General features: G+C 36.5%; 1 long non-coding RNA gene across 1 annotated transcript; it reads left to right on the forward strand.

Annotated features, from left to right (window-relative positions):
* Positions 1-18,667: 18,667 nt before the first annotated feature.
* Positions 18,668-70,364, forward strand: LOC122219068. The gene is made up of 4 exons (XR_006202247.1): positions 18,668-18,703; positions 60,987-61,101; positions 67,782-67,959; positions 69,802-70,364. It is a non-coding gene; the product is annotated as an uncharacterized LOC122219068 (long non-coding RNA).
* Positions 70,365-144,179: the final 73,815 nt, after the last annotated feature.

Consider the following 144,179-nt stretch of genomic DNA (forward strand, 5'->3'; position numbering starts at 1 on the left):
AAACCTAAGAACTCCAACAACTTGAAAAAGTACTATGACTGTCTCCTTGGCGTTTCTATAAAGCTTTGCTCTCTGTGACCTGTATTTTATCATTACCAAAACAACAAATGCATTCCAACATATTTTTAAATGTAGATGCTGTGACTGTTAAATAAAATCTGTCATGACTTTTACTCTTCAATTCAAATATTACTGCTTCCCCATAAGAAGGTAAGAATAGGGAACAATTTCTTACCCTCCAGTCTATGATATGGGCATGTTTATGAAGCTAATGCCTCAAAATTTAAACCCATCATTTTAAAGGGTTGGTTTCTCTGATATTCTGCCTACCTTAGCTTTTTTCACCACAAAGTCAATATCTGCCTCAAGTAATTTTCTCTTTTATAGCTAGACTTCTATCTATCTTTTTAATGTTTTGTTTTCCTAAACAGTTTTTCCCTTATCTCCTCCTAAACATTATGGAGAACAACTACAAACTGATATCGCAAATGAGAGCCACAGCTTTAATTCTAAATATAGGTATTTATATAAATGATACAAAAATCAATAGAAAACAATTCTGTTGCCTATTTCAACTAGATCATATCTGCAATTTACTAGTCTCAATCTGCAAGTTATGTATGCTCAGGGTTTTCATTATGCTTTCTTTGAAGTTATGTTTCATTATGAAATATATTAAATATACAGAAAAGACAGAAGATCATAAGAGAGATAATATTATGCATTCGCTTCCTGAAGCCAGAAAATATTAACATTCTACCATAATTTACCAATTTGATTTTATCATTTCCCCTGAGAGGTAGCCACCATTTTGACATTGTTATTATAGCCTTTCCACCCACATTTTCACATACATACAATGTCCATAAACACTATAGAGCAGAGGTTGGCAAACTACAGTCTGTGTACCAAATCTAGACATGGCCTATTCTACATGGCCCAAGGGTTAGAATAGTTTTTGTATCTTAAAGGTTTGGAGAAAAAAGAGGCATATATGCAATGGAGACTACATATGGCCTATAAAGCCTAAAATATTTATTGTTTGGCCCTTTACAGAAAAGTTTACTAATCCTTCATATGGAGGATGCTTTGTGTGTATTAAAAATTTATATAAATAATATCGTATTAAATAAGTCTTTTGCAACTTCCTTTTTTTTTAATTTTTTTAATGTTTTTATTTATTTTTGAGACAGAGAGAGACAGAGCATGAGCAGGGGAGGGGGAGAGAGAGAGGGAGACACAGAATCCGAAGCAGGCTCCAGGCTCTGAGCTGTCAGCACAGAGCCCGACGCGGGGCTCGAACTCACAGACCGTGAGATCATGACCTGAGCCGAAGCCGGACACTCAACCTACTGACCCACCCAGGCGCCCCTGCAACTTCCTTTTTTTAAAGTCACCATTGTTTTTGAAAATTATCAATGTGGATACCTATAGATAGAATTCATCCTCTTACATTGCTGCGTAGTTAAAATACCACTAAAATCACTACAATTTATTTAATAATACCCCTACTGATAGACATTTATGTTGTGCCCAATTTGGGATCATTAAAAATATGTATGAAATAGATCTCAGCATACACGTCTCCTCGTACACATGTGCAGTGCAAGATCTCCTCCACTGTATGTACTTAGAAGTAGCATTGCATGCTATAAGGTATGCACATCTTCAGCTTTGCTCAAGAACAGATTTGTTATTCAAAATAGTTTTGCTGATTACTTTCTCACCAGCAATGTATGATAGTTCTCATTTCCCCACATCCTTGACAATATTTGGTATTATCATACCTGTTTGTTTTGTCAGTAGTATCTCCTTGTTATTTTACATGCATTTTCCTGATTACCAGTGTACCAGTAATAATTTACTGACTCTTATCTCGAAATCCACCCTTTAGTGTCCTGCTCTGTGATACTAAAGATGTACCCTATAAATATTTGTCCTTTTACTTTAGGTTCTGTCAGTAGAGGTCACTGGGTGGAGTGTTAAGCCATACTGAGAGGGAGGGGCATCTCTTCCTCAATACAGTGTGCTTTTCCTGTTCAGTACAGCAGCTGGCAAATTAACATGCCTGAGACCTAGTAGCATACACTCACCTCAGTGGCCTCCATGGTCTGACTTCAGCTTACCCATGCCCTCTGGCAAGCTTCTCAGCCACCTGCCTGGTTGCTCAAATGAATTAGTTCCAAGTCCACGTCTTCTGGTAAGTTTTTTCCCATTGGCAGCTTAAGGAGAGAAGGAAGGCAGAGTATTTTCAGTACTTAATTCCTTTCCCATTTATTCTCCCTCAGCTTAGAGATAATCACTGCTTTCTGCCTTGGCAACTTCTGTACCACTAGAGTTCTTTTTAGTTTCTTTTATAGTTAACCATTCTTTACTAGTTTATTTTTATGTTAAAATTTCTCTCTTCAAAACTGTTATGATTCATGTTTCCTGAATAGATCCCAACTGGTGAATGGATCCCTAACTGGTGAGGTTGAACATATTTTTGTGTGTTTATTAGCCATTCAGCTTTCTGCTCTTAATCATAGGTAGGTAGGGAAGTAGGTAGCGAGAGATACCCACACACAAAGAGAAAGAGGTTGAGAAAGACAGAGAGAGAGAAATGTGCTTCTTTTCTTGGGAGGGGTAGGTATTATTTATGTGTTTTGGATATCAATCCTTTGTCAGATCTATGGTTTGCAAGTATTTTTTCCAAATCTGTGATTTATCTTCATATTCAATGATATCTTTAAAAAAATTTCTTTAATGTTTCTTTATTTTTGAGAGAGAGAGAGAGAGAGAGAGAGAGAGAGAGAGACAGAGTGTGAGCAGGGGAGAGGCAGAGAGAGAGGGAGACACAGAATCCAAAGCAGGCTCCAGGCTCTGAGCTGTCAGCAGAGAGCCTGATTCAGGGCTAGAACTCAAGAACTGCGAGATCATGACCTGAGCGGAAGTGTATGGTTAACCTACTGAGTTAGGCGTCCCTCAATGGTATCTTTTAACCTAGAGAAATTGATCAGTATTTTCATTCATGGTTTGTGCATTTTGTTTCTTATTTAAGAAACTCTTCATTATGCTGATATCATAAAGATTGGTTCCTATTTTTCTCATGGAAGTTGTAGAATTTTGCTTTTTTATATTTATATCTTTAATATACCTGAGATTTTTGTGTTAATAAAGTACAGGTTGAGAGTATTATTTTCCTTTTTTCCATATAATGATTTTTGTCTCAGCACCATAATTTGAATAGTTATCTTTTCTCCACTAATTTCTAGTGCAAACTCATCCTTTAGTAAGTTATTACAAAAATAGGTCTAATCTTAGATTTCTAAATTCTGTTTAGTTTGGTCTGTTTATCTAATCTGGTACTGATATCTACTGTTTTAATTATGATGACTTTATAGGTTTTGAAATCTGGTAGGATGAATAAATATTCTTCTATCTCCTCTTCTTCATTTCCTTTAAAATTGTCTTGGCTATTCTTTGCCTTTCACTCCCCCATCCAAATGTAGAATAACTTTATCGGGTTCTAAGAAAGTACTTCTAAGATTTATTAGAATGGAATTGAACTGATTAATTAAATTAGGCAAAATAGAAACAGTTACAATGTTGAGTCTTTCCACACACAACATGTAGTTGTTTTCTCCATTCATTTAGATCTATCTTCAGTAAAGATTTAAAATTATCTCCAAAATAGACCTGGATGACTTTGTTATATTTATTGCTAGATACTGTGAAAGCAATTAAACAAGGAGGCCACTATACTGGGGTGATTCTAATGCTTTGGTAGCCTACATAATAACCAAAACCTAAGCCAGAGAGAGAATGAAACTTAAACTTAACCAAATAAGTCTTTCCCAAATAAGAGCACTGCTTAAGTTACAGCCAATCAAATAATTTCCTTGCTTGGCTTCTGTATCATCTATGTAAAATATAAACTCTCCCCTCACTCCTGTTGGTGGAGCTCCCCTAACCACTTCTGGTTGGGCAATTCCAATCCAAATATGCTCAAATAAACTTTTGAAAAAGTTAATGTGCCTCAGTTTATTTAAAAAATTTTTTTAATTTATGTATTTTGAGAGAGAGAGGGAGAAAGCAAGCAGGGGAGGAGCAGAGGAAGAGGGAAAGAGAGAATCCCAAGCAGTCTCCACACTATCATCGCAGAGCCCGAGGCAGGGCTCCATGTCACAAATCGTGAGATTATGACCTGAGCCGAAACCAAGAATCGGCCGCTTAACTGACCGAGCCACCCAGGTGCCCCAACTTCAGTTTATCTTTTAAAATACCAGGGGCACCTGGGTGGCTTGGTCGGTTAAGTGTCCGACTTCGGCTCAGGTCATGATCTCACGGTCCATGAGTTCAAGCCCCGCGTCGGGCTCTGTGCTGACAGCTCAGAGCCTGGAGCCTGTTTCAGATTCTGTGTCTCCCTCTCTCTCTCTCTGCCCCTCCCTTGTTCATGCTCTGTCTCTCTCTGTCTCAAAAATAAATAAATGTTAAAAAAAAATTTTATAATACCATATATGTTTTTTGCTATATTGAATAAGCTTTAAAAATGACATATCCTAATTGTTTTTCCCCACTTAATTTTTCTGTAATGATTTTTGCAATCAGCAAACTTGATCTCATATCTCAGTTCTAATAGTTTGTAGCTGCTCTTAGATTTTCTCTGCAGTTAATCACATCATCTGTGACATTTTGCTTTACATTTTGTTTCACATGGAAGAGTGGAACATTCCTAAAAATTAAAGTATTAATCATCAAGATGGAATTCACTTTAAGAAAACATTCATGTTAGTTTAATGTCTCTAAAAAGAAAAGTTTCCTCCAAAAACGAAGTTTAGCAGCATTGAGAGCCCTCGTGTGGAAGCAAGTCAAGTAAATCGTCACTTACATTTTTTTTCTTAAACCAGATCAGTGCAGATATCAGCTGATTTAATCACCCTTGTCAACTTTTAGTTAGGCTGCCAATTTCTGAAGCTTAATTTACCTGTGTTTTAAAAGAGTAGCAAGTTTCTGTGGCATTAGCTATGTATCCTTAATCAAACTTACAGAAAGAAAATACTTTCTTTTCCCTTACTTATCAGTCTCTATTAATTTACATCTAATGACAAGTAAATAAAGATTTCATAGAAGACCATCTAGACCAAAACAAAAAACAAAAACAAAAACAAAAGAATAGAAAGGATCAATAAACACATAAAAATTGGCTTCACTAGTAATAAAAAATGGAAATTGAAATATTGTTTTTTCTCATGTAAAATAGTTATAAGTGTTGGTGTTGGTTTGTTTTTTGAAGCAGTAAGGAGACTAAAGAGGATTTTTTATATTGTTTGGGTTTGAGGGAAAGGGAACTCTCAGATTTCCCTTTTGAGGTGTTAGTTGGTGAGCAAGTGAGCAATATTTACAAAAAGTCTTTGATTTATGAATATCATTTGATTCCCTCTATACCTTTATTTTAAAGAAAGAACCAGATCTGTGGTAAACATGGAGATAAAAAGATGTTGGTTGTGGTGTTATATTTATAATGACAAAAATAACATATCTAACAAGAAGCAATTTGTTAAATTGTGATACATTCATATGACAAAATACTGTCTAACCATTTAAAATCATACCATAAAAGACTATTTTATGAACTAGAAATAATTTTCCTAAAATGTCACTAAAGTTTAAAAAATTACTTGCATAATATAATCTTAATTTGAATCAAGCTGTATATCCATAAGAATAAGCTTTATATGTGTATAAATTTAATCTTCACAACAATTCTATGAAAAATGCTATTAGTATCATCATTTTAGAGATGAAGAAGCCAAAAAACATGGAGATTAGTAATTTGCTCAATATTAGTATATGACAAAGCTGGACACACGCATGTGCACGATCATACACACACACATGTATGTCAGAAAATAACAGATCTCTACCCAGTAAGAGTATGGATCATTTTTGTTCTATTTTGCATGTTTTGTATTCTCTAAATTTCTCCCAAATGAGCTGTTATTAATAAATCTAATAAATGATATAACTATAAAGGTGAATATTAATGTTTATTGTGAGAGCTGAAGAAAACATATGCACTTAATCATACATAATGCAAAGTCATATTAATCTTTCTCATATATATTTTTTGTACCAAGTTCCGGAAACTTAGCCCAGCCTCTGTGCTGATTTATATTTTACTATGAATATTGTTTCTGTGAAAACAAAAACAAAAAATAGTAAACCGTTTCAATGCAGTAGCTTTATTCTCACTGTCAGTTACATTTAATGTTGGGGGAGGGGGATTTCCCACCCCTCACACCCTTGGAAATAACTGATGTCAGGCTATAGCTCTGCCTGCGTTCTCATTACCCTTAGCCAGAAAGCAATAGATTCTGTAAGGAAAAATATTGCCCCATTAAACAAAGTGTCATCATTGAAGAGCAATCATTCTTTTTTATTTTTCCTGTGAGGTTATCTTAATAACTCACTCATAACAGTTATCTCCCAGGAAACATCTAGTTCATAGAGTACGACTGTTAAACAATATGAGTCTGGTCCAAATAGCCCAGGATGAATGTTTCCAACCATGAAGGGTCTGTATTTATTAAACATCTGTATGATGCAAAGACCACTGAAAGCTACTGCCTACCATCAGTGAAAAACTAATTTATTCTTGCTTTTTCAGTGCTTTTAACTCCTCCATATGCAACTTGTCACATTAGAAGTGATCTCTGATCACACCAAAGGAAACCAAGTAAAACCTAATTGGCAAACCCAAACTTGATTTGTGAGACTGAAAATTTGCAGGAAATAATGCGTAACTGGCATTTTAGACAACCATTATTTTAATATCACTGGACTCTAATTCTCTAATGAGGTGAGGGAATCTATTATATTGCCTTTCCTCCAACATGGAATTGGCAGGAGAATTTCTGAAGAGTTACCATGAAATCTTTGCAAAACATAGATAGATACTTGTTGTTATAGAGACTCCACACTCACACACATGCATGTGTGCATATCTAATGCAACACTAACTCAAGTGATCAGGGCCCAAGACTACACTGTTGGTCTTACATTTATTGCTTTCTCCTTAATTAGCATTTATTATAATATATGTTAGACGTATTGACAGAATTACCACTGAGGTGAAATATCAATGTGTATCATTCAGTGTAGAACAAAAAAAAATGCTTTTGGAAACATTTCCCCAAACTTGGTACTTCAGAAACCTTGAGTATGGGGCTCAGTGCACAAAGTTTGAAATAATTCATACTGGAGACCAGCACTTCTAAACTTACTGTACTTTATTTTTTCAGTCCAAGACTAGTTTTTCATTGATAAACCATTTTTCAAGAAAAGATGGAAGGTCATGCAAAGGAAAATAAATATCTAGTTGTTTACCAATCACCTGATTTAGGGTGGCTATTTATATTTTCCAAAGGAAAGTTTCATTTCCCTTTCTTGCAGATGTTAGGATTAAGATTTGCTTTAGTTGTCACAGTATAGTCATCATCTATTGTTGTGTAACTAATCACCCCAAAATATAGTGGCTTAAAACAACAAAATGTTATTATCTCACAGTTTCTGTAGATCAGGAAAACAGATGTAGTTTAGTTGTGTCTCCTACTTCAGGGTCTCTCACAGGCTGCAAAATCAGGGTGCTGGCTCACTGAGGGCAAGAATCCACTTCCACGCTTATTTTTATGGTTAATTGTAGGAATTAATTCCTGTGAGTTGTTGGACTGTGGGCCTTCCTAGCTAGCTGTTGGCCAGAGGCCACCCTTGGTTTTGTTCCACATGAGCCTCTTCCATATGATAGCTTACTTCATCAAAGTAAGAAAGCCAAGAATGCAAGAGAGAATCTTCTAGCCAAGGAGAACACCCTACCAAGGTGAGAGTCAGAGTCTTCGGTAACTCAATTGTGGGAGTGACATCCCATCACTTTTAATACACTGTCTTAGAAACAAGTTATTGGGTCCAGCACAGACTTGAGAAGAGGGGATTACACAAAGGCATGAATACTATCTTAGAAGTCAATCCCCCACATGCAAGTATTAATTATGAGTTAAAACAGGCTCAGACTGAGAAGTATTACAAACCAAATCCTTATTTATTTTATGTCTATATTTAAAGTAATTTTCATCTGAAGTTAATGATTCCAAGATATCAAACACACACACACACACACACACACACACACACACACAGAGAGAGAGAGAGAGAGAGAGAGAGAGAGAGAGAGAGAGAGACAGGAGAAAGAAAGAGATTAGCTTGGAATTTAGAGTTCCAAGATAAAATCACAATAAAGCATAGAATTTCTTAAAAATATCTTTAAGTGATGCTTAGAAAGAGAAAAAAGCCACCTGACTTTGATAACTGCTTCCCTCTGCCCAACTAGGCAGCTTCATCAAATGGCTCAGGGGGCATAGTCACACTGGGATTCATCTCCACCGCTGCTGGATCATTACTGCTTCCCCAATTCTGTGCTTCGATTTAAGAGGATAGGAGACAACTCCATGAAAGGGGTGAGGTGTGAGAGAGTGTGTGGGTTAGTCTTTTTGCAGCCAATCCTGGAGAGCTTTTGTCTTTTCTCCCTGTGGGAAGAACAGGCTCCTTGTTTATTTGTTTTTCAGTCTGTTGCTTATAGTCAAAATCTGATAACCTTTCTTTCACAGATATGGATCCAAATATTCTCAATCAAGAGTGTGGGGTTGATTTGGTTTTGTTTTGGAAATCCAAAGCACATTAAAGAGGTTTTTTTTTTGATAATTGTGTCTGCTTTGAATTCAAAAAAATCCATTTTGGACTTTAAATTACTTTTATTGTTCTGGTATCTATGGGCCCTTACTTGTAGCAAAGGTCACTCAATAGGCAAGGACATAAGAAAAAAATAGGGTCAGAGAATTTTTTAGTTATTAATTCAAAATAATAATTTAATAAATAGATCTAGGTTTGAGATATAAGATCATTTTTTAACTCCCCAAATGATTCCAAATCACAGTCATATTTGAGACCCCTGATTTTCAGCATCTATTTTATGGCTATTATAGTGAGTAGCCATTTGAGTTCAAATAAGTGCCACTACCTAAGTAACACTGGGCAGGTCATAGCTTTAAATCTTAGTTTTCTCATCTATAAGATGAGAATATTTTATGTAAGTTCTATGTTTATTATTAGGAATGAATAAAATAATAAATATAAAAATCTTACCTCAGTCACTGGAACATTGTAAACAGATAGTAAAGATGGAGTTTGCAAATAATTATAACCATATATTAGAACATAATAGAGCAACTGGGTGGCTCAGTTGCACTTCTGGCTTCTGCTCAGGTCATTATCTCATGGCTCGTGAGGTCCAGCCCTGCACTGGGCTCTATGCTGACAGCTCAGAGCCTGGAAACCTGCTTAGGATTCTGTGTCTCCTTCTCTCTCTGCTCCTCTCCCACTCATGATCTGTCTCTCTCTCAAATAAATAAACATTAAAAAAAAGAGAACATAATATAAATTAATTATTTGTCACTGGTGATTCTACTTAAGGTACATAATATATCCCTGACAATCCTCCAGGATTATTTTGAGCATATATTCTTGGATTATTTGAGGCTCTATGTTACAGGCCTATTAAATTATTTAAGTACAGGTGACCTTTAAACAATGTAAAGGTTAGGAGCACCAACCTCCCTACACAGATAAAAATCTGCATATGAGTTTTGATTCTACAAAATCTTAACTATTAATAGCCTACTGTTGACCAAAAGCATTACCAACAACATAAATTGTCAATTAACACATATTTTGTATATCATATATATTATATACTCTATTCTTACAGTGAAGTAATCTAGAGAAAAGAGAAAAACATTATTAAGAAAATCATAAGAGAAAGAAAATATATTTACAGTACTACACTGTATTTATTGAAAGAAATCCACATAGAAGTATGCCAACACTATTCAAAACCATGTTGTTCAAGGATCAACTGTACTACATAAATAAAAAAACATATTTTTCTTTTATTCATTCATCCATTTAAGCACTGTTCTGGGCACTGGGGATACAGCAGTGAGCAAGACATACAAGACCCCTGACCCTAGAGAGTTTGTACTCTGGAGAGACAGAAAATAAACAAAAAAGCATTTATAATGTGATGCCAGTTAGTGGTTATTTTTATGAAAAAGTAAAGCTGGGAGGAGAGTAAGACAACTGTAAATTTGAGGGGTGGAGTATTTAGTGTACTTAAATGAGGAAGAAAGTTCTCTCAGTAAAGGTAATAGTTGAGGAGATATCTAAGGAAATAAGAGAGTAAATGATGGAAAATTCTGGGGGGAAAGAAGTATCCCAAATAAGGGCATACAGGAGAAACGGCCCTGAGGAACACTGTGAACATATTCAAAAAGCAACAGGGAGACAATGTAGGCTACAGTTACACCAAGCAAAAGCAGAAGATGGTGAATGGCGAGGCCAGAGAGTGAGCAGGGACCAGGAATCTTACAAGATAGGTACTTGGGTCTTGTTTCTTTCACTTAGCACAATGTTTTCAAGGTTCATCCATATTGCAACATAAATCAGAATTCTGATGTACATTTTTAAAAAGCCCATTCTTGTTACTATGGTATAAACCCATAATAAGGGTGCAAAGGGGGAAACAGAACAAAGAGAGAGAATGCTGTACCCTGATGAGAGATAATAGAGGCTTCATCCAGGATGATAGCTGAGAAGGGACCAGATTCATGATTAATCTATCTAGATTGATCTAGAAAGATTTACCTATGTGTTTGTATATAGAGAGAGATATGTATTTCTACTATGTGTAAATGTGGGTGTGTGACTTGAATAGCCAACCATGGTACATCTGGGCCAGGCTGTTGGCAAAGCTAGGATTGATTTTCAGTGATATTCTACTTCGGCTGCTGTCCCAGCTTCCAGCTCTCAAACTTCACATACCTTCAAGCATCGGCCAGAGTCCATGAAACAAGTTGTAACGATAATTTTAAAATGCTGTCAGTGAGAGCATTTACCTTGGGAAAATGTGGAACCTCCCTAGATGACTGACAGTACTCAATTGGATGTTTAATTCAGGTTTGTTTAAAACATCAGTCTCGGGAGGAGCCAAGATGGCAGAATAGCATGGAAGTTTTTTTGTGTCTCATGTCCATGAAATACAGCCAGATCAACACTAAACCATCCTGCACACCTAGAAAACTGATCTGAGGATTAACACAACAATCTGCACAACTGAACCACAGAACTCAGCAGGTACACAGCATGGAAAGGTGAACTGGGGGAGAGAGAAGCCACAGAGGGCAGGGAGCTGTTTTTGCTTGTGGAGAGAGGATGGAGATAGAGGGGGTAGGGTGAGAATACAGGAAAAGCAGCTGGAGAAAAAGTGGAAAAGTGGAAACAGCCACAGGGACTGAACTAAAAAGGGAGAAAGGAGAGGGTTTAAATTCCATTAAGACTCTATAAACAGGGGGAGTTCAGAGCCTGAAACTCTGCAGCTTGATACCTGGTGGTGCTCTGGTGAGAAGGGCGAATCCCCAGGAACTGAATGAAGTCCAAGGGTCTTCAGGCCACAAGGGGAGAGGCAGTTCCCCTGCTGGGAGGACATCTGGTAGAGGCAGTGTGACCCACCCCCCATAGGCAAAAGCCCCAGGGGACCCAGGAGAACAACCACATTTGCTGCTGCTGGAAAAATTTCCTTGGGGGTAGAGCCTGGTGCCAGATGTGTGTTGTGATTTTCCATAATCCCTGAAACACTGCTGTTTTCTCTGGGGTGGACTGGTGAGTTCAAGTTTCACATGAATTTCTCTGGGGTAGACTGGCACCCAGCCACAGTCTCTGGGCATCAGCAGCAGCACGGTCTTGCGAGCATTCCTGGGTATGGCCGGCAATCAGCCATTGCTCAGTGAGACCCTCCTGCTGAGGGGCAGAACAGGTCAAAGCTGCAGTCCCTCAGAAATAAGGGGTCAGGAAACACAGCCGCATCTGAGATAGAAATCAGGAAGGATGTGCTGCCTGGGACTTGGTCACAGACAGTATAAAAGCCGGGAGTGGATGGAAGCCAAAGACAAAGGACAGGTGCATGATTGCTAATAGGGAAGAACAGAGTTCTGATACTAGAGACTAGGTAGCTGGGTATATGCCATTTTCACCCCTCCCACGCATGCACATACACACCTACAAGCGCCACAACAATCCACCCCAGTGAGCTAAGCAGCTCCATCTAGTGGAGATTGGAACGGTTACACTAAGCCCCTCCAGCTGGCCCAGACTCACTCTTCAGATCACAAATGTCCCTGCCTGCTTAGATTACGGACTATAGAGCAATCCATAGTTTGACTCCTAGGGGAAAATGAAATAATTTCAATCGTATTTCAGTCTGTTCACTGGTAAATCTATTCAATTTTCGTTTTTTTTTTCTATTTTTTGTTTCTTTTCTTTTTCTTGAATACAGAAAGAAAAAAACATTTATTTTCAATTTTTATTAAAAATATTTCTCTTTAATTTTTTCTACTGTATTGTTTACTTTTGTGTAATTTTTTTTTCAAATTCTATTTTACTTCCATCATTTCATCTTATTCTATTTCAGTGTATTCATTTTTTCAAATTTTCAAATGATTTCTTTTTTTTCTTTCTTTCCCTTTTTTCTCTAATCTATCAAGTCGCTTTCAACACCCACCAAAACACACCTAGGATCTAGCATCATTTATATGATTTATGTGTGTGTGTGTGTTGTTGTTTTTAATTTCTTAATTTTAATTTTTTAATTTTAATATTTTTACTTTTATTTTTTTACCTCATTAATTCATTTTCTCCCTTCAAAATGATGAAACGAAGGAATTCACCCCAAAAGAAAGAGCAAGAAGAAACGACAGCCAGGGTCTTAACCAACACAGATACAAGCAAAATGTCTGAACAAGAATTTAGAATCATGATAATAAGAATACTAGCTGGAGTCAAAGATAGATTAGAATCCCTTTCTGCCAAGATAAAAGAAGTAAAAAATAGCCAGAATGAAATTTAAAATGCTATAACTAAGCTGCAATCACGGATGGATGCAGCAGTGGCAAGGATGGATGAGGCAGAACAGAGAATCAGCAATATAGAGGACAAACTTATAGAGAAAAATCAAACAGAAAAAAAGAGGGAGACTAAGGCAAAAGAGCATGATTTAAGAATTAGAGAAATCAGTGACTCGTTAAAAAGGAGCAACATCAGAATCATAGAGGTCCCAGAAGAGGAAGAGAGAGAAAAAGGGGTAGAAGTGTTATGTGAGCAACTCATAACAGAAAACTTTCCTAACCTAGGGAAAGACACAGACATCAAACTACAGGAAGCACAGAGGACTCCCACTAGATTCAATAAAAACCAACAATCAACAAGGCATATCATAGTCAGATTCACAAAATACTCAGGCAAGGAAAGAATCATGAAAGTGGCAAGGGGAAAAAAGTCCTTATCCTACAAGGGAAGACAAACCAGGTTTGCAGCAGACCTATCCACAGAAACTTGGCAGCCAGAAGGAGTGGCAGTAATATTCTATGTACTGAACCAGAAAAATATGCAGTCAAGAATTTTTCATCCAGCAAGGCTGTGATCAAAATAGAAGGAGAGATTAAAATTTTCCCAAACAAAAATTAAAGGATTTCATGACCACTAAACCAGCCCTGCAAGAAATTTTAAGGGGGACACTGTGAGGGGAGAAAAGATGAAAAAATACATACATACATACATACATACATACATACATACATACCAAAAGCAACAAAGACTAGAAAGGACCAGGGGCACCTGGGTGGCTCAGTCAGTTAAGCGGCCGACTTCGGCTCAGGTCATGATCTCACGGTCCGCGAGTTCGAGCCCCGCATCGGGCTCTGTGCTGACAGCTCAGAGCCTGGAGCCTGTTTCAGATTCTGTGTCTCCCTCTCTCTCTGCCCCTCCCCTGTTCATGCTCTGTCTCTCTCTGTCTCAAAAATAAATACATATTTAAAAAAAAAAAGACTAGAAAGGACCAGAGAACACACCAGAAACTCCAACTCTATAAGAAACATAATGACAATAAATTCATATCTTTCAGTACTCACTCTAAATGTCAATGCACTCAATGCTCCAATCAAAAGACATAAGGTAACAGAATGGATAAGAAAACAAGATCCATCTATATGCTGTTTACAAGACACCTTCATATTGAAAGTGAGGAGATGGAGAACCATCTATCATGCTAATGGTCAACAAAAGAAAGCTGGAATAGCCATACTCATATCAGACAATCTAGACTTTAAAAAAAAGACTGTAACAAGAGATGAAGAAGGGCATTATATCATAATTAAGGAGTCTATCCACCAACAAGACGTAACAATTATAAACATTTATGCTCCAAATGTGAGAGCACCCAAATATATGTCAATTAATCAAAAACATAAATAAACTCATTGATAATAATACTGTAATAGTAGGGGACTTCAACACCCCACTTACAACAATGGACAGATCATCTAATCAGAAAATCAATGAGGAAAAAATGGCTTTGTATGACACACTGGACCAGATGGACTTAACTGATATATTCAGAACATTTCATCCTAAAGCAGAGGAATATACATTCTTCTCCAGTGCACATGGAACCTTCTCCAGAATAGACCACATACTGGGACACATCAGCCCTCAACAAGTATAAAAAGATCGAGATCATACCGTGAATATTTTCAGATCATGCTATGTAACTTGAAATCAACCACAAGAAAAAATTTGGAAAGGTAACAAATCCTTGGAGACTGAAGAACACCCACTAAAGAATGAATGGGCTAACCAAGAAGTTAAAGAGGAAATTAAAAAGTATATGGAAGCCAATAAAAATGATAACACCACAACCCAAAACCTCTGGGATGTAGCAAAGGCAGTCATAAGAGGAAAGTATATAGCAATCCAGGCCTTCCTGAAGAAGGAAGAAAGGTCTCAGATAACACAACCTAACCTTACACTTTAAAGAGCTGGAAAAAGAACAGCAAATAAAACCCCAAAACAGCAGAAGACAGGAAATAATAAAGATTAGAGCAGAAACTAATGCTATCGAAACCAAAAATACAGATCAATGAAACCAGAAGCTGGTTCTTTGAAAGAATTAACAAAATGGATAAACCATTAGCCAGTTTGATCAAAAAGAAAAAGGAAAGGACCCAAATAAATGAAATCAAGAATGAAAGGGGAGAGGTCACAACCAACACAGCAGAAATAAAAACAGTAATAAGAGAATACTATCAGCAATTATACACCAATAAAATGGGCAATCTGGAAGAAACAGACAAATTCCTAGAAACATATAAACTACCAAAACTGAAACAGAAAGAAATAGAAAACTTGAACAGACCTATAACCAGTACAGAAATCGAATGAATAATCAAAAATCTCCCAAAAAACAAGAGTCCAGGGTCAATGGCTTTCCAGGGGAATTCTACCAAACATTTAAGGAAGAGTTAACACCTGTTCTCTTGAAGCTGTTCCAAAAAAATAGAAATGGAAGGAAAACTTCCAAACTCTATGAAGCCAGTGTTACCTTGATTCCAAAGCCAGACAAAGACCCCACTACAAAGGAGAACTGTAGACAAATTTGCCTGATGAACATGGATGCAAAAATCCTCAACAAGTCAACTGGATCCAACAATACATTAAAAAAGTTATTCATCATGACCTAGTGGGATTTATACCTGGGATGCAGGGCTGGTTCAATATCCGCAAAACAATCAGTGTGATTCATCACATCAATAAAAGAAAGGACAAGAACCATATGATCCTCTCAATAGATGCAGAGAAAGCATTTGACAAAATACAGCAACCTTTCCTGATAGAAAACCCTCAAGAAAGTAGGGATAGAAGGAGCATACCTCAAGATCATAAAAGTCATATATGAATGACCCAACGCTAATATCATCCTCAATGGGGAAAAACTGGGAGCTTTCCCCCTAAGGTCAGGAACGAGACAGGGATGTCCACTCTCACCACTGTTATTCAACATAGTATTGGAAGTCTTAGGCTCAGCCATCAGACAACACAAAGAAATAAATAAAGGCATCCAAATCATCCAGGAGGAGATCAAACTTTCACCCTTCGCAGATGACATGATATTTTATATGGAAAACCCAAAAGATTCCACCAAAATACTGCTAGAACTGATTCATGAATTCAGCAAAGTTGCAGGATATAAAATCAGTGCACAGAAGTTGGTTGTGTTCCTATGTACCAACAATGAAACAACATAAAGAGAAATCAAGAAAGTGATCCCATTTACAATTACACCAAAACCATAAAATACTTAGGAATAAATCTAACCAAAGAGGTGAAAAATCTATAGACTGAAAACTATAGAAAGCTTTTGAAAGAAATTGAAAAAGACACAAAAAAATGGAAAAATATTCCTTGCTCCTGGATAGGAAGAACAAATATTGCTAAAATGTTGGCACTACCCAAAGCAATCTACATATTCAATGCAATCCCTATAAATATAACACCAGCATTCTTCACAGAGCTAGAACAAATAAACCTATAATTGGAAAACAGGAGCCAGAAAAGACCCTGAATAGCCAAAATGATCTTGAAAAAGAAAACCAAAGCAGGAGGTATCACAATCCTAGACTTCAAGCTGAACTACAAAGCTGTAATCACCAAGACAGTATGGTTCTTAGCACAAAAACAGACACTGAGATCAATGGAACAGAATAGAGAACCCAGAAATGGACCCACAAACATATGGCCAACTAGTCTTTGACAAAGCAGGAAAGAGTATCCAATGGAATAAAGACAGTCTCTTCAGCAAGTGGTGCTGGGAAAACCAGACAGCAACATGCAGAAGAATGAACCTGGACCACTTTCTTACACCATACACAAAAATAAATTCAAAATTGATGAAAGACCTAAATGTAAGACAGGAAGCCATCAAACTCCTTGAGGAGAAAGCAGGCAAAACCTCTTTGATCTTGGCTGCAGCAACTTCTTAGTCAACATGTCTCCAGAGGCAAGGGAAACAAAAGCAAAAATGAACTATTGGGACCTCATCAAAATAAAAATCTTCTGCAGCGCAAAGGAAACAATTGGCAAAACTAAAAGGCAACCGACAGAATGGGAGAAGATATTTGCAAATGACATATCAGATAAAGGGTTAGTATCTAAAATCTATAAAGAACTTCTCAAACTCAACACCCAAAAAACAAATAATCCAGTGAAGAAATGGGAAAAAGACATGAATAGACACTTCTCCAAAGAAGACATCCAGATGGCCAACCAACACATGAAAAAATGCACAACATCATTCATCATCAGGGAAATAAAAATCAAAACCACAATGAGATACCATTTCACACCTATCAGAATGGCTAACATTAACAACTCAGGCAACAACAGATGTTGGTGAGGATGGGGAGAAAGAGGATCTCTTTTGCACTGCTGGTGGGAATGCATGCTGGTGCAACCACTCTAGACAATAGTGTAGAGGTTCCTCAAAAAATTAAAAATAGAACTACCCTACAACCCAGCAATTACACTACTATGTATTTATCCAAGGGATATAGGCATACTGTTTCAAAGGGGCACATGCATCCCAATGTTTATAGCAGCACTATCAACAATAGCCAAAGTATGGAAAGATGCCAAATGTCCATTGACAGATGAATGGATAAAGAAGAAGATGTATATATATACAATGGAGTATTACTCAGCAATCAAAAAGAATGAAATCTTGCCATTTGCAACTATATGGGTGGAAATAGAGGGTATTATGCTAAGTGAAATTAGTCAGAGAAAGACAAGTATCATATGACTTAACTCATGAGGACTTTAAGACATATAACAGATGAACTTAAGGGAAGGGAAGCAAAAAATAATATAAAAACAGGGAGGGGGACAAAACATAAGAGGCTCTTAAATATGGAGAACAAACAGAGGGTTACTAGATGGATTATGGGAGGGGGGATGGGCTAAATGGGTAAAGGGCATTAGGAAATCTACTCCTGAAATCATTGTTGCACTATTTGCTAAGTTGGATATAAATTAAAAAATCAAAATAAAATTTTTTAATTGTGGAAAACAAAAACAAAACAACAAAACAAAACATCAGTCTCATCTCTTTATTTAGACAGAATTTATGGCACAAACCCTTCTCTGCTCACCTCTCAATGAGTATTTCTTGATTACCAAAGTTAAAAATTATGAGACATGGGGCACCTGGGTGGCTCAGTCGGTTGAGCGTCCGACTTGGGCTCAGGTCATGATCTCACGGTTCATGAGTTTGAGCCCCGCGTTGGGCTGTGTGTGGACAGCTTGGAGCCTGGAGCCCACTTAGGATTCTGTGTCTCCCTCTCTTTCTCTGCCCCTCCCCAGCTTGCACTCTGCCTCTCCCTCTCTCAAAAATAAATACACATTAAAAAAAATTATAAGACATGGTATAGTTCTTTACCTTTAATCTAGCTTGGGGTTTAAGATATACACACATAAGGTAATGAGAAAATAAGATAAATTTAAAACTAAATCTGGAACATAGAATTATAAGTCTGCAGATCCTCTATTAAAATGTTAAAATACCAGTGTGTTTCAATCAGTTGTTAATGTCATTTAAAGCTATCTCCATTGTAACATATTGTATTTTCCAAAGATGCCTGTAACAATACCTCCTATCTCACATCCTGTTCTAGAATGTTGCCACACACTAACAAGAAATAGCATTTATGTTCCTTACTCTTAAACCTGGGTAAGTTTTTGAGACTGCCTAACCAACAGACTAGGGAAGATCAATATTAAGTGACTTCTGAGGCAAGGGCATAAAAATGCCATGTGCTTTTTGCCTTGTTTTCTTGGGATACTTGCTTTTGGAAACCAGTTATCACCTGTGTGAAAGCCCAGGCAGCTCAGGGAGAGGCTCACATGGAAAGGACTAACACCTTTGTCTCCATGCTCTGGCCGAGCTAGCAGCCAGCATCAATTTGCCAGCCATGTGTGGAAGCCATCTAGGAAGCAGACCTTCCAGACCCCCATTGAATCACCCTCTTCTGTCACCAAGTGAGCTCATTCCACTAAGCCATGCCCAAATTGCAGATATGTGAGCAAAATTAAATAATTGTTTTAAGCCATTAAATTTTGGCTGGCTTGTTTCTCAGCAATAGATAAATTAAATACCTCCTAACACCAAGCCTCACTTTCACTGGTATTCAGCTAGGCTTTCTTAAACAGGAAGAAAGGGATGGGGTTACAGTAAAACTCTGGAAAATGAACATATGCCACTATCTGTTTTAATTAAGCCCAACTGCACAAAGAGAAATTATTACCAGTGTGTCAATAGCTACTCAATGCATTTAAATAATTTTATAAAGACTATGCAACAAAATGAGTCTGTAGATCCAGAAAACACTCCTATATAGTTTTGCCAAGATCTGTGCATGCCCAGTGGGCATAGGTCTTGAATGTTAACAACATCCATCTTGGTGAACACATGGAATAGATTTTTTTATGCTATAAGTTTAAAGTAGGGGAAAATGAATCAGAGTTGGGGTAGTCGGGAGGACATCCTCAAGGATGTGAAACTTGGACTGCATGTTGAAGGAAGGGTTGTTTCATTTGAAGAGTCGAGGTGGAGTATACCAAGTGTGGGAAATACTATGTACACACAGATGCCACATAGTGGGATACAGGTTCAAGGTCTTTTCTAGACCAACTCATCTAGGAGAGAGAAGAAACCTTAAGAGGGAGTAAATGAAGAGAGGAAGCCAGATTGCTTACAAAGGCTAAAATGTAAAGTCCTTTGACTCAGGTTTTAGATCTGAATGGCAATTTTAGTAATTGCTGTCAATTTGCCTGTTGTATTTATATGCATTAATTAGGAATCCAAATAAATCTCTTTATTCATGGATTTTCCTTCTTTGCCTCCGAGATGTACAAAGGCACACTTCTTCTTAAAAAGAAGTTAACTGGGGCGCCTGGGTGGCGCAGTCGGTTAAGCGTCCGACTTCAGCCAGGTCACGATCTCGCGGTCCGTGAGTTCGAGCCCCGCGTCAGGCTCTGGGCTGATGGCTCGGAGCCTGGAGCCTGTTTCCGATTCTGTGTCTCCCTCTCTCTCTGCCCCTCCCCCGTTCATGCTCTGTCTCTCTCTGTCCCAAAAATAAATAAAAAAAAAAAACGTTGAAAAAGAAAAAAAAAAAAAAAAAAGAAGTTAACTATTTTTCTCAAACAACCCCTCAAAATTTAAAAAGCATATATTAGTTTTGTTTATGTCTCTAAAGTGAATTCAATATTTCTGTAATAGGAAGAGTCTAATGGTTTAAATCCAGTTCTCAGTCATCTCAGTCTTTCCTGTTAATCCTAATAACTTAATTAAGAAGTATTGACAGCCATATACATCAGCTGCTAAGCAGTTTCAAAACTGCAGGATAGCCCCAGTTTTGGTCACACCCAGCTGACTTCTGTCCCCCCATCTCAATTCAGAATCCTATACCAAGTGTCCAGTTAGACCTTCCCATGCTTTAGCATTTACACATTCATTCATTTTTGCATTAATATGTTCTAGGCACTCTTCCAGTTAGTAATGTCTGTGATGAAGTCTCTGAAACAATGATTTGTTAATCCCTGGGAACAGATATCAATTTTCAAGGTCCTAGAGGTAATGTGATAAGTAGTTCCCCTCTTGCTGTTCAAATTCTGAACCCAATAAGATCAATATGTTATAGGTCAAAATATTACCCAAATATATCTCAATTGAAGGAAGTAGTTGATGTCTGTAGACCATGAATTTCTTAATACTGAACTCCAGAAATCAACACATGTACCTAGTATTGGACCAGAGTTTTGCTTAATACATGGTGTATCACATCCCCAAATTTGGCAGAGCCTCTCTGGAGGAACAGAATGGAGTGTAGCAGAATGGAGTGTAGCAAAGGGAACAGAAGGGGTAGAGCTAAACATGTCCAGTTTCTCTCTCCAGACTCCCAAACCAGGTAATAGTATTGAGAGGTCTGAAGTCATATTGCTAGAGAATTGCTTGCACATAGAACAGGAGTAGGCAAATTATGGCTCATGGGGACCAATCTTGGGCCATCACGTGTTTTTGTAGAGCCTAAAAGCTAAAACTAGCTTTTACATTTTTAATGGTTAAAAATATCAAAGAAGAAAAATAATTTGGGATACATAAACATTATATGAAGTTTAAATTTCAGTGTCTGTAAATAAAATTTTATTAAAATACAGCCAAGCCCATTTGCTTACATATTGTCTATGGCTGCTGTCACACTACAGGGGCAGAATGGAGTCATTGTGAAAGGGACTGTATGGGACATACAGCTTAAAATATTTTGCTGTTTGGCTTTTTGCATAAAAAGTTTGCTGATCCCTGACATAAAAGGAAAAAGCTGGGTTGGGGAAGAAAAATCTCCTTGGGATTTTTACTAGAGATGGAATCTCCTTCTATGTGTCTATCTTTGTTTGATATGAGACCAACATTCCCTCAGTCACCCTGGTCAAAACCTGGCAGGCATTTTATGACTAATGTTAAGCCCCTTATCTAATTAATCATCATCTGTTTTCTGTTTATTTTTCTTTTAAAATGCCTTTAAAATTTTTCCTGTTTATTGCCCTAGCTTCACCATTTCACATCAGAATCCCTACAAAACTTTTCCAACTAGACATCTTAATTCCATCTCCATTGTCTTTTAGAATTGAAAGTAACTTTAGAGAGTTTCTGTTCAATCCTCTCATTATCAAAATGAGGGAATTGTTACTCTGTGAGGCAAAAAAAGTTCTCAAATTTGCAAATCTAATTTGTCATTGGCTAGGATTGGACCCAAGATCTCCCAAATAGTAGCTCAGTGGTCCTTCTGCCATGGCATGCTCTTTCCTCACATTGCCCTTCACATGAAATTTTCAGACTCTTATTGATAAAAATCACATTTGTAATCTAGGCCAGGAATCAGAAAACTACAGTACATGGCCACATTTTACTCTCAATCTGCTTTGTGTCGATCAGGACTTATTAGAACACATCCATCATCCTTATTATCTATGGCTGCTTTTGTACCAGTGCCTACATCAGAGTTAAATAGTTATGCCAAAGACTATATGGCTCAAAAAGCCTAAAATATTTATTATGTACTCCTTCACAGAAAAAAATTTTGCAGAGCCCTGATCTAGACTCAAAGTGTTCTACCTTTTTCCTCATCACTTACTGTGGCACTGATGGTTCTTCCCCATCGCCATTCTTACTTTCTCTAGCAATAAAACCACTCTTTTTTTTTTTCAGCTGAACACATGACCTGTGTGTTTAGCCTGAAGTGAACACTACATGTCTCAGCTTCCCCTGAATGTTGGTGTAAGCAAAGGAATCCATGAGAATCCATTGGACTTGTGTATGCAACTTCCAGGAAGCAATCCTTAAAGGAAAGAAGTACCTTTAAAGGAAGGAACATGCCCTTCTCTTCCCTTTGCCTCCTCCTTTCTAGCTAGAATGATGCCAGGAAAACTGGGAAAGCCAACATGTGCTATAAGATGATTTTGGACATGGAGTTCATATATAGCGGACCAACACAATGGAAAGATACTGGGTTCTTGACATCAAAGTGTTTCCACTATCCTTAGACCACATACCTCTGGATTTTTACATGAATGAGAAACACAGTTCTATGTCAAACAAGATCCTCCATTAATTAGGATTTGTCTGTCACTTGTGATTCATCCTAGGTGATGTGCTTTCCAATAGGAATTTTTTTTCAGAGAAGCTAGTACCTTTATAACTTGCTGAATTGGCTATGATTATTCCCACACCTCCATTCTTTTGCTAATGCTGCTAGCTCATGCTGGACTGCCCACTCTCTCCTCCTCCATTGACCACATTTTACAAATTATTCAAGGCAATTAATGTTCTATCCATATCCTGAGGCATGCTTTTTTTCACGACTTAAAATTAAGTGCAATATATTCAAACAACTAAGACTGTATATACTGCATTACATTCTTTGAATCATGTGTTTTGAACCATTATGCTAAAGGAGAGTGTAGACTTTTAAAGGATTAGGATTATTTAGTTTTACTTTTATTTCCAGGTTTCTCACACTGTATACAACCACAAAATACCTGATGGATTTATTTGAATAAATTTGGGCAAAAGTGAGCCACACTTACTCATGAGATCATAGGTTCTCATCCTTTAAACTCAGAATGTCTTCTGATACCTGAACCATAATATGTAAGCCCAGCCAAAGAAAGATCTGTCCCAGGGCAAGTCAAACAAAACTGCATATGATGGGCATTTAGGCAAAGAGTTATGTGCTACCTAAGAAAGCCATCATGAGACAACGCACATTACCATTATGTATGATAAATTGGACAGATATGCTGTGCTCTCACTGAAATAAATGGGTCTAATTCCACTTTTAGTTTTTGCTTTTATTATTTATTAGATGCTTTGAGGCCCCAGAAGTTATACTATCATACCTTCAGCCTAAGTAATAGCACCTTAGACATATATATTTAAACTAAGAAACAAAAAGTTTATCAGATAATGTTTATACTTGTCCCAGTTCACGAAGCAAACAGAAACGTACTAGCTTGTCAAGGACTCCAATGTCAGAACTCAAATGTTACCTGAACCAACATCCAGGCAGTGTGCTCCCTATGGAACTGCAGACGGTAGACTAAATCTTTAACCACAAGGTATGGGGCCATTTATGTCAACCCAGCCCACAGTTCTTAAACGGGGATATGTTGTCTGTCTGTTCACATTAGAGTACAGCAGAGCTCTTAGAACATTCTTACAAATGAATTGATTCCAGCGTCAGCCAAAAGCCTACCTACAGATAAGCATCAGGAGCGGCTGAAAGGAAAATTGAATGAGAACTTCATTTTTTGAGTGCATGAAAGTTGCTGGCTCCCAATTCTTTGCACTTAGCATTTGAGGTAGCTCTCTGGCCAAACTCCCCTGGGGAAGCAGACAGTTGCCTATCAACAGAGGGGAGTGAGATAATGGAAGAGGCAGAAACTTGTCAGACGGCATGGGAACAGAGTGTCTCTCAAATCTTTTGTTTGTTTTTGTTAAAGTGTTCCTATCCATCTCCCCAAAGACTCACTCTTCCAATTTTGCTGAACACTTTGTTCATCTTCTTGATTTCTTTGTCAGTTGTTGTTACTTTTTTGAAGTGCTTGTCAGAAATTTTCTTTTTCTTCAGAAGAATATGTCATTAAGTTATAACTGTTTGCATGGCTACCATCAGCTTTGGTTTGAGGCAGAAATCTTACTTTTTCCCCCCTTTCAGGCCCTCAGCCAAGCTCAGCCTGCCTTGAGGAAAGCCACAGCTTCCAGATGCTTCATTCTTAGACCTCAACCCTAAGTTAACTATGAAAATAGGAACAAAATGCACTGACTTTTATTTTAACATGACCACCCTTCTTAGGTGTACTTAGATATCCTCTACATTTCTGCCCCATCTGCTCCAAGATACTTTATTACAGTCCATTTTCCCTTATTTCTTCTCCCTGTCTTCTTCAGAGCCTACTCCAATCAGTGAAATTTATCTTAGTCACTGTAAACACTCTTCTCTCCTTCATGAGCCCTCCCTTAACTGATTATGTTGGGGAAACAGAATTAAAAACAAAATCTTCTCCCAACACAGAAATCCTCTCCACAAAGGTAGTAGAGAGAGAAAACACTTTTATTATTGGCTAAATATAAAATTAGCATGTGATGTGCATCACAAGCAGTCTGCTGGGGGGAGGGGATTGCAAAGACAAAACAAAATCTCACCCTTTCAAAAAGCTAAGCAGACATAACCCATTCTGTGTATGTTTTCAAGATAAATAACTAGTCGTTAAATAAGAGGACTTGATAGCACTATTTATCACACCCAGTTTCTCCTAACTTTACCTGATAGTTGGAGAGACCATCCGAGTTAGGTAATTGGCTTTAACCAGAGAAAAAACAAGCCTTTCATATTTTTATGACAGGAAGCCGTTTTGTAACTTGGAGCAAGGCACCCACCAAAGTTAGGCTTTGACCTCCCACTGAAACCGAGAGACAGGGGTGCTATTTCCCTTGATGTTTACATTTCAAAGAACTGACTCCTGGGTCCTTGAGAAAAACATCCCTACAAATGGCCTATGCAGTTTTCAAAAGGATTTATAAAATTTTAAAGAGAGGAGAAAGAACATACAATTATGAGTTTTTTAAAGTAAATGCTCTAAGGAAAGGGATGGGGATCTTCCCTTATTTTCTACAGGGAGAATCAGGCCTCTTATTTTTAATTTGTGTTTGTCCTTGCAATTATACTTTAGCTTTAATTTCCTTGTTCTACCTACTGTAATCATGTGAAATGAAGAAGGAGAGGTTTGGAGGCCACTTATGGGAAAGCTCAAAACAGGAGGTTGTAGAAAGAAATACGGGAGAAAGGAAGCACAAACCTTGCTCTGAGGTAGGCAAACAATATGATTTTTGAACGCAGTTCAGAAACATTCATTGACCGTCACTCAGAGGTGAAATGTTTGGTGGGATTCCTGAACCCCAGCCCAGACATTCACATTCAGTAAGTTTTAGGAACTTAGTTGAGGTTCAGAACATATAATTAAAAAGAAACTTTCCCAAATGATTTTGAGTGCAGCCAGATTTAGGAACCATGGATTTGAGGCATGACAGTGTGGGTGTCTCTCTCATTTTCCAAGTCAGTCCTCCGGAGTTTGCCCTAAGATCTTGGAGAAAAGGAGATAGAAATAAATAAAACACATAATACAAGTGGTTTATTAACAAATAAATAATAAGAGGCCACCCCATTTGAAATTTTTTCTTAATGGAAATAAAAACTCTTCTCCTGCCATAGAAAAGAGCTGATTTTTTTATATTGCACATGTAAGTGATATCATACAGTATTTGTAGAGATGGAGAGTAGAATGGTGGTTACCAGGGGATGGGAGTGAGGGAGTAGGCAGAATTTGGGAGATGTTGTTCAAAAGATACAAACTTGTAGTTAGAGGATGAATAAGTTCCAAGGATCTGATGCTTGGCACTGATTATAGTTAACTGCACTGTGTCATACACTTCAAAGTTGCTAAGAAACTAGATCTCAAATGTTCTCACCACAGAAAAGAAATGACAATTGTGGGACATGATGGAGGTTTGGGCTAAATGCTATGGTGGCAATCATATTGCAATACACAAATGTATTAAATCAACACATTATATACCTTAAACTTACACAGTTATATGTCAGTTCTATGTCAATAATAAAATAATAATAATAAATAATAATAATAATAATAATAATAATAATAATAATAAAAGAAAGAGCTGATGATGCACATGGTTCTTCCTTTCCTCCTACCTATGTTATGGGGTTTGAGAGTTGGACCCAGGCAGGGCCTGGGTTTCAGGGGAGGCAAGCAGAGATATGAACCACAGGAGTCTGTAAGAATCACAAGGAGACGATGAGAAAGATTTGAGTGGGAAGGGGACATCCAGGGATCTCTAGGTAAAGACTCAAGTTAGCCTGCCATTATCCTTAACCTCATCCTCTTCATTGTCTTCTTCCATATTCTTAGGTTTATAGATGAAAAGCCAAAGATGAGCACACCATTTCTGCTGACAGGTGACTGACAGCAATAATTAAGCACAAAGTTTGGTTGACGGTTGGGTTTTCTGAATAGCATTTGTACCCTTGGGGATGATAAAATATGAATTTCTCAGCACCTGCAGATAAACTGGAAAGCCTACAAAAGATGTTTCCAAGATTTGCTGGTAGGGAGGCAGCACTGTACAGAAGCAGTGTTCTGTCTAAAGAACAGATGGTCTAAAAGTAGTCAGTCTTGAGCACAATGGGGATGGGTGGAGAGATGGGAGGGTAAGATAAAACTACATGGGGATATTTTTATAAAGCAGTATGATTTGATAAATAGCAAAGGGGGAAATCAAAGAGATGTGATGTCTAGTCTAATAAAAGGATTTAAGATGCAAGATGGCCTGGGATCAGAGATAAAATAAAACATAAATGCTTTTGGAGCAGACTACAGGTAAAATGAATCTTTAATAACCCTACATACCAAGTAGAAATATATCCAAAACTGTAAAATTGGACTAAATACCAGCTCATATCACTTTAGCAATGAAAATGAAAGGAATGATAGTAACTCCTATTCTCAAACGAAATTCAGCCTCACCTGATAATTACTAGGATACTCAGTTTCTCAAATAATGGCATCACATTGAGTAAATGGACTACTGAAAATGTGCTTGTGAAGAACGTTGTAAGAAAAAAATGTCACTTGTTGAGTACCTATTGTGTGCCAAGCAGGATACAAAGTATCTCACATACATTATCTAAGAAATGCTCAAAGTAGTCCTAAGAATTAGGTATTACTTGGGATGCCTGAGTGGCTCAGTCAGTTAAGCAACTGACTCTTGATTTCAGCTCAGGTCATGATCTCACAGTTCATGAGTTCTAACCCTGCATCAGGCTCACACACTGACAGTGCAGATCCTGCTTTGGATTCTTTCTCTCCCTCTCTGCCTCTCCCCCACTTGCTTGTGCATGTGCACTCTCTCTCTCAAAATAAATAAACTTAAAAAGAAAGAATTAGGTATTGCTTATATTTTATTTACATGGAGCCTGAGTTTCTGAGAAATAAATTGCCCAAATTACACAACTAGGGAATGGTGGAAACAATCCAAACTGAGACTGCTGAACACAAAGCCCTTCACATTTTTACTCTGGTTGTGAGTATAGACTCTGTGGATTGTTTCCTATAGGCTTCTACCTATAACTCAACTAAAAAAAGTCATTAGACAGGGGTTCCTGGGTGGCTCAGTCGGTTGGGCTTCCGACTTCAGCTCAGGTCATGATCTCATGGTTTGTGAGTTTGAGCCCCACGTCTGGCTCTATGCTGACAGCTCAGAGTCTGGAGCCTGTTTCAGATTCTGTGTCTCCCCCTTTCTCTTCCCCTCCCCCACTCATGCTCTGTCTCTCTCCATTTCTCAAAAATGAATACATGTTAAAAAAAAAAAAGAGTCATGAGACAGAGGAACTCTCTGGTTAGTCCTTTTTTCCTTCAACATGCAATCGCTGGATGAATTTAATCAACAAATTAACTGCAAAAGGTCAATCTCTCATTCTAATTTCCAACTTTTTACTCACTCAACAGTCTCCAAGCTTTTTCTATAATGTTTTCCAATCAGTACAAAATTTTGATCGTATACTACCAATATATGTATAATTATTTATAATTTTACTAATATATTAACATATTGCATACTTTATAATACTTATTCAAAGATAGAATAATTTTAAATGAGAATAAACAAATATTTTCAATATAATATTTCCAATACCTTTAAGTTTATTTATGAACATTGCCCAAACATGTTGAGTGCAATGTGATTGAATCCTCTGCTCTAATTTTGAAAATCTTAATATTTTGTTATACATTAATTAGATTCTAGGTCAGTTTCTAAGTTAAGTTTATTTTGATATTTATGTGAGACATTGTCATTTGGTCACGGCAGTCTTTGAAAGCAAATACTCAACTAGTAAATATGAATTTTCCCTGATTTTAATCAATTGTCCTTGAAAATTCACCAGACAGTGTTGCTTGTTTTTATTTTTAACAAGTGGATTCAAATAAACAATAAATATAGAACATTTTAAAAGAGTGTAGAGAATTCTGTCTCTAAGTTTCTTAAATGTACGTGTGCACACACAGTTTGTGTGTGTGTCTATATACAACCTTTTATCAATGGCACACTTCTTGCTGAAATGATTAAAAGATTTCCAAATACCCATTTTCAATATATTCTTTCTGTAACACAAAAGGCAGTTATTTTCTCACTCAATATAAAACTTGGGTGTGAATAATTGTGAATGTATTTGGCGGATCCTGTCAAATCTGAGCAGATGATCATTACTTTTAACATGGAATATGGCTGACATAGAGAAGTGTCAGCTCTAATACTTTTATTGTGCTGTACATGCACTTACAGTATTGATATAATCTTTAAAAATTTAAGTTTATTTATTTTGAGAGACAGAACAAGCACGTGTGGTGGGAGGGGCAGAGAGAGAGAAAAAAAGAGAGAGGGAGGGAGAAAGAGAATCCCAAGCAGGTTCCACACTGTCAGCACTGATGGAGGGCTCAAACTCACGGACTGAGATCATGACCTGAGCCAAAGTCAGATGCTTGACTTGACTGAGCTACCCAGGTGCCGCAGTATGGATATAATTTTTAAACTACAATTCCCATATTGGTATTTAAGCCTCTTTCCCATTTCCTAAAGTATATTTAGATAAAGCAATAATAAATTCTGTTAATAATGTCACTGTGTGGCAGGGCCCTGATTAGACACGTGAGGATTTCACCATCTACTCACCCTCAGTGCAGAACTAAACTCTTTGTGCAGGAAACATCACTTACGGTGCATAATAAATCCTGGTACAGAACCCAGAGCCACAGCCAGTGTATATCTTAAAGGTGACACTTACTAAAGCTTAATTCCTTTCTTTAAAAATTAAAAATAAATACAAATGGAAGTTTTCATATTTTCTTCATATACCACAGTGAGTGCCCACAGCCCTCTCTGGAGACTGCTATAGTGGACAGCTCTAGATGCCTTGCCAAACCCCAGAACAACTTACATAAAACAGAACTCCTCTCCCTTATTTTCTGCTAAAACCCAAAATGGATCCCTTTCCTGTGTTCCAACCATTAAATATTAAAAGAAAAATGTCAGCAATCAAGAAACATCTGTTAAGTATTTACTAGGTGCCAGGCAAGACAATGTAAATTAATACTAAAATATTGATATCCTTAATCTCTATAAACTGATATCCTTATCTCTACTTCTATAAACTGATAAGGTGACAATTTCCTATGAATGTATCAAAAATATTTGATTTGATTAGTAATCAAATTAGCAAAACTCTGTGAAAAAAGAGAGACCACTTTTTCTTAAGGAACTTATATACATTAAATGGACATACGTTGTATTAGTGACAAAGGGAATGTCCTTGTTGGAAGACCATTTGACCAAATTTACTAAGAATTTTAGAAATGTTTATGCCACTTTAAACTATGATTAACAATGTAATTTCCATATATTTATTATAAAGAAAAAATCATAGGAGTGCCTGGGTGGCTCATTCGGTTGAGCACCTGACTTCAGCTCAAGTCATGACCTCAGAGTTCATGCGTTCAAACTCCACATCTGGCTTTGCACTGACAGCACAGAGCCTGCTTCAGATTCTCTGTTTCTTTCTCTCTCTGCCCGTTCCCTGTTCATGCTCTCTCTCTCTCTCTGTCTCTGTCTCAAAAATAAACATTAAAAAAGATTTTAAAGAAATAATCACAGATATATAGAAAGATTGATTAAAAATTTTTAAGAGGGGTGCCTGGGTGGCTCAGTCGGTTGAGGGTCTAATTTCGGCTCAGGTCATGATCTTGCAGTCTGTGAGTTTCAGCCCTACGTCGGGCTCTATGCTGACAGCTCAGAGCCTGGAGCCTGCTTTGGATTCTGTGACTCCCTCTCTCTCTGCACCTCCCTGACTCTCACTCCGTGTCTCTCTCTCTCTCCCTCTCTCTGCCCCTCCCCCACTCATACTCTGTCTCTCTGCCAAAAATAAATAAACACTAAATTTTTTTTTTAATTTAAGAAACTTGTGAAGTTGGAGACAATTTGAATATCCAACAATTCGGGATTAGGTAAATCAATTGCAGTGGATTCAAAAACTAGACAACTATGTGATTATTAAAATCAGATTCTGGAAGAATATTTAATGATATGTGGAAATGTTCATGATATAGTTGTGAATGTAAAAAAGGCAGGTATAAAAGAGCATAAAGATCTCAATTTTATAAAAACAAACTAAAAAATAAGAATGGAAGGAAAAACATTTTTAACAATTCATGTATCTAGGTAATGGGGTTACAACTGGTTACTACTTATTTTTTTTCAATATATGAAATTTATTGTCAAATTGGTTTCCATACAACACCCAGTGCTCATCCCAAAAGGTGCCCTCCTCAATACCCATCACCCACCCTCCCCTCCCTCCCACCCCTCATCAACCCTCAGTTTGTTCTCAGTTTTTAACAGTCTCTTATGCTTCGGCTGTCTCCCACTCTAACCACTTTTTTTCCTTCCCCTCTCCCATGGGTTTCTGTTAAGTTTCTCAGGATCCACATAAGAGTGAAAACATATGGTATCTGTCTTTCTCTGTATGGCTTATTTCACTTAGCATCACACTCTCCAGTTCCATCCACGTTGCTACAAAGGGCCATATTTCGTTCTTTCTCATTGCCCTGTAGTACTCCATTGTGTATATAAACCACAATTTCTTTATCCATTCATCAGTTGATGGACATTTAGGCTCTTTCCATAATTTGGCTATTGTTGAGAGCGCTGCTATAAACATTGGGGTACAAGTGCCCCTATGCATCAGTACTCCTGTATCCCTTGGGTAAATTCCTAGCAGTGCTATTGCTGGGTCATAGGGTACGTCTATTTTTAATTTTTTGAGGAACCTCCACACTGTTTTCCAGAGTGGCTGCACCAATTTGCATTCCCACCAACAGTGCAAGAAGGTTCCCGTTTCTCCACATCCTCACCAGCATCTATAGTCTCCTGATTTGTTCATTTTGGCCACTCTGACTGGCATGAGGTGATATCTGAGTGTGGTTTGATTTGTATTTCCCTGATGAGGAGCGACATTGAGCATCTTTTCATGTGCCTGTTGGCCATCCGGATGTCTTCTTTAGAGAAGTGTCTATTCATGTTTTCTGCCCATTTCTTCACTGGGTTATTTGTTTCTCGGATGTGGAGTTTGGTGAGCTCTTTATACATTTTGGATATAAGCCCTTTGTCTGATATCTCATTTGCAAATATCTTTTCCCATTCCGTTGGTTGCCTTTTAGTTTTGTTGGTTGTTTCCTTTGCTGTGCAGAAGCTTTTTATCTTCATAAGGTCCCAGTAGTTCATTTTTGCTTTTAATTCCCTTGCCTTTGGGGATGTGTCAAGTAAGAAATTGCTATGGCTGAGGTCAGAGAGGTCTTTTCCTGCTTTCTCCTCTAGGGTTTTGATGGTCTCCTGTCTCACATTCAGGTCCTTTATCCATTTTGAGTTTATTTTTGTGAATGGTGTGAGAAAGTGGTCTAGTTTCAACCTTCTGCATGTTGCTGTCCAGTTCTCCCAGCATCATTTTTAAAGAGACTGTCTTTTTTCCATTGGATGTTCTTTCCTGCTTTGTCAAAGATTAGTTGGCCATACTTTTGTGTCTCTAGTTCTGGGGTTTCTATTCTATTCCATTGGTCTATGTGTCTGTTTTGGTGCCAAAACCATGCTGTCTTGATGATTAGAACTTTGTAGTAGAGGCTAAAGTCTGGGATTGTGATGCCTCCTGCTTTGGTCTTCTTCTTCAAAATTACTTTGGCTATTCGGGGCCTTTTGTGGTTCCATATGAATTTTAGGATTGCTTGTTCTAGTTTTGAGAAGAATGCTGGTGCAATTTTGATTGGGATTGCATTGAATGTGTAGATAGCTTTGGGTAGCATTGACATTTTAACAATTATTTATTCTTCCAATCCATGAGCACGGAATGTTTTTCCATTTCTTTGTATCTTCTTCAATTTCCTTCATAAGCTTTTTATAGTTTTCAGCATACAGATCTTTTACATCTTTGGTTAGATTTATCCCTAGGTATTTTATGCTTCTTGGTGCAATTGTGAATGGGATCAGTTTCTTTATTTCTCTTTCTGTTGCTTCATTGTTAGTGTATAAGAATGCAACTGATTTCTGTACATTAAGTTTGTATCCTGCAACTTTGCTAAATTCATGTATCAGTTCTAGCAGACTTTTGGTGGAGTCTATCGGATTTTCCATGTATAATATCATGTCTTGTGCAAAAAGTGAAAGCTTGACTTCATCTTTGCCAATTGTGATGCCTTTGATTTCCTTTTGTTGTCTGATTGCTGATGCTAGAACTTCCAACACTATGTTAAACAACAGCGGTGAGAGTGGACATCCCTGTCGTGTTCCTGATCTCAGGGAAAAAGCTCTCAGTTTTTCCCCATTGAGGATGATGTTAGCTGTGGGCTTTTCATAAATGGCTTTTATGATGTTTAAGTATGTTCCTTCTATCCTGACTTTCTCAAGGGTTTTTATTAAGAAAGTTGCTGAATTTTGTCAAATGCTTTTTCTGCATCTATTGACAGGATCATATGGTTCTGTTCTTTTATTAATGTGGTGTATCACGTTGATTGATTTGCGAATGTTAAACCAGCCCTGCATCCCAGGAATGAATCCCACTTGATCATGGTGAATAATCCTTTTTCTATGCTGTTGAATTCGATTTGCTAGTATCTTATTGAGAATTTTTGCATCCATATTCATCAGGGATATTGGCCTGTAGTTCTCTTTTTTTACTGGGTCTCTGTCTGGTTTAGGAATCAAAGTAATACTGGCTTCATAGAATGAGTCTGGAAGTTTTCCTTCCCTTTCTATTTCTTGGAATAGCTTGAGAAGGATAGGTATTATCTCTGCTTTAAATGTCTGGTAGAACTCCCCTGGGAAGCCATCTGGTCCTGGACTCTTATTTGTTGGGAGATTTTTGATAACCGATTCAATTTCTTCGCTGGTTATGGGTCTGCTCAAGCTTTCTATTTCGCCTGATTGAGTTTTGGAAGAGTGTGGGTGTTTAGGAATTTGTCCATTTCTTCCAGTTTGTCCAGCTTGTTGGCATATAATTTTTCATAGTATTCCCTGATAATTGCTTGTATCTCTGAGGGATTGGTTGTAATAATTCCATTTTCATTCATGATTTTATCTTTTTGGGTCATCTCCCTTTTCTTTTTGAGAAGCCTGGCTAGAGGTTTGTCAATTTTGTTTATTTTTTCAAAAAACCAACTCTTGGTTTCGTTGATCTGCTCTACAGTTTTTTTAGATTCTATATTGTTTATTTCTGCTCTGATCTTTATTATTTCTCTTCTTCTGCTGGGTTTAGGCTGCCTTTGCTGTTCTGCTTCTATTTCCTTTAGGTGTGCTGTTAGATTTTGTATTTGGGATTTTTCTTGTTTCTTGAGATAGGCCTGGATTGCAATGTATTTTCCTCTCAGGACTGCTTTTGCTGCATCCCAAAGCGTTTGGATTGTTGTATTTTCATTTTCATTTGTTTCCATATATTTTTTAATTTCTTCTCTAATTGCCTGGTTGACCCACTCATTCTTTAGTACGGTGTTCTTTAACCTCCATGCTTTTGGAGGTTTTCCAGACTTTTTCCTGTGGTTGATTTCAAGCTTCATAGCATTGTGGTCTGAAAGTATGCATGGTATGATCTCAATTCTTGTATACTTATGAAGGGCTGTTTTGTGACCCAGTATGTGATCTGTCTTGGAGAATGTTCCATGTGCACTCGAGAAGAAAGTATATTCTGTTGCTTTGGGATGCAGAGTTCTAAATATATCTGTCAAGTCCATCTGATCCAATGTATCATTTAGGACCCTTGTTTCTTTATTGACCTTGTGTCTAGATGATCTATCCATTTCTTTGAGTGGAGTGTTAAAGTCCCCTGCAATGACCACATTCTTATCAATAAGGTTGCTTATGTTTGTGAGTAATTGTTTTATATATTTGGGGGCTCCTATATTTGGTGCATAGACATTTATAATTGTTAGCTCTTCCTGATGGATAGACCCTATGATTATTATATAATGCCCTTCTTCATCTCTTGTTACAGCCTTTAATTTAAATTCTAGTTTGTCTTGATATAAGTATGGCTACTCCAGCTTTCTTTTGACTTCCAGTGGCATGATAAATAGTTCTCCATCCCCTCACTCTCAATCTGAAGGTGTCCTCAGGTCTAAAATGAGTCTCTTGTAGACAGCAAATAGATGGATCTTGTTTTTTCATCCATTCTGATACCCTATGTATTTTGGTTGGCGCATTTAGTCCATTTACATTCAGTGTTATTATAGAAAGATATGGGTTTAGAGTCATTGTGATGTCCATAGGTTTCATGCTTGTAGCAATGTCTCTGGTACTTTGTCTCACAGAATCCCCCTTAGGATCTCTTGTAGGGCTGGTTCAGTGGTGACAAATTCCTTCAGTTTTTCTTTGGGAAGATCTTTATCTCTCCTTCTATTCTAAATGACAGACTTGCTGGATAAAGGATTCTCGGCTGCATATTTTTTCTGTTCATCACATTGAAGATCTCCTGCCATGCCTTTCTGGCCTACCAAGTTTCAGTAGAGAGATCGGTCACGAGTCTTATAGGTCTCCCTTTATATGTTAGAGCACGTTTATCCCTAGCTGCTTTCAGAATTTTCTCTTTATCCTTCTATTTTGTCAGTTTCACTATGATATGTCGTGCAGAAGATCGATTCAAGTTACATCTGAAGGGAGTTCTCTGTGCCTCTTGGATTTCAATGCCTTTTTCCTTCCCCAGATCAGGGAAGTTCTCAGCTATTATTTCTTCAAGTACACCTTCAGCACCTTTCCCTCCCTCTTCCTCCTCTGGAATACCAATTATGCGTAGATTATTTCTCTTTAGTGCATCACTTAGTTCTCTAATTTTCCCCTCATACTCCTGGATTTTTTATCTCTCTTTTTCTCAGCTTCTTCTTTTTCCATAATTTTATCTTCTAGTTCACCTATTCTCTCCTCTGCCTCTTCAATCCTAGCCGTGGTTGTCTCCATTTTATTTTGCAGCTCATTAATAGCATTCTTCAGCTCCTCCTGGCTGTTCCTTAGTCCCTTGATCTCTGTAGCAAGAGATTCTCTGCTGTCCTTTATACTGTTTTCAAGCCTAGCAATTAATTTTATGACTATTATTCTAAATTCACTTTCTGTTATATTGTTTAAATCGGTTTTGATCAGTTCATTAGCTGTCGTTATTTCCTGGACTTTTTTTGAGGGGAATTCTTCCGTTTGGTCATTTTGGATAGTTCCTGGAGTGGTGCGGTACTGCAGGGCACTTCCCCTGTGCTATCTTGAATAACTCGCGTTGGTGGGTGGGGCCACAGTCAGACCTGATGTCTGCCCCCAGCCCACCGCTGGGGCCACAGTCAGACTGGTGTGTGCCTTCTCTTTCCCTCTCCTAGGGGCGGGATTCACTGTGGGGTGGTGTGGCCTGTCTGGGCTACTTGCACACTGCCAGGCTTGTGCTGCTGGGGATCTGGCATGTTAGCTGGGGTGGATAGGCAAGGTGCATGGGGGCAGGAGGGGCAGGCTCAGCTCACTTCTCCTTTTGTGAACCACTTCAGGAGGGGCCCTGTGGCAGCGGGAAGGAGTCAGACCCGCCTCCAGAGGGGTGGCTCCGCAGAAGCACAGCGTTGGGTGTTTGCGCGGTGCAAGTAAGTTCCCTGGCAGGAACTGGTTCCCTTTGGGATTTTGGCTGGGGGATGGGCGAAGGAGATGGCGCTGGCGAGCACATTTGTTCCCCGCCAAGCTGCACTCTGTCGTCTGGGGCTCAACAACTCTCCCTCCCGTTGTCTTCCAGCCCTCCCGCTCTCCGAGCAGAGCTGTTAACTTATAACCTTCCAGATGTTAAGTCCCACTTGCTGTCCGATCACACTCTGTCCGGCCCCTCCACTTTTGCAAGCCGGACTCGGGGGCTCTGCTTGGCCAGCGGGCTGCCCCTCTGCCCCGGCTCCCTCCCACCAGTCCATGGAGCACGCACGGCCTCTCCACCCTTCCTACCCTCTTCTGTGGGCCTCTCGTCTGCACTTGGCTCCAGAGACTCTGTTCTGCTAGTCTTCTGGCGGTTTTCTGGGTTATTTAGGCAGGTGTAGGTGGAATCTAAGTGATCAGCAGGACGCACGGTGAGCCCAGCGTCCTCCTATGCCGCCATCTTCTCCAGGTCTGTCTCAGAGGTGGCCACCGCTCTAGACTACTTAATTTTTTATACTCTTTTATATTTAGAAACTGCCCATACAGTATAGAAAGTGTATATATATACACATATATATGTGTATGTGTGCCTATGTGTACACATCTATTTACAGTAGGCATTTTTAAAAATATGAAATGTATTTGAATTTTCTATGATACACAGCCCCCAAAAATCTTGTATATACATGTATTATGAGACAAGATTTGGCTGTGTATCATAGATAATCCAAATAGGTGGCCTAAGGAAGACAAATTGTTATTTCTCTCACTTAACAGAGGTCTAGAGGAAGGGTGTCTAGAATTAGTCTGGCAGCTCCAGAGTTATCAACGACCTAGACTCCTCATACCTTTCCACTCTACCAGTAGAACATAGCTTCCTTTCTAAGGTAACTTTATAGCCAATTTTATCTGCATTCCAGGAAGGAAAAAGAAGGAAAAAGCGTAGATAAAAGGCACATGTTCTACCAATTCAGGCCACTTTGAGGAGTCTTCCTAAGAAGCCATACTCAAAAACTTTGATGGCCGCCATTATCTGCAACCTGGAAATAGGGGATGCTACCTGCTGCTTGGAGTAAATTCCAGGTTTGTTTCTAAGGAAGTAGAAAAGAATGACATTGAGTAGGCAATTAGCAGGCTCTGCTACACTTAGAGTAATAAAACTGCCTTAATTTTTTTTTATGTTTATTTTTAAGTGAGACAGAACTTGAGTGGAGGAGGGGCAGAGAGAGATAGGGAGACACAGAATCTGAAGCAGGCTCCAGGCTCTGAGCTGTCAGCACAGAGCCTGACGTGGGTCTCCAACTTGTGAACCACAAGAACATGATGTGAACCTAAGTCAGACACTTAACCAACTGAGCCACCCAAAAGCCCCTTCTGGTTGTAATTTTTTTTTTTTAAAGAATGGTGGTGGCAGAGCAAGAAAAAAGAATCTATATAAGAGGAAAAGAATGGAAGAGAAAATAGGAGATGAAAATTAAAAAATTAAGAATCACAGAAATCAAAGAAGATTGTTCTGGTGCCTATAAGGGGAAAAGTGCTCAATGAAGGATTCAACTATCAGCAATTTAAAGTTTTAAATATTTCTTGTACGACTTTCTAAAAATAAACTCAAGGGAAAATGAATTGAAAAAGAGAAAGAAAAATATGATGGACTATAATCCTGATATGTCATTCACTCTTCTTTATCTCTTTCCAGGATTCCTAGGAGTTAAAGTGAATCTTTGGAACACAGTAGATACTGGCAATTAGAGTCTGATTCTTCTGCTTCTCTCTGTGTAAGACAGGGAAGGCTAGAATTTCTACAATGTATCTCAAATAGATCAGTGCTATCTGTTCTCTTACTCCATGGTGTCAATATCTCAATATAATACTTGCCATTAAATAAAAGTCTGTTTTCATGTGGATTTGCTACATAAATATGAATACTAATAATACTTAAATATATATTCAATATTAAAAGATATGTATTTTAAATATATATAAATATATAATGCTTTCTAGACATTATAAGCCATTTTTCACAATAAATCTCATGGGTATATTATGCAATTATCAAGGCAAAAGAATCTGAAATTCATTTTGAAGTTAAACTCTGTATCATGCATATGATTTTAGAAAACTTGGAGCACAGGGAGCAACAAAAAGCCTTAAAGCTAAATAAACACAAAGGATTATCCTATCTTGTCCAGTTATATAGCTAAAGAAGTCACAAGAAAACACAAGAACTTCCCATGTAAATTGTAAATTAGCTAATTATAAGACTTTAGCATTTCAGAATAAACATGATGCTCAAAAAATCCAAAGATAATTTGATGCCTAGTTTTAAATGAAACTACAATGTTTATTCTAAAGAAAAAAATTAGAAGATGCTTAAAATCAGGGCTCCTGGGTGGCTTAGTCAGTTAAAGCATCCAACTCTGGATTTTGGCTCAGGTCACGATCTCTCAATTCATGAGGTTGAATCCCACATTGGGCTCTGCACTGATGGAACAGAGCCTGCTTGGGATTTTCTCTCTCCTTCTCTCTCTGCGTCCCCTCTGCTCTTTCTTTTTCTCTCTCTCAAATATGAAGGAAGGAAGGAAGGAAGGAAGGAAGGAAGGAAGGAAGGAAGGAAGATGCTCAAAATTAAAGCATGCAGGTCTTCTGTCTCTTCAGAACCAAAGCTGAATTTATTATCATGACATTACTTTCCATGCCATCCCAATGATTGGGTTTTTTTCCTTTCCTTTTTTTATTTGAGAAGTCCAAGATTATGTATGTATTTGCAGAAAGCCTATTTTGCAAAGGAAACATAGGAATAAAATATATCTATGAATAACTACTGACATATTCCATGATCAAGAGGATCTCTATGCTGTTCCCTTAAAAGTTACAGCTCCTTCCTGTTCTAAGCTGTCAGATCTATTGTCAGAAACCCATCCCTACCAAACACAGAACTATCTTTATTTAATTTCCCCACTTAATGTCAGTAGTAAATTTGATTAAGGCAAGATAATACCATTTTCAAAGAACAGTTAGAAGATCATTGAAAAGCTACTAAATTATGCCATGGAATCTTTAATTTATTATTGCTTTATATTCTACTGACTCATTTATCCGTGGCACCAAAATGCTCCTAAATTCTGAATAATTCTCACCTGATTGTTTAGAATCATGCAATCAATCAGCATTTATCAGAAGCCTTTAAGCATATTGTGCAAGAGTGGGTTTCTACCAAGATATTTGTCTATAAATATAGTTCCTGACCTTTGGAAACTTCCTTTGTAAAAATAAGAGTTTGTTAAAATTTTTTAAAAATTTTAATAGCTGCCTATTGTGTATTATTCCTTGTCATGCATCATACTAAATGTGTCACAACAACCCAGCCAAGTAGGCATAATTACTATCCTCATTCTGTAAAGGAAGAAACTGAGGCCCAGAGCAGTAAAGTAATGGGCCCAAGATAACAAAACTAATAGTGATAACAATTTCAAACATGACTCTAAAAACAACACTGCCCCGGGCATACAGTGGAGCATATAGGGCCAAACAACCTAAATTATGCATCAACATAACACAACTATGGTACATTTAAGACATGATGTTTATATAAATTTGCAGCATAAATATGAATATGCTTTATAGATATATACAAAAAGAAAAACCAAAAACCCTTTAAACTGAAATAAGTCCACATTGTTTAACTTCATTGAATCAAAAGCAGTGTGTTTTTAGGGGTAATTGAATAATATGGGGAGTGATGATAGAAGCAGTTCCTTGATTGTCAACTCTCTTGCTCTGAAACCCAAGTCTCAAATCTAAAATACAAGACCTTTCCCTCCCAAAAGATGCAACTAGGCATGTAGAGTTTTCCAACCTAAATTTCCCTCCCAAAATTTGTAAAAATTAAAAGTAATCCTCTTTCTTTACTATGATGCAGCTAGATATGACAATACCAACTATTAAGGCAAGAAGGCCTTTGCTTCCTCCAGTCACCTAATACTGGACTAACTTTCCTAAACCTAGAAATGAAATTCCTTAGGAATATATTCCTTGCCTAGCTAACTCTTGTCTCCTGGGTATCACTAAGTGAATCCTGGCTGTCTCTACTGAATGTACCACAGTCTGCCTTACTGAGTAGTTAGCATTAATCATAGAATAAATGTCAAGGAAGACATGTAAGAGCATAGTTGTCAGCTGTCATGGGATTGACTATATTCTCCTGGATCTTAGAGCAGCTTTACCCAACATAACAATGTTCAGGATACAAAATATAGCAACTAAACTATACTCTATACTTTAAAACCATAAAATTCATCACTAATATAAAAAATTCATCTAACTTAAATATTATCCATAAATTGTCTCCAAAACAATTTCCAACATAAAAACAAAGGGCAAAATATAGTCTGCAGTCTGAATTTATGGCTTGTTCATACCATAAGACAGAAATGTACCCTGACAAGTTCTTTGAATTGTCAGTTTATGATACTGCTGAGCCTTTCAAGTGATTTATCTTCTGGGTATAAGGCCAATATTTGCATTTTGACTCATTTTTATAGCCACATAACTGGATTGTCATGACCCAGAATCCAGCATACTGGTATAATAATAAACTCTTGCAATCTTGTAAACATTTTATTTCTGTTCCTTCAGAACAACTAAAGGGTGTTAATTCTACAACCTTCCTTTGTACAGTTCAGGTCACACATACTGCATTAGAATACCAAAGTAAATGAAATATTTTGGAGTTTAGGTATCAGAGGTATCAAAATACTGTATTGACTAGGTTTATTGGCTTTGTTCATTATATTATTTATTTTTCTGGGTAAGGATTAATATTTATGTTTAAACAAGCACAATTAAAAAACCAACTTGTAACTGTCAGCTTGCACCAAAAGATTATGATTTAAGATGAAAAGAAGCTGATTTCATAATTTTTGATTTAACTATTTCTACTTCAAAATATTTAATGGCTATTGTTTCACTAGTTTGCAACACGGCCAATGCCTGGATATTTTTAGAGTTATTGTATGCAAAAGTATGTGCACTTTATAGCTTCTTTTGATGTTATAATCATTGTATTTTATGATAATATATAGAAAGGATTTTAATATGAATATAAATTCACTTATCTTAGATTTAATGAAGCTCAGCTTTCTAATCTATATTTACTAATACTTTCACTAGAATCTTTTTTTTTTAAGTTTATTTATTTATTTTGAGAGAGAGAGAGAGAGAGAGAATGGGAAAAGGGCAGATAGAGAGGGAGGAAGAGAGAATCCCAAGCAGGCTCCATACTGTCTGCACAGAGCTCCATGCAGGGCTCGAACTCACAAACCATGAGATCATGACTTGAGCCAAAATCAAGAGTCAGACACTTAACCAACTGAGCTACCCAGGCACCCCTCACTGATTTTAAATTCTTCAACAACATGGGAATTGAAATAGTTTCTTTAATCTGCCTAATGGTTTATGGAGGACACTTAGTGGGATAAAGGAAAAAGGCATAGGTTTTAGATTTAAATAGACCTTGAGGAAAGGAAGGAGGAAAGAAGGAAGGAAGAAAGGAAGGGGAGGAGGGAGGGAGGAAGACATACATAGAATATTTTGTCATTATTCTATGGATTCTATTCCTTCTTATATCTCTTTGATAAATCTTTGATTTATCCTTTTGATTTTAAACATAGTTATTTTAACATTATTTTATAATGCTGTTATTTCCTGTTCTTTGGGAAAAAAATTCTTCCTCTCTTGGTGGTGGATTTTTGTTGTGTGCTTTTGGGATTTTGCATGTGAGCTCCTCTTTAAACATACGCACATTCCTGAGCATAGAGAATTCCTAATGACCAGTTTTATTCTGTTTTAAAATTGATGTAAAACAAAAAAACATAGAGAAAGATTCAGAATGTTTCCAGCATCCTTGTGGCCCTATCAGCCAATACCCCCTGAGCTATATAGTATACCCATATACTAGTTAATTACCTTGATATAGTTAAATAGTATGTTAGTATGTTTCCAATTTTGTTCTTCTTTGGAAAGATTGCCTTTCCTATTCTAGGTCCTTTGAATTTCCACCTAAGTTTTAGAATCAGCTTGTCAATTTCCACTAAAAAATTGTTAGGATTGTGATTGTGATTGAATTGAATATACAAATAAATATACGGAGAATTAGCTCTTTACCAATATTAAAGTTTTAATTCATGAGCATGGTAAATCATTCCATTTATTTGGCTTTCCTTAATTTCTATCAGCCATACTCTGTAGTGTTTCATGCACTTACACTACATTTATTTTTATCTATATAATTTTTAGTATTATTGTAAATAATACTGCTTTTAATTGAATTTTTAACTGTTTCTTATAAATACAAATATGCTTATGGTTGTATATTGACCTTATATCCAGCAACCTACTAACTTCATTGTTTCTAATATTTGCAGTTTTTAAAAGATTTTCTATGAATATAATGTCAATGTGAATAATGTGACAGTTTTATTTCTACCTTTCTAGTCATTATACCTTTTTTTTCTTAATTTAGTGAACTTCTGATATAAATTTTAAGTAGAAGTGGTGAGAGGAACATTTTTGTCTTATTCCCAACTTCAGGGGAAAGAATTCAATATTTCACCATTAAGTATGTTGCTTGCTTTAGGTTTTTACAGATAGCCTTTATAAAATTCAAAAAGTTGTCCTTTATTCCTAGTTTTCTAAGAATTTTTATTATAGACATTTATTGAACTTTAGGAAAAATTTGTTGTATCTATTGAGATGATATTATTTTTATCCTTTAATCTATTAATGTGGTCAATTCTACTTATTGGTTTAAAAAAAAAACTATTAAATTAGACTTGCATTCCTGGAATAAATCTATAGGGTAAAATTTAAAATTAGCTGTGATCATGCTTCTATGGAATTCCCTATTTCCAGACAGTTTTTTACATTACTATCTCAGCTTGAGGTTATGGTACTATGATAGTCCAAATGAGAAGCTATGTATAGTAATCTAGGATTCTTCCATAGGTAGATTAGTGAGTAATGTAATGGATTTATATTATTCTGATTATGACTTACTTCTCTAAACAGAGGTAAGGAGCTTAATTTAAAAAAAAGAAAGCAAATAAAAAAGTAGCCAAAATACATTTATATGTCCTTAAAATTTGTGGATTTTTACACAGTAGTGTTCCTTAGGCTTTGACTTAGTCTGATGACATTGATAAATAAGTAAATGAATAAAGTTAGGAAAAGAGTTATAGGCAGGAGTAATGAAAGAGTATAGGCAGGGAACAAGGAGTAATGAAAGCAGATCAAGGCAAGAGTACAGCTGTCTGTGGCCCTCTTGTGGAGAGATCAGGAGACAAACCTTCCATAGCTTCTGGGAATGGGCCTCACATTATTGTGTAGTACAACAGTGAATGTTTGTAATGATGATCCTAAATCACCTACAAAATATTAAGTTATATTTAGTTTGTTCTAATTAAGAAGATGAAAGTATTTTTTTCAAAATATTTTATGTAAAATGGTTGACACTCCGAGTCTGATAAAGAGGCAAACCTATAGTTATATATAAAATTATATATATAATATATAAAGTTATATGTAGCTGTGTACAATATATAAAGTTATAAATGTCTATATATATTATATATATAAGTATTATATATAGTTTTATAGTTGTACAGACAAATTCAGCTATCTAGGATTCAGTCTCTCGGTCTTCTTATAACTGAAGTCAGACTTTCCTATGACCATGAACTCATTCTTTGACACTGTTTTTGTTTTGTTTTTTGTCACTCTTTTTTTTTAAAAACAGCAAATGCAATGCACTCACACTCGTTAAGAACTTTCACCTAGCAAACAATTTCGATGATGGTTTAATTAAACAACAGCTGTCATAATGGCAGTGATTTACCTGTTCTTCCATTTTTGCATCCATAAAATAATTTCCTTTCACCCAAGATGTACTGAGGAGTAATTAGTGTTTTTAAAAACAATTCGAAGGTATAAAAGTTTACTCCAAAATGCCAATCGTGATTATTATTATAATAGCCAAAAGGCAAGAAGAATGATGCAATGATTCTAATTGGTGACTAAAATAGATGTCTTCAACCGTTTGTAAAAGGGATAAAGAAAAAAATCTTTTGGGTCCAACTGCAGAAGCAAAGGCAGCAAATGCAAAACTGATAAAGGCTAAAGTTTTGCATTAGAGAATCCTACTTAGATTCTCTCACCTTTTGCGTGGCAGAACATAACCTTCAAAACCCATTAAGCCAGCTGTCTTCAAATATATCCTGAAATTTCCACAAAACTCTGTTTAAGTAAAATTAAGCTAGGTACTAAAGCCTACTCTAGAGTAAAATCTAGAATTTACATGACTTGAGCTATCAAAGATGGCAAATTTAACTTCATGGGAAATATATTTGCTTTTGTATCCTGGATACCTCACATCCACAGAATAGATATATGCGATGCTATGTATGTCCATATAAATAAGTCACATAACAAATATATGTTAATAACTTCCAAATGTACATCTATAATTCAGACATCTCTTCTGAACTCCAGACTCACGTGTTAATTTGCATCTCCAATTTGATGTGAGAATAGGCATCTCAAACTTCATGTATTTATAGAATAGTGCCTCTAATTCTCAGACCCCCAACTTCTTTCCCATGTGTCCTCCACATCCCCATTCCCTTTCACCTAGTTGTTCAAACCTGAGGATTGTTTTTGATTCCTCCTTCTTTGTCATCTCTCATATCTAATTTACCTGCAAGCTCTATCAACTCAAATACAAAAATATCTTGATTCCATTCACTTCTCTTCATCTCAGCTGACACTGCTATAATGAAATCTACCATCACCTCTTGCCTAAATTATTATATCTTATCTGTGTATAATCCTGTCTACTTTGCTCCATCCATTTTCAATACAATCATCAAAACAATCTTATAAAAATGTACATCTCACCACGTCACAGTTCTGTTAAAAACTCTCCAATGACTTCCTCTTTCACATAGAATAAAATAAAATAATTTCATATGGCCTACAAGATTGCATGCTCTGGCCCTGTCCCATGGTTCACTGCTCTTCTCTTTGCACCTCACATTCCAGCCACATGGGCCCTCTGTAACTTCTCAAACACACTAAACTCTTTCCTCCCTTAAGATCATTACAAAGGCTTTTTCTACTTGGAATGCTCTTTACCCTGATTGCCAGCTTCTCTGATTTCATGTCTAATCTCAAATATCACTTCCTCAGGGAAACCTCTGTTAACATTATGCTCTCTAAACTGGTTTTCTCACTCCCCTCTCCATTTCCTGAGTCTCTCTTACTGTACACTATGATCTCCTCTTTGTAGAGAATTGTTCTATCTCCAGAATGGTTTGTGAAGTCTTTACTTGTTTGCTTTTTTTTTTTTTTTCTTTTTTAATCCTCTCCAAACTACAAGCTCCATAAGAACTGGAACCATCACTATTTTGTTAACCATTGTAAATACCACAAGTGGTTCATTTTTAAAATGGACTAATCTCTGGTGGTCAAAATCATGGAGAGCAAGCAAGTGTTGGAATGCTGAAGAAGGTGTGTTTATGGAAAGTGGAGATTCTTCAGTTAAACTTGCTTCTCATTGCACTTAGTTCAGAGACCTGTTCCTGGGGAAATGAACAGTGGGAAGCTAGACAGGGCTGCTGGAATGCTTTCTAATCAGGTTGAATGTTCACCATATGTGAAGTCTTCTCTTTACTATCTGTGTTGTATCTCTTCTCAATTAGCAAAAAGCTAGTTCTTCTTCCTTTACTGCTGCAAAAATTATCTTCCTCCTCAAAGGATTTCAGTGGTGCTCTATCTTGCCTTGCCAAAGAGTCTGGGTGTCCACATCACTGTCCCCAGCCCGCCTACCTATATCACCTCCATCACATTCCCCACCTGTTACCAGCATATTAATCAAGAAATACCACTCATTTTCCCTTCTGTCTCTCTCCTTCTATAGATGCTTTATAGGACAGTTTATGCTATTTCAAAAACCTAGAACAATCTCCCATCTGCCATCTGTTAAACCATCATTTCTCCTTCATTAAAAATCTTTCTTAAACGCAAGTTCATTTCACAAAATTAAGAGTCTAGAAAGAAGTGTCTCACATTCACATGTATGTGTCTGGCAATGTACTTCATGTCTACCTTGGTTTTCTTAATAAGAAAAAAGAAGATAAAAAATAAATTTTAAAATAGGAAAGCAGACTTACAGCATTCATATATTTTAAATACATGTGACCATATTTATTCAGACACATATTCTATTTGTGACATGCTGCAATGTTGCAAAATGACAGGCACCAGAACTGTGCTTCCCTTCGACACACTGCTTATCATACTGGGGAGACACAGTTAGACACACATGTTATCATAACTGTGCTAATGTACAAATTATAGATAAATACATATAAAGTTTCAGAAAAGTTTCAGATTTTTTTTAAATATAACCACTATGTCAAGTAATATCAGTTGGCCAATTAAAAGCTCGCCTATGCCTAAAGTATTAAACAGTTCATGTTCTTGATGAGGCTGTCTTTACCAAGGTAGGATAAAGAAATTTGACTCCCAGTGGGGGTACAATATGGGTGTTGGGCTGGAAAAACGGATGACTTCACCATGTATCCTCAATTCTTTGAGCCTTAAACCAAACACTACCTAATTCTGGAAATCACTGGCTAGAAGCAGGACCACATCTTAAAAAGTGGGTATTGATATGAGTTCTGGGTTCTTTAAGAATTCAATACTCGGAGGAGTTGGCCAGATGAGAGTCGGCAGTAATTCCCTTGTACTTATATAGGCTTAATGTTAATCTCCTTATTTTAAAAGCAATTTGAAGAATTTGAAAAAGACCCTGGGAAAGGCATGCCAAAATTATGGTGATAATATTAAAATTATGCCAAAATTAGGATGATAATATAGCCTATGAAGAAACAATAAAGTATTTGGGTGTTTTTAATCTGCAGAAATGAAGGTAATGGGATGATGACTACTTAAAAATGCAGCTAATTTTTACATAAAGGGTATTTCCTAGCTTTTTCCCTAGTATAAGGGCTTTATTATGTGGGAAAATGGCTTTAAATTGTTACTGAGATTTATACTAGGAAAAGAGAGTTCTGTTTGATAGACATTAGTCTATCAGTCAGTTAAGCATCAGACTCTTGATTTCAGCTGAGGTCATGATCTCACAGTTCATTAGATAGAAACCCTCCTGGAATTCTCTCTTTCCCTCTCTCTCTGCTACTCCCCCACTTGCACACACACAATCTCTCTCAAAATAAACATTAAAAAAATAATAGCAATTGTGTATCAATAGTATTTAAAATACTATTTTAAGGCAGTAAATTTTACTATTAGAAATCTCTATGATGTAATGAGAAAGCAAGATGTGAAACCGAGGCAATAAAAAAGTAAGCAATTTTTCTGTGATTATAGGTTAATTTAAAAAAGCATATCTCTTCCTCATTCTTCTCTCCTCCATAATTCTGAAGGTCAATGCTGACACAATACACATTCCAGGAGTGAGGAGGTAGGAGCAGGTATCACTAAATTTAAACTCTGGGAAAGTTTAAAGATGGAGAACTTCATAAATTGAACATGTCACAAATATTGTATGCTGAAGAATTGGCATTAATTAGACACAGAGGTGTCCTCCTTTCCAATTTGTAGTACCATTCAAGAGTGATGGGGTCACCCCTATATCATGGGTTTAAATTCTACTATCTTCTGTCTGGTTCTGACATTTTCCTTCCGCATAAAGTGCATGATGGCTCAGTTCCATTCTGACCTTTATCTTTCCAAAAATGGCACACCCAAAATAATATCTGCATTAGCAACAGGAAGTCCTGAGCTTGACCTTTACCTATCACAGGAAGGAGATCGTGTTATAATAGTGCTCTTTGCAAAACCATTGCACTTGATAAACTTTTCATTCACAAAAAAAATGTTACTTCAGGCTAAGTCATTAAGAATTATAAAGAGCTCATAAAATCTAAATAAAGACTGTCAGCAAGTAAACATGTGCAATTATGCCACATCACCAAAAATTTCACCCTATTTGTGGCAGATATTTTACAATTATAATCAGGATGGGTAAAATAAACACAAATGCATTTATCTAGTTAAGTTTTTCAATTTTTCTGATCTTCAGTTTTTCCTTTTGGGAATTTACGTTACAGCTTATTTCTGAGAACTTTCCAATTAAAAAATTTAAGAAGGCTCAATTCAGTGAGTTCCTTTTGATTCACATGAGTCCACAGAGCATAAAATGCCTTCTCTGTTAGTACTCCTTTAACTGTTCTTTCTGATTGCTTTTAGCCAGAAAAGTTTATTCAGGAAACTTATCTGTAATACAAACATTGAAACAACCCAAACAACACAATCCACAAACATGCCCTGTCACCATTACTACCTCTCAAAATCAAGGTGCTCATCCTGGAGAAAGAAGAGGGGAGAGAAAAATATGAAGCAAAAGAAGATTATCCCTATTTGACTCAAGATTCCTAACAATGTTTGGAAGAGTAAGAGGATGACTGAGAAGGGAAATGTTGAAAATATAGTTATACACATTATATATGACATATCTGAAATTTAAAAAAAGAAAAAAATATTTGATTATCTACAAATTTTTAGACATCTGATTTTGTTAAAAAATACAAATAATTGATGGAATCTAGTTGCTTTTTAAACTTTTTTAACGTTTATTTATTTTTGAGAGAGAGACAGAGCGTGAGTGGGAGAAGGGCAGAGAAAGAGGGAGACATGGAAGTTGAAGCAGGCTCCAGGCTCTGGATGTCAGCACAGACACATGACATGGGGCTCAAACTCACAGTCCATGAGATCATGACCTGAGCGGAAGTCAGATGCTTAACCAACTGGGCCACCCAGGTGCCCCTCACGTTTCCTTTTAAATGAAACTATGAAGTCAGTGGCTAAAAGGTAATCTCAGATTTTGCTAACTTACCTCAAGTTTTTTGCAAAAATTGGACATACTTTTCTTTTATAACAATTTCAAAATTGCAATTTAAAAGATAAACCTTGACTAATCACCTAGATTGCCAGAGAGTTAAAATATCCTAAGGATGGCTACTGTTTGTGTGTGTGTGTGTGTGTGTGTGTGTGTGTGTGTGTGTATGCAAGGATATGAGAAAAGGGAAACTGTATGCACTATTAACGGGAATGTAAATTGGTGCAGCCATTATGGAAAACAATACAGAGGTTTGTTAAACAAACTAAAAATAGAACTACCATATGATACAGCATTGTCTTTTCTGGTACATACCCAAAGCAAATGAAACCAGTATCTAAAAGAGACATTTGTGCTCTCATTTTATTTTCAGTATTATTCGTAATAGCCAAGATATAGGAACAATCTAAGTGCCCATAAGTTGATGAATGGATAAAGAAATTATGGTTTATATGTACAAAATAGAATATTATTCAGCTTTTAAAAGGGAGATCCTGCCATTGCAACAACATGGATAAACCTGGAGGACATTATGCTAAGTGAAATGAATCATACAGAAAGAAAAAAACTTGCATTGTCTCACTTGTATATGGTATCTTAAAAAGTTGAATACATAAAAGCAGAGAGTGGAACAGTGGTTACCAGGGCAGGGAGGTTAGGGAAATGGGGAAATGTTGGTCAAAGTGTACAAGGTCGGAAATTTGCCAACAGGATAGATTTCAGGTGCTTTTACCACAAACACAAAAAAGTTAACTATGTAAGGAGAAGATATGTTAGGTAGCTTGATTATAATAATTTCATTATGCATATAAAATCATTGTGTGTACAGCTTAAATATATACAATTTTTATTTTTTATTTTTATTCAAGTATAATTAACATACAGTGTTATAAGAGTTTCAGGTGTACAATATAATGATTCAACAATTCTATACATTACTCAGTGCTCATGGAGGTTAAGTGTAGTCTTTATTCCATTCAACTGTTTCATGAATCCCTCCACATACCTCCCCTTTGGCAAAGACCAGTATATTCTCTACATTTAAGAGTCTGGCTTTTTGTTTGTCTTTTTCTTTATTCCTTTGTTTTATTTCTTAAATTTCACATATGAGTGAAATCATATGGTATTTGTCTTTCTCTGACTTAGGTCCATCCATGTTGTTGCAAAAGGTAAGATTTCTTTCTCTTTTATGGCTGAGTAATATTCCATTGTAGGTGTTATGTGTATATATAATTATTGTTATAATACAATTATAATTATATTTAATTAACTATAACAATAATTATATTACATATCTATCTTCTTAATCCATTCAACCCTTGATGGATACTTGGTTTGCTTTCTGTATCTTAACTATTGTAAATAACGCTTGGCTATTAACAAATAATGTAAACATATGGATGTGTATATCTCTGAGTTAGTTTTGTCATTTTCTTTGGGTAAAACCCAGTTAGTGGAATTACAAAATCATATAGTAATTCTATTTTAAATATTTTGAGGAACTGTCTGTTTTCCACAATAGCTGTACCAGCTTGCATTTCCACCTAACAGTGCGCAAGTGATCCTTTGTCTCCACATCCTTGTCAGTACTTGTTATTTCTTGACTTTTTATTTTAGCTATTCTGACAGGTGTGAGGTGATATCTCATTGTGGTTTTGATCTGCATTTCTCTGGTAATTAGTGATATTAGGCATCTTTTCATGTGTCTGTTGGCCATCTGTATATTTTCTTTGGAAAAATGTCTATTCCTGTCCTCTGCCTATTTTTAATTGGACTATTTGTTTTCTGGTTGAGTTGTATAAGTTCTTTATATATTTCAGATATTAAACCCTTATTGAATACATCATTTGCAAATTTCTTCTTCCTTTCAATATGCTGTCTTTTTGTTTTGTTCATTGTTTTCTTTGCTGTGCAAAAGTTTCTTATTTTTGGTATAGTCCCAATGGTTAAATTTTCCTTTTGTTTCCCTTGCCAAAGGAAACATCTATAGAAAAATGTTTCTATGGTTGTGTCAAAGACATCACTGCCTTTGTTTTCTTCTAGAAATTTATGGTTTCAGGTCTCAAATTTAGATCTTTATCCATTTTGAGTTTATTTTTTGTGTATGGTATAAGAAATTGGTCCAGTTTCACTCTTTTGCATGTAGCTGTCCAGTTTTCCCAAACCATTTGTTGGATATTTTTGCCTCCTTTGCTATAGATTGGATATTTTTGCCTCCTTTGCTATAGATTAATTGACCATAAAAGTGCTAGTTTATTTCTGGGCTCTCTATTCTGTTCCATTAGTTTATATATCTATTTGTGTGTCAGTACCATACTGCTTTGATTACTATAGCTGTGTAACATATCTTGAAATCTTGGATTGTAATACTTCTGGCTTTATTCTTTGCTTTTTCTAGTCAGGTTCTTATGTAGTTCCATACAAATTTTAGGATTATTTGTTCTAGGTATGATAAAAAAAAATACTGTTGATATTTTGTTAAGGATTGCATTAAATCTGTAGTTTGCTTTGGGTAGTATGGACATTTTTTTAAACAGTATTTGCTCTCCCAATCCATGAGCATGGAATATCTTTCCATTTGTTTTTGTCTTCTTCAATTTTTTTTCGTCATCGTCTTATACTTTTTGGAGTACAGGTCTTTTACCTCCTTGGTTAAGTTTATTTCTAGGTATTTTATTATTTTTTGTGCAATTGTAAATAGGATCATTCTCTTAATTTTTTTTCTTTTCTTACTTCATTACTAGTGTAGAGACATGAAACAGACCTCTTTTTTTAAGATTTTATTTTTAAGTAATCTCTACACTCAACAAGAGCTCAAACTCACAACCCTGAGGTCAAGAGTCACATGCTCTACCAACTGAGCAGCCAGGCACCCTGCAACAGACTTCTGTATATTAATTTTGTATCCTGCAACTTTAGTGAATTCACTTATCAATTTTAGTATTTTGGTGGAGTTTTTAGAGTTTTCTATTATATAATACTATGTCATGTGTAAATAGTGACAGTTTTACTTCTTTCTTACCAATTTGGATGGCTCCTACTTCTTTTTCTTGTCTGATTGCTGTGGCTAGGGTTTCCAGTATTATGCTGTTCAAAAGAGATGAGAGTGGATGTCCTTATCTTGTTCCTGAGCTTAGAGGAAAAGCCCTCAGTTTTTCATCACTGAATCTGATGTTAGCCATGGTATTTTTATATATGATTTTACTATGTTAAAATATATTCCCTCTAAATCTATTTTGTCTAGAATTTTTATCATGAATGGTTGTTGTACCTGTCCAATGCTTTTTATGCATCTATTAAAATCCTATGGTTTTTACCCTTTCTCCTGTTAATGCGATATTATGTTGATTGATTTGTGAATATTGAACCAACATCTCTGGAATAATTCCCATTTGATCACGGTGAATGATTTTTTTAATGTATTGTTGAATTTGGTTTGCTAATATTTTATTGAGGGCTTTTGTATATATGTTCATCAGAGATATTGGCTTATAGTTTTCTTTTTTGTTGTGTCCTTATCTGGTTTTGGTATCATATGGGTAAATCTGGCCTCATAGAATGAATTTGGAAGCTTTCCTTCTTTTGTTTTTTGGAATAGTTTGAGAAGAATAGGTATTAACTGTTCTTTAAATGTTTGGTAGCATCCACTTGTGAAGCAATCTGGTCCTGGACTTTTGTTGGGAGTTTTTAGATTGATTAAATTTCATTGTTAGTAATTAAGCTGTTCAAATTTTCTATTTCTTCTTGATTAAGTTTTGGAAGGTTATATGTTTCTAGGAATGTATGTATTTCCTCTAGGTTATCTAATTTTTTGGCATATAATTTATAATACTCTTATAATCCTTTGTATTTCTGTAGTGTTATTATTACTCCTCTCACATTTCTAATTTTATTCATTTCAATCTTCCCTCCCTCCCTCTCTTTTGTTTTTAATGAGTCTGACTAAAGGTCAGTTTTATTGGTCCTTTCCAAAAACCAGCTCCTGGTTTTATTGATCTGTTCTATAGGGTGTTTTTAGTCCCTATTTCATTTATTTCTGCTCTAATCTGTATTATTTCCTTTGGGCTTGGAATTATTTTTCTACTTGGCTTTGGGCTTTCTTTGTTCTTTTTTTCCCTGGATCCTGTAGGTGTAAGTTTAGGTTGTGCATTTGAGATGTTTCTTGGACTACTGTGCTTTTGTTTTCATTTATCTCCATGTATTTTTGGATTTCCTCTTTGATTTCTTGACTGACTGGTTCATGTTTTTTAGCATGTTATTTAACCTCCATGTATTGGTGTTCTTTCCAGGTTTTTTCTTGTGGTTGATTGCTATACTAGTTTCATGCTATTGTTGTCAGAAAAGATGTATATAATTTCATCTTTTTGAATTTGAGACTTGTTTTGTGGCCTAACATATGCTCTCTTCTGGAGAATGTTCCAGGTGCACTTGAAAAGAAGTGTTCTGGTCTTTTGGGATGAAATGTTCTGAATACATCTGTTAGATCCTTCTGATCCAATGTTTCCTTGTTGATTTTCTGTTTGGACGATATATTCATTGATGTAAGTGGGGAGTTAAAATCCCCTACTGTTGTTGCATAACTATTAATTTCTTCCTTATGTTTGTTAGTACTTGCTTTATATATATGGGTGCTTTCATGTTGGGTGTATAAATATTTACAATTGTTATATCTTTTTGCTGGATTGCTCCCTTTATGATTATGTAATGTCCTTCTTTGTCTCTTGTTATAATCTTTGTTTTCATGTCTATTTTATACAATATACATATTGCTACTCCAGCTTTCTTCTCACTTTCTTTTTCAGGATAAAGGTTTTTCATTTCTTCACTTCCAATCTGCATGGGTCTTTAGGTCTGAAAGGAGTTTCTTATAGACAGCATATAGATGAGTCTTGTTTTGTTTTTTCATTTTTTTTGTTTTATTCCATATAGTCATCCTATATCTTTTAATTTAGTCCATTTACATTCAAAGTAATTATTGATAGGTATTTACTTATTGCTATTTTGTTACTTATTTTACAGTGGCTTGTTTTTGTGTCTGTTTTTTTTGGGGGGGGTTGTTTGTTTGTTTTGTAGTTTTCTGTCCCTTTCCACTCTTGCTCTCTTCCCATGTGATTTGATGGCTCTCTTAATGATATCCTTGGATTTTGCTACACTTTGTTTTTTACAGCTATTACAGGGTTTTGATTTGTGGTTACCATTAAGTTTATAAATAATATCCCATGCATATAGCAGCCTGTATTAAGTTGATGGTCACTTAAGTTTGAACCCATTCTCAAAGCACTAAAATTTTACCCTCCCCTCCACCTTTTATGTATATGATATATACTTTATATGCTTTCATTTCTGAATCCCTTGATTGACTTTTACAGATACAAATAACTTTAATGTTTTTGTTCTTAACCTATGTACTAGTTTTATAAGTGATTAATCTACTACTTTTATTATGTTTATATATACCTGTGAATTTTTTTTCCTTACCTAATTTTCTTATTCCTGATTATTACCTTTTCTTTCGACTCAGAGAATTCCCTTTAATGTTTCTTTTAAGGCTGACCTAATGGTGATAAATTCCTTTAACTTCCACTTGTCTGGGAAACTCTTTATCTCTTCTTTTATCCTGAAAAGATATCCTTTATATCTTGCTGGATATAGTATTCTTGGTTGCAGGTTTTTTCCTTTCTACAATTTTTATTTTAAAAAATATGAATAAATAATATGTAAAGTATTCTTAAAATATAAAAGAATACTCTAATATTCACTTCTAATTTATGAATATCAACATTCAAATACTCCCACATAATTGACTTTTAAAACAAAGTTTAGGCAGATTATTTTGAATCATCAATTTTCATAAAGGAGAACTATGAATATCTAAAATTAGTGGTGTAAACAAGTTAGGGACAAAGAGGAAACGGACCATATATAGAGATAAGACTCCATATTATTTAGAATTCTTGGTGGCAAATGACAGAAGCCATCAAAATAGCCAGAGCACCAAAGACATATTTGGCACAAATAACTAAGAAATCCTTGACCCATGTCAGGCATTATAGAATTCAAGTACAATATTGTCACATATCTATTTCTACCCTCTGATTTCCCCCACTTATGCTTTATTCCTGGAAGATTCAATCATATGGTAGCAAAGGTGATCCCCAGAAGCTCTAGTATTAGAGCTAAGAAGCCCAGAAAAAAGAAATAGCAATACTCTTTCCGCTGGGATCCATGTAACTCCATACCAATGCTGTGTCCATCCTTGAGCCAATCACTTTGCCCAGAATTATGAGATACACTGACTGATTAGCCTGGGGCTGAATGTTCCTTCTATTTCAATGAAGGTGAGGCTGGTGTTGAACTCTCACCATAATGACAAGGATTTAAGAATTAGTAGCTCTTAAAAGGAACAGATATAGAATAGACCATTTCTTTCCCTTTATCCCTAATACCTTCAACACACACACAAATAGTATGCTACAGATTCAAAGTACATTTCATTCTTCTACTTGCCTGTTGTTATCCTGAATCTCTCTTTCCCTCCCTCTCTCCCTTTCTTCCTTCCTTTTGTTCCTCTTCCTTCTCTCTTCAAAATAATGCATGTATACATATTAAAAGGCAAATACTACTGTGAGGTTATAACAAAAAACATCAGTGTTTGTCCTATCCTTCCTCACCAAATATTTCCACCACCAAAAGATAGTAATTTTAATATTTTCTATTAAATATTTTCTTTTATTCTATTTAGTATATAATTTTTGAGAATATATCAATTGGGACCCTACTCAGATGTACATCTGTGAGTCTTTTATGCCACCAAACATACATTTTAGTTACCCATTCTCACAATACAGTTATATCATAAATTTTTATTAAGTCAATATATATTTTTAACAAAACTGTGATTATATATACATTGTTATACCTCACCTATATAGTGTACTATGCTTATATTTCCTTTTTTTGTAACATTTACTTTCCATTTACTTTTTCCTAGTGTTTGTACTTATGTGGGTTTTTGTTCTTGTTACTGATGCTTATTTGTTTTCTTGCTTAGTTTTTTGTATCCATCATAATTTATTTAAAAATTCTCCTAAAAAAACTCTCCAATTCATCTCAGTGTAAACACACCAGGTATTTTCTACTAATTCATTCTGATCTTTAGGGGGGGAATTACCTCAGGTAGTCCCTTACCCTCCTGCTGTCATCTAGACTTGTCCAGCCTTGCTGTCCAACTGAAGTCCTGGCACCTACCTTCTTTATGCTTGGTATTTCCTTTGCCTATTTCCTTTGTTAGGATCCTATGTTCTCTGGATCTCATATCTTTCTGTTTTATTATTTACTCTCTCATTTGGGTTGAGGACTTCCTCCAGTACTCTCCCAAGAAAATATATAGACGATAACTATTTTGAGACCCTGCATATATAAAAACATTTTTCTCTGTCTGTACTCACATTGGACTGATGGTTTGTGAAGCAGAAAGTTGTACTGGCAGTCAGAAAGTTGTATTGTCAAGAAGTTGTATTGGCAGGCCTTGGAAACACTCAAATATTATTTGTTGCTGATCTCTTCTGTTTCATTTATTTTTATTTCCCTGCCTAGAGCCTTTATCTATTAAATTCTAGACCTCCTGGATGGATCCTCTGATTTTTAAAAATATGTTCTCTTCTATTTTCCACTGCTTTTGTTCCTACTTTCAGAAAAAGGTCTTCAATGTTCTACATATATTAATTTTGTTATATTGCTGCTACCATATTTTTGACCTCTCTTATTCCATTTGTCCCTTTTTTTACAGTTACCTTTTTCTTTTTTAAGCAACTCTTCTATGATCCTTCTGTGGATAGTACAGAACTTGTTTATGTATCCATCTGTCCTGCATTGTTTCTGGAGTTTATTTCACAAGTTCTGTTTTTCTGATTGTTTTCTCTTGGTCTCTGCCTGTCATGTAAGAGACTTTTCTCAAATGTCTTGATGACCCTTTATTTTTCTTTAACTTACAGAGTGAGGAACTAAGGGGCTAATTTGAATCTCTTAGACTTATTTACCATTAATTTCACTATAATCAGATATGAACTTAGCCATTTCATTGAGGGAAGCCCAATTATAAGAAACTGTAGATATTTTCTCTTGGGATAAAGAGATTCCAAAGAGAACTTTACAATCTCTTCCCTGGAGGAAGATGGATACAGAAACCCTGGTTTGTGGGAGTTGAAGATGGAAAGAATTTTGGTGGGAATGGGATTGTCTTATCATTCAACACATACACTTTCACTTACTCTTCAAGTTTTTAGTACAGTTACTCATCTCTCCCATCATATGTGCTTTCTGTCCTTTAATCCAGAGCCTCTCTGGGTCACCTGCTTAGAGAATAAGCCTTCTGTTTTTATCTGGGATGCTGCATACTTGTGTGAGGTGGCAGAGGTAACCTGAGGAGTATAATGGCTCTTAGTACAAATTTTCAACAATATTTCCTGTTTTCGACGCCACTCTTCACCCCCAACCTTCATATGTATGTGGGGTCTTCAGTTGTTAAGAACGAGGAAAGGTCTGGGATAATAGTAATGCCTTTGTTACATGTTTTTATTATTTAAGAAAAGAATTGTTTACCAAATTGCTCTCCCCAGTATATCAGTTTGCTAGGGCTACTGTAAAAACATACCATGAGCTGTGTGGCTTAAACAACAGATAATTGTTGCTTCAAAAGTTTTAGAATCTAGAAGTTTAAAATTGAAGTTTCAGCAGAGCTGGTTCCTTCTGAGGGTTGTAAGGAGGATCTTCCCCATGCCTCTCTCCTAGCTTCTGGTGACTTGCTGGCCATCTTTGGGTATCTGCTGGGAGGTTTTTTGTTTTTGTTTTTGGCTTGCAGATGCACTACCTCATCTCTCCCTTTATCTTCACATTGTGTTCTCCCTGTGTCTCTATCTCTGTGTCCAAATTTCTCGTATATAAGAACACTGTCCTATTGGATTAGGACTCTCTCTAATGATCTTAACTTGATTACGGCAAAGACCTTATTTCCAAATAAGGTCACATTCTGAAGTACTAGGGGTTATGATGTTAACATATAAACTGGAGGGTTGGAGGGGAGAGGAGACACAATTCAATCCATAACACCCATTATGATATCATGAGGAGAAAGAAGAAAGATCTTGATAAGGAATGGGGAGTAGACTAGGCCTAGAAGCTTCCTGTGAAATTTGGTTTAACTAAAGCACTTCAGTGAGAGAATCCAGCTCCCTAGGCCATAGAAGGTAGAAGCTTCATCAGGAATAAGGAGGTGAATAACCAAGAAATTGGAAAGGCTGATGTCTATTTCTAAATATGATGGGATTTTATATGGGTGGACCTACTGTTATGTATAATTTGCCTCTTATTTCTGATTCAACTGTTTTATTATTTCTTTTTTCCACAATTGGCTAAATCACATTGTCCTCTCCCCTGAAAGAAGCAGTCGAATTCTGTTTCTCACTGAGTGGAGAAAAAAAAAAAAGACTCAAATGTTACTTAGTCCCTTCAACTACCTCCCGACTCCAGGGATAATAAGCAGTATTCTTCAGCAAAGGAGCTATCGCACCTACTAAATTCCTAGTCCTAGACCTGTATCAGAGTAGAAGCATCGATTTCACCTTACAATTGTCATCCTATTCTTCCCTAAAGCAATCATTAGACTTAACAATTACCTTCCTTGGATGGACAGGTAATAGTTTGTTATCATCCTGGTCCCAGTACAGAATCTATATTAACAGTAATAACCTACCTAGAACATTAGATTCTTCGTCACATCCAACTCTTAACTTCTTCCCTGTGTATTAAAGGGGCTCCATTATCTCTAACCTATATTTGAAATTTCCTTCCATAAGAATTCTGGTATTCATCCAAATGGTTCAACACTATATGCCTTTTTAAGTGTGGTAGATTAATAGTACATATGGGCAAACAAAAAAATGCAAATAGTAATGGCAATAGTTTAAGATCATAGTTAAGTTAGTACTTTGAGATTAAATAAGTGAATTTTCAGGGAAGTAGTGTAGATGATTACCTGTGACTACTGATAAGGAATAAACTGAGTAAAAAAAGTAGCTGCACTTAATAGTAAGAGCTGAGAATTCCTTTAAGCCACATTATTCAAATTCATTTTATTTATGTTATGCCTTTCACTCCCACTCTAGATATCTTTTTTCCCTTTTTCAAACTCACAAATCTTAATCTATGAATCCACCATCTACTCCCCTGAGAAAAATAAAGCTATCCAACATGTCTTCTCTTTTCCCATTCCTTTGACCCTGAAACAGAAGTGGCATAGTGTGGTGATCTGGCTAGCTGGGAGGACTAAGGTCCAAGTCTTGAAACTTCATTTGCAAACAAGCACATTGGTTTTAATTATATCATATTGTTTTGGATTGATAAACACAAAATATCCTAAAGGTCATTAATTCACATTTTAAATAATATTAAGGCAAGTAAGTCCTCATTTTAAGATGATGATGATGATTGTGGTAAGTTCTGGAGGTATGTGAACAGGGCTAAAATGACTCTAATCCACCACTGACATTATCCTAATATTTCTGTAGTTTCCTCCTTTTTCATAATTATTTCTCTCTGCCAAAGAACTATGTCCTGTCTCCTTTTCAAAGTTGTGCTCTTAACATCCTAACCTATTTCTACCAACACTTTAACTCATGATTAACTCCTCTTTCATAGTTTAAATATATACCTTTATATACATTCTACCACTTCCTCTGGAAAATCTACAAATAATAGTCCTTTTTTTTTTTTTGGATATAACCAACATATTAGTTTCAGGTGTACCTATGACTTGGTATTAGAATAAATTGCAAAATTATCACCACAATAAATCTAGTTAATATTCATCACCATAGTTACAGTTTTTTTTCTTGTGAGAACTTTTAAGACCTACTCTCTTAACAACTTTCAAATATACAAGACAGTATTATTAACTATAGTCACCAGGCTGTTTTTTACCTTTCTACGTTTCTATAAGGTCAAAGGCAGTTAGTGGAGTTGTCTGAGGGAGACTGAGAGACCAGGGTTCCATCTAATCTCCACCCATCACCACTATCCACAATGGAAGGGCTTTGACACATCTTGTATTTGAGGTTTCTAGTACAATTTTTCTGGAGAGAAATGCTCATTGCCAGAAAGAGTATTTAAGAAATCCCTGGCTTACAAATACGCTTATATTTTCCATATACCATACATTCTTCCCTATTTAACAAGATTTCCCCCATTAAGAACCAACCTTTAGCTTGCTTTCACCTCCAAATGATCTATAGCCATTATTGATCACTCTCTATTACTCTTCTTACTACCTTTTATTTTTCTTCTCTCTTCATCCTTTGTCTTCCTCTTGTTTTTCCTCCTCCTCGTCCTTTCTTTTTTTTAAACATTTTTTTTGTCTATTTCCTCCCACAAGAATATAAGCTCCATGAGTACAAGGATTTTGCTGTTTTTCTCACTACATATTACCTCATACCTAGAACAATAATTGGCAAAAAGTCAATACATACTTGCTTAAAATGACAAAATATTAGAAAAAAAACAGAAAATGTAAATAAACAAAAAGAAAATAAATTTATTTTATAAGATCACAAATATTCTCACTATCCAAAGCTGATAGTTACTAACATTTTAGTGGGATCCCTTTCTTTGCAGATATATACCATATATTCTTCCAGAATCTCTACATCCTTTTGAGAAGACAGAAATATAAATTGTAATACAAAACGCTAAGTACTATGACTGAACCAAATGCTATGAAGCAGAAAAAGTAATTAGTTCTGCCTGGGAGTTAAGGAGCACAACAAAAGCTGAACTTAAAATATGAGTAGAACTTGCCAAATTTCCATGGGAAATTTTAAAGAAAACCCCAAACTCCTATTACCACACTATATAATTATTTTATTCTTATTACAATAGATAATACTAATTAGTTTACGGCCATTGTTCCAAAACAGGGCACATCAAAGATTACTGTGCCCTTTTCTTTTTTCCTGTGAGATGTTTGCATGTTTGCACTAGGAAGGAAGACTAGTACATTCAAATTTCCCTAAGTTTCCATATTCCAGGTTCTTGAGGGCTAATCTCCCTCTATTGATTAGTTAAGGCATTTTTTAAAAATTTTACTTTCTGGGGGCACCTGGGTGGCTCAATCAGTTAAATGTCTGACTGCGGCTCAGGTCATGATCTCACAGTTCATGAGTTCAAGCCCTGCATCGGGCTCTGGGCTGACAGCTTAGACCCGGGAGCCTGCTTCAAATTCTGTGTCTCCCTTTCTCTCTGCTCCTCTCCCACTCATGCTCTGTCTTTCTCTCCTTCAAAAATAAATAAAAACATTAAAAAATAAATAAATAAATAAAAATAAAAATTTTACTTTCTGGTAAGAATTATCCCTCCAGGAGGATGTAAATAATTCCATCAGCTGCCAAAACTTCTGCCTTTTTAGCCCCTAAAAATAGAAAAGTAGGATACCTCTCCAGTTCCTGGAATTGAGAATTTGTAATTCTCTGCTACACTATATACACTGTATCCCATAACCCAAACATAAGCAAAACCAGATCTAGACCTAGGATTGTTCAGTTTCTTCCCCTCAGGGGAAGACCAAGAACATGGGAGTAATAGCAAAGTAATGTTTGGGAAACTATTTAATGAGAAATAAATGAACATTACAACTTTTTGACCAATTTCTGATCTTGAAGACATGAAATTATCATGCTGTTGAAATGAATCAAGATGATGTATGATCTGGACCACAGAGTAATGTCATCTCAAATTTTGAGTAGATTCAAAGACAAGTAATAATGTTGAGCAGGAAAGTCCAGGTAGAGCAAACGGATGGTCACTCAAGGCATACCCTGGGTTTTGAACAAATATAGATGGAAATAGGGATAATGGGCTTGCTTTAATACTGTGAAGATAGGCTGAAAATAATTTTACACAGCAAATATATGTAAATTAATGATTTTGGGAAAAACTTCTAGCTGAACTTCTAGAGAGTGTGTTGGCAGTCGATAAAATACATTGATTTTTGTTAATTAAGATGTATATATTATAATAAAAAATTATTATTGTGATTGAAGGGTCAAATTTCTTTGAAAAGGGCCAGATAGTAAATATTTAAGACTTTGAGAGCCATATGGTCTCTTTTGCAACTATTGAATTGGGCAGTTGTAAGATGAAAGCAGCCATAGACTACACATAAATCTAATAAAACTTTAGGGAATTTGAATTTTATATAATTTTACATGTCACAAAATATTTTTCCCCCAAACATTTAAAATGTTGGGGTGCCTGGGTGGCTGTTGGTTGAGCGTCCAACTTCAGCTCAGGTCATGATCTCAGTCCGTGAGTTCAAGCCCCGCATCAGGCTCTGTGCTGACAGCTCAGAGCCTGGAGCCTGCTTCGGATTCTGTGTCTCCCTCTCTCTCTGTCCCTCCCCTGCTCATGCTCTGTCTCTCTCTGTCTCAAAAATAAGTTTAAAAAAAAAACATTTTAAAAATTTAAAAAATATTCTTGATGGAAAATTTGTCATTTGGCTGTTTGGGGAATCCTGATGTGGGTGACAAGAGGTAAGGCTACCTTGACAATATCCTTTCTGCTTTATTCTCAACTCCTTTCCTTTGGCCTTAAAAACGTTTTTTTCCTACCTATGGAACAAATATAAATGGAAAGCTTAGAAAATACAGGAAAATATAACTTATATGATACATCTGGCTGCTTAGCACTGTATGATTCAAAGGAGCTCTTTTGTAAAAACTAAGAGGGAAGGTTTTTTTTAAACTATAATAAAAGGTAAATCCTCAATCATGATGTCTTTTAGACAACTGTGACGTATCATCAGTTATCTCTTTAAAGGAATTCCGTCAATATATATTTTTTTCAAATTCTGGTGATTTTTTAGATTTTATTCCCTGTCAGTATGTAGTCCTTACCACAATATCACTCAAACAGCAGACTACAAATGGGGTCAGATGAATATATTCTATTTTAGTGCAGCATGAAGAGGCAGAGATGTCCCAGTTTAGTCAATCCCATTTTGGGTTTTGCAGGTCACACACCAGCCTTTCAGTTCATGAAGTTTCTCTCTATTTCTGGAATAAAAGCATCCCTTGCCTTTAGAGCACTTCAACCATGTCAACTCAGAGAGGAGAGAGCTGATGGGACTGAGTTCTCAGCTGGATGTTGTGAGCAGGATGGCAAGAAACTGACAAGCTTAAGGATTCAAATGAAATAGCCCAATTAAGTAAGGCACAGCTGAAATGTGAAGACCAGTACCACTAGCAATATAGATGCAAAAAAAAAAAAAGCATAACTGTGACCAGTGTTACACAAGAAAGTGCATGGGGAAGGTATTTCAAATAAGGGGATTTCTAACTCTAATAGGAGGTTATAGACAACAGGATAGAGATGAGAGATAATAGAACCCTGCAATAGACATAATGCACTTCACTAATGAGATAGAGCACTGCAGTATTTAGGCCCACAGAACCTCTAAAGGGAATAAGAGGGAAGGAACAGCTTCTTTATAAGATTTTCTGATCATCTCAGAACAATATGATCATACTCTTTCAGTGTACTTCAACTACCCACAGTGTCTCTTTCTGTCTCTATGTCTCTCCCTCTGTCTCTTCCTCTCTCTCCTTTTCAGAAGCAACTGTTTGTCCTTTTAAATTAGAAAAAGTGAGTGAACAAGCCCAACTTAATAATACAGAGACCAGAGTGTGATAAATGACCCACAGAAAAATCCAGAAAGGCAGGGGTATTGAGCAAAGCCAGGAGTACCTGAAATATATAAATGAGTAAGGAATCCTATAAATCTGAACTCACAAAACTATAGCCAAGGGCTGCATTCAGTGTGCAGATATTTTGTCTATGGCCTGCATTTTGTTGACTTACACAATATTTAAAATTTACTTAAGTTAGTTACCAGTATTAACAAATCTGGAGATTTTTCATAAAAATACAATGTTCTGATTCACTTGGGGCTCTTCAGATCTAATCCTAGCTCTTCTAGCTGAATGATCTTAGGCAAGCTACCCTCTGTCTAAATACTCTTGTCTATAAAATGGAGGTGGAACCACAACTCACTTTACTGAGTTTTGGTGAGTATTAGGTGACAATGCCCTGAAAGTACTTGGAACACACCTGGCACCGTGTGACTATATAATACCTATTAGATATTAGTAGTAATAGTACTTGCTACTGTATTTGACAAACTGACCCTTGAAACCTTGAGGCAGCATCAAAAAGAACACAAGAAAAGGCATCAAGGCATATTTTTGTGAAACATAAACAATTGAGTTATACAGACTTCTAACATGATTATTTAAGAGAGCACTGAATGTGCTCAATGACATGAAAAATCCACATCAAAGTATCTTCCGGTTACAAAGTTCTATGTAAATTGAAGTAATTGAACACAAGGCAGCAGAAATTTCCTCTTGTAAGTAACTTAAGATGCATACTTCAAAATATGGCTGTCTTATTTAGGTGAGGATTTTTTTGTGTGGTTTGGTTTTGTTTTTGAGAGAGCAGTAGCAAAGGAGTGTCAGTGAGGGAGGGAGAAAGAGAATCTCAAGCAGGCTCCACACCCAGCACAAAGCCCAAGACAGGGCTCAATCTTGATCTCACCACCATGAGATCATGACCTCAGCTGAAATCAAGAGTCAGAGGCTTAACCGACTGAGCCACCCAGGTGCCCCATAAGTGAGTTCTGAAAGTAAATCATCTAAAGCAACATTACAGAGGCAAAAAGTCTTTTTCCCTCAAAACAAGTTTAGAAGGATAACTTCCAAACCTTACATAAAACTTCTAACAGACTTTTAAAAAATAAATTTCAAGGGGTACCTGGGTGGCTCAGTCAGTTAAGTGTTCAAGCCCCGCGTCGGGCTCTGTGCTCACAGCTCAGAGCCTGGAGTCTGCTTTGGATTCTGTGTCTCCCTCTCTCTCTGCCCCTCCAACACTCATGTTCTGTCTCTGTCTGTCTCTCTCACACGTGTGCTTAAAAATAAACATTAAAAATTTTTTAAAATAAATTTCAAAACAATATGCCACCATAAATTAATATTCTTTTAGTCATATTTTTATCTCAAATCTAAAGGGAAATAATATATATTTATATAGGCATTTATTTACATTTATGTACACATTTATATTTATATAGGCATTTAAATGTAAGAAAGCAAAATAGAAAAATGATATGTAAAAACCAAGTATAAGTAGGTTATGTACATATATTTTAAAATCTAGAAGAACTTTTAGATTGTTGAATATTCATTATTCTAGATAACAGTTAAAGGATTAATAACCTTAATACAGTTGACTTTTGAAAATGCAAGGCTTAGGACACTGACCCTCCACATAGTCAAAAATCCACATATAACTTTTGACTCACCCAAAATTTATCTACTAATAGCCTATTGTGGACTGAAAACCCTACTGGTAATAGAGTTGTTTTAACACAAATTTTGTATGTTATCATGTGTATTATATAATGTATTCTTATAACAAACAAGTTACAGAAAAGAAAATGTTAAGAAAATTATAAGGAAGAGAAAATACATTTACAGTACTGTACTGTATTTATTGAAAGAAATCCATGTGTAAGTGGACCCGTGCAGCTCCATCCAGTTGTTCAAGGGGCAACTGTACGTAATGAGCATTTATAAATCCATAACAAAAGTCAAACATCATAAAATAAATAATTTAAGTACATACTCATTTTCTAAAAAAAATACAATAAGCAAAAACATTTTTGTCTCTCTAGCAACTAAATAAATTATACCACTAATGAGATTATTATTCCACCTGCAAATTAGAAGAGTTTTTTTTTTTTTAATTCAACAAGGGGTCTAGGAAATGGACTCTCATCTATTATTCCCAATTTCTAAAAATTATGGATGATACTATATGAATAGGTGTCAAAGGCCTTAAGAATATGTCTATTCCTTGATCCAAAATTCTGCTTCTAGTAATTTGCCCAAAGAAAAGAAGTTATCAAGTGGGACAAAATGGAAATTTTATCTCATGGCCATATTTTGGACACTACAACAGCAAGCAGCCTCATGTACACAGGACACTAAACTTATTCTCATGACAGATATATGCAATAATGATTACCTTCCTCTGACTCCATTACTTTAACCTTCTGGTGGCATGCTTTCAAACCTTTTAAATTGGGTTGGATCACTATCACAGCTTGAACATATTATTCCTAACACTTCATTTTCTTGAGTTCATTCCTAAATAGCACACAGAACATCCAGAAAACAACAGATGTGACCTACTACCAAGCTCATGATTCAAAAGAAAAGTCAAAAGACAATAACAAAATCCAGAGGTCAGGGGCGCCTGGGTGGCTCAGTCGGTTAAGCGTCCGACTTCGGCTCAGGTCATGATCTCACGGTCCGTGAGTTCGAGGCCTGCGTTGGGCTCTGTGCTGACGGCTCAGAGCCTGGAGCCTGTTTCAGATTCTGTGTCTCCCTCTCTCTCTGCCCCTCCCCCGTTCATGCTCTGTCTCTCTCTGTCTCAAAAATAAATAAACATTAAAAAAAAAAAAAAATCCAGAGGTCACAGAAAAAAAAATATTAACCACATAGCAACTTTAAATGTCTGCATCACACAAAAAATTAATAAACTATTGAAGAGACAAATGAAAGATTGGGAAAATATATTTGTCACATATATGTCTAAAACCAAATATTCTTAATATTCAAAAAGATCTTACAGATCCATATAAAAGATCAAATCTCCAATAAAAAATGGGCAAAAGACATTCACTGACTAGATACCACTCTCTAGATACCGATGTGTATCTCTATAAGATATACAATACAGTCAGAGTATGTCACTATCAAAAGCAAAACCGAAGAAAACACTGTTTGATACATGTAATTGATGAATTGGTAGTTTCTCCAAGTTGTTTCAAAATATGGTCATTATACCTAGTCAATTCAAGGACATATCCTTACCACTATTCAATTAAAAATAAATATAAATTTTAAATCTTTTCTGAAGAAATCAACCTTAACCATAGGTAAGCAAATGCAAATTAAAATTGTGAGACACTGTTGTCCACACTAGCAAAGACCAAGCTTCATAGACTTTTGTGTTAACAATAGTGCATTGACACAGCACTGATGCTGTACAAGTTAATACCTTATCTGGGGAGGTCAAGTCAAAAGATTTATTACTATTTATTATGAATACATGCTTTTATTCAGCAATTCCACCTCTGGGAATTGATCAACAAATTTATGTATACATGTACATGAAGATGCAATAATTCATTGCAACGTTGTACTAGCAAAAGACTAGAAACAATATAAATATTCATTAGCAACAGACTGTTTCAATAAATAATACATCTATACAATAGTAGATTATGAATTATTTAAAAAGAAAAGGTAAGTGTATGCTCATATAGAATGATCTCAATTGTCACCGTGACAGCAGGCAACATGATTAGAACCTGAGGTGATCAGAAGAAAAGCTGACCCGACTAAGGCAATGTGACTAGAAGCCGACCTGGCTAAGAAGACCACCTAACTCAAGGACTGCAGAACGCGGCATTAGAGCTAGAGGTCTAAGAACGAAAATAGTGCACATGACTACAAATTCTCCTGATGAGGTAAGAGAAAAGTGAAACTATATTAGGATTCGCTGCCACCGAACTTTTGAGAGCATCATTATGGGTGACTCTCTATTCCTAGAACAGAAACAGTACATTCATATAGCAATCCTTAAATTATTAATGATTATCCAGCAATACTGCCCTTGATTTCCAGAGCAAGGAACCTTTGACCTGGACATTTGGGAATGAATAGGTAAAACACTAAAGGCACGCCATACAAAAGGCACCAATGTTCTGCCTGAGGTTATACTTACACAGTCTATTGTCCGTTAGGCCATTCCCTTCCCCCACCCCCCAGCCCCCAATGCAGATGATGTTTATAAAGATATAGACCCAGCCAAAGTAATCAAAAAACTTTCCAAGGAACCTATGCCTCCTTATTGTCAGCCAGCCCCTTCGGCACCCCTACATCCAGAGAACAGACTGGCCCCTTTGTGATTGGGAAAAATCTAATATTTTAAAGGAACAAAAGATTCCCTCCAAAGACACCCTTACCCCATGCAACAACCTATTAAGAATGCCCTGTGGTGTTTACAGACACCTCAGGGAAAACTCACAATGCTTCTTGCCTTTGGAAAATTGGGAACATATATTATATAATGGACTGGCTCTACCCAACATTTAGGACTGCAAGCCATATTATTAGCTATAGAAACCTTTTCCCAACCCTTAAACATGGTCTCCTAGATGCCAAGGAGCAAAGATCACCCACTTTAGAATTCCCCACCAGGTAAAAATTAACCATGGGGAACAAATGGTCTTAGGTGGTCCCAAACATAAGTTTTTTGGCTTGAAATAGACCCATTTATCAAAGGTCAAATAAGCTCATGTTATGACTTAAAGTAATGGTTAACTCTGTCTCTTAGTTTACATGAGTAATTGTTAAAATAGCTTTCAAAGGCTTTAGCAACCTAAAAAGCTTTGCTTGCATGATAAATTGAGATTGAATTCATCGGACATCTAGCCTTTTCTAAATGGGATGGGATGCTAATACATTGATTACTAAACAAGGCTTATCTGCTTTTGGCTTCTTAGTGCAGAGAAACTAAGAATATTTGGGTCTGATGTTTTTTGTTGTTTTTTTTTTTTTAACAAATTTCCCGTGATTTAAATTGTAAATGAAGTCTTTTTGACCAATTAGGCTTCTTTGGTATGTTATGTTACTCTGGAAGCATTGTCAAATATATAATAAGCCTTAGGTTACATTTGAGTAAATGCTTTAACTATTCTAGGGATTATATGCAAATCCTAGTTTTAATATTTTTTGGTATAAGGTCATCTATCACCTGAAATTCTGATTATTGAAGTGTTATATGCCACAGAAATAAGTGAATTTCCTTGTCAATTAGATCTTTTAATCATGAGTCATTTTGTCATAGTTTTGTGACTCTTCTTGGGCTGCTATGACTTCCAGTACACAGATGATTTTCTACTCATGGAGGCTCCATTTCCCCTGAATTGTATTTCCCTTTTGTAACTCCCCTATACCTTCCCCATATACTGAGCACTGTTGACCCATAGGTAGGGACATCTCTATGCCCCTATTGAGCAGAAAGAAGTTCCAGAAGAGAAGATGCTCCACCCTCAACAACCTTAAAGATTTTAGGGGCCAAAATTGTTCAGGGGGGAATGATATGGGAAATAAAGACAGAAGGAAATGGCAGATAAAATTAAATTTCCTTATAAACCACAAGGCCAAGCAATTGTAGAATGAGGACATAATAAACTTAAAAATATGTTTAAAAAAGGGAGGGGGGATTACCCACGGTTGTGTACAATCTCAACTTCTCCTTGATCGTGCTATGATCACTTTTAAATTTTTAAATCTTGACCCTCAAGGACTAATAACAGCTGAGGTACATTCTTCTAAATGTAGAAGATTCAAACTTCTCACCTGGGATCGAGGATATGTTGTGTTCTTTCGGATTCCCAACCTCTGTGGATTCCCTCTTGGTTGGTGAAGCTGTGTCATGGCATGGTGGAGACCCCCTGAAACTCTTCCAATCAACCAGGACTTCCAGAGAATGACTCTGAATGAGTGACCACCACTCCCATTTTTCAAGATGGTAGAAGCCTCTTCATTGACTCCTTATCCTGAAGCCACTCCACAAACAATCCCCCTCCAAACTACCTGACAGCAAAAGAAGAATCAGAAGCTCATCATGATGGTCCTCACATGTAAACTTTAAGAAGACGAAGAAAAACAAAAAAGGGGGAACTGTAGAGAAATAGGTTCTACTATCTAAATGGATTAGAAAAAAAGCTTAGGGTGGAAAGCTGCCACCACAGGCCAAAAACCCCCAAGGTTAGCTGGGAGATGTTGTAATGGGATCATGAGTAACTTGTTATATCACCTGTAGGGAATTACTTTCCATCTGGCACCAATGTACCTTGATCACAAACTCCACTTGCCCCCCAGACCCTTTGCTTCTTACACACACATTGATTACTGTCTGATTGTTTTCTACACATTCATGTTCACGTGTGTAAGATCTTGTTTTCTTCATGTTCACCACGTGGGTAATATCTTGTGAGCTCAATAAATACAGAGATGAAATGCCTGTTTTGGGGCTCTTGTCTCCTCCCAGATGTTACCCTCTTTCATATTCAATTCTGTGTTCACTCTTGCTGGACAAGACAGAACTCCAGACTCCTGGTCTGTGACACTCAATGATCTACTATTATTATTTTAAAAAGAAGTACAGAAACATGTACACAGTTTGCTTCCATTTGTTGTGTAAAGCACGTGTGCTTTGCTTTTATCTGTGTTAACTGTCTCTAGAAGGATTTACAAGAAACTTGTGCTACTGATAGCAATAGCTAAGTTTTACAGATCACTTATAATGGTGCAGGCGTTGTTCTAAATGGTTTACTTCTATTATTTGATCATCAAAACAATTCTATATGTTAGATAAAATTTTTATCCCCATTTTCAAGATGAGGAAACTGAGGCACAGAGAGGTTAAGTAATTTGCCTAAGGTCACATAGCTAACAGCTGCAAGCTGTGATTTGAACCCATATAGTCTGTCTCCAGCACAGGATTTTTAACTACTAAGTAATTTGCCCCTGGGGAAGAAAACATAGGGGTCAAGGTTAAGAGGAATGCTTTCTACTCTATTTATTGTCCATTGTTTTACCATGTGTATGTACTATTTTTCAAAACATAAAAATAAAAATTATTCAAAATATTACACAAATTCTAAAGCATATCTGAAAACAACTGCAAAATTTTAATAATGTGTAATGAAGGAGAGCTGGCCCCACCAGATGGTAATGCCTGCTATAAGCATAGAAAAAGTTAGACAGTGAAGAACTGACAGGAGAATTAACAGAAAGATCATTGTAACAGAGAATCATTATAACAGAGTCTAGACGTCAATCCTAAAAAAATTAGGATGTAATAGTTTTAAAAACATGAAAAAGTGGAAGGATTATTCAATTAATATCACTGGATAAATTGACAAATTATTTGGAGGAATGTTCATGTATGATGTCATCTGACATAATATACTAAATATATTACAAATGAATTGAAGAAATAAATGTAAAACTGAAGCACAAAAATCAAGAAATATATATATTTATACATATGTATACATACCTGCTCCCTGGATAAGGAAGGACTTTCTTAACATGATGTATAATGGAGGAAATAATCTGGAGAGGATAATGCAATTTTGTCAACACCAAAATTCTAAAACTGAACATTTAAAATGTCATCAACAGAATACAAGTCTATGAATTAGGAATCATTGTTCACAACAAATAAAACAAATTATTAACATTATATACAAAACACAGTTACAAGTCAATAAGTAAAACATGAAGACATTTGAACCAAAAAAATAAACCAGTAAAATAAATGAACTGACCACAGAAGAAAAATACAAATTATGCATAACTCATTTAATTCTATTGTTGTGGATATAATTATTTTCCCCATTTCATAGATAAAAAACTGACCCTCAGAGATTAAGTACTTGCCCAAAGTCACACAGACAATAAATCTTGAGCTGAGATCTGAACTTATTTTGCTCCAAAGCCCATGCTTTTAATCCTGAGGCTACACTCTCTAGATACTAATGTGTATGTATCTCTATATAGATATATAATACAGCAGTAAGAGTATGTCACTATCAAAAGCAAAACTGAAGAAAACACTCTTTCATCCATGTAACTGATTAACTGGTAGTTTCTCTAAGTTGTTTCAAAATACAATCATTATATCTAGTCAACTCAAGGACATATCCTTACCACTTTTCCTAATGAAATAGTCCAGTGGTATCCATGTGAGAGTTCGTGTTTGGGGAGTACAAATGGAAAAACAAGTGTAGATGTCTCAATGGGAAAGGACTAACTGAGCTTCTGGTTGAATATTGCTCTGTCTATATAGAAGTTTTTCAGGAAGGCCAATAATTTGAGTACCAATAATTACTTTAAGAATTTTGAACCTGCAGAAGCATCACCAGACATGTATTATCACCAAAAAGAAACTGAAATTTTAATAATCTTTGCAATATCTAATTTGAATTGTTCACTTATTTGCATTATTTAAAATAATTTTATGACTAGATAAAACCTGAGGGTGTTTCTGTATAAAAGTTAATATCTATATTCTGAGTTAAATCAGCTTTGTCAAATTTTGGCCCGAAGTGCTAGTATTGCTGAAGTCAACCAACTGCTAGATAAAAAAAGATAATGTCAGCTTTAGTAGCTGAGGTTATCATTGAAGCTTCTACAAATCCTTGCCAAATCCAAGATCTATTTAAGTTTAAGATATCTATGACTCAGCAAATGGCCTCTCTCATGTTTCCTGCTTCATCTTTTTCAGAGTCACCAGTTTCCTTCAGCCTGGAATTCTCATCTGCTCTATGCCTCCTATTGCTTTCTTCTATAGCTTCACTCCATGGTGGTATATATTTATATATCTATATTCTCTCTCTCTCTCTCTCTCTCTCTCTCTCTCTCTCTCTCCCCCTCTCTCTAAATATATATATATATATGACTATAATGTCTGTCAAAATTGATAGGCAGTGTTGGGAGGGCTAACCATAATTACTCCAGAATCTATCATGATCACTATCTATTTGAAAGAGAGAGAGAGAGAGAAACTGTGAGGGGCTGAACTATTTAACTCTATCTGCTATAACTCAGGTACATTTATTGGTGGATGAATGCATAAGTGGTAAGGATAGAGAAGAGGAGGGTAGTAAGTGCCAAATTTCATCTTCAACAGTAACTATTGCTGCCAACTGGCATGACTTCAAATATACCCTCACCCAACAGATGGCATGAAAGTTGTATCAGTGGAAAATATGACACCTTTTAATATGCACACAATGAATTAGATGAACTTAGAAGTTTAAGCAGGTTTTATCTCACAATTATACCTCCAGTAATAAAACTCTGCAGAACATAGAGCATTATTAAAGCGCCCACTTAGCTGGTATGTTTCAAGAGCTTTATATCAAGTTCTTGAAATATGCTATGAATATGACAGTATATATTTTTGAAGATCAAACATACTAATATCATCGAAGCAATAACTTAAACAGAAAATACAGAGCCATGTTGGATTTATTTTATCCTGGGTCTAGAAAAATTCAAAGAAAATGGAAAAATAAAAGTTATGGAGAGCATAGACATTTTAATTCTTAAACCAATGCACTGATATGAATCCTATTAAAAGTTATCTAATTATATTATTTTGTCCTGGGTTCTCTAAATGATTATGGTCCAAGTGCTGTTCTTGTTGTTATAGGTTACATTGCCTTTTAAAAAATCAGTTTATTGTATCAGACCTTTTTATCCATTTCATAAATATAAAACACAATTTTTATTCATCATATGTTCGCAGCAACGCCTTGATAAGAAGTGGACATTAGCAAGGGTTTAATCTTACCAAATGACATCCTGGGTGGCACGAAATGGTCAATTTCAGAAGTGCCAATGAGTTATGACAGCACTTGAGTCCTTGTCACTGGGGAATTTTTATTTGCGCACATTTGGTGTTATGTTTTAAATGCCTACCATTTGTAGAAACACTTACAAGTGGTCATACTCTATGCAAAATAATAACACAGATGTTGCTCTTCACTTACAATATGCCAAAACACACTTGGTCCAAGGAACAAGGGCCAAATTTCACCCTGGAAAGTCACAAGCTGCAAGGTCCCTAGTATTTCAGGATTCATCAAGGCTAATTACTTACCTCAATTCTACATTCTACCAAATGGAAAGTTTTAGGGGTCTATAATTTTCATTATATTAAGGCTTGGACAAAAAGAGCAAAATGAGTTTAAAACCAAAAAGGCAGGATAAAAATCAGCATGTAAAAAGGTGTTTTTCATTTTAAATATACTGATTTTTTAAAATACAAAATTCAAAATGTCCTAAAGGTAATAGAAAAAAAAAACGCCCCTGTTCCCCTTTTGCTTTTGCCATTAGTTTCTTGTGGCTTTTTCCACAGTTATTTCTATGCCTAAGCAAATGAATATGTAATGTTCTCTTTTTTTAACCTAATAGAGCTTACTATATGGATTTTTCTACGCTTTGCTTTTTTCACTAAACTTTTTTCACAAATTGCTTTGTGTCAGTACTTGAAGAAAATTTTCTTTTATCACTGCATAATAGTCAATTGTATAGACATCCAATTAATTATTAAAATTCCCTGATGATGAATATTTAGATAGTTTACTATATTGTATCATTACAAAGAAAGTGATATATACAATACTTCTAGCTTAAGACTCTGCTTAGACCCCACTCCTTATAAGTGTTTAACATATGGATTGAAATATTAGCACATACTGTCATACTTGAAACCATTTCATCTGGTAGCTATATCCTTTATACCCTTTCAAACTTCAACTATCAAATATAACAGTAGTCTTCAATGAACATTAATTAAGAGTGATGTGACATATTAAATGTTATTAAAATTTGAAATGGCAACACCAATAATCAGAACATTGTTTATTGGAGGATCTGTTTGATCCTAACTGGTGAAACTAACTTGGCTTTCTTTGTATTTCCTTGGGGGGAGGGGGCAGGTGGAGAAGAAAGGGAGTAAACTACATTGATTTTGAATTTGTAACACCAAGTTATGATTGACTTTCCCCCATTTCAGAACTCTTTAGCATCAATATTAGCTGGATTAAGATTTAACTCTTCTACCTGATTCTACAGAGACTTTTTGCAAGCTACTACGGTTCAACTTTGGTTCACTTAGGTGGTGAAATAATTCATAATATTGAGAGGTTATTAAACTATCTAAGGGACAAGACCTGGAAAACAGAAACTAGTGCAACTCCAAGAGGGTGAGAAAGCAAAAGAATATCAACAAAGGGGCACCTGGCTCAGTTGGTTAAGTATCTATCAGATACTCATGTCATGAAATCATGGATTGTGAGTTCAAACCCTGGATCAGGTGAGCACAAGACCCACTTTGGGTGAGCTCAAGCCTCGCTTCTCTCTCTGCACCTTGCTCACTCGCACTCCCTCTCTCACAAATTAAGTAAGTAAGTAAGTAATAAATTCTGGTAAAAAAAAAATCAGTGAAACACTGTTGCCACTGCTCCTGAAGACTCCCACACTCCCACAGCAACCACCAGTGAATCCTCATCATCCCTCAGCAGCATTTTCCAGTCTTTCTTATCTGAGTCCCACACTAAGGTATATATTTGTATTTTATTCCAGTATACCCATACACATATAACTTAAACCAGTTTCATTAAAACAGGACTTGCCCCACTGTGCAATGCATTCTAATGTCATATATTCTCCTCTACTTCATTTTTTTAATGTTGTTGCAACCTGCCAAATTGATTTCAAGACCTACTAATAGATAAAGACCTCCAGTTTGAAAAACACTGCTTTAGAGAGAGCAATTTAGACAAGTGTTACTATTGATAAGTGAAGTGAACAAATTGTGGAGGAGGTGAAGAGTAAAGAAAATAGAAGACCATTCCGTGTTTGGAAGGGGACAGGGTAGAAAGAATGGCAAATGAAGCTTGCACACAATCCTTTACGAGCAGGATGAAACAAGCATGACCCTAATTTAATACTATACCAAAGATCAACCCACACACATTACCTCTTATTAGCACCAAAGCAGTACAAATCATGGCTTTTCTGACAGGAAGGAAGGAAGGAAGGAAGAAGGAAGGAAGGAAGGAAGGAAGGAAGGAAGGAAGGAAGGGTGGGCAATGCTTTACATGCTATTTTTTCATAGAATCTAGCAGCTCAGATTCAATATATCTTCTCTGAAAAAACCTTCAGTTACTTCAGAGGTAATACTTGCCTTCCTTATGCCCTTTTCAGCTTCACTTTACAAGCCTCTTTCCCCCACCATTACTTAGGTTGGAGTCTGGTTGTCTGACATGAGCTGTCAACGTATGAAGAGTCATAAAATTAAAAAGAGTAGTCTTGTAGGATCCAGCTGCTTCCATACACATTGATCTGAATCCTAGACTAAATTCTTGTCATACTGCCTGCCATGACATAAATCTAAACTCAACATTGAAGTTATGGGTTGAGGCCCATGATGTACCCAACCTTGGGCTCAATTTGGTGATCTGTCTGTAGATAGATGACATTTTCCTCAGTCTCTCCTCTTATTCTCATCAAGTGGTAACTACCTCTTTTCTGGGAACATTCAGCTTTCCTGAAAGGTTTTAGCCTTGGCATTTATTCCACTACAGTTCTAAAGTTAGTAGAGAAATAGAAATATTTCATTTCCTTGATTATGCCTCTACTCTTTCAAATTACTCCCAGGAAATGTCATTGCCAGAAGAAATATCTTGGAGACTGTGACTGAATTAAAATTGTTCAGAAGAGTGGCCTGTCTTAATGAAATTATCCAGGACACCCACATTGGCTGGTGAGTCCTCTTAGCTGAAGGAAAGCATTTCCTCACTGGCTTTCCTGCTCAGAGGATAACGGAACCCTTCCTGGCTGTCTGGGTGCCCTCAATAGTCCAGGGGAGGCCAGCTGGAATATCTAAGCTAATTACCATGCTCTATATGGCAGGTGTTGCTCACTATGATTTCTTCAGCTTTGTAGCAAAGTCCCCGTGTTCTACATCTAATTTTAGTCACATTTGTAATAATGGAATGAAAAATAAGTGACTTCTTGAACTTCTGTTACATGTCAGTCAGGGAGAACAAATATAGTTCACTCTGACAGTTACTAAGTTGGAGCTAAAGAATTTCTCAGCAGTTCAGGGGTGTGAATTTGCACATTCTTTAAGCTGGTTGTTTCCTGGGTGCTCTGCCTCTGCAGACAAAATGTGAAACACAGTTTGGAAGCATATTTGGCATTTATAGGTGACAATCAGATTCTTGTAAGTCTAATTATAGCATAAAGGATTATCAGCAAAAGGCTGGATTCCTAAATGTAATGGGTGTTGAGGCTGTGTCATCACCATGAAACTTCCCTCTCACTTTACCTCAGTCCCAACCCAATACACCTGGACCTCACGATGATGGCTGGAGGGACAGTATGTTACAAAACACAAAAATTATCAGACTTTGGGATCAAAAAGAAAACATGGTACATACAAAAAGTGTATGTTCCTGAAAAACCCAAAGTAAATAGATGAAAATTGCTTCTAAATGTTACCTCTGATTCTTCTTTAAGTCCATAACAAAATATGAAACCTATTGTTTCTTGATTTGATCTTGTTTGCCTAACATTCTTTTATGTCTGTCATCACAGTCTGATTTCACTAAATATCTGTTCTTCTATTTTACTTTGCCAAATTATTTTGAATGAAATAATTTAATAGGCATTTAAAAAAATAATATCTCATAATAAATGTTTCCACTTCACGTCTGGGAATATCTATTTTATAAAGATGATTTCAAGTTATTTCTATTGCACTGGTTTAATGATCAATGTTCACGTGTATCTGAGATATGATACTTGTATGGCCACAAAAATGTAGAGTCAACATTTGTCTCATGTAATCAAAATTCAGTTTAATTTTTGTGTTGTCACCTCTATTTATCACTCTCTCTCTTTATGCCTAGTAAGTTAAATGCATGGTTTTCTATGTTTAAAGACTTTGAGATGCAAAATAAGCTCCATCTAGTTTTCGTCCCCAAAATGCATTGGAACTAATCCTATTCTTTATACCTTTATTTATCTCAGTCCAAGACTTCTAGGTTACCTTTAATAGCCTGTAATAATCCTACACATGTCTGTAGGCCTCCAATAATACCCAATCTCCTACCCCTCCAAGACCTTCTAAGCAATGGCACTTGGACCTCTGTAACATGCCGCTTAGCGTCAGCAAAATACCCTTTATCCTCCAACTCATAACTGAGCATTTACTTCACTCTTTGCTGAAACTGAAATCTGGCACCACCCTGAGAACTACACATGTAGTCTGCTTAAGTGGTGGATTTTTTTCACCAATGCTGCACATTCTTCATAATCTGGAAGGACAGTCAGTGTTCTCTTTGTTTTAGCTATTAGGGTATTGGGTATTAAGGCTTTAACATATGAATTTGGAGAGGGATACAAGTCAGTTCATAACAGTGGTCAGATTTAACATCACCAGTAATGGAACCAATTGACAGCTTATGCCCTTTGATGTGTGCACTAGAAAGGCATAATATCACTTATGTAGCATTTTTACCCAAAGTGCTAAGCAAATTAATCATGTAGAATCAATCAGATAAATGAAAATGAGGAAGACTCTAAAACAACTGGCTGGCACTACTCAAAAGTGTCCAGATCACAAAATACAAAGAAAGGCTGAAAATGCTTTTGAAATGAAGGGAACACTTCCATTTTAAAGGACACTAAACCAACATAACAACTAGTTGCAATGTAAGAATCTCAGTAGCTAAAGGGACATTGCTGGAACCATTAGCAAAGTTTAAATACAGACTGCCTTACATAATAGCATGATATTGGGATGCCTAGGTGGCTCAGTCAGTTAAGCATCCAACTCTTGATTTTGGTTTGGGTCATGATCTCATGGTTCGTGAGTTTGAGCCCCAAATCAGGATCTGCACTTACACTGTGGGAACCTGCTTGGGATTCTCTCTCTCTCCCTCTCTCTCTGCCGCTCCCCCACTTGCTATCTCTCTCTCATTCTCTCTCTCTCTCTCTCTCTCTCTCTGTCTCTCTCTCAAAATAAATAAACTTTAAAAAAAATAACATCACACATGGGGTGCCTGGGTGGCTCAATTGGTTAAGCGTCCGACTTTGGCTCAGGTCATGATCTCACAGCTTGTGAGTTTGAGTTCCACATCGGGCTCTGTGCTGACAGCTCAGAGCCTGAAGCCTGCTTCGGATTCTCTCTCTCTCTGTCTCTCTGCCCGCCCCCCCCCCCCCAGCTCGTGCTCTCTCTCTCTCTCTCTCTCTCTCTCAAAAATAAATAAACATAAAAAAGTAACATCATACAATGCTGTGACAATGTCACCTTTCTTGAATTTTATAATTATATAATGGTTATTTAAGACAATGCCCTGTATTTATGAACAGATGCTGAAGCTGTTGGGAATGAAGGATCATGACATCTTCAATTTACTCTCTAGTTATTCATCAAAGAATAATAATATACAGAAAGATAAGGCAAATCTGATAAAAATGTTAACAATTAATAAATCTAAGCGTACTGTTCTTGCAACTTTCCTGTCAATTGAAAGTAAAAGTTTTAAAAAAGAAGACACCCCAAAATATGGAAGTAAATAATGCAGAGAGCTTCACTGCCTCACAAAATCTCATTAGAAGTGATTTTCAAACAGTAGAAATCCCTAGGACAGAGATCAGCAGAAGTAACAAGACTTGGGAAATAGAGAAGCAGATGGATGCCTAGTAATCGACTTAACAGATCCAAAAAACTGAATCTTGAGCCAGTGGTGGGTATAGCTAGCTAGTTTACACTACAGAATCCCCCAAAAGGCTCAGCCATTGGCAGTAGCAGCTACCTCTGAATATGAGACTGAACAAAAGTAATGGCTGTGAGACTATTTAAGAAGCAAATCTGCAGTTCTCTTCCCCAATTATAGCCCCCTAACAGCTTCTCTCCCACCCAGCACCAGACTAAACTTTTTTCCCCTGGAGAGTATAAAGCAGAAGGTGTCTGAAATGGAAGATTCCAGGCACTTTGAGAGCAGGAAGATATTACAAAAACAAGAAAGAGATTAAGAAAAAGTTTACATGCACACAAGTCCTTTCTTCTTCAAGCCGTGTACCCAGGACAGTTCATCACATTCTGGCTCAGCAAACTTTTTGAATTCACTCAAAACTTTAAAAAAATTTTGAAAGAAATCACTAACCAGAGAAAAACAATTTAAAATAATTACTGGCAACCCTAAAAGTTACTAGATCCACATAATTTATTAGTAAGTTTTGTTAAACTTTAAAGTGACTGTCATGCTACATAAACTGTTCTAGAATGTTTAAAAAAGGAATAAAGGCCTTGAATAGAAATTTGTCCAAAGAAAATATGCAAATGGCCAAGAGGTAGGTAAAAAATGCTCAACTTTAACAAGCATCAGGGAAATGCAAATCAAAACCACAATATTACCTCACAGCTGTTAGGATGACTATTATTTTTAAAGATAACACATGTTTGGGAGAATGTGGAGGACCCTTATACACTGTTGGTAGGAAAGTAAACTGTTGGTGGGGAAAAAAAACAGTATGGCGTTTCCTCAAAAGCTAAAAAAAAATAGAACTACCGTATGATATGGCAATCCCTCTTCTGAGTATCGAAAAGAATTGAAATCAGGATCTTGAATAGATATTTGTATCCTATGCTTATTTCAGCATTATACATAATGGCTAACATATGGATATAACCTAAATATCATGTCTATTGACAAATGAATGGATGAAAAAGTGGGATATATATACACACAATGGAATATTATTTAACCTTAAAAGAGAAGGAAATCCTGCCATAAGCTACAAGATGGATGAAACTTGGCATTAATGCTAAATGAAATGATCCAATCACAGAGGGACAAATGCTACACAATTCCACTTATATGAGGTAACTAAAATAATCAAACTCATAGAAGCAGAGAGTCCAATGGTAGTTGCCAAGCACTGGAAGGAGGAAGAAATTGGGGTTGCTTTTCAACAAGTATAAAGTTTCAGTTATGCAAAATGAATATGTTCTAGAGATCCACTGTACAACATCATACCTATAGTTACTAACATTGTATTGTACACTTACTTAAAAGTTTGTTAAGAGGTAGGGGCGCCTGGGTGGCTCAGTTGGTTGAGCGTCCGATTTCGGCTGAGGTCAGGTCTCAGTTCACGAGTTTGAGCCCAGCATCAGGCTCTGTGCTGCCAGAGAAGAGCCTGGAGACTGCTTCAGATTCTGTGTCTCCCTCTCTCTCTGCCCCTGCCCCACTCGTGCTCTGTCTCTCTCTCTCAAGAATAAATAATAAGCATTAAAAAAAATTTTTTTAAGTTTGTTAAGAGGTTAGATCTAGTGTTAAATGCTCTTACCACCACAACCACAAAACTCATGAAGTCACCTGAATTTATTTTACCACACTGGTATAAACTAAATAACAACCCTTTAAAAAGGTAAAAATAAAGGGGTGCCTGGGTAGCTCAGTTGGTTGAGCGACCGACTCTTGATTTCGGCTCAGGTCATGATCTCGCAGTTTGTGGGATCGAGCCCCATGTCCAGTTCTCCACTGACAGTGCTGAACCTCCTTGAGATTCTATCTCTCCCTCTCTCTCTGCCCCTCTCCCCCTCAAAATAAATACACTTAAAAAATAAAAGTAAAACCATAGTCCATTATCACCATCAATATAGTTGTGAAAGTAAATAAGTTCTATTAAATAAAATATAGCACAATATCAAAATGATACCCTATAGCAAGCAGGGCTTATATCATGAAAGCAAAGATGGTTTAAAATAAACCCTGTAAACAGGTCAAAAAGAAAAGCTCAAACTAACAAATTGGGTTGACATGTCTAAAGTCATTTGTTAATCTTCAAGAAATACTTCTGATTTTCAAGCAACTGATTCCCCTAATAAAATAGTAACAGCAGAATACCTCCTTAACATGATAGAGAAAACATATTGTACCTCAGAAGCAATCCTCATATATAACTAAGAAACATGTGCAGAATTACTTTAAAGTGAGGAACAATACACAGATAAGAAATATAGACCTACTGCTATTGCTTGACACTGTCTGGAACTTCTGACTGACTCAATAAAAAAATTAGGTCAGAAATTTAATAAATTGAAAGATTGTCCACTTAGAAAACCCAAGTGAATTAACTGAGGAATAAAATACATGAATGTGGGCTGTTAAAAAAATTAACAGTTGGGGCACCTGGGTGGCTCAGTCAGTTAAGCGTCCGACTTCAACTCAGGTCACGATCTCGCGGTCCCTGAGTTCGAGCCCCACGTCGGGCTCTGGGCTGACGGCTCAGAGCCTGGAGCCTGCTTCTGATTCTGTGTCTCCCTCTCTCTCTGCCCCTCCCCCGTTCATGCTCTGTCTCTGTCTCAAAAATAAATAAACGTTAAAAAAAATTAAAAAAAAAAATAACAGTCTTTTTAAATGCCAAGAATATTCATTTAGAAAATATAATAGATGAAACTTTATTAGCACAAGAAAATTTGGTATATGTAGGAATAAATGAAAATATAGGATCTATATTGTATAAACAACTAAATATTTCTCAGAAATATAAAAAGAACCTGACTAAATGAAGAAACTTAATATGGCAAATATTACAATCTCTCCCAAATTAATGTGTTGTGCTCATGAATTTCAACTTAACCTCTGGTAATTAAAAAAAATAACAACTGAAAAAGTGATTCTAAAGTTCATTCAGCTAAAAGAATAAACTGAAGAGGAAAAAAATTATATGAAAGTAATGAGGACATTTTTTTCATCCATTAAAACTGAGTATAAATTTACTAGATAACATGAGGACAGACAGAATGAGTGAAGTATCGCAGAAGTCAGAAGCAGACAATAATGTAACTCAGAATTTAGCATAAGATAATGGTGGGATTGTGAATCAGTAACAAAAGAACATTGTCTCAAGAAGGATGCTGGAACTATCAGCAATAGCCAAAGTATGGAAAGAGCCCAAATGTCCATCAATGGATGAATGGATAAAGAAGATGGGGTGTATATGTACCAATGCTGGAATAATTGCCTGATATCTAGATATTTAAAACTAGTTCCTCACTTTACAGCCTCACTGAAAATATAGTCTAGGTAAGTTAAAGAATTAACAGTAATAAGTGAATAAAAATAAAGAAATAAACTTAAAAAAAGAAGTAGATGGAAATAAGTATGGATATGCACAAAGCACAAAGGAAAATAGTTTCCTAGTAGAACTTCACGGAACGAAGGAATGCTAAACAAAAAATTGGTATATTTCATTAAAAAATAATTAAAACCTTTTATATATCAAGACCCATTATAAATAACATAAAAGATACATGACCCAAAGGTAAATACATTTATCAAAAATATAGAAATGTCATTAATCTATGGAGAACTCACAAAGCAAAATGGCACATGAATAAATAAGGAGTAGCATGTTAGAAAAGAGAAAATACACACAAAAGAAGAAGGCAAATGTCCAATAAACATAAGAAATTTTCTCTTCTACATTGAAATGCTAATTTAGTCTACCAAGTTTATGAATATCTGTATATATACACCCATCCACCTATTTATAGCCAAGAATGGCAGGAACGCAAGGAAACTTCTACTTTTATAGTCTACTGTTTAGAGTGGGGATTGTAAATCTTTTTTTGTAAAAGGCAGGATGGTAATTATTTCCAGCTTTGTGAGTCATAGGGTCTCTATCATAACTACTCAACTCTACTACTATAGCACAAATGCAACCATAGACAAATGCACATGGATGTGTTCCAATAAAACTTTATTTGAAAATACAGGAAATGGGCCTGATCCCTATTGAAAACCTTAAAAAATATGCATATCATTTCGTCAAGCAATTTGATTCTAGAAATTTATTTTATACAAGCCATTGTGCTTATGAGTATTGATACTCATCATATAATTTATTTAATGTCTAACCATAAGGTTTTAAATAAACAAATTATGCTTTACAATGGATAACTATGTCATATCCCAAAATTATGTCCTAGAAAAATACTAATGATATCAGAAAGTATCTACAACCAATTTTTTTAAAAGCTGGTTTCCACAGAGTATATACAATATAATTCTATGTCTTCATACACACATACATACACACACACACACACACACACACACACACACATTGTAGAGATTAAAGAACAGAATTGCAAATCACACTACCTGAATTAAAATGCAGTGCCACTCTGGAAAACAGTATGAAGATTCTTCAAAAAGTTAAAAATAGAATTGCTCTATGATCCAGCAATTACACTACTAAGTTTACCCAAAGAATACAAAAACGCTAATTCAAAGGGATACATGCACCCTGATGTGTATAGCAGCATTATCTACAATAGCCAAATTATGGTAACAGCCCATGTCTGTCAATTGATGAATGGATAAGGAAAATGGAATATTACTCAGCCACAAAAAAGAATTAAATCTTGCCATTTGCAACAACATGGATGGAGCTAGAAAGTATTATGTTAAGTGAAGTCAGTCAGAGAAAGAAATACCATACGATCTCACTCATACATGAAATTCAAGAAACAAACCAAATGAGCAAAGGGGAAAGAAAAGACAGGCAAACCAACATAGAGAACAAACTGATGGAGTAACAAATAAGGCGTAACATGTTAGGGGCAGGGGATGGGTTAAATAGGCGATGAAGATTAAGGAGGGCACTTGTGATGAGCACAAGGTGATGTATGGAAGTGTTGAATCACTATATTGTACACCTGAAACTAATATTACACTGCATGTTAATTAACTAGAATTTAAATAAAAACTTTTTAAAAATTCAGGTAGCACAACCTCCTGCATGAATTTTGTCAAATAATTTAACTTCTCTAAGCCTCAATTTCCTCATCCATGATATGGAAAGAGGAATTATACTTAATTCATGAGGTGTCATAAGAATTAGAGATAATACACTGAATACTTTGAATAACTCAAAAAATTTTATATATATCTGACTTTCATACAATGTGTATATTATTTTGTAATTATATGAAAATGTTAGAATTTTTCATTTGAGAATTTCATAAGGCACTTTCAATATAGTAAAGTAATATTGTCTATTAAATAAATATCATTTTCAAGAATTCATTCAATTCTAAGGAGCATTGAGCAGGTCCAAAAAGCAAAATTTATATCTGATTTTAAAGAAGCAATTTCACAGACTACTGATACCCTTTTCCTTTAGAGGAAGAAATTTAGAGATGTTTTTATCTCAGGTGAGACAGATGTAGATCTTAGGCTAGTAGCATATTGTCTCATTTGTAACTAGCAGTCAGAGTAACCTGGCCTAAGGCAGGGACATGAAATGTTCACCCAGCTTCAAGAGCTTGTGCCCTGGCAAGAAATGCATCTGAAAGCAAATCCGTGTGACCCTTTCTTTTTCTTTGAATAAACCAGTAGACAGAAGCAGTTTCTCTAGGATTCAAGTCCAGAAATGTTCTCCCTGCACGACAGACTCTTTGTTTGTCTCTGACTATACTTTTATTTAAAACCAAGCAATCTATCTCCTCTTTCTGGGATATCTGAGCAATTAATAAAATCCAAGTTACCTAAAGTTACAGTAAATAGTTCCCAAATCCCCTTCACTGGATAGCCTTTCTTATCTTCTCTTCCTTCTCTCTTGTTCTCTATCTCTCATGTTTTTTAATTTTTTTTAACTCTGTGCTGTCAGTGCACAGCCTAATGTGGGACTTGATCTCATGAACTGTGAGATCATGACCTGACCCAAAATCAAGAGGCAGATGCTCAACTGACTGAGCCACCCAGGTGTCCTTCAACTGTTCTTTAATCTTTGAAAGATTAAATGGTGATTCTGATATGTTTCATTCCATGTCTTGCTCCCTTTACTCCCTCTACTCCAGAACACTGGCTTTCTTTCAACTCTATAAACACACCAAACTTCTTTTCAATCATTCCTTCCCGTCATGGAATCCCAAAACCTGAATTTGCTGCAAAAACAGTGCATGCATGTGACAGATTCTGCAGTCAACACATCTGCATGAAACTTTGATTTCTATATTAGTTTAAAAAGGAAGATAAGAGAATGTAGGGCCTGTGCTTAGCTGGGGTGGGTGGAGGGAAAAGGGGCATGGTGTGGGGGCAGTCACAGCAATTGTTCCATGGTTCTACAGTCAGTAGCAATGACAGGTTTTTGACCCAGCAGTAGCAACAGCTTTCTCTCCAAGCCAGTTCTGTGGGATTGTTTTGGAGGTGTCTCTAGGAACCCTAGCTTCTAGTCTGTTTTTCCAGCTCTTCCTGTGATTCTTCTAGCCATCTAAGCCTTCCTACTTACAATAATTGGAGTGGATGCTTGATGGTCTTCAACAAAGATTCCTTCTAGGATTCACTTTACAAGGCTTTGTTGGCATTTCTTGGACACTATTCACAAGAGATCTGGAAAACATTGAGATGTTTTAAAAGACTATATCAAGTCAGGCAGAAGGAATATGAATGGGCAGAAAAGGCCATTACAAAATTCTAGTGACCCATCATATTATGATGTGTCAATGTACTTTCATCAACTGTAACAAATGTACAATTCTGGTAACAGATGTTGATAATGGGGGAAGCTATACATTTTGGGGAGTAGGGAACATGTAAGAGTCCTCTGTACTTTCAGTTTTGCTGTGAACCTAAAACTGCTCTAAAAAGGTCTTTTAAAAAATTCCAGTGACATGCCACGATCCTGTCATTTTTCCAATATTGGTGCTCACTGCCAAATCAGAGTATATTGGACTCGTTTCTAAAGATATAAACATAAATAAAAATGACCTCTGTAATTATAGGCCATAAACACAAAAAGACAATACAAAAATCTTAAGGATAATTATACATCACATGGATTATTCCATTTCGTGTTCAACTAACCTTATAAGGTGAATACTGTTACTTCCATGTTACAGATGAAGCTTACAGAGATTGAGGGACTTGCCAGCAATCACTGTGTTAACAAGTGTCCACAATGGGGTTTAAATACAAATTTGACCATCACCTAAGCTCCTAGACACTACACAGTAGCAAATCATGTAGAAGTTCACTTATTCAATAAATAGTTACTGACTCTGTCAGGCCTTATGCTAGGAATCTCAATAATAGTTTAACTCACAAAAAAATAGGAAGTCAGAGAAATAAAGGCATGACCAGTGACTAGAGGCAGAAGCGAGACCTTGATGTGAAGACAGGCACAAGTCAATGTTCCGTACATACACAAGGGATTAAATGGAGTCAAATATGCTCATCAAGTGACTCTAAGCTCCAAACATTCTCTTTGGAGTTGAGGAGAGATAAAAGATCCAATCCTGCCAGTGCCTGTATGTCAGTCACTTGCTGCAGCCTCAGTACCAAACCTCCAATGTATTTGTGTGAGGAAGGGAGAAAGCAATTTCTGAGCTAATCCCATGTGATAAATTTATAGTAGTGGAATGAATAAATTCTGATGCAGGGGGCATCAGAAAGGGGTAGTGAGAAGTCAGAAACATTTCAAAGAAAAAATAACAGAGACTTAAAGAATGAGTAAGATTTTATGTGTTTTTTAAGATCAATCTGCCCTAGTTGTCCTACTTGAATTTCTCATAAAACACTGTATTTTAGGAGTTTCTTGAGGCTCTGAATCTATGGATACAATGTGAGGGTGAATATTGCTAGATAAATCTTTTTTTATTTTTTTTAATGTTTATTTATTTTTGAGAGAGAGAAACAGAGTGTAAGCTGGGGAAGGGGCAGAGAGAGGGAGACACAGAATCCAGAGCAAGCTCCAGGCTCTGAGCTGTCAGCACAGAGCCTGACATGGGGCTCAGACTCCCGAGCTGTAAGATCATGACCTAAGAGAAGTCAGAAACTTAACCAACTGAGCCACCTAGGTGCTCCACTAGATAAATCTTTGAAAACTGGAAATTGTCATGTATATCTTTCCCAGATTGCTTTGGTCTTTACATAAAGTACTTGTTACATATGTCCTCCTTCTATGGAATTTCAAAGTATTTTTGTGTATGTACATATATACATGTATAAGCATACACATGAGTATATATATACAAACATTTTAGTATACATATAAGCATGTTTATGCACTTACATACATATTTACATACATATTTACATATTTACGTATATATACATACACACACATACATACATACATACAATTATTCCGACGTCTGCATTTTTGCAAAATGTCATATAGTATTGATAATACCATACTAGTATTAAATGTAGAAGCCCGTAATAGTGAAATTGCCCTGCCTAAGTCAGCTTCCAGGCTTAGTTCCTTTGATGCAGGCATTGCCCTTGTTATACCTATACTTTCTAGCTTCCATGCCCTGCTCACTTTCCTCTCTTTTCAACCAAATCTTGATAGAAAGTGATTCCAATAAGTTGGGACTTGGAGGGCACAGTAACGGATGAGTTTTCACACACACACACAGAAATAATCTTCAGATCTCCTTGGGAAAATCCATATTGGACATATTTTTCAAAGAACTTAAAGAACTTCCACAACTACTATTGCAACCTAGAGAAGAATACAGTGACAGCCCATCCACTCCAAGTTCATAGATGAAGAACCAGGCAGAGGAGAGTACCAACAATGGCTCAAAATCATGTACAATGTGAAGAAACTGAAAGTAGGACCCATGGTTCCCAAATCTGAGATATCCCCTTTTCTATCTGTTATCAAACAGTAACTCTTAGGGTTGCTAAATACATAGATAAGAAAATCATTCTGTTGCTAAATTCATGCTTTACTTGACAGTCAAATGTTAAAAATGCTTGACTTTTTTTTGCTGTTGATACAAGAAGTTATTATAACTAGTAAAAGCTTAGCCCCAGCTACATTATTTGTTCTAAACTTTTATATTGATATAAAGGACAAGTGAGTTGGTTTTGTTAACATCAGAAAACCCATTGCCTTGCTTGCTCTTGAAAATATGGTAATTTTTTGGAAATATTTTTTGCAGCCTTATGTAATTTTTTTTATGACAAGCAATAAAATATTCCTTAGACATTTGGCCCATCTCACATTGAGTCATATGCTTATCCTATGTTCTGTCACTTGATGTTCTTCCATGTGAAGCTTCAGGTTATCTAATGAATATATGATTGCATAGACAGACTTGATCGGGAAAAGGTGCAAAGATGATATCAGAATATCAGGCTGTAGAAAACCTTGGTAGTGTCGGAAAAAGTTTGCCAAAAAGGTCAAAATTATAGCGAGGTTGACACAAGCATGTATGACAGGTTACCCTTGCCACACTTAAGCTACAATGAGGGCTGATTTGGGAATGGTTCCCATATCTTCTAGTATATTAGTTTGCAAAACAAAACAAAATACCACATAATTAAATACCACAAACTGGGCAGCTTACACAACAGAAATTTATAGTCTCACGGTCCTAGAGGCTTGAAGTCTAAGATCAATGTGTTGGCAGCACTGGTTCCTTCTAAGGGCAGTAAGGAAAGGACGTGTTCCAGGCCTCTCTTTTGTCAATGCTTGGCATTCCTTGGCTTCTGCTGCATCATTCTGAAATCTGCCTTCATTTCCACATGTATTTTTCCCATGTGTGTGTATCAGTCTCTAAATTTTCCCTTGTTATAAGGATACCAGTAACATTGGGCCAGGAGGTCCACTCCTACCCATTTTAATTAATTAGATTCACAATGACCCTATTTCAAATAAGGTCACATTCCGAGGTAATAGGGATTAGGGATTTAACATTAATTTTTGAGGAACGCATTTCAGCCTATAATAGCTAGGAATAGAACTCATGCTTCAAATAAAATGCCCAATAGACAGGACTTAGCTGCTAGCTGAGTTTTTTCCCAAACCTACAAAGGACGCAGGGACCTTTGATCTAGTGCCAGGGGATCAATTAGAGTCATACAAAGAAAAAAAATGCTTTGAGGCCACAATAAATGTGTGCCCCTGGTCGTTTTAGGTAGATGAAGTAGCATGTCGACAGTTTGGCAGATAATATCACCACCATTGGAAGTATACAAACACATGACCTCTTAAACTGGTTCAGGCATCTTTTATTTATAAGACAGAGCAATGTTATTGTTACTTAGGGAGTAGTAAAAGTCTCTTGATAAGATGTGAAGAAACTATTTAGAATCCCCTAGAGCCATGTGCCCTTTGACAATTATGAATGGAGATTGTGCCACTCTCTCATCTTGGTGTCAGGAAAAGGGCCACATGAATGGGGGCAAGCATGTGGTAAATAAAAATAACATAAATTCTCCTTTGAATTTCATAGGCTTTACATGTACAAATATAGGTTTTCTGTTGCTGTATAACAACTTATCATATATTTAGCAGTTTAAAACAATACTCATTTATCATCTTAGAGGTCTGTGGGTCAAAAGCCCAACACAGTGTGGCTGGATTCTCTGCCCAGGATCTCACCAGGCTAAAACCAAGGCATCAGTCAGGGCTGTAGTTTTCATCTGAGGCTCAGGGTTCTATTCCAAACTCACTGGTTGTTGGCAGAATTCCTCACAGGCTTCCCACATGGCTTCCTCCATCTTGAGGCAGCAACAGTATATTGAGTCACCAATGCTTTGAATCCCTCTCTCTCTCTCTCTCTTTTTAATATTTTAAGAGAAAGTGAAAGCATGAGCAGGGGAGAGGGACAGAGGGGTGAAGGGAGGAAGAGAGGGAGAGAAAATTGGAAGCAGGCTCCACACTCAGGCTGATACAGGGCTCGATCCAAGGACCCTGGGATCATGACCTGACCCGAAATCAAGACTAGGTTGCTCAAATGACTGAGTCACCCAGATGCCTCTGGGAAGCTGTTATTCTTTCTCCACTCCCCAAAACATAGTCTTACTATACAAAACAACATTCTTTGATGTTTTCTTAATAACTACTGAGATCTCTATGGCATGTCTCTTAGCTAAAAACATTGAACACTTTGCTGGTATTATTACCACTTATAACTGTTATGTATGTTTCTACTGCTTAAAAATATTTAAGGGCACTTCTGAATCATAAATTTACAATGTATCAGATTTTAAATGTGTATATAAAATCATCAATTGTATATAGGAGACCATGTGCATTGCAGGCAAATTACCGTTAATATTCTTAACTCAGAATTAAGCCAAAAATCATGATTTTCTTTGGCATGATTCTTTTTTTAAAACCACCTGAATTAGGTATGATTTACATTAAAAAAGCTGTACATTTAATGTATATAATTTGATGAGTTTTATTCATTTAAAATGTTTTGTGTACTTCCTGAATTTATAGTCCTGTGACTCTTAGAAAAAATGCATTTTTCACTTGTGTTTTCATGGCAGTTTCCAACATTGTTTTATTGTTATGGATTTTTGGATTATGAGATTTTTCCCCCTCCAAAATGTACTGGAAAGAGTATTAGGCTTGGAAAGTTTGTAACCATCATGATATGGACATATTTGGGTGAGAATCCTCAATAAATGTTAAAAACTAAAATAAATAAATAAAAGATTCTCTCTCCCTCCTCTGCCCCTTACCTACTTTCTCCCTCCCTGCTCCTGTAGTGCACTCACACTCTGTGCTCTGTCTCTCTCTCAAAAAAAAAAAAAAAAAAAAAAGAGCGAAGTAAGTCCCTTCACAGCAATAATACTAATACTAATACTTATACTAATACTAATACTACCTTCATTAGTGCTTGACCAGCTAGGGAATGGAAATGATGGGAACATGTTTGGAATTCTGTCTCCCACAATATCAAAAAGTCTCAAACCAAAGGCATTAATATGTAGTGAAGTGATACTCAAATTTGTCTTAAGCAACTATGGAGAGGAGATGAAGCATATTTGTCAAAAAAATTTTTAAAGGAATGAAACAACTGCTAAGGATATTGAATTTTTTCTTGCCTTAATTCTGGTTTTAAAAATAAAACCTTGAGTGTTGGACTGAAGGTTAGCCGAGAAGGGAGTTTAGGTATGGAAATTCTTCACACATAGTGATGATGTTGGAGTAGGTAATTCCATCTCTGAGCTCATTTCCCTCATCAGATAAAAAGTGAATAATATTAATACTTTATTAATATTATACTATATTATATAGTATAATATTATCACTGCTGTGAGAATCAAATTAAATAATTTCTAGAAAGTTTTTTTAAACTGTAAAGTCTAAAGTGAATGTGAATTAAGAATATCACAGAAAGTTTTTGCTTACTTCAGAAAGAACCAGAATTTCCAACCATTCCTTCCCTTAAATTAAATACTCATCCTAAAGAGTAAGTGAAATCTGACAACCAAGAAATCCAAACTTCAGTAGAAACTTGACCAACATTCATGCTAGGCGATATTTCGGTGAATGCATAAATGTGTGTGTGTGTTTGTGTGTTTTGAGAAGATACACCATGCTAAAATAGCACTATACTAATTCAATGGACAACACTATAAGGTTAGGAAACATTCTGATGACAGAAATTCAACATTAAGTCCTTAAAGAAAAATCTAAAAGTCTCTTCTAGAACCAAGCAACTAGAGGTAAAGCCCTAGCAAAGGAAAGAAGAAGAAAACATTTTCAATATTCAAGAAAACCATTCACTGTCATGTTGTGCCTAGAAAACCTGTACAGTCCTGTCTGAATGGTTTAGGTGAACTTCATTTGATAAGAAACAGATGTATAAATCATCACACAAAAAAAAGTGTTCAGAAACTAGCTGCTACATTCCTACTACACCTCTGGTCACCTGTCTCATGGCACATTATCACTAACATTTATTCCTGCCCGAGATGATTGAATCCTAAGAATTTTTTTTTAAATATTTTTTAATGTTTATTTATTTTTGAGACACAGACAGACAGAGCATGAACAGGGGAGGGTCAGAGAGAGAAGGAGGCACAGAATCTGAAACAGCCTCCAGGCTCTGAGCTGTCAGCACAGAGCCTGACGTGGGGCTCGAACTCACGGACCGTGAGATCATGACCTGAGCCGAAGTCAGCCGCTTAACCAACTGAGCCACCCAGGCGCCCCAGAATGTTTTTATTTATGCACTTAACCAGCTCTTATATAACGTATTATAGGCAAGACACTGTTCTAAATTTCTTATTAACTCATAATGATAACTCATCTTGATAACCACCCTATAAAGTTGAAACTATTGTTATTATACTCACTCATAAAAAAGCCAAAATATAGTAATTTGTTCAAAATATTCTTATTCTTACAAAAAAAGGAGTATTTTTTCCCAAATGACTACCTCTCTTCTATCACTTCTACAATTTATAAGAAAAGATTTTAAATACAATTGCTGAAGACTTTACCCTAGTAAAAATGACAAAACATAGAGTAATCTCAGTAAAATTTTTGAAGTGAACAGGTTAGCCACATACAAAATGCATCATGATTAGAGATGACATTGAGATTTTCTAAACAGTGTCAGTTTTAATAAAGGAATGTTCCCTTCCCACACACAAAGGCACCAACTTGTCTTTTTTTGATTTACTATGTGTCTTGAGCAGTGTAGCACTTTTCTAGAGCTTAAAGGTGCATCCGGTTCAAAAATATTTTGATTTTATTCTTACTACTTTCTAATAAACATGATGAAAATCTGCCATTTCCTATTCAAAGCAGGAAAGATATGCTCTTGGTTATTTTCTTATCATCTTATTTTTCCAGCAAAATTTTCTAAAATTTCTCCCCATTTATTATGTTGTTTCCAGGTTTAATAATCAGAAAAAAAATATTCCAAAGTCAGAGATTATTCTGCTTTACTCTCACCTTGGTAAATACACAATTAACCCAACTGTGACACGGTCTGGAAAGAGTATGTCTTAGCTCAGACTGAATAACAAAATGTCATAAAATAGGTGGCATATCAACAACAGAAATATCTTTCTCACTGCTCTGGAGGCTGGAAATCTGAGATCATGGCAGTGCCAGCACAGTTTGCTTCTGGTGAGGACCCTCTTGCAGGTTGCAGACTGCTGACTTCTTGTTGTATCCTCACATCACAGAGAGTAAAGCAGAAGATACAAACTGTCTCTCTAATGCTAATCCCATCTTAATGTAATCCCATTCATGAGGGCTCCATGTTTAAGACCTCATTTTTTTTTTTTAACGTTTATTTATTTTTGAGAGAGAGACAGAGCATGAATGGGGGAGGGACAGAGAGAGAGGGAGACACAGAATTTGAAGCAGGCTCCAGGCTCTGAGCCATCAGGCCAGAGCCCCACGCGGGGCTTGAACTCAAGGACTGCGAGATCGTGACCTGAACTGAAGTCGGACGCTTAACTGACTGAGCCACCCAGGCGCCCCAAGACCTCATTTAATACTAATCACCTCCCAAAGGCCCCACCTCCTAACACCATCACGTTAGGGTTTGGTTTTCAACATATAAAATTTGAGGAAACACACATGTTCAGTGCATAACACTGAGTTTATTCTGAAAACTCATAGGTATAAGTAACAGAGAAAGCAGACAGCCCAGAGCAGGATGGATACCTCTTACTTAAACAGAATGGTAGTTGGGGCGTCTGGGTGGCTCAGTCGGTTAAGCCTCCGACTTCAGCTCAGGTCAGGATCTCACAGTCCGTGAGTTCGAGCCCCGCGTCGGGCTCTGGGCTGATGGCTCAGAGCCTGGAGCCTGCTTCCGATTCTGTGTCTCCCTCTCTCTCTGCCCCTCCCCTGTTCATGCTCTGTCTCTGTCTCAAAAATAAATAAACGTTAAAAAAAAAATTAAAAAAAAAAAAAAAAAGAATGGTAGTTTTGAGAAGAGGCTTTGTAAATTTGAATTTCGTTGTGCAATTCTGTATTTCAAGTTCCAGATTTGTACCAGATGCTTGAAATTCACATTACATTGTCATCAACGTCAATCAGTAGGTAAAAGTTTATTGTAGGCAAGAGCATAAGACGTTTGAGATCAAATCTCCTTCTTTGAGAAGTTAACCTACCTGGTACTAAACTAGATAAATTTTCTTTATGAGTTCAGAGAAAAGACCATTCACTGACAGCTAAACTGTGAAAAAAACTATGAACATTTTATGAATTTGCCTCTCACACAATTTGAGATATGAGGTTTGTATTTGAGGTTGTTCTTAATGACAATATTTGACAAGCAACTGCCATTATGGTCCTAAGACGATTGGCTTTAAGTTCTGCCACTTCAGGACCAGCCTCAGAACTGTGCGTGACAAGGGCCCACATGAAGAGAGAGAATTCATTCATTGGTCCCATGCCAACCCACCTCCAAGGTTTCTGATAATGCATGCAGAGCATCTTATAAACATAAATCACCATCTGAGTATAAGGTTATAGACCTCTAGAAATAATATTGACAGCTAATGTTGATTTCATGCTTACTATGTTCCAGACATGCTAATAAGCATTTTACAACTATTATTTATTATCTTTGTTTTTTAAATGAGGAGGTTGAACCCTGAGAAGTTCATCTGTTCAGGGTCACAATGCTAGTAAGTCAGCGATGGAAACCTGGCAGTCTAATTCAGGAGTCCATATTCTTAATAACACAATTGTGAATCAAAATTCTCTTATTTAGATAATGAGACTCCTTCCTCTTAAAATGTACACCCAAACTTCCTGCATGCTATTTATAACAGTCCTTAAAAAACAACACATTCCTGAATATTTACATTTGTTATATATTACTGCTTAGTGCATTATCTCAAATTTGTCAGCTTAAAGCAATAAGCACACATTACCACACAGTTTCTGGGGATCAGGAATTCAAGATGAGGGGTCTGGCTCATGGACTCTCATGTTGCTCTCCAACAGTCATCTGACCATTTGATAGAGGCCAAGGACCTGCTTTAAGATGCTTCACTCACATGACTGTGGGCCTCCATTTGTTGTCACACATACCTCTTCATAAAACTACTTGAGTGTTCTCATGATATGATAGCCGGCTTCTCCCAGAACAAGTGATCCAAAAAGGACAGCAAGGCAGAAACCATGTGTGTTTTGTAACCTAGCCTTAGAGGTCACATAACATGCTTTTGCTGTAGCCAGTCATTACAAATAAGTCACTAAGTCCAACCCAAACCCAAAGGGAAGAGAATTAGGTTCCATCCTTTGAAGGGAATGTCAAAGAATTTTGGACATATTTTAAGCCCACCACTTACATCTATCTCACTGTAAATTAAATAACTCTGGCTCTTTGTCATCTTTTCTTCCTTCTATCTTGACTCCATTGTAATATGCCAAAAATACTGAGCTAACCACGCATCTGAACACTCCTTCAACCTGTCCCATTCATACCTACTGGGAGGGCTTCTATCAGAAGAAACACAAAAGCAGTCATGTACCTAAGCCCTTCCCTGCAACCATATGATACCCTGAATATCCTGTTTCTATCACATTTACAAAATTGACAAATAAGCAAAGTTTATTTCAAATTGTGATCATCTGCAATTTTTCCTGGGTCACAGAATCCTCCTTCTACCTGCCCTGGGCTGGGATTCCTGAACTCAGTTATCCTGGTAAATCACATATCCTCTAGTGCCATCTCCTCAGAACCTCACTTTAAGCTGACACTGAGTAGACTTATGCAATCTAAGCCTGAGTTTCTCAGCTTTGGCACTATTGACATTTGGGGATAGATAATTCTTTGTTGTGAAAGCTATCTTGTGCATTATAGGATGTTTAGCAGCCTTCTTGGTCTCTATCTGTGCAGCAGCACATCCCATTTGCAGTAAACAAAAATGTCTCCAGACATTGCCAAATATGTGTTGTGGACAGGGGGGTGGGGATGAGGGTACAAAATTGCCCCTGATTGAGAGCCACTAATATAAGCTATTAGTGGCTGAGAAAAATATGTGATTATATAACCATCACATAAAACGTATGCAGAGATGCCCCATGCTTCATCTATAGAAAACAATCCAAGATATTTGGAGTAAAATAAAGCAAGGATTTCAGTACAACACAATTATTTAAATTAGGTAGTGTCTCTCTAGCTGTCACTTGGCTTTCATTCTACCAGCTGATTTCTGGAAGAGAGAAGAAGCTCTATATAACAGGTATGACGTGTTATCTCAAAGTTACAAATACTAGAAGAATCTGGAACAAGATGGAGGGAAACAAAAATGAGACGAAGTAGTATGAGAATAAGGGTGGTAGTAAAAATAAACTCATTATTTCCATGTTAAGATCATTTTAGGATATCTATTAGATGTTAGCCTTATTTTTTAAGTTAACCTTTACTGAGTGGCAACCACAAACAAGTCACTTCACTAAACATTTTGCTCAAAATATTAACTAATTTAATTTTTAACAACTCTATGCAGTAGATAATATTATTTTCTTTTGACACATGAAAAAGCTGAGGCAGAGATATTATCTTGCTTAATAGCTAGTTTTAAAAAATGCTTCCAAATCTTTCTCCCACTCCATGCTCCCTTAGGGTTCTGTTTTTGTTCTAACAGCACTTTTCACTTTTCTCTACAGTGAATCACACTAAGCACTGAAAACTTAGAAAAAAGAATTACTGAAATTCACAAGTACACCTAGCTCTCCATTATCTGGAGGGAAATAGTAAACCTAGAATTGGTAGGAAGAGAAAAGTAACCTGACTAGAGATGCCAGTGTTAGTGTGAATAGGAAAGTGGACTTGTCCTCAAGGAGGTTGGAGAGAAATAGGCTGAGCCAAAGCTGACAGGAGATCAAGACTGAAGGGTGATACAGGGGAAGGCAAAGTAAAAGAATGTATTTTTGCAAGGCAGAGGACAGATACACTTAAAACACAACTTAGATTTTAGTGGAAAATTGACACATGACCTTGAATTTATCCAAGGAAACTGATATCAACATTAGAATGCAGCTTTAAAAATGTAATCCACTGGATGAGACCATGAATAATTGTTGAGTACCCACTTTGTGTGTCCAGTCATTCCCTGTGTATTACCTCCCTCACTTCCCCTTCTCAGAAACCATCAATAGCTTTCCACTGCCTTCTTTGGCTGGTGATAAAAATCGTCTATAATCTGACCCTATTCTACCTCCTCAGCCCATTTTCCCTGAAATGCCTTTCCCACCTCTAGTTTCTTCTACTTACACATCAGTTTCTTCTACTTAAAATGCCCTTTCCCCAGGGCTCAAATTAAATGTCTCCTCCTACATGACTCATATCTTTTTTTAAAAATTTTTAACTGTTTTTATTCATTTTTGAGACAGAGCAGGGGAGGGGTAGAGAGAGAGGGAGACACAGAAGCAGGCTCCAGGCTCTGAGCTGTCAGCACAGAGCCCAACACGGGGCTTGAACTCACGGACTGTGAGATCATGACCTGAGCCGAAGTTGGACAGTTAACCAACCGAGCCACCCAGGCACCCCAGTACATGACTCATATCTAATTAACTCCAGTTGGAAGTACCCCCTCACCTTGGTATCTACAGCATCCCATCTCTACAACTTTGAGGAAAGTTTTGAATTTGCCCTGTATTATAATAAGCTATGTATCTGTCTATCCAGTCACCAAACAGATAACCTCTTTGTTTATTTAATTTTGAGAGAGAGAGAAGGGGGCAGAGAGGTAGGGAGAAAGCCAAGCAGGTTCCACATCATCAGCTCAGAGCCCCATGTGGGCTCAATCTCATAAACCATGAGATTGTGACCTGAGCCAATACCAACAGTTGGACGCTTGAGCTGACTGAGCCACCCAGGTGTCCCTAAACAGAACCTCTTAAGGGGAAGGAACAAATGTGATTCCTTTTTGTCTACAAACTTTGAAAATTGTAGTGCTCAATAAATATTTGATGAGTTAAATTGAAATTTGAGTGTTTGACATCTTCATTTTTAAAGATTAAGTAAAACCTAAGCCAGGAGAAAAATTTCCACATTCTGATATATGCTGCCAATGTCTTAATAACCTTGGAATCTGCAGAACATTTTTTTTCATTTCTGAAGTGCTTTATAAATAACCACTAGTTAACCTTCCAGTAGCCCTGGCGTTGTTTTATCAAGTAATAGGGTGATGACGCCATACCCCTTAGGATAACACTAGGGAAACTTTCCATGAAGGGGTGAAGTTGGATGCTTTTCAGAGTACAGGGAAGCAAGAAACCAACAAATTCCAAATACAGTAGCCTGCCAATCACCACAGAGGGGCTAAGCAAAGATTTTATTTTCTGTTTCTTTTGTTTTTTCTTACTGTAGGTCACACTACAGTCCTACATCCAGGTGCTTATTTATATTAACTGTATAAAATAACCCAAGTTCTATCTAGTCTAAAAATCTATTTTTACATGAATTAAGTCCCAAATCCCAAGGAATAAATTATTGTGTATGGTTGTGTTGGAGAGAGAGACAAACAGAGTAAAATAACTTTGTTAAATTCATTCAAGAGTGTAATATCATAGACATAGCCAATTTGATTTTTTTATTAATGCTTATTTATTTATTTTGAGAGAGTGTGTGCATGCATGCCTGCACGCAAGGGAGGGACAGAGAGAGAGAGAGAGAGAGGGAGAATCCCAAGCAGGATTCACTCTGTCAGGTGCAGGGTCCAACTCTGGGCTTGATCTCACAAGCCATGAGATCATGACCTGAGCTGAAATCAAGAGTCAGATGCTTAACTGACTGAGCCACCCAGGCACCACAGACATAGCCAATTTGAAGCCAAACCATTATGTAAACATCTAGATAAAAATCAGACATTTAAAAAAAAGATTCTTCTTTTTAATACAAGGAGAAATTCTTGTTCTCTCTATAATAACCATTAATTCACAAAACAATTAGATTCCACATAATTTTTAAGGAGCACATCTACTAAGAATACATGTGTACACAGTAAGAATAAACTAGAATACATGTGTACACAGATTTTCAGAGTTTGCCTACCTGAACAGAATCCTTCATATATTCACAGTGTGTTCCAGGATCTGTGTTTTGGCATCATCCACAGCTCCAGCTGAACTTTTTCCCAGGGAGCCTCCACTCCCATGGCTCTGGTCATGTGTTAACAAGAGTGGTCCTCTTTTGGCAGAAGGGTTTAAAGACTACCTGTTGCATGAAGCCTTCTTCAGTCTTCTCTCCATCAGAATTACTTGCTCACTCCCCTAGGGTATCATAAAATCATGTTTAGTAGAATTTATTTTAATATATTAGCCAAACATTTGCTATATGTTAAGCACCATACTTCAATTAAACCTCTGCAATACTCTGCATTCTATTATAGTTGAATGTGTACAATAGTGTTTCTAAGAAATTGTAGGCATTTTCACCTGATAGAACTGATATTATCAACAACACATTGTTTGAGGAACTTCGTGTATACTAAAGCATTTATTATTTATATTGGATAATACTTGAACGCATTTCCAGTAGAAACAATGTTAAACCCAGTAGATATTCCCAGGTCAGGACATAAAGGTATATTAAGTTGGTCAAGGTGGGGGCAATCAAGCTTTACCTTCAAAATTTCTTGTGAGTGTCTAAAATTATTTTTAAAGAATGTCTGAATTTGGTGATAAATACATCAGTCTTATAAGAAAATTATGCAAATAAGTTTGTATAGTGATATCTAAATTCATGCATAGCTTAAAAAATTAGAAGCAACTTAAGATTTCCAACAATAGAAAGTTATTTATTAAATGTAACAATAAATTATGTTTTGTTCATATACTAGAACACTAAAAAGCCATTAAAAATTGTTGTAAAAATTAGCATATTGTGAAAAAATATCTATAACATATTATTAAGTGAAAAAATATGAGATCTTTATAAATTTGTCTCTCACCCTAATATATCTGAGGTCATTTTATGACAATATTTCACAGGAAACCCTCACTATATTCTTAATTTGTTCTACATACTGAGATCTCAAGACCAACCTCAGGGTATGTGTGTGTGTGTGTGTGTGTGTGTGTATTTATTTTTGTGTGTGAAGAGCCCAGATGAAAATAGCTTTTTAATGCTTGATAGGAGAAATGATTCATTAAACCATTACAAACCAGGCTTAATATAAAAAGTGTTTTTTAAACTTAAATCAAGAAGTTAAATTGAGAAGGAAAAGGAGAAGAAAGAAAAGAAGGAAAAGAATGGGAAGAAGGGGAAGAGGAGGAAGAGAAAACAGAGGAAGAAGGGGAAGAAGAAGGGGAAGAAGAAGAAGAAGAAGAAGAAGAAGAAAAAGGAAAGTAAAGAAAAAAAGAAAGAAAGAAAGAAAGAAAGAAGAAAGAAAGAAAGAAAAAAAGAAAGATAGATCCAAGAAAGTAGAAGGGAGGACTTCAAAAAGAAGAAAGCAGAAATAAGTAAAAGATAAAAAAAAAACTGAGGACTTTTAAAAACCAAAAACTGATTTTTTGAAAAGCTAATCAAATCAATAAATCCCTGGCAAAAAGTGATCAAGACAAAAAAGAAAGAAGAAATAAATTGCCAATTTTAGGAATTAAAAGAAGGACTTCACTAGAGATATTGTAGATACTAAAAAGATAGATTAAATACACAAATTTCTTTAAGAATCCAATTAACCGGGGCGCCTGGGTGGCTCAGTCGGTTGGGCGGCCGACTTCGGCTCAGGTCACGATCTCGCAGTCCGTGAGTTCGAGCCCCGCATCGGGCTCTGTGCTGACAGCTCGGAGCCTGGAGCCTGTTTCGGATTCTGTGTCTCCCTCTCTCTGACCCTCCCCCATTCATGCTCTGTGTCTCTCTGTCTCAAAAATAAATAAATGTTAAAAAAAAAAAAAAATCCAATTAACCAAAACTGACACAAAAAACATAAAACTTAAATGCATCTATTTCTATTTTTTTTTAATTTCCTTTTTTTAAATTTTTTTTAATGTTTATTTATTTTTGAGACAGAGAGAGACAGAGCATGAACAGGGGAGGGGCAGAGAGAGAGGGAGACACAGAATCTGAAACAGGCTCCAGGCTCTGAGCTGTCAGCACAGAGCCCAATGTGGGGCTCGAACCCACGGACCGCGAGATCATGACCTGAGCCGAAGTCGGACGCCCAACCGACTGAGCCATCCAGGCACCCCTTTTTTAATTTTTTTTAACGTTTATTCATTTTTGAGACAGAGAGAGACAGAGCATGAATGGGGGAAGGTCAGAGAGAGAGGGAGACACAGAATCTGAAACAGGCTCCAGGCTCTGAGCTGTCAGCACAGAGCCCAACGTGGGACTTGAACTCACGGACCGCGAGACCATGACCTGAGCCGAAGTCAGACGCCCAACCAACTGAGCCACCCAGGCGCCCCCATCTATTTCTATTAAAGGACTGTATTCTATAATTTAAAACATTTCACAAAGAAAACTCCTGGACCAAATGACTTCATTAGTGAATTCCCTCAAATATATAAAGCTTATGCAAACTCTTCCAGGATTTTAAAAATCAAGTGCACTTCCTATGATGCCAGCATAACTTTGATATCAATACTTGGCAAAAATATTACAAGAAAAGAAAGTTCATTAAATTTTCTCTCACAACAGGAGTACCTGGGTGGCTCAGTCAGTTAAGCATCTGACTTCAGCTCAGGTCATGATCTCACAGTCTGTGAGTTTGAGCTCTGTGCTGACAGCTCAGAGCCTGGAGCCTGCTTCAGATTCTGTGTCTCTATCTGCCTCACCCTTGCTCACACTCTCTCTCTCTCTTTCTCTCTCTAAAAAATAAATAAACATTAAAAAACTTAAAAACATTTCTCTCACAACATAGATGTGAAACACCTACAAAACACTGATAAATCAAATCTAATAATATATATAAATATCATGATCAAGTTGTATTTATTCTATGAATGTAAATTTTTTTAAATATGTAAATTAACTAGTGTAATTAACCACATTAACAAAGTAAGGAGAAAAACATATGGATCATATTGACAGGAAAAAAATGATAGAAATTTATAACTCATTCTTCATATATATTTTATATATTTATATATAATTTTATTAAGTTAGGAATAAAAAGGAATTTCTTAGTATGATATGGTTAATTTTTTAATCTTAAAAAAGACTATCGAGTAAATGTCCTACCTAAAGTTAAAAGACTGTAAACTTTATCCTCTGATGTTGGGAATAAAATAAAGATGTCTACTACTATGACTTTATTCAACAATTTAATAGAAGTCCTTATCATTGCTCTAAGGCAAGAATAACAAAGAAAAGTTATAAAGACTAGAAAGGAAGAACTACAACTGTCATTACTCACAGATGATATAATAGTAAACATAGAAAATTTTAAAAGATCTATGATAAACTACGAGACTTAATAAGTTAAATGAATAAGATAAAAATTGTTATTCTATGCAATAGACAAAACACAATTAGAAAATGAACTTAAAAAAAAACTAATTTATAATTACTTCAAAAACATAAACTACCTAGGATTTAATTTGAGAGATACATAAAAGCATTAGAGGAAAAAAAAAAACTAAAAACAAATTTTAAAAGAACAAAATAAATGGAGTGATATACCACTAAAGGATTGGAACATTCAATATTTTTTAAGACAGCAATTTTCTTCAAATTGCTCTATAGATTCAATGCAATCTCATTCAAATTTCAGCAGGAGTTTTTGTGAAAAGTGACAACTGATTCTAAATTTTTATGGGAATTCAAAGTGGCAAAGATAAGAAAAAACAATCTTAAGGAAAAATAAAATTAAAGAACTTCTACTACTAAATATTTAGACATTACACTACCAAATATTAAGACATTATAAAGCTACATCAATTAAACAATGTGAGTGATATAATGATAAATAAATAGACTGTTGGAACAAAATACAGAGTCCTGAAACAATGTAAAAAGTCATTACCTAAAGTTCAGTGAAAATGAACTGCAATAGAGTAGGAAAAAGAAGACCATTATTTTCAATAAATGGTACTAAAACAATTGAAAATCCACATGGGAAAAATAAATAAATCCTAACTCCACCTCCACTACACACAAATGGATCATAGATCATAGAAAGATAAAACAATAAAGCTGTTAGGTAAAAATATAGAAAAAGTCTTTACAACCTTGGAAGGCAAAGACTGCTTAAGTAAGAAGAAAAATGCAATAACCAAAAAAGGTAAAAGACAGTAATTCAGATTTCATTAAAAAACACATCGATTCATCAAAAGACATTTTTTAAGAGTATTAAAAACCAAGCCACAGCTCCAACAAGTAAAGAACTTGGAAGTCATCATGTCCATCCTTAGACCAATAAACAAATGTGAACAAACTTGCTTTAAACCCTTTGGAGAAATGGGATTGCAGGGCAAACCACCACTCCAAAATCTGGGGAAACAGGCACATGCAGAGTAATATAGCAATTGAGATGAGTTTACCTAGAGCAGACATCACCAAGGTCACAAAATTGTAGGAGCATTTAAATGGCAATTTGGACAAATTGATGTAGAGTATGACAAAACAATCTAACTGTATTCCACATTTATGAGAAAACCTGAAGGAGATGGGTGCTCAACTAAGTAACTCTGGAATCAGTGAAGTCTTCAAGACCAAAGGCAAAAAAAAAAAAAACAAAAACCTGCATTCTATTTGATAAAGTTGTATCCCTTAGGTATATTGGGTTAAGAATTCTAGAACCACCATACATATGTACTAGAATTGAACAATTAAGTAAATGGGTGGTATATGGTGAGAGCTAGGTTTTTCAGAATAGAAGGTTATTTATAAGCAAGCAAAAGAGGATAGAGGTCCATGTGCTATGGACTAGACTGTGCATATGAATTCATTTAGCAGAGTATAAACTCCTAAGTGTGAACTCATTTAGCTAACATAGATACAAATGCTTACATGTAGAAACATGTATAGATATATGTGCATGCACAGGTTAGTATATACATATACAGTGCCTTGCTCTATCTGCTAAGAGGGCCTGGAAGCAATGGCACACCAGTAGTGATGAACCCACCGAGTGCCCAGTTCTTGGTTTCTTTATCATTCTGATAAAAGGAATCAGGGGTCCTTGAAGAAACGGCTGATTCAAGGACTGCAACAGGAATGACATAAGACTAGAGCATCTTTGTAGTGCCAGAAAATAAGAAAGTGTTAAAAAAAAAAGTCTACAATATTGGGGTGCATCAAAGGGACATAGAAGCCACTGAAAGAGCTCCCAACAGGCAAAGGTGGAATACTTTGAGAAACAAAATAGTATTGGATTATAATTCAAAGTGTAAAATAGATATTTTTGAGTTCATATTGATTTAAATTGAATAAATTAATAAATGGGGGAGAAGAGATAAATCCTCCATGTAGAAGACTTCCAAATAATTTATATAAATATTCAGCCATCAAGGATGGGGAGCATAACAGTGTAACTGCCCACTCCTGAAGTGTGGACTGAGGATAGAGACTTCCTTCTAAAGAGTTCACCATAGGAGGAGCCAGGATGGCAGAACAGCATGGAAGGTTTTTTTGCATCTCTTGTCCCTGAAATGCAGCCAGATCAACACTAAACCATGCACACCTAGAAACTGATTTGAGGATTAACACAACAATCTGCACTACCTGAACCACAGAACTTGGCAGCTATGCAGTTCAGAGTGGTGAACTGGGGGAAAGAAGCTGCAGAGGGCAAGGAGCTATTTTTGCAGAGGGAGGATGGAGATGGGAGGAGAGTATGGGAAAAGCACCCACCCTCAAAAAAAAAAAAAAAGCAGCTTGAAAGTGGAAAAGTGGAAAAAGCCACAGGGACTGAACACAAAAGGGAAAAAAGAGAAAGGAGAGCGTTTAAATTACATTAAGACTCTATAAAAAGGGGGAGCACAGAGTCTGAAACTCCACAGCTTGATACCTGGTGGTGCTCTGGTAGGAAGGGTGAATCCCCAGGAGCAGAGTAAGGTCTTGGGGCCCTCAGGCCACACGGGGAGAAGCGGTTCCCCTGCTGGGAGGACATTTGGTAGGGGTTGTGCAGCCACCCCACAGGCAAAGTTCCCAGTGGACCATGGAGAACAACCACAATAGCTGGTGCTGGAACAAGGACATTAAGGGTGAGGCCTGGTGCCAGATGTGTGTTGTGATTTTCCTATAAAGCCTGAAACGCTGCTGCTACAAGAACACACAAACTTTTTCTGGGACAGGCTGGCACCCAGCCACAGTCTCTGTAATGCAGTAGACCACAGTAGTGTGGTCTCGTGAACGTTCCTGGGGGTGGGCCGGCATCTTGGTGGGCCAGCACCTGGCCATTGCTCAGCAAGAGTCTCTCCCAGAAGATCTGAGTGGGTTAAAGATGCAGCCTCTCATAAGTGAGGGGCTGGGAAACACAGCCTCATCTGAGATAAAACTCAGGAGGGAGGTGCCGTCTAGTAGCCTGATGGCTTGGTCACAGTGTAGAAGCAGGGATTGGACAGAAGTTAGAGACAAAGGATCGGTGCTTGATTGCCAGTCATGGAGAACACAGAGTTCCAATACTTAGAGACTGGGTAGCTAGGTGACATCATTTTCATCCCTCCCACGTATGCGCATATACACCTACAAGCACCACAACAATCCACTCCAGTAAGCTAAGCAGTGCCATCTAGTGGAGAATGGAGCAATTACATTAAAACCTGCCCAGCTGGGCCAACAGCACTTTTGACAAACACAAGTCTCTCCACCTGCTTAGTTTATGGACTATAAAGTGCTTCATAGCTTGACTTCTACAGGAAACTAGATGTGATTTCAATCGTACTTCACTCTGTTCACTAGTCCTTTTATTCAATTTTTTTTCTTTTTATTTTCTTTTCTTATTCTTGAATAAAGAGAAAAAAATCAACTTTTATTTTCCATTTTTATTAAAAATATTTTTCTTTTTTTGTCTACTATATGTTTTACTTTTTTGTATATTTTTTAAATTCTATTTTACTTTCATCATTTAATTTTGTTCTATTTTATTGTATTCTTTTTTCAAATTTTCAAACATTTTCCTTTTTTTCGTTTTTTGTTTTTTTCTTTTCTTTTTTCTTTTGTTTCTTTTCTTATCCTTCCCTTTTTTTCTCTAATCTGTCAAGCTTCTTTCAACAACCAGACCAAAACACACCTAGGATGTAGCATCCTTTATTTGATTTCTTTGTGCTGTTTTTAATTTTTTATTTTTTTTCACTTTATTAATTCATTTCTTCCTCCAAAATGACAAAATGAAGGAATTCACCCAAAAGGAAAGAACAGGAAGAAATGACAGCTAGGGACTTAATCAACACAGTTACAAGCAAGATGTCTGGACCAGAATTTAGATCACGGCAATAAGAATACTAGCTGGGGTTGAAAGAAGCATAGAATCCCCTTCTGTGGAAATAAAAGAAAATCTAGTCAGGACTGGTATAACTAAGATACAATCTCAAATGGATTCTATGACTGCAAGGATGGATGAAGCAGAGCAGAGAATCAGCGATATAGATGACAAACTTATGGAGAGTAATGAAGCGGGAAAAAAGAGGGAAACTAAGGCAAAAGAACACAATATAAGTATTAAAAATCTCAGTGACTCATTAAAAAGGAATAACATCGAATTATAGGGGTCCCAGAAGATGACGAGAGAGAAATAGGGGTAGAAGGGTTATGTGAGCAAATCATAGCAGAAAATTTTCCTAACCTGGGGAAAGACACAGACATCAAAATCCAGGAAGCACAGAGGACTCCCATTAGATTCAACAAAACATGACCATCAACAAGGCATATCATAGCCAAATTCACAAAATACTCAGGCAAGGAAAGAATCATGAAAGTAGCAAGGTGGTAAAAAGTCTTTAACCTACAACGGAAGACAGATCATGTTTACAGCAGACCTATCAACAGAAACTTGGCAGCCAGAAAGGAGTGGCAGGATATATCCTATGTGTTGAATCAGAAAAATATGCAGCCAAGAATTCTTTATCAACAAGGTTTCATTAAAAATAGGAGAGAAAAATTTTCCCAGACAAACAAAAACTAAAGGAGTTTGTGACCACTAAACCAGCCCTGCAATAAATTTTAAAGGGGACTCTGAGGGGAGAAAAGACCAAAAAAAAAAAAAAAAAAAAAAAAGCTACAAAGACTAGAAAGGACAAGAGAACACCACTAGAAACTCCAACTCTGCAAGCAGCATAATGGCAATAAATTCGTATCTTTCAGTACTCACTCTAAACATCAAGGGACTCAATGCTCCAATCAAAAGACATAGGGTAACAGAATGGATAAGAAAACAAGATCCATCTATATGCTGTTTACAAGAGACCCATTTTAGACCCAAAGACACCTTCAGATTGATAGATGATTCTCCATCCCCTTACTATCATGCTAACAGTCGCCAAAAGAAAGCTGGAGTAGCCATACTCATATGAGACAATCTAGACTTTAAAATAAAGACTGTAACAAGAGATGAAGAAGGGCATTATGCCATAACTAAGGGGTCTATCCACCAAGAAGATCTAACAATTGTAAACATTTATGCTTCAAAGGTGGAAGCACCCAAATACATAAATCAATTAATCACAAACATAAAGAAATTCATTGATAATAATACCATAATAGTAGGGGACTTCAACACCCCACTTACAACAATGGACAGATCATATAATCAGAAAATCAATGAGGAAACAATGGCTTTGTATGACACACTGGACTAGATGGACTTAACTGATATATTCAGAACATTTCATCCTAAAGCAGCAGAATACATATTCATCTCAACTGTACATGGAACATTCTGCAGAATAGATCACATACTAGGACACAAATCAGCCCTCAACAAGTACAAAAAGATTGAGATCATACTGTGCATATTTTCAGACCACAACCCTATGAAACTCAAAATCAACCACAAGAAAACATTTGGAAAGATAGCAAATACTTGGAGACTAAAGAACATCCTACTAAAGAATGAATGAGCTAAGAAGTTAAGGAGGAAATTAAAAAGTACATAGTGCCAATGAAAATGATAACACCACAGCCCAAAACCTCTGGGATGCAGCAAAGGTGGTCATAAGAGGGAAGTATATAGCAATCCAGGCCTTCCTAAAGAAGGAAGAAAGGCCTCAAAAACACAACCTGACCTTACTCCTTAAAGAACTGGAAAAAGAACAGCAAATAAAACCAAAAACCAGAGGAGAAAGATTAGAGCAGAAATCAATGCTGTCGAAACCAAAAAAATAAAATAAAATAAAACAAAGCAAAACAAAAACAGTAGAACAGATCAATGAAACCAAGAGTTGGTTCTTTGAAAGAATTAGGAAAATTGATAAATCTCTAGCCAGTTTGATCAAAAAGAAAAAGGAAAGAACCCAAACAAATGAAACCAAGAATGAAAGAGGAGAGATCACAAACAACACTACAGAAATACAAACAATAATAAGAGAATATTATGAGCAATTATATGCCAATAAATGGGCAATCTGGAAGATATTGACAAATTCCTAGAAACATAAACTACCAAAACTGAAACAAGAAGAAATAGAAAATTTGAACAGACCCATAACTAGTAAAGAAATAGAATTAGTAATCAAAAATCTCCCAAAAAACAGAAGTCTAGGGCCGATGGCCTTCCAGGGGAATTCTACCAAACATTTAAAGAAGGATTAACACCTATACTCTTGAAACTGTTCCAAAAAATAGAAATGGAAGGAAAACTTCCAAACTCATTCTATGAAGCCAGCACTACCTTGATTCCAAAACCAGACAAGGACCCCACTAAAAAGGAGAGTTACAGACCAATTTCCCTGATGAACATGGATGCAAAAATCTTCAACAAGATACTAGCCAATGACATCCAACAATATATTAAAAGAATTATTCACCATGACCAAGTGGGATTTATACACGGGATGCAGGGCTGGTTCAATAAGTGCAAAATAATCAATGTGATACATCATATCAATAAAAGAAAGGACGAGAACCACACAATCCTCTCAATAGATGCAAGAAAGCATTTGACAAAATACAGTATCCTTTCTTGATCAAAACCCTCAGGAATGGAGGAATAGAAGGATCATGCCTCAACATCATAAAAGCCATATATGAAAGACCCACTACTAACATCATCCTCAGTGGGAAAAAACAGAGCTTTCCCCGTAAGGTCAGGAACATGACAGGGATATCCACTCTTACCACTAATATTCAACATAATACTGGAAGTCCTAGCCTCAGCAATCAGACAACACAAAGGAATAAAAGGCACTCCAATTTGCAAAGATTAAGTCAAACTTGCACTCTTCACAGATGACATGATACTCTATATGGAAAACCCAAAAGATTCCACCAAAAAACTGCTAGAACTGATCCATGAATTCAGCAAAGTTACAGGATATAAAACCAATGCACAGAAATCAGTTACATTCCTATACACCAATAATGAAGGAACAGAAAGAGAAATTAAGGATTTGAACCCATTTACAACAGCACCAAAACCCAAAAAGTACCTAGGAATAAATCTAACCAAAGAGGTGAAAAATCTGTACACTGAAAACCATACAAAGCCAATGAAAGAAATTGAAGAGGACACATGAAAAAAAATGGAAAAATATTCCATGCCCATGGATTGGAAGAACAAATATTGTTAAGACGTTGAGACCCAAAGCAATCTACATATTCAATGCAATCTCTATCAAAATAACACCAGCAATCTTCACAGAGCTAAAATAAATAATCCTAAGATTTGTATGGAACCAGAAAAGACTCCAAAAAGCCAAAGCAATCCTGAAATAGAAAACCAAAGCTGGAAGCATCACAATTCCGGACTTCAAGTTGTATTACAAAGCTGTATTCATCAAGGCAGTAAGGTACTGGCACAGAAACAGACACTCAGATCAATGGAACAGAATAGAGAACCCAGAAATGGACCCACAGACTTTGGGCAACTAATCTTTGACAAAGCAGGAAAGAATACCCATGGAATACAGGCAGTCTCTTCAGCAAATGGTGCTGGGAAAACTGGACAGCTGACTGCTGTGACATGCAGAAAAATTAACCTGGACCACTTTCTTACACCATACACAAAAATAAACTCAAAATGGATGAAAGACCTACATGTAAGCCAGGAAGCCATCAAAATCCTAGAGTTGAAAGCAGGCAAAAATCTCTTTGACCTCAGCTGCAGCAATTTTTTACTCAACATGTCTCTGGAGACAAGGAAAACAAAAGCAAAAATGAACTATGGGGACCTCATCAAAATAAAAATTTCTGTGCAGTGAAAGAAACAATCACCAAAATTAAAAGGCACCAACAGAATGGGAGAAGATATTTACAAATGACATATCAGATAAAGGATTAGTATCCAAAATCTTTAAAGGACTGATCAAACTCAACACCCCCAAAAAACAAATAATCCAGTGACAAAATGGACAAAAGACATGAGTAGACACTTCTCCAAAGACATCCAGATGACTAACAGACCCATGAAAAAATGCTCAACATCACTCATCATCAGGGAAATATAAATTAAAACCACAATGAGATACCACTTCTTATCAGTCAGAATGGCTAGAATTAACAACTCAGGCAACAGCAGATGTTGTTGATGTGGAGAAAGAGGATCTCTTTTGCACTGCTGATGGGAATGCAAACTGGTGCAGCCAGTCTGGAAACCAGTATGAAGGTTCCTCAAAAAATTAAAAATAGAACTACCCTACAACCCAGGAATTGCACTATTAGGTATTTATCCAAGGGATACAGGTGTGCTGTTTCAAAGGGGCACATGCACCCCAATGTTTATAATAGCAGCACTATCGACAATAGCCAAAGCATGGAAAGAGCCCAAATGTCCATCAATGGATGAATGGATAAAGAAGATGTGATATATATGTATACAATGGAATATTACTTGGCAATCAAAAAGAATGAAATCTTGTCATTTGCAACTACATGGATGGAACTAGAGGGTATTATGCTAAGTGAAATTAGCCAGAAAAAGACAAACATCATATGACTTCACTCATATGAGGAATTTAAGATACCAAGCAGATGAACATTAAGAGAAGGGAAGAAAAAATAATATAAAAACAAGGAAAGGGACATAAAAGACTCTAAATACAGAGAACAAACTGAGGGTTTCTGGAGGGATTGTGGGTGGGCGGATGGGCTAAATGAGTAAGGGGCACTATAAAGGAAACTAGTTGGGATGAGTATTGGGTGTTATAAATAGGGAATGAATCACTGGAATCTATTCCTGAAATCATTATAGCACTATATGATAACTTGTATGTAAATAAATAAATAAATAAATAAGAATCTCTGGCAATAAAGTCAGAGAAGTGTCATTTAGGGGAGGAGGTAGATGACTTTAGAGAAATGACAGAGGCTTCTCAGATTACAGCAATATTCTTTGTTTGGATAGTGACTACATGTGTAAATTCACCCCAGAAAAATCAATGGAGCCTTATATATTAGATTTGTATATTTTACTGCATGCATGTCATACTTCAATAAAATAATTAACAGAAGGAACTACACTGAGGAAGATCTCAGCATGGTGGAGAAGTAGGGGGATCCATATGTCCTGCGTCTCTCAAACAAAGAAGTGTAGAAGCCAAAGGACTTTGAACACCAGAGCCTGGGATGAAAAGAGACTGAATCCACTGGGAAGAAAATGGGAAAGCTGGAAAAAAGATAGGTGGGTAACTGCGAACTGAGGGAAATAAAAAAAAAAAAAAAGCCCTATGGGCATGGAGGGGAGGGACCCCCTTCTGCAGAGATACAAAGGGAAGAGAAAGAGTGGCTATGGAAGTGTAGAACCATATCTGGACAGGAGAAAGACCTTGGACTGAGACTGAGAGGGATCCTATCTCTAACTGTGGGGCTTTCTTCGGACTGGGGCTGGCTCCCTGTTCATGCACCAGGGGAGGGGAGCCAGCCCTGGGTGCGGTGGTAGGTCAGAGGCTCAGTCGCAGCTGGAGAAAGTGGTTCCCTCCCTGGAGGGCTGCATGATAGCACAGAACCTGCTTGCATCTGCCACCCCTGGGAGCAGTGGCTGGGCCAAGGGCACAATCTGCAGGAGAAAAAGGCTGCTGTCTCCCTGGAGTGCTGTGGGAAAAGACAAAGCCTACCTGTGACCGCCACCACGGGGGCTCACGGCGAGGGCAGCAGCACTCAGTCCATAATAAGTCGCAATAGGAGAAGTCAGTCCTCCCTGAAGTTCAGCGGCACAGACAAAGCCAGCCTGGACCACACATCACTGCACTGAGAGGCGCTTCCCCAGCGCCAGAGCACATGGAGCAGGACTTTGAATCCTAACTAAGCACAGGGTCAGGGGAATTGGTGGAGCGAGAAGGACCACCCCTGTCTGCACCCACTGCATAATGAGGAGGACTCAAACGGAGTCCACCGGGTCCAGCTCTGTGGAAAAGAGACTGGGAGATCACCATTCCCCCCACCCCCACCCCCACCACCAAGGCGGGATCACTCCTGGGGCCCATAGTGGAGGTGGGTCCAGAAAATGCCAAACCACGCCCCTTGTACTGGATAACCGCATATCCACTGGAGTGGCACAAATGCTGCAGACAGCTACTACCTACAAGCAATGCAGCATTGCCTGGATTAACTCTAGGTCTATTCTGGATATATAGATATATTCTCCCCCCACCCATTTCTCCTCCTTATCTCTTCCCTCCTCTAGGCTGGTTACTCTGGTTATTGGTCGGTCTACACAGGCATATTTAATCCATTGTCTTGATACATGTTCTACACCTCCTTCTTCACACTCCTTTCTCCCTCTGTGGAATAATCAAGCCGTGTAGTTTCTCTGTCTGGCTAACTTAATCTTTGTTTTGTTTTCCCCACCTCCTTCTTTATTTTCCTTTCTCTCTCTCTAGATTAAGCCTCTTAGTCTCTCTGCCTAATCAACATTTATCCATCCCCCTGCCCCCACTCCTGTCATTTCTCTCTTTATATATGCTCTTCCATCAGCACTGCCTCTATCTTCTTCTTTACTTATAATCAGCGTTTTGGGGTTTTTTGTTTTTAGTCTTTAGGTTTTGTTTTTGTTTGTTTGTATTATTTACTTGTGTGTTTGCATGATTTTATCTCCTGTTTGTCTATCTGTTTTCCTTTACAAGGCTACTCCAAGGAACAAATCGAAGCACATCTGGTGCAGGGTACAAAATATCACTACGAGTAAGGTAATAAAATAACCAAAGTCATAACAACAGAGAGCAAGTAACAACCCCTGAAAAAACACCTCCTGAAAGGCCAGGCCCCGGACAGTGTATGACCCTCCTTTAATATAGCAGTGCTCACAGGTGCAGAGCACACAACAAGCTTTTAAAATGCATAAGGGTCAGAAAGCTAGCCAAAATGACAAAATGGAAGAATTCCCCTAAAAAAAAACTCCAGGAAGTAGTGACAACTAAAGAATTGATCAGAACTGATTTAAGCAATATAATGGAACAAGAATTTAGAATAATAGTCATAAAATTAATCACTGGGCTTGAAAAAAGCATAGAGGACAGCAGAGAATCTATTGCTACAGCGATCAAGGGACTAAAAAATAGTCATGAGGAACTAAAAATGCTACAAATGAGGTGCAAAATAAAATGTAGGCAGCCATAGCACAGCTTGAAGATGCAGAGGAGAGAATACGTGAATTAGAAGATAAAATTATGGAAAAATAGGAGGCTGAGAAAAAGAGAGATAAAAAAATCCAGGAGTAAGGGGAGAATTAGAGAACTAAGTGATGCAATCAAACGGAACAATATCTGTATCATAGGAATTTCAGAAAAAGAAGAGAGAGAGAAAGGGGCTGAAGGTGTACTTGAACAAATCATAGCTGAGAACTTCCTTGATCTAGGGAAGGAAATAGGCATTTAAATACAAGAGGCATAGAGAACTCCCTTCAGATGTAATTTGAATCAATCTTCCGCATGACATATCATAGTGAAACTGGCAAAATACAAGGACAAAGAGAGAATTCTGAAAGTAGCTAGGGATAAATGGGCCCTAACATACAAAAGTAGACACATAATGGTAGTAGCAGACGTATCTACTGAAACTTGGCAGGCCAGAAAGGAGTGGCAGGAAATCTTCAATGTGATGAACAGAAAAAAATATGCAGCCGAGAACCCTTTATTCAGCAAGTCTGTCATTCAGAATAGAAGGAGAGTTAAAGGTTTTCCCAAACAATCAAAAACTGAAGGAATTCATCACCATTAAATGACCCCTACAAGAGATCCTCAGGGGGATTCTGTGAGTGAAATGTTGCAAGGACCACAAAGTACCAGAGACATCACTACAAGCATGAAACCTACAGACATCACAATGACTCTAAACTGATATCTTTCTATAATAACACTGAATGTAAATGGACTAAATGCTTCAACCAAAAGACACAAAGTATCAGAATGGATTAAAAAACAAGACCCATCTATTGGCTGTCTACAAGAGACTCATTTTAGGCCTGAGGACACCTTGAGATTGAAAGTGAGGGGAAGGAGAACTGTCTATCATGCTACTGGAAGTCAAAAGAAAGCTGGAGTAGCCATACTTATATCAAGGCAAACTAGACTTTAAATTAAAGGCTGTAACAAGAGATGAAGAAGGGCATTATATCATAATTACAGGGTCTATCCACCAGGAAGAGCTAACAATTATAAATATCTATGTGCCAAATATGGGAGCCCCCAAATATATAAAACAATCACAAACATAATAAACCTTATTGATAAGAATGTGGCAATTGCAGGGGACTTTAATACTCCACTTATAACAATGGATAGAAAATCTAGACAGAGAATAAATAAAGAAACAAGGGCCCTGAATGATATATTGGATCAGATGGACTTGACAGATATATTTAGAACTCTGCATCCCAAGCAACAGAATATATTTTCTTCTTGAGTGCACATGGAACATTCTCCAAGATAGATCACATACTGGGTCACAAAACAGCCCTTCATAAGTATAAAAGAATTGAGGTCATACCATGCACACTTTCAGACCACAATGCTATGAAACTTGAAATCAACCACAGAAAAAGTCTGGAAAACATCCAAAACCATGGAGGTTAAAGAACACCCTACTGAAGAGTGAATGGGTCAACCAGGCAAGTAGAGAAGAAATTTAAAAATAATGGAAACAAATGAAAATGAAAATTCAACAATCCAAATGCTTTCAGATGCAGTGAAGGCAGTCCTGAGAGGAAAATACATTGCCATCCAAGCCTATCTCAAGAAACAAGAAAAATACCAAATACAAAATCTAACAGCACACCTAAAGGAAATAGAAGCAGAACAGCAAAGACACCACAAACCCCGCAGAAGAAGAGAAATAATAAATATCAGAGCAGAAATAAACAATATAGAATCTAAAAAAACAGTAGAGCAGATCAATGAAATCAAGAGTTGGTTTTTTGAAAAAATAAACAAAATTGATAAACTTCTAGCCAGGTGTCTCAAAAAGGAAAGGAAGATGACCCAAATAGATAAAATAATGAGTGAAAACGGAATTATTACAACCAATCCCTCAGAAATACAACCAATTATCAGGGAATACTATGAAAGATTATATGCCAACAAACTGGACAACCTGGAAGAAATGGGCAAATTCCTAAGCATCCACACACTTCCAAAACCCAAACAGGAAGAAATAGAAAATTTGAACAAACTTATAACCAGTGAAGAAATTGAATCAGTTATCAAAAATCTCCCAACAAATAAGAGTCCAGGACCAGATGGCTTTCCTGGGGAATTCTACTAGAGATTTAAAGCAGAGATAATACCTATCCTTCTCAAGCTGTTCCAAAAAGTAGAAAGGGAAGAAGAACTTCCAGACTCATTCTATGAAGCCAGCATTACTTTGATTCCTAAACCAGACAGAGACCCAGCAAAAAAAGAGAACCACAGGCCAGTATCCCTGATGAATATGGATGCAAAAATTCTCAACAAGATACTAGCAAATCGAACTCAACAGCATGTAAAAAGAATTATTCACCATGATCAAGTGGGATTCATTCCTGGGATGCAGGGCTGGTTCAGTATTTGCAAATCAAGAAATGTGATACATCACATTAATAAAAGAAAAGATAAGAACCATATGATCCTGTCAATCGATGCAGAAAAGGCATTTGACAAAATTCAGCATCTTTCTTAATAAAAACCCTCGAGAAAGTTGGGACAGAAGGAACATACTTAAACATAATAAAAGCCATTTATGAAAAGCCCACAGCTAATATCATCCTCAATGGGGAAAAACTGAGGGCTTTCCCCCTGAGATCAGGAACACGACAGGGATGTCCACTCTCACAGCTGTTGTTTAACATGGTGTTGGAAGTTCTTGCATCAGCAATCAGACAACAAAAGGAAATCAAAGGCATCTAAATTGGCAAAGATGAAGCCAAGCTTTCACTTTTTGCACAAGACATGATATTATACATGGAAAACCCGAAAGACTCCACCAAAAGTCTAGTAGTACTGATACATGAATTCAGCAAAGTCGCAGGATACAAACTTAATGTACAGAATTCAGTTGCATTCTTATACACTAACAATGAAGCAACAGAAAGACAAATAAAAAACTGATCCCATTCTCAATTGCACCAAAAATCATAAAATACGCAGGAATAAACCGAACCAAAGATGTAAAAGATGAATGCTGAAAACTATAGAAAGCTTATGAAGAAAATTGAAGAAGATACAAAGAAATGTAAAAACATTCCATGCTCATGGATTGGAAGAATAAATATTGTTAAAATGTCAATACTACCGAAAGCTATCTACACATTCAATGCAATCCCAATCAAAATTGTACCAGCATTCTTCTCAAAGATAGAACAAGCAATCTTAAAATTTGTACGGAACCACAAAAGACCCCGAATAGCCAAAGTAATATTGAAGAAGACCAAAGCAGGAGGCATCACAATCCCAGACTTTAGCCTCTACTACAAAGCTGTAATCATCAAGACAGCATGGTATTGGCACAAAAACAGACACATAGACCAATGGAATAGAACAGAGACTCCAGAAGTGGACCCACAAAAGTATGGCCAACTTTGACAAGCAAGAAAGGACATCCAATGGAAAAAAGACAGTCTCTTTAACAAATGGTGCTGGGAGAACTGGACAGCAACATGCAGAAGAATGAAACTAGACCACTTCTTACACTATTCACAAAAATAAACTCAAAATGGATAAAGGACCTGAATTTGAGACAGGAAACCATCAAAACCCTAGAGGAGAAAGCAGGAAAAGACCTCTCTGACCTCAGCCACAGCAATTTCTTACTTGACACATCTCCAAAGGCAAGGGAATTAAAAGCAAAAATGAACTATTGGGAACTCATGAAGATAAAAACTTCTGCACTGCAAAGGAAACAATCAACAAAACTAAAAGGCAACTGACAGAATGGGAAAAGATATTTGCAAATGACATATCGGATAAAGGGCTAGTATCCAAAATCTATAAAGAACTCACCAAACTCCACACCCAAAAAACAAATAATCCAGTGAAGAAATGGGCAGAAGACATGCATAGACACTTCTCTAAAGAAGACATCCAGATGGCCAACAGGCACATGAAAAGATGTTCAACGTCACTCCTCATCAGGGAAATACAAGTCAAAACCACACTGAGATATCACCTCATGCCAGTCAGAGTGGCCAAAATGAACAAATCAGGGGACATTAGATGCCGGAGAGGATGTGGAGAAATGGGAACCCTCTTGCACTGTTGGTGGGAATGCAAACTGGTGCAGCTGCTCTGGACAACAGTGTGGAGGTTCCTCAAAAAATTAAAAATAGATCTACCCTATGACCCAGCAATAGCACTGCTAGGAATTTACCCAAGGGATACAGGAGTGCTGATGCATAGGGGCACTTGTACCCCAATGTTTATAGCAGCACTCTCAACAATAGCCAAATTATGGAAAGAGCTTAAATGCCCATCAACTGATGAATGGATAAAGAATTTGTGGTTTATATATACAATGGAATACTACGTGGCAATGAGAAAGAACGAAATATGGCCTGTTGTAGCAACGTGGATGGAACTGGGGAGTTATGCTAAGTGAAATAAGTCATACAGAGAAATACAGATACCATATGTTTTCACTCTTATGTGGATTCTGAGAAACTTAACAGAAGACCATGGGGGAGGGGAAGAGGGAAAAAAAGTTACAGAGAGGGAAGGAAGCAAACCATAAGAAACTCTTAAAAACTGAGAATAAACTAAGGGTTGATGGGGAGTGGAAGGGAGGGGAAAGTGGGCGATGGGCATTGAGGAGGGCACCTGTTGGGATGAGCACTGGGTGTGTATAGAAACCAATTTGACAATAAATTTCATATTAAAAAAAAAGAAGGAACTACACGGAGATTTCATTTTTTACCATCAGTTTGTCAAAAATTCAAAAGTTTGACAAGGTACTCTGTTGGTGAGACTGTGAAGAAAGGGGCCTTCATCATTGTGTTTATGGGAATGCTACATGTCACAACCCCTACAGAGAATTTGACACTGTTATGAGCTGAATTGTGTCCTCTCAAAATTTATATACTGAAGCCCTAACCCCCAGTACCTTAGAATGTGATTATATTTGAATATAAAAGACCTTTAAGTGGGTGGTTAAGTTAAATGAGGCCATTATGGTGGGGCCAGATCCAAAGTGCTCACAAATATGCAGGTACACAAAGAAGATACCAGGTCTGGACACAGCTTGAAGGTGTGCAAGCCAGGGGAAACGTCTCATGAGAAACAAACCTGCCTGCTGTCCATTTTTTAGTTGGGTTATTTTTGCATGTGTTCAGTTCTTTATATAGTTTGGATATTGATCCTTTATCAGATATATCATTTGTAAATACTTTATCCTACTCAGTAGTTCACCTTTTCATTTTGTTGATGAATTTCTTTTTCTAAAAAAGATTTTATTTTTGTGTTGTCCCAATAATTTATTTTCCTTTTGTTTCCCTTGTCTTAGGAGACATACCTAGAAAAAACTAAAAAAATTCCTTGCAATGCTAAGGAAATTACTGCTTATGTTCTCTTCTAGAAGTTTTATGGTTTTAGGTCTCACATTCAGATCTTTAATCCATTTTGAGTTAATTTTTGTGTATGGTATAAGTGGTCTAGTTTCATTCTTAATTTAAAAATAGAATGATCCCATAATTTCACTACTGGGTATCTACCCAAAGAAAACAAAAACACTAATTCAAAAAGATATATGCACTCTTATTTTCATTGTAGCATTGCTTACAATAGCCAAAATATGGAAGCTACCCAAGTGTCCATCAATAGATAAATGGCTAAAGAAGATGTGTATATACATATATATATTATGAGATCTGGTCATTTGTGACATGGATGGGCCTAGAGGGTATAAATCTAAGTGAAATCAGACAAAGACAAATACCATATGATTTCACTCATGTGAAATCTAAAACACAAAACGAATGCATAAACAAACAAAATGCAGCATCAGATCTATAAATACAGAAAACTGATGGTTGCCAAAGGGAAGGAGGATGGGGGTGGGGGGAAATGAGCACAATGGATGAAAGGAAGTTGAAGATACTGACTTCCAGTTATGGAGTTATAAGTCACAGGAATAAGTGGTACAGCATAAGAAATACAGTCAATGGTATTGTAATAGGGTTTTATGGTGATAGATAGTAACTACACTTGTGAGCATAGCATAACATATAAAGATGTTGAGTCACAACACTGTAGACCTGAAACTAATGTAACATTGTGTGTCAACTATACTCAAATTTTTAAGAAAGAAAAAATAATTTGTTTATTTACATTTCTTATGTACCTCTTTACTGTTCTGAATTTTAAATAGTAATTATTGTTTACTTTTTAGGCTCTCTGAAAAATCAAACACTAATTAAAAATTAAAATTAAGTGTGCCTGGGTGGCTTAGTTGGTTGAGTGTCCAACATAGGCTCAGGTCATGATCTCACAGTTTGTGGGTTTGAGCCCTGCATCAGGCTCTCTGCTGTCAGTACAGAGTGGCTTTAGATCTTCTGTTCCCCTCTTGCTGCACCTCCCCTGCTCCTGCTCGCTCTCTCTCAAAAACAAACATTAAAAAAAATGTTTAATTAAAATTAAAACTATTTTTCCAAACTCACAGAATATGTACCTAAAACTTAAACAATTGAATTGTCAAGTGATATGTTTTGATGTGTTTAATATCTATATTTCTGACATTGTTTGTACATGTTTTTACCCTTTGATCCAGCAATCCCACCTCCCTCTATTCTAAATTTAGACTGGCAAAATATGAAAAGGTAAATCCAAGGGGCTTTGTATTTCAGTACTATTTGTATGGAGGAAATAGGAGTAGAACCTGGACATTTAAAAATTTATCTTGTGTATATTTTATTTGAAGCTATGTAAATATTTTATGTATTTAAAAGTTAATGGGGCACCTAGATGGCTCAGTTGGTTAAGTGCCCAACTAAGACCCTGACTCTTGACTTCAGCTCAGGTCATGATCTTACGGTTGGTGAGATCCAGCTCCACATCAGGCTCTGCACTAACAGCATGGAGACTGCTTGGGATTCTCTCTCTCTGCCCCTCCCGCCCCCCTCTCAAAATAAATAAACTTGAAATAAAAAAATTAATATTAAACTTTAAAAGAGTAATCCCTAAAAATTGAAAGTAACATAAAAAATATACTGTGTATCCAGCTAATGTAGTAATCATACAAAGTGGTGCTAATCCCAATAACTTCAAAGCATAATAACATGACTGTATATCCTTGTGTGTATACCCTTAAGAAAAAAATGCAAAAAAAAGTGTAAATGTTATAATAATCATCTTAATAATTTTCAGTGGTAATACTGGTATTTTTATTCTGCATGTTATTTTCTTGTGTTGGATAAGGAAATGAAATGGATGATTATGTTGGTGTCAGCGAGAACTGGGATATGATGCATGAGATAAAAGAAATAATGTAACATCAACAAAGTTAAGTAAAAACCCTGCTTTTCTGAATTTTATTTAGAAATATCTAAATCGGGCGCCTGGGTGGCTCAGTCCGTTAAGCATCCAACTTCAGCTCAGGTCACGATCATGCGGTCCGTGAGTTTGAGCCCCGCGTCGGGCTATGGGCTGATGGCTCAGAGCCTGGAGCCTGTTTCCGATTCTGTGTCTCCCTCTCTCTCTGCCCCTCCCCCGTTCATGCTCTGTCTCTCTCTGTCCCTAAAAAAAATAAACATTAAAAAAGAAATTAAAAAAAAATATCTAAATCATTTTATTGTTAAATTTTACATGTCCACTGAAAACACTGAAAAAATACAATAATCCATGGGTGTCTCACAGTTCTGCACATCTTGTGCAGAGGCTTTCACTTCCCTTTGTTCCCAGCTATTATCTTAAGTATGTTTGTATAGAAAGCAACCTTGGTAGACACAGTTTCTTCCTCCAGAGCAAAGGGCAGACATGCTTATTGCCTATTAGAAAATATTCAGGTTCTTTAAAATCAGTGTTCTCCTCCAGTAATACACCCACCTCATGTGCAAGTATCATCTGGCCCTCCTTGTGGAAAATGGGGTTTGAGATACTGATGCAAAAATGCTTATACTCTGGCTATTTTCGCTGAGTTAAATAAAAAAAATTTAAATCTTTGATCCAGGAGGGGCACCTGGGTGGCTCAGTTGGTTAGGCGACTGACTTCAGCTCAGGTCACGATCTCACAGTTAGTGAGTTCGAGAACCAAGTCAGGCTATGTGCTGACAGCTTAGAGCCTGGAGCCTACTTCAGATTCTGTGTCTCCCCTCTCTCTACCCCTCCCATGCTCACACTCTGTCTCTCCATCTCTCAATAATAAATAAATGTTAAAAAAAAATTTTTTTAATCTTTGATCCAGGAGTCTGTGGTCTTCTACCAATATTGATGAAATATGGAAGGGGGGAATTTATTAGCTTACAAGAGGATAAAATCAAATTCTTCATAGTTCTTAAAAATTTCTAGAAGCAGGATCCTGTCTAGAATGAATAGAATAACTAACTCTATCACCCAGATTATTGTCTCTAAACACCTTTTCCCATTGAAAGAAACCAGGGCTCCTGGGAGAAATGATTTATTTCAGTTCTGGGACAAAAAAAAAAATGTATTATAATAATTCTGGAACATCTTGGTATCCCAGAAAACAAAGAAAATGAAGCCACCATGACTAGAACCATGTCAAAAGGACTCAGGAATCAATATAAATAAGCTCCCACAATTTGAGCATCAGAAAGGATACTGACTGAAATATATTAAAACATGTGAAGCATGTTTAAGTCCATAACAATAAATTTTTTAAAATCTCATTGATCACCTTTGAAGTATTCTAAGAAACCAAAACATAATTTTGGAAACTGGTAGATAAAGTAAAATAATCCAGCATTTTTCTGCTTTCCCTACATGCACTATACTTGAGTGGAAGTAAACAGTTAATGAGGGGAAGTTTCTCTTTATGTAGCTAATCCAACTATTAAATGGATTTTCATGTCATCATTTTACAGTGATCATGACAAAACACATAAATAGTCAAATTTTATGTACCTGATGGAAGTACCTAGCACCACCTATGAAGTAATTTTACCATAATAACTAAGCATAACTCTGATGAAGCCTCTAGCTCTAACTACCAATTTACAGGAAATAAGTGCAGAAGTACATGTAAATGATAATACAGGAACACAATTCACAAATTTTACAGGTCAAATATCCAATTTAATAGCAACAAAAAATCAACATGAAAAAAATAAGGATGAAACACCTACCGATGAAATGAGACTGTCTTGATGCCAATTCAAACCAACTGCAAAAACAAAATTAATGTTTACAAAATAATAGGGAAATAGTACCACTGGATATTTGATATTAAAGAATTATTATTTATTTGGGGGAAAGTATGAAGATAACAGAGTATCTATATTTTAAAAGGAAAGTAAGTCCTTGCCTTTCAAATATAATCTGAAATTATGTACAGGTGAAAGATGATATCTGGGGCTTATTTTAAAATAATCCCACAGGGAGAGATGAAATAGATCAAACATGGTGATGATGTGCTGTGAGTGCCTCAGAATTTGTTATAATAACAAATTCTACTTTTGTGATTGTTTGGTATTTTCTATACTCGAGTTTTAAAAACAGAGTAAGCTTTTTATCATCACTATGATGAGGAAATAACCAACAGCAAAGAATTCCTAAGGGGAAATCCATGCTGAAGTATGGATTTCTCAATTGAGTGTTCAACTCTGCCATCTACCACAAACAAAACTTGCCCATCTTTAGGTGATGGTACACTGAAATGAATCAGTCTCTTTAAGAGCTTGCTTGCAGCATTTAAACTGCTTATGGGAAATATTGCTCTGGCATAATTCACTTTACAATTACCCAGGAGCACTTCATAGCCCAAGCTAGTCTAAAGTCATTGGAATAAGTTACCCAAGGAATTAATTGCCATCCAATTTATTATGTCTTCATATCATCTAAGCTGCTGAAGAAACTGGTTACCTGGAAAATTATGTATTTTTGGAATGCTTGTCAAATTTAATTTAGGTTGAGTTGTAAAGCAGAATTAACAAGCATTTTCCTATTCCTTGTGCCTAAAGAGCCACAGGTGTGTCTTCTACAAGGACAGCTGATTGTAATAAGTTGGAGTAATCCTACTCTGTTGCTGTGCAGTCACGGCTACCAGAATTTAACATCTCAAAGGACATAACTGCAGAAATCTCCACTGAATTTAGAAGCTGTCAACAGCTAATTGCCTGGTAGCAGCCCTGGTTTTCTCATATCATGGCGATTGATTTGAGATCTGGACTGGTGCTTGATGTGTTACATCAAAGGTATATGCATTCTTAAAAGCAAGACCTGTATTAATACAAAATCAAAGTCCCTTCCATTTGCTTTCTTTACCAATTTAGAAGGAATAAGTTTGGCTGTCCTGACACTAAGACAGTGATCTCAGGAGGCTCAAAGGGTGCCTTTATGTTTTATTTCAAAATATAAACATTGATATTCAAATACCACCTTCTGATTTCCCATTAATTTGTCTCATTTAAGTTTTGCCCTCCCTATAGTTGCCAGACTTAACAAATAAAAATATAAGACACTAAGTTAAATTTGAACTTCAGATAAACAGTGAATTTTTAGTATAACTATGTCCCATGAATATTTAATATTTAAGGATGTTTCATGCAATATTTGGAACACACTTATACTAAAAAAGAATTTCTTGTTCATCTGATATTCAAGTTTGTGTGGGTGTTTTATATTTTACCTGGCAATCCTACACCTCCCCATCATCAGCATTAGAGATAAAGCTTCTGAAATTTACAAAGGAGATGAGCCTTTTTACATCTATTCTGGCTGAATGGATAACTGCATAGTCTGGTGTGATGTCTTAAGGGGACCATTGTTCAGAGACAGCCAGCTACATACATCCTTTCAAATTCAATCTCAGGAACAAATTCTCACCTGAGAAACAAAATCATTAGAGTAGTTTAGTTAGTTTTACAGATAGATTCACTTGGAAAGGGAGTTAAAATTCCATTCACTGTTGACTAACTTGGCATCCTATGCAAAGTATGTTCTGACTTCTCTGTAACTTGGGGGCAACCACCATCTTGCTGAAGAAATCAATTCTTTTTTTTTTTTTTTTTTTTTTTTAATTTTTTTTTTCAACGTTTTTTATTTATTTTTGGACAGAGAGAGACAGAGCACGAACGGGGGAGGGGCAGAGAGAGAGGGAGACACAGAATCGGAAACAGGCTCCAGGCTCCGAGCCATCAGCCCAGAGCCTGACACGGGGCTCGAACTCACGGACCGCGAGATCGTGACCTGGCTGAAGTCGGACGCTTAACCGACTGCGCCACCCAGGCGCCCCAGAAATCAATTCTTTACTAAAGAATTGCTTCTCAAACTTTAAGAGTATGCAAACCACTTGGAGATCTTGTTAAAATCCTGATTCTTATTCAATAGGAATGAATTCTACATTTTTTAATTAAAAAAAAGTTTTTAATGTTTATTTATTTTTGAGAGAGACAGAGACAGAATGCAAGTGGGTTGGGGCACAGAGAGAGGGAGGCACAGAACCCGAAGCAGGCTCCAGGCTCCAAACTGTCAGCACAGAGCCTGACACGGGGCTTGAACTCACGAGCTGTGAGATCATGACCTGAGCCAAAGTCGGATGCTCAACCAACTGAGCTACCCAGGCACCCCTGAATTCTGCATTTCTAACAAGATTCCAGGGCTGTGGATCCACATACTGCAATTTGAAAAGCAAGGGACTAGAGTAAAGAAGTCTACATAAGAGCTACTGTGGAAAGTTTTTTTTTACCAAGAGAAGCTGCTAAATGTCAAGAACTCAAGTCTCAAGAAGGCCTTGAGAATCAAGGTAAGTGAATTATGCTTAAACCTGGGAATATAGCCAGAATTTGATTAAATAATTATTGATAATGTACTGAAGCCATCTCTAACTGTATATAACCCTTACCTGAGATAAGTAATAGAAATTAGTAATTGAAACCTGAACCAGAGAACTAATATTTATGAAAAATATTTTGAAAGATAAGCAGTCCATAAATATCTAGATCAGGAGTTCTTACCTTAAGATGCATGGAATTTAACTGATCCAGAAATATATTTGGGAGGAGCTCAGGAACCTCCTGACATTTAATACAAAATTGGGTGTCAATACTGCAGGGTTAATATTTAAAATATTTAATCACCAGTATGGCTCAGGCATCATCAATAGGAATGTATGCTTGACCAGTCCAAATAGCTGCCAGCCAGTATACAATCATCCCAAGTGAATAACAACTCTGTTTATATATTTTTCTATAAACAGTTCTATAACTTTCATCAGGCTTTCAAAGTAGTTAGTGATCCAGAAAAGATCCTAAACCATAGCTGTCAGTGGATTGTATCAGATGACAGAAAGCAATACATATCAGTTAACTGGATATATTAAGTGACTGATGAATGTTAGCGTGTGGTTATTAGTATAATTCCTAAAACTTGCTTTCACAGAGTTAGATTTTAGAGTTGAATTATCAGCTTTTACTGAGAATTGACATATGAGTTTCATAAAGTCAGTTACTGAATTTTCCTAAAACCTATATCTACTACACCTCATGTCTGGCTTACATGAAACAGTTGTAAATCAATTCACTCAAAGTTAATTCTAATTGCAAGTTTACTGTTTTTAAAACTGTTTAGTTTCCATTGAGCAATATTTGTTTTGTTTTTATAACATCATTATGAAGAATATTCATCCTAACTCCCATTGTTGTAGAAGGTTTGAGGGCCAGAGGAATGACCCTCAAGTTCAAGGCACTTATCCAGAGCATGCCTCAAATGAATGTGTATCACTGGTCTTTCACTCAGTTTTTCTTACTCCCATATTTTCTGTCCCTTATCCTCACAATTCAGCTCTGAGTCTTGTTAGATCTGTACCAGGGCTTCAGTGGGTTCCAGACCCAGACTGCTCCTTCTTCTTTTGTTAAATTTTTATTCAAATTCCAGTTAGTTAACATACAGTGTAATATTAGGTTCAGGTGTACAATTTAGGGATTCAACACTTCTATATAACACCTGGTGCATATCACAAATGCACTCCTTAACATACATCTGATCATGTTTAAAAAAACTTCATGTAGACTGGACTTCTACTTCTGAGAAGATGGAGTAAAAAAACTTTTCCCTATTGCCCTTCTAAGTACAACTAAAGCCCCTGTATGCTATATATAAAACAAACATAAGAAGATTGAAAGGTGGAGAGAAGAAGGGAGACTGGTTAGGAAATTTGACTTGAGAAATAACACACTGGTAAGTTCCCTGTTATTTTCTTTTACCAAATACATCTCAGATTAGGAGAAGCCAGTAACACAGAAATGCCAACAGGAAACAAAAACAAAAACAACCCTCCAACAAAAGTAAAAATTTTTACTACTATCCAGCAGAAATGAGGTGCCCCTTTCCCTCCCTCCTGGAGTATTGTCAGAGGAGGCCTAGGGGAGAGTCAGGACTTTCAATGTTGTCCAAAATAACACAACCATCTTAAACATGGTGTCACTGGGAAACATGTAGAAAGCTTAAACTCTTACCCTTGACCAACTGTAATGAGGTATCAACAGAGGTTGAGTAGGATACCTGGACTTGTAATTCCATTTGGTGACCACCTCCTGCCCCACTTCCCCTAGTTTCAGAGAAAGTCAGCTAAAATAAAATTGATTTATAACTTAATATTAAAATGTCCAGGCTTCAATTTCAAACAAAACAAAACAAAACGCAAAACCAGGAGACCTCAAACTGAATGAAAAAAGATAATAGATGCCAATACCAAGATGACAGAGATGATAGAATAATCTGATAAAAGTTTTAAACAGCTAAGATAAAAATGCCTGAGCAAGCAATTACAAACACACTCGAAAAAAAAAAAAAAAAAAAAAAAAAAAAAAGGAAAAGGTCTTAACAAAGAAATAGAAGACATACAGAAAATCCAAATGGAAAATTTCAAACTGAAAAATACAATAATTAAAATTGAAAGTTCAGAGCTTAAACTTAACAACAGAAAGGAAGAGATAATAGGAAGAATCAGTGAATTGGAAGATAGAGTAATAGAAATTACACAATCTAAACAACAGAGAGAAGACAAACTGGGAAAAAAAGAAAAAAGATTCTCAGGGACCTGTGGGACTATAATGAAAGATCTAAGTTCTTGGAATCCTGGAAAGAGTAAGGGAACAAAGTGGGGCTGAAACATACACAAAGAAATAATGACTGAAAACCTTTTAAAGTTGGCAAAAGACATAAACCTACAGATTCAAGAAGCTGATCAAATCGTGAATAGGATAAATCCAAAGTAAACTACACCAAAACACATCAAAATTAAACTTCTGAACATAAAGACAAAGAAAAAGAAATCTTGAAAGCAGAAAAGTAATACCTTATGTATTGGGAGAAAAATTCAAATTAATGGCAGATTTCTCATTAGAAACCATGAAGACCAGCAAGCCACAATATATTTCAAGTACTAAAAAAAAGAAATTACAACTCAGAATTCTGTACCAGTGAAAATGTTAGCCAGTTAAAAATTGACTCATAAGTTCTTCCCTGGCCTAAACAAACTTACTAAATGATAGAGGAATATATCTCTGTTAACACAGTTCCCAGCACATAACAGGGCATATCTATAAATCTGACGCTGAATTAGCATTCTAAGGTCATTATTACTTTTTATCATTTTATCTTTAAAATGATTTCACTAAGCTATGTACCTTCATTAATATATTGGCAACATATATATACTTTGCTAGAGGTAGAGTAACATTGTATAGATTAAAATCTTGTAGAGATACATGGTTGTGGTTTGTTACAAAGGGAAATATTTGGAAAGCATTGCTGCTCATAATTAAACATAATGCCTGACCCTCTTAGCAAAGAATACAATCAAGTTTCTGTTAGTATAACAGGTTTAGGCCTTTGATTCTGTAACACTTTAATGACCAGAAGTTGGAACCAAAATATCAGCATGAGCTATGAAATTAAAATGATCAAAAGACAGAGATGGCAATCTATACAGCTTAAATGTTGTCCAGATTTTATTCAACCTTTAAGAAGTACTCTAGCTGCAGAAATATGACAACTCCAACCTGTAGACCTATACTTTTGGGATATAGTCAGGGTTTCCCTTGTGCAAAATTAAATGGGCGACGTTAAACTGACTAGCTATTTACCCAACCCATTTTTCTTCCTAGGTACTTTAGCTAGACTACATTTTCCAGACTTCCTTTCCTTCAGGCACACCACCGCATGACTGAGTTCTAGCCAATGTAATGTGAAATGAAGAGATGTTTGGCACTTCTAGATCTGGACCATTTCACACTTGATCCTCTCTCTACGTTCTTGTCCCCTCCTCTGGCTTGATGTAGAGTAGCTTAGAAGCCACACATTAAAGATGGTAAGAACAAAAAATAGAAGGAATCTGGATTCCTGAAGCATAGTTTGGAAAAATAGCTGCTTGCCAATCAGAAACACTTGTTTGGGCTTCCTGTGAGCAAGAAATAAATTTCTTTTAGATTAAACAACTGAAATTTGTAGGTTTATCTGTTATAGCTGCTATTACTATGCTAACTAATGCAGTGGATTTTATCTTCCACACCTGTCTTCTGAAATCCCATTCCCCATCCATTTACCACTTTTTTCATGATTTCCCTCTACAATTCTCTCCTTCATCCTTTTATTCCCACATTTCACCACAAAGTCTCCAGCTCCTAGGCCTAGAACAAGCTTGAGGACAATGCCCATTCAGTCCCTGAATAGAGCTCTCCTTTCCAACATTGCACATGAGGCACCATTAGAAGAGGATTGAGTCCTTGCTGAAGGAAAATTTAAACCTCGCCTGAGCTCCTGGGAACAGAAAGTAGAGCAGAAATGGGAAGGGTGGTGACCCAGGCTCCCATATGCTCACTGAGGGCTGGAGGCCAATCTGCAAACATTTGAGGCTGCAGGATAAATACTGTAGAGAGAGTTTTGCCAAATCATCCATGCAAGGAAAAACCTAACGCCTGTAGCTCAGGTCAGGTCTGCTTCTTAAGACAAGGTTTTGTTCTTATCTGTGCCCAGGGCTTATGACTGTTACAATTTCCTTGTCCTTTTCTTTCTAGGAAACACCCTGCCCACCTCTTGTTTGAGAACCTATGAAAAGAAAAACACAAAACCAACCAACAAACAAACAACACACCTTTCTCCTACTGGGTAGGAGACTGGGTAACCCAGTCAACCTTTAAATTAAAAAGCCACAAGTTTCCAATAGTCTGCCTCTGACTATTCTGCATGCAGCCTGACTCCCTGCTGATAAGGAGTGATTCAGAAACTCTATCTTAAGAAAGAGGGGTCTGGAACAAAAAGAAGCAGGGGATACAGAGAAAGCACAGTGAACCATGAAAAGCAGTTAGGATGGAAAAAAAAGAAGAAAGACGTAGACTTACTTATGTCACTTGTGGAGACACAAGGACAAGAAACCAGCTTTGACTGTTTTTAGTTATTTGTCTATAGATCGCAAGTAACAGGCTGAATGCAGTTTTTCAGTAACAGTTTTGAGGGAAAATGTGATGTGTATTTTTATGAAGAGTAGCTGATACATAGTAGGTGCTCAAGAAATTACAAATGAGGGAATATCAAAAAGGAACCAGGGTAATTTTTAATAAACAAAAAATGAAAGATGGCTACTGCTTATATGACTTCAAGACATTCTTTAAATTCTTGAAAGAGTGATGCCAATAATATCTTTTTATATAAAGAAATCTCATTAGGCCATGTTCAATATGGGCAAATTTATTTTAATACCAGTTAGTTCATAAATCAGAGATTGGACTGGTGTAGAAGGTGATTCAAAATTCATAATTAAAGCAGATCTGGCCAGTTATCACGTAGACTGAATAATCTTCCTTTCCTCATGTAGCTAAAATAAAATCCTTTTGGTCTATTTCTCTAATTTTTCTTTGGTGCTTTGATTGGAACCTCTTAGTATGTTTTCTGCTCTTCTGCCTTGCTACAGTTTCTTACCTGGCCTCAACCCTTGGAATATAAACAATCTACGTCTGAAATAATAAAGAAGGAATACAGCTTTGCTCAGTCAAGGGGTAGAGGAGACTTACACTTAAAGAAATAGCAAAATATTCCAGTACATGTTCAATATTTTAGCACCAGAATTAGTACTGCAGACCAATGGCACATCTAGGCAAAACCAAAGCAGATGGCTGCTGCCTTATGCACCCACCAAAAAGGAGCACTGAAATATGAATATTGAACTATGAACCACCCTGATACTAGTGCTACATTAATGATAACTGAATAGCTGTGTGACCCTGGGCGAGTTAGCTCTCTGCACCTCAATTCCTCATTTATAAAATGAGGAGTTTTGGTAGACTTAAAGTGACCCCCGTGAAGAGTGCTGATTCAACCCAATTTGGACTTTCAGAATCTTTTTCTAAAACAGAAATACTGCTTCAAGCATGGATATATAAAGCATTTTATTTGCTCTCTCAAGACACCCACAGCCAGATTTGTAGCCTCCACGGTGTAAGGAGTCATGATAGAGAGATTTGTGAAAAATCATACAATGGTGGAGGCAAAACATATGCACTTTCTCTGCATTGTGACTGCCTAAACTTACAGCATTGGAAAAGTCATGTTAAATTTTTTTATGTTAACATAATGTTAATATGTAACATATGCTAAGTCACATAGCATTTTAGCTTACTTTCTCCTTTGAAGGTCCATTTTTCCTTCCTCCCTTACATAAATAATTGTGTGACTAGACTCTCTATTAGATACTGTGGAGGAGACCAAAGATGATTTAGACAAAGGTTCACCTTTAAGATGTTTGTAGTTGATATTTGTACAGAGGTGTATGTATATACATACATATTATCCATTTATATATATAAATATATTTTTATTTACCTAGTATTTTATATATGTGTGTATGTATACGTATGTAGGTGTAGATATATATGTCTAATTGCTAAGTAAAGATAAAGTGCTTGTGGCAGAAGTAGTCTTTATAGCTGGGTAAGTGAGGGGGAAAGAGAAGAGAATTTGAGCATTTTTTATGCAAGAAATGGCATTTAGTGGTATATTGAGGGCTGAATTCAATCTGAGGAGACATGGAGAAATAGTATTTATGATGAAGTAATGGGAACTTATATTGACTTTAAAAAGGTTTTATTTTGTAAACATCTCTGCAGATGTTTTTTAAATGGGGTAATAAAGTCAGGGCTATGTTTTCAGACCTTCATCTGGCAGCACTATGAGGGGTAAGAATAGGAAGAGATTGGAGACAAAGAAAGTAGGTCGGAAGTTATTTCCAGGTGAGGAATCAAAAGGATCTTAACTTAGCCTGATGGCTGTGGTAATGAAGATGGGTCAGCAGATATGAGAACAGACTGTATAGTATTTAACAACCGATTTATTCCTTGAGGCAAAGTGAATAAAAAGTGGGGGAGGGGAGAAAAACAATCACTGTTTCCAGTGTGTCTCCAGTGTGCAATAGGATAATGGAATCCCCATCGGCCCGAAGGAAGATGGTTATGTCTAAAGGGAACATGACAAGGTCAGGTTGAGGGGAAGTACTTGAGGTACATACACGATGGAAAGCATAGATGCTCAGAGGTAGGGAGACCTGAACACTTCCAGTCCCTTCTCTCCATCCTCTAGTATATTACAAAATGGGGAATTACCAAAATAGAGTATATATTTAAAAAATTGTATATGACCAATTAATGCCTTTAATAAACACATAAAATCACAATGACTGTTCGTGTGGCCTTGGAGATAATATCACAAAGTCTAAATTTGCAGTAGAAAAGGAAACCCTTGGTCCATTCTAGAAGAGGCCAAGAATGAATGCCAGTGCATGATAGATATGGTGGCTATGAGAAGCAAGGAGGAATGTTGTCTGATGACTTGGCAAAGCAGTATTAATACATTTAAGTGGTTATGTTTAAGTATTTTAAATAATTGGGAATTGGCCTAAGAGAGAAAGCTGACATTATTGTCAAATTTTTTATTGCTTGTTTTTTAATGAATTTGTTTTTATTTTATTTGTGAAATTACTTTTTAAATATAATACATATTTATAATGTTGTGTATAAAACACCATCCCTTGAGAAGTATCTTCTAAAGATGTTTCCACAAAATGATAATCCCAGATGCATAATGAAAAATAAGGAAAGCTATTGTTAACTGCAGTCAGGACATATTGAAAATTATATATCACTCTACTTAAAGTTGACAGTGTATGTTGGAATACAAGGTGTCCTGAAAACCCACCATTTATCAAACTCACACTGTGTGAGGACCATGCTAAGCTCCTTAAATTATCTTACCTGACCCATAGAACAATCCAGTGCCACAGGTGACATAATTATCTCCATTTTACAGATCAGGAAATTGAGGCTTAAAGAGGTCAAGCAAATTGCCCAGGTCTCAAGGTTATTACACAGATGTGAAATCATGTTTTTCCTCTGAACACCAATTAGCTTGAGAAAGGAACTTTGAATAATTTTGTCCAGGGTGAACTGGTTTTCTACTCCCAAAGCCACTCACTCCTAACTCTCCATACTGACTCCCCACTCTAAATAGGAAACAATGCTAATTTTTTGTGGGGCCTGAGTGGGGAGAGAGTTGGGGGATGGGGGGACCCATGGGGGATATGCATTGAGAAGGCATTGAGGCAATAATACAGGAAGGCACTAACTACCAACTCAAATCTTAAATTTCTAAATCTTCAAAAGTCACACATGAATTTCCTCTTCTCAAGTAAGACATTCTAGGTTTAACCTATTTCTGACTATTTTATAAAGGCTCACCATTTTGGATGCACCCAGCTTCGCAATTAAAATAAGTTACATTAAATGGGCCCACTCTTACATTTTTCTAGCCAACTGCACACATAAAAAGAATTGTCCCTGCTAGAAAAACCAGACCCTATGTTTAAAGAGGAAAGTTAATGAAGTCTCTCTTTATAGGCAAAGTATAGGAAGTCCAAGCAAGACTACCCAAATCCAAACTTTAATTTGCATCTGAGTAATTAGAAAACAATAAAATGTGTCGTAAGTAACCAGTCCAAAGCCCAGCTGAAGCTATCAGCTAGCAAATGATTCTAATTATTCTGGAGGAAAGGGTAGATGTGTATATATGTGCTAATAACACAAAAGGAAACAAACCTCTGATCAAAAAAGGAAATTTTAACTCAGAAAAGCATATAATATCCTTATGATGAAAAGAGTAGGAAAATGTAGTTTTCTCAAAATTGTTGTCACTATTAGCTGCTTGCCAAACTGGGCAAACCCTGGGAACAGGGAAAACAATATGATATTCAGCTTTTAATCTCTATCCCCTCTTTTGTTCAGAATATATCAAAATAATACTTTGTTTTATATTATAGAAGAGTAGCTTTAAGAAGAGTATTAAAACTTGGATGTCAAACAGCTCATTAAATGGTGGAACTTTTAGTTTCAGACAACACAGTAACTTTTAAAATTGGAACCTGATATTTTTATTAAGGAACTGTGGTCTTATATTTTAAATCCAAAGGAATAAATGTGTTCTTTACAATAAAAATAAATTTTATATTTTTCTAAAGTATTTTTTTGTACTATAATTATATAGAATTAAATGTACTTACTGTTTGCATAATTGTGAATTTTATAAAGAAAATTGAGGCAAATTGTAGGCTGACATTTTAAAATATATAGTACATACAAATTGCAAGTAGAGTAACATGTGCTTTTGTATTTATTGAGCTATGGTCTTTTGTATTTGGGGCAGGAAATGTATTTGTATGCCATTAAAAAATACTATGCACATTGTCAGTTTTGAAGATGTAATAAATTCTGAGCACATTTATGCCAAAGTTTCATTTTTTATTTCATATTTTTGGTTTCCTAAAGATTCCCAATCTACCCACTTTCTATTGTTTAACACCTTGGCTAGATCAACATTTGATCCTATTTTTTAGAATTCAAGAGGTTTTAAATATTGACAATTAATTCCATTTGTAGATCACTAATTATCTTGGTTCCTCTATTCATTCTCTGACTTGATTAATATTTTTCCCCCACCTTACCTCCCACTCTTATCTCATGTGACCCCATGTCTTGATGAGCACACACAATTCTTACCCTCTGCGGGCATTATCCTCATTGACCATTTTAACTATCATTACCAGTTTATGCAGGGTGGTTTCTTGTGTTTATCCAGTGAAAGTATGGTACTCTTAGTCCCTGAAGAACTTCCTAAAAACTCTAAATTAGAAAAAAAATGAAGTTTAAGATATTAGAGTTCAGACGACTGATCTTGTAAGTGAATTCAAAAAAAGCCCTATAAATATTTATAATAACTAAAAAGGCAAAACAAGGCCCTTTACACAAGTTGGCAATTTATACAATTGCTATCCAACTTACCATCTATTTTTGGATCTTCATCTTCTATTCTTTCAATGAGATGTTAAGAAAAAAAAATATCTTCAGCTAACTGCTGCAGAGTAAACTTACACACACACACACACACACACACACACACACACACACGTTTCAGATCTGTTGGTTCTTTTAAAAATTGATAAGTAAAGGGGCTTTTATTTTCTAATTTAAAAAACTGGATAAAATCCGGGTATATGTGCATCATTGATCTGTGGATTAACATTCCACAATGTCTCCTAGACCACTAGAAAGTTAGTGGATATACTTCATGAGTGGGTATTGCAAATGCCTCAGTAGACGAGGCGAAGAAAAGGGCTTTCATCTCCCTATGGGGCATATGAAAAAATGCTCCAAATAATCTTAGACTGCCCTGCTCCTTCTAGCCTTTTATGGAAAAAGACACCATGGACATGAGTTTCCAGGGAATATTACTTAATTTAGATGACATCATTATCATCATCATTGGGACCTTGAAAGAGGCTGAAAATCCTCTCTTCACAGCACTGGACGTCCTTGGATTTGTCCTGTGACAAATGTCCTTTCTGCTAAGCCTGAAAGGCATTAGAATGTTGCCACAAGAAATGAGGTTCAACCCTGAAGAGATGGAGCCCAATCCATTAATTACGGGTAATTAAAGGTGGTCCTGGGTCCAGAGTTTCACAGGAGGGCATTAATGAGAAAGAGGAAACGTCAAACCAGGACTCTAAAATCAAAGATTCATACAGGCACCCATGTGGCTCAGTCAGTTAAGCGTCTCACTTCAGCTTAGGTCACATTCTCACAGTTTGTGGGTTCGAGCCCCGCGTCGGGCTCTGTGCTGACATCTCAGACCCTAACGCCTGCTTGGATTCTCTGTCTCCCTGTTTCTCTGTCCCTCCCCCATTCACACTCTGTCTCTCTCTCAAAAATAAAAAAATAAATAAAAGAAGACTCAGGGGCACCTGGGTGGTTCAGTCAGTTAAGCGTCCAGCTTCAGCTCAGGTCGTGTTCTCCCTCCCAAGACGGTGAATTCAAGCCCAACATCAGGCTCTGTGCTAACAGCTCAGGGCCTGGAGCCTGCTTCAAATTCTGTATCTCGCTCTTTCTCTGCTCCTCCCCCACTCATGCTCTGTCTCTCTCTGTCTCTTAAAAATAAATTAAAATTTTTTAAAAAATTAAAAAAAGAAGAAGACTCAAGATATGTTTAGTTTAAGTTCCTGTAACTGTAGCCATTGACCAGCCAAATATTTCCTATAATTTTATGCTAGTTCTGAGAGCTTAGAAACTATACTGAATCAAGACATCAAAGTCAAGAGGAAGCCTATAATAAGAACTACTACTCATTAAATTCCAGGCATTCTTCTAAGCATTTTATATGTATTAACACATTTAAATTATTTAATCTTCACAACAAATCTCTCTGATCCCATTTTACCTGTAAGATATTTGTGAAGAAACCTGCATTCAACTCCAGTTGCCTGGCTCCACTGCCTGAGTTTTAATCAGTATACTTTGCTTCTCTAGCTTCTGCCAGAACAAAACTAATATATATTTTTATATTTTAATATATATATATATATATATATATATATATATATATATATATACATACACACATATATATATATATATGTGTATATATATATACACATATATATTTGAGAGGCCAAAGGCCAAATACCCTGTCAGCTCATCAGAGTTCCTGGCTTTCGCAGATAACTGGACTAAGGTAAGGAGTGCTGTGCTAGATCTTGCATTAGCTCCTCCAGATCCACTTCACCTTGCTTAATGCCTCTACAGGCCCCTCTGCTATCCTGCTTCAAGCCAGATTCAGCAATGAGAGCCATGAGCAGGAGATCCGTGGGGCAGGAGGAGAAGGGTAAGGTATTCTCCCCACGCCCTTCCTCTCTTCCAGGTTGCTGTAGATTGGCTGCTTCTCTCTATGGGAGACCCACGTGCTGTCAGGTTCCAATGACTACTTTCTTTTGTGCCTTGTTCCTTCACATATAGGGGTGGTAAGGCCTTGTGCCATTATCAATCTCCAAGGTACTTCACCACCCTTTGTTTCTTCTCTTATGTGCTGCCCCCACTTTTGTGAAGATTCCCTTTATTAAGCCATCTGCATCAGGTTCCCATAGAAACCTGGACAGATACAGGTGCCTTTCAGTGGGCACATTGCCAGCTGCCTATTACCCTTTGTGCTTATCATTTATACAGCAGCAGCACAGAGGTGTGGCACTAAAGATTTAAACTTGTGTTCACCAAACTTGACTGTGTCTCCAGGTTCAGTGTCCTTTGGGTTTCCCAAGAGATAGGGCTTTGGTCTGTAAAAAGTGTTACAGAAAAGTTAAAACTGTTCCCATTTTGTTCACTTACTCACATATTCATTCAAAAATATTTACTGAGCACTTACTATGTGTTAGGCACTGTGCCATAGGCCAGAGAGTCATAAACAGCATAGATGAGGGTCCAGCTTCATGAGGTCCATAATTTAGTAGGCACAGGCAAAAAGTAATTAAGTAAACCTACTGCTTTTGATAACTCCTCTAAAGAAAATAAATCAATATATTGGTATAGAAAGAAACTGCTGGGTGAGGGAATGCTGCTTTCAGTAGGGTGGTCAGGGAAGGCCTCTTTGAATCTGACATGATGAGAAAGACATAGTTATGTGAAGAACTGGAGACAGAACATCCCAAGCAAAGGGGATAGCTAGTATAAAGACCATGATGGAATGACATTTTTAAGAAAAGAAAAGAAGGCATATATGGTCCTAGTACGATAAGGAATGAAATGAGAAAGGTAGAAAGAAGCAAAATTATCTAGGACTTTCTAATTCTATAATAACTCTTAAGTCTTTGGCTGTAAGGAAAATGGCAGGTTCCCTGCCATTAATTTTAGACAGGAAATGTGTGGAGGAAATCCCCTGGAAATAAGCCAGATAAAGGGGAGTGATCCATCATAAATCCTGAGGACTCCAGGTAGACAGAATAAATGCTTTTTTCCAAGGTGGTGAAGATCTTGCTTCTAGCTTTTCATAGACCAAGACCGAAGATGGGAAATCAAGAGAAATAAGAACAATGGTTTTCCCCCAAAGTCCGGAAAGACATGGTCCTAAGAAACAGAGAAAAAACCTGTAAGTTATATGTTTTTTGTCTCTCTTTTCTTTCATTTTGGATTGGATCTAAGATAGGTGGAAATTCAAATTCAGGATAAGAACCAGAACAAGGGAAGATTTCAGGCTAAAACTCTTGGATAAAGGAATAAGGATGTTACTGAAATTGAAAATGGTTGGCCACATCCTAATGATCTCAGAAACTAGAAAAGGAAATTTAAAAGCAAAAGCAAAGGTGGTCAAAGACTGAAAGAGCCTGTGGATATTCCTCTATCTGCAATGATTTTTATTCATTTACTGACATGATTACTAGGAGAGATGACTAGTCCCAGTGGTCAAATGTATGGTACCTCAGAGTAATGGGCAAATAGTGAATGACTGGGGTAATTTTTCAGATACTTGGGATATTTTAAAAGCTGTTTCTCGAGGCGCCCGGGTGGCTCAGCTGGTTAAGCATCCAATTCTTGGTTTTGGCTCAGGTCACGATCTTACAGTTTCATGGGTTCCAGCCCTACATCAGGCTCTGGGCTGACACTGTGGAATCTGTTTGGGATTCATTCTCTCTCTCTCTCTCTCTCTCTCCTCTCTCTCTGCCCCTCCACTACTCATGCTGTCTCTGTCTCTCTCAAAATAAATAATAAAATAAACTTTAAAAAAAGTTTAAAGTTTTTTCTCAAGAGTCCTTTCAAAACCACATAGAAATGTAGCTTAGCTGTCTCCATGATAACATCCTACCAGTGCTGCTAAATCTGAAGTCAGTTCTAGGACCTTCAGTTTGCTTCATCTTGGCAAGACTATGTTAGGAACATTTTTTCCCCTCTGCCATTTGCTTTGCTTCCATTTTCTACTCACAAGTTTTCATTTGTCTTTTTCAGTTTATCTCCAAAATGTGATGAACAATAGTCAATACTGTTAAACATAGGGCATAATTTAGTGAAACTGCACATACTGAAGTTTTGTATAGTCAAACTCATTGCTGTGTATAAGGTATTTTTTGGCTCCTTATAAATTATAAAGTCAAACTTCCTGTAACAGTTCTTCCTCATTAATTCCATGTATAGGAATTCCTCAATTTTGTATAGTCTTCCAAAAAAAATTTTTTTTTGTATAGAATTCCCATCACATCAAAGCTGCTCTCATCAGTATACTTAAATATCAGAAATTTCTTAATAAGTTTTTGATACTTGGTATCTTTGATATTGTGTACATCAATCTCTATAGGATCTATTTGCTTTGGCTAATAAAATGATTCACAAAGCAAACTCACCCAAGATTGAGATAGGAGCAGCCTTACATAAACATTGTTATTAATGAACATGTTATCGATCATTTTGTTACCATTCTGAGATTTGTTATCCTTTATTTCTCAGCTCTTCTTTTGCTACTTTTCCTTTACTTCTCACCACATCTTTTAATAGATCTACTTAAGATTCCTGTCATGCTTTCCCAACTAGTTGACATTTCTGGGTGATCTGTTCATGTATTTAACAGGTAATTTAGCAGGTACTGAGCTTGGTAGGCCCAGTAAGCCTGTATTTCACTATAATGACTCTGGAAAGAAGGACAGAGAAATCTAAATACCAGAATTGGATCTTGGTTAAAAATTTATTTAAATGAATTACTGGAAAAGTGTCTGTTCATGTCTTCTGCCCATTTCTTCACTGGATTATTTGTTTTTTGGGTGTTGCATTTGGTAAGTTCTTTACAGATTTTGGATATGTAGGCAATGAATCATGGGAATCTCCTCCTGAAACCAAAAGTACATTGTGTACGCTGTAGGTTAGCTAACTTGACAATAAATTATATTTAAAAAAATGAATTACTAGAATGTTGTTTGGAGGTATAAATATAATTAGAAATGGCTTGATAACTTTTGGATTACTTTGTTGAAAATTTATGCACCCCTAAGATTTAATCCCTCTATTCATCCAATGTTTGAAGTAAACCTAGAAAATTATAAATAGGGACAAAGATACCACTTTTTACTATTCTGAACTATTTTTAGTCAGAATAATTTGACAAAAGAAGTAAGGTGGAGCCAAAGCCAGCTTATAAACCAACCATGTTTGGGAATGAGAGACAAATATTTTCCTCTCCTTATATATTTAGTTAAATTGAATTTCTATGTGTAGATTTTATTTCCATAGCAACAACTATCTGTATAATGGAATACCAGGCTATCAATTTCATTTCATATAAGTCACTGGACAGGGACATGCAACCCTGATTAATTTTGTTTCTTTTTTGCTCCAAGACAAACAGTTCAAAACAAAGTAGTTCAAATGAACAAATAGAATATTCCTCAGTATTACCAGACAAGCAGGAAATGTAATAAAATAAGCCCATACCAATTTTGAAGAGATGTCAGGTAAGTGGATATTTTGCAGGTACTGATCAGTTTTTTATTGAGAACATCTACTGAGAATAATCTATTTTCCAAAATAAGTTAATCTCTGTTATTTGAAGGGGAATTTTGGAATGTAGAATTAAAATAATAACGATAGTAAAAAACTAGTTAAAATCTTAGGATGCTAATTGTGATGTAGGAGAGTGGCCCTACCTTATTGGAAATGAGCAATTTCAGGGCTATTCAGCAAAAAGAATATTGTTTCTTTAAGGGGCAATCATTCTTTACAAGAATGTTGAAATGTTTAGGTTAAGTTTGTGGATTTCTCAAAGGTAAATAAGCAGGCAAATAAGCAAAAATGATAGGTGCATCTCCATGTATGTATACACACACACACATATATAGCACACTGTGCAATAATTCACACAAAGATCATTTTCATCAGAAACACAAATTTCCACAGGTTAAATTCAAGATAGTGTGAGTATACAGAAAAAAATAATCTATATCACTAAAAAACTTCTGTAACACTAAAGTAGAGCAAAACTGTGGGAGCTCAGAGATAAACATTACCCCAAAATATATTTGCTGAAAGAAGATTTTAGAAAGGGATAAAATCTATTCTCAAAGAGATAAAAAGGGACAGGACATCTATTAAACAAGAACACTCCAGGATAAAGTAAAAAACAAAATGAAATCTGCACTAGCCCAAATAAAATCACTGTTGGAAGCAGCCAAAAGCTGGTTATTATGGGAAGCTGTTGTGTGATAGAACAGAGAGAGTATGAAAGTTGGAATCTCAAGATCTGGGATTAAAACTGGTTTGGCTACTTATTCACCATGTGATCATAAGAAAAATAACTCAATATTTCTGAGTATAAGTTTCTCCATATGTAAAACAAGCCATATGTCCAAGGCTAGTCAGAAACATCCCACTGTACAATCCTAAGGAATATAAAGTAAATGGTGCCCTGCAGTTGTATAACACAGTATGTTAAAGTTCTCCAGTGAGAAATAATATTAACATTGCATCTATTCCTAGTATACAGTAGGCATTTCAAACATGTGAATTTTACCTGACACCATAGAAAAGCAGGCCTCATGACTAAATGTTGAATCGATAAGATAGAAGATGAAAGTGACAACCATACCCTGGTCACTGAAGAAATAACTATAAATAATATAAATTTGCAGAAAGATGACACTTAGGGAGAATAAAGCAAGGAATCTGACCTACAAATGAAAGCATTTTCCAAAGAACTCAGGATAAATGAGTGTTGGCATCACTAATAAAATATGTAACTTAAGAAAAATTTCCACACATAAGTAAAATTAAAACTTAGAAGTAGGCATCACCATGTTTCAGATTTTAAAAAATAATTGGCTGCTGGGGCGCCTGGGTGACTCAGTCGGTTAAGCATCAAACTCTTGATCTTGGCCCAGGTCATGATGTCACAGTTCATGAGTTCAAGCCCCACATCACTCTCTGTGCTCACAGCACAGAACCTGCTTTGGATCCTCTGTCTCCCTCTCTCTGGCCCTCCCACACTTGCGCATGCTGTCTCTCTCTAAATAAATATTTATAATGATAATAATAATAATAATTGGCTACAAGTAAAAATAATTTTCAAACATACAATTTGAAAAGAGTATTGTATTAAAGGGATAGAAAAAATAAACATTCAGAGAGATATTTTACTCTTCTGGGTCAGTCAAGGCCAGAATGAAGGAGTTATATCTGAAGAAATCTCATAAACAGTCCAAAGAATGAATCAAGCTATTGCTTGTATGGAAAGTCACCAATAAGGCATTCCCAGGTATGCAGTGTATCTGAAAATGTATTAGCCTTTTTGAAGAAGCTGGATGAAGACATTCTCCGGAATATTGGAGATGAGGACAAATTTTTGAATGGATATGGTATCATTAAAAAAATAATTAACACTTGATATACATTGAATTTAACAAAAAAATGAGACACATGAAGAATAATTATTCAAAAGTATAAAGAAAAAAATCCACAAGTGTGGAATTCAAAGATGGTAATAACCTGAATGTAGCATTCTTCTTTTCCAGCACCAATTTCAATCATCCTGCGCCATTTGAGTCAAATGGCTGCTAGTGACAACAGGCAACCAAATGAAGTGAATCTTTAGATCCCGTGGGCTGCTTAGGTGAAAGAAATGGTGTGAGGCTAACTTCTGGGGCAGGGTTAGAACCCAGAGACCAGTGCCAGACCAGACAACAGAAACAAATGGAAAGATATCCCATGCTAATGGATTGGGAGAACTAATATTTTTTAAATGTCTATACTACCCAAAGCAATCCACAGATTTAGTGCAATTCTTATCAAAGTACCAACAGCATTTTTCACACACCTAGAAAAAAAAAATGTAAAATTTGTATGGAACCACAGAAGACCCTGAATAGGCAAAGCTAACTTGAAAAAGAATAAAAAAACCTCAAGGTATCACAATCCTAGATTTCAAGATACATTACAAAGCTGTAGTAGTCAAAACAGTATGGTACTGATACAAAAGTAGACACATGGAGCAAGGCAACAGCATACAGAGCTCAGAAATAAACCCACACTTTCATTGTCAATTAATTTATGACAAAGGAGATAATAATATACAATGGGAAAAAGTCTCTTCAACAAATGATGCTGGGAAAACTGGACAGCTACATACAAAAGAGTGAAATTGGACCACTTTCTTACACCATACATAAACATAAACTCAAAATGGATTAAAGAGCTAAATGTGAGACCAGAAATCATGAAATTCCTAAAAGAAATCATAGGCAGTAATGTCTTTGACACAGCCATAGAAACACATGTCTAGAGATGTCTCCTTTCCCAAGGGAAACAAAAGCAAAATTAAACTGTTGGAACTA

Source organism: Panthera leo, chromosome B2, assembly GCF_018350215.1.
Source record: "Panthera leo isolate Ple1 chromosome B2, P.leo_Ple1_pat1.1, whole genome shotgun sequence".
Taxonomy (NCBI): Eukaryota; Metazoa; Chordata; class Mammalia; order Carnivora; family Felidae; genus Panthera; species Panthera leo.